At 40.3% G+C, this 144,179-nt stretch overlaps 8 protein-coding genes across 13 annotated transcripts; 5 read left to right on the top strand and 3 right to left on the bottom strand.

Moving 5' to 3' along the window:
* The first annotated feature begins 13,063 nt into the window (after positions 1–13,063).
* Positions 13,064–14,659, top strand: LOC128357866 (potassium voltage-gated channel subfamily A member 3). Its single transcript, XM_053318263.1, has one exon. It carries the CDS (start codon positions 13,064–13,066, stop codon positions 14,657–14,659), a length of 1,596 nt encoding a protein of 531 aa, XP_053174238.1.
* Positions 14,660–29,030: 14,371 nt separating this feature from the next.
* Positions 29,031–30,533, top strand: kcna2b (potassium voltage-gated channel, shaker-related subfamily, member 2b). The gene has a single exon (XM_053318268.1). It carries the CDS (start codon positions 29,031–29,033, stop codon positions 30,531–30,533), a length of 1,503 nt encoding a protein of 500 aa, XP_053174243.1.
* Positions 30,534–56,928: 26,395 nt separating this feature from the next.
* Positions 56,929–58,656, top strand: kcna10a (potassium voltage-gated channel, shaker-related subfamily, member 10a). Its single transcript, XM_053318262.1, has one exon. The coding sequence runs from the start codon at positions 56,929–56,931 to the stop codon at positions 58,654–58,656; it is 1,728 nt and encodes a 575-aa protein (XP_053174237.1).
* Positions 58,657–72,868: 14,212 nt separating this feature from the next.
* Positions 72,869–76,036, bottom strand: pnpla1 (patatin-like phospholipase domain containing 1). The gene is made up of 8 exons (XM_053317965.1): positions 75,629–76,036; positions 75,313–75,545; positions 75,151–75,216; positions 74,839–75,051; positions 74,409–74,469; positions 73,663–73,780; positions 73,221–73,325; positions 72,869–73,064 (listed from the first exon to the last, which is right to left on the bottom strand). Exons 1-8 carry the CDS (start codon positions 75,834–75,836, stop codon positions 72,869–72,871), a joined length of 1,200 nt encoding a protein of 399 aa, XP_053173940.1. The 5' UTR covers positions 75,837–76,036.
* Positions 76,037–76,911: 875 nt separating this feature from the next.
* Positions 76,912–81,309, bottom strand: etv7 (ETS variant transcription factor 7). 4 transcript variants are annotated; one of them, XM_053318270.1, is made up of 9 exons: positions 81,085–81,309; positions 80,735–80,876; positions 80,467–80,631; positions 80,205–80,381; positions 78,953–79,084; positions 78,696–78,833; positions 77,999–78,141; positions 77,787–77,887; positions 76,912–77,693 (listed from the first exon to the last, which is right to left on the bottom strand). In XM_053318270.1, the coding sequence occupies exons 1-9, from the start codon at positions 81,115–81,117 to the stop codon at positions 77,504–77,506; spliced, it is 1,221 nt and encodes a 406-aa protein (XP_053174245.1). In that variant the 5' UTR covers positions 81,118–81,309; the 3' UTR covers positions 76,912–77,503. The 4 variants fall into 4 exon arrangements, with proteins under 4 accessions (XP_053174245.1, XP_053174246.1, XP_053174247.1 ...); XM_053318271.1 differs by having other exon boundaries at positions 78,953–79,060; positions 81,085–81,308; XM_053318272.1 differs by lacking the exon at positions 78,953–79,084.
* A 75-nt stretch (positions 81,310–81,384) lies between these two features.
* zgc:194242 (uncharacterized protein LOC100005854 homolog) lies at positions 81,385–83,920 on the top strand. Of its 3 annotated transcripts, none has more exons than XM_053318284.1 (4): positions 81,385–81,444; positions 82,737–82,993; positions 83,229–83,409; positions 83,552–83,920. In XM_053318284.1, the coding sequence occupies exons 1-4, from the start codon at positions 81,441–81,443 to the stop codon at positions 83,752–83,754; spliced, it is 645 nt and encodes a 214-aa protein (XP_053174259.1). In that variant the 5' UTR covers positions 81,385–81,440; the 3' UTR covers positions 83,755–83,920. The 3 variants fall into 3 exon arrangements, with proteins under 3 accessions (XP_053174259.1, XP_053174260.1, XP_053174261.1); XM_053318285.1 differs by lacking the exon at positions 81,385–81,444 and adding an exon at positions 81,650–81,739; XM_053318286.1 differs by lacking the exon at positions 81,385–81,444 and adding an exon at positions 82,319–82,374.
* A 936-nt stretch (positions 83,921–84,856) lies between these two features.
* Positions 84,857–89,110, top strand: ube2t (ubiquitin-conjugating enzyme E2T (putative)). Its single transcript, XM_053318288.1, has 7 exons — positions 84,857–85,180; positions 85,483–85,592; positions 86,752–86,821; positions 86,927–87,032; positions 87,156–87,254; positions 87,641–87,724; positions 88,862–89,110. The coding sequence occupies exons 2-7, from the start codon at positions 85,484–85,486 to the stop codon at positions 88,976–88,978; spliced, it is 585 nt and encodes a 194-aa protein (XP_053174263.1). The 5' UTR covers positions 84,857–85,180; position 85,483; the 3' UTR covers positions 88,979–89,110.
* Positions 89,111–90,356: 1,246 nt separating this feature from the next.
* LOC128357600 (leucine-rich repeat-containing G-protein coupled receptor 6) lies at positions 90,357–129,371 on the bottom strand. Its single transcript, XM_053317963.1, has 18 exons — positions 129,127–129,371; positions 110,967–111,038; positions 104,902–104,973; positions 102,822–102,893; positions 99,483–99,698; positions 99,246–99,317; positions 96,899–96,967; positions 96,387–96,458; positions 96,164–96,235; positions 95,671–95,739; positions 95,162–95,233; positions 94,799–94,864; positions 94,605–94,676; positions 94,082–94,153; positions 93,437–93,562; positions 92,515–92,669; positions 91,757–91,837; positions 90,357–91,612 (listed from the first exon to the last, which is right to left on the bottom strand). Exons 1-18 carry the CDS (start codon positions 129,369–129,371, stop codon positions 90,357–90,359), a joined length of 2,931 nt encoding a protein of 976 aa, XP_053173938.1.
* Positions 129,372–144,179: the final 14,808 nt, after the last annotated feature.

Below are 144,179 nucleotides of genomic sequence, written 5' to 3'. Positions count from 1 at the left end.
ACATTCACATTGATTGTATTGAAAATAATCATGACACAGTATGTATGGGAATAAAGTTGTTGTAATCTAATAATAATATCTGAATGAGTAAAGATTAGAAAGGTTAAACATGATAACACACATCAGTGGTGAGTTTGCAGTCCAGGAGACTTTAGACAGCTGTTTTGTATTATTTTGAGAATACTATTGTTTGTACAATTATTGTGCAACACAGTGGCGCTTGTGGGGGCACAACTAGATCTTCCTGCAGGAAAGCAATAAGATTACACAGCTCTGATCTTCAGGGTTGATACTGTGTGAAACGGTGAGCTGGAAAAATCACCATCCTGAATCCTCTATTATAGTATAGTCTATCATACAAGATGGGAAAGCAGGCACCTGCTATCGAGAGGAAACCATGCTGCCTATAAAAGCAGTTCTCAAAATACAAAGAGTAGAGGATCAAAATTGAATCAAATGACAAATAAAATTATACCTCTGTAAGAAAATATGGTATTATGCTCAGCTAGCAGGCCTGTGTATAAGTGAAGGCTGAGCAGAGCAACCTGCTCATGACAAACTAGAAGATGTCATGTTAACTGCGTTACAGTATTGTAATCACATTTAGGTTGTAAATGTAATATGCATAACCAGATTAACAGACTGAGATTATGTGTACATCTTTTCAATTGCTTTGGCATATCCTCATCTCAGTTTCAATTCTGTGTGTGTACCAGAAAAGTGAAAGAGCAGATCAAAGTATGATTATAAAAGTATAAACAAATTACTTTAAAAAGAAAAGCATTTTCCATTTCTTCATATGCAGCTAAAAAGATCACAAATCCTTCTTGGTAACAATTTATCACAAATTCAGATTGCTGTGAATAAAGGGGACAGTTTAATGAATATAACCATAATCTGTTTTTTCATTGTATAAGCAAAAATGAAAATGTAATGATATGCCTTTTGTGTTTGTTAAAGTTTTCCCAAACCCTCATCATGCAAACTTAACCTTGACTGTAACACTTGTTAAAGGGAATGACTGTACAGTGAAGTCAAATGGCATGTACTCGGCCTAATTTTAGCCTCTTTAATCTCTTCTTGTGTGTTGTAATATGTTAATGAAAGTAAGTTGCTGAATCTGCAATGGCAGTAGTGTTGCCTGTGTGACCTTGTACTAAAGGGGATTAACAATTACTTGCATAGATTACTTAAATGTCAATATACTCAAATGCATGCAGATTTTTTTGAAATCACAAGATGTCCTGCTCTGATAATTTAGGATTTAAAGTTGATAGCAAAAATAGGTGACACAAAATGAATATGCACTGACATTAAGAAGTGAAGAGTGTGATTGGAGGTGAAAGAAGCAAAAGAAAATAAAGTGCATGTCCGTACTGTTGCTATTGGCAAAGGCAGATTGACCCACTTACTAAGGAAGTGTGGCCTGAGAGAGAGTGTGCATGGAGTCTAGAGAGCCCACCAAGGAGCACCAGCCACATAGTGTGTGTGTCAGCTTAGTTCTATTAATGACTTATTGCCTCTGCCTCTGTGGAGTCCAGCAAGCTTTGAAAAGGTACGGACCTCCCCTGATACCATCAGTCAAATACACACCACACACACATGCCTTCCTTTTCCCTTTTCATCTATCTGTAAAACACACAGCAGGGGGCAAGCCACAGCAGAGGAATATTGAAATTGTGCTGATAAGTGGCCTGCAGTGGAAGCCGTCCTTCTCTGAAGTCCCCCACGATGCATTTATACAACAGCTAGCCTCTGTTTATTCTCTACAGTATTGCGTGAAGTGACCATTTCACCTGCTGATCGACATGAGGGCACAATATAGGCTGGAACTTTAATTATTTAACAAGTGGGAAAGACAATATCAACAGGTTACACTTACACAGGTGTTTTACAGGTAATAAAATGTCAGGGTGTTTTTTTTTTCATTTACTCAACTGCTATTCTTGAGCATATCTACAGCCAAACTTTGTTACATCTGCATGTTTTGGACTTGCTGCCTTCTGCTGAAAGGATAACAAAGCTAGAGAGCATACATCAGTTTCACATATTTTAAAGAGAGGTAATTTTATATTGTTTTCAGAGTAAATTCTTCTGATACGTTGTTGTATACTCAGAATTCTTAAAACGAGCTGTATTTAAAGCTGCACTAAGTAGCTTCACAGATTGTTGGCTTCATGTTGCAGTGAAAGATGAGGATGTAACTATTCATTATTGTCAAATGTTATGTGACATACAGTGTGTAACTGTGGACTTTCTGTAAATCTTTTTAGTAGCTGTCCACAATAACAGATAATGTATCAGGTTCAACTGTTGTTGATAAATCTGATTTTCTTTCAGTGGAGCGCAGGCTCAGAGGTGCTTAGGAAATGGTTTTGTTTCAGTCTGTTTCAGCCCCACATATCATGGATTTGGAAAAAGTGAATTTAAACCATCTCCAACTTCTGTTTTGACCATAATCTGTTATTTGGACTGTTAACACAATGTTAAACAATTATTAAGTCAAATATTGCTGGTTTAACAAATAGATTAGCAGCCATACCAACATGTACCCTGTTTCTGCTGAATGACTGAAGCCATGCAGGTCCGGGCTTGGCTAGGACTTGGATGGGAGACCTCCTAGGAAAAACAAAGATGTTACTGGAAATTATGTTGATGGACCAGAAGTTGGCAGTCTTCCCTCTTGTCCTAATAAATCTCAGTGCCCCAGTGCAGTGACGAGGACACTGTGCCAGGAATTGCCGTACTTCGGATGAGATGTTAAACTGACGTCCTTACTCACTGTGGTCATTAAAGACCCCATGGTAATTCTCACAAGGAGTAGGGGTTTCCCTGGTGCCCTGGTAAAAAATCCCAGCCTGGCTCTCTTCATCTGGCCACCTAATCAATCATCCAGTGTAACTGGCCCAATAATGATTACCTCCCTCTCCACGTTAAGCTGCTGTGTGGTGAACGTTCTGGTCCGAAATGGTTGCTGTATATCAACCCAGGTTCGTGCTAATAAGCCACCAGAAAGAGCACCAGGCTCTGAAGCCAATTTGATATAGTGGCCAAACTGCGTAATTACAATGGAACATGACACTACTGGGCCCAAAGAGAAAGAGACATCTGTAAATCGGCAGATAATTCACAATCAGAATTTGTTCCATTTGGTCCAAACACATTTTGAAAATCTAGATGAGGTGCACAGTTGAATTGTTTTACCCCCATGCCTGTTAGCCAGAGGGCTGAACCAGAAGTAGCTGGCTCAGCAGACGGGAGTTGCTGATATGCTTGCTCTATGGGCCCCACAGATATGGAAGCTATATGCGTAAGAAGTCAGACTTTTTCTGGAATTTGCGTGGTCCCATCCTGGAGTTCTCTGTATACATCCATGGTTACTACACATTGGCTTTGCTTGAGATGAGTTTCCCCGCCTTCACTTCGAAGCACTTTGGGTATAAAGATAAAGTGCTATATAAATGTAATACATTACTACAATAAGATGTGGGAAAACTCTAAATGTATACATCCCTGACACTATAAATGTAACATATAGTCCTCGCTTTCCCGAGCAAAGCCAACAATTAACCAAAAAAGAATTGCACATTTTTTAGAATTGATTTGGGTCTGAAATTGAATCATGTGGTAGTTGAAAGAGGGATTCATTCTGCAGGACAATGGGCCTCTGAGGCTGCATGTTTCACCACTACATGTACCAGCAACCATTTGGACCAACTGGGGACAAGGGGGTTTTCCTCAGCAGAGGCTTGGTGGAAAAACAGACAGGAAGGCAGGGAGGAATGTGTCAAACATAGGTGAACTGTAAACACAGATGGGTACACATATGTTACATTTATTAATACACAAACAAGCACTCATTCAGTTAAAGAAAGTATATGCCTTTGTCAAAGTACATAATGAAATATTGCCCGTCTGTCCGTCCGTCCAACCGTCCATCTTCTTGCCACTTATCCGGGGTCGGGTCGCGGGGCAACAGCCTAAGCAGGGAAGCCAAGACTTCCCTCTCCACAGCCACTTCGTCCAGCTCTTCCCGTGGGATCCCGAGGCGTTCCCAGGCTAGCCGAGAGACATAGTCTCTACAGCGTGTCCTGGGTCTTCCCCAGGGTCTCCTACCGGCGGGACGTGCCCTGAACACCTCACCAGGGAGGCGTCCGGGAGGCATCCTGACTAGATGCCCGAGCCACCTCATCTGGCTCCACTCAACGCGGAGGAGCAGCGGGTCTACTCCAAGCTCCCTCCGGATGACTGAGCTTCTCACCCTATCTCTAAGGGAGAGCCCAGCCACCCTACGGAGGAAGCTCATTTCGTCCGCTTGTACCCGCGATCTTGTTCTTTCGGTCACTACCCAAAGCTCATGACCATAGGTGAGGGTAGGAACGAAAATCGACTGGTAAATCGAGAGCTTTGCCTTTCGGCTCAGCTCCCTCTTTACCACGACGGATCTGTGCAGAGCCCGCATTACTGCAGACGCCGCACCGATCCGCCTCTCGATCTCCCGCTCCATCCTTCCCTCACTCATCAAGCAAACCCTCACAATACGTTTGGGTCTGCCAGGTCTAACTGGAATCCTCCCCCACCATCGGAGCCAACTCACCACCAGGTGGTGATCAGTTGACAGCTTCGCCCAAGTGTCCAAGACATTCGGCCGCAAGTCCGACGAGTCAATCATCGAACTGCGGCCTAGGGTGTCCTGGTGCCAAGTGCACATATGGACACCCTTATGCTTGAACATGGTGTTCGTTATGCACAACCTGTGACGAGCACAGAAGTTCAATAACAGAACACCACTCGGGTTCAGATCGGGGGGGGGCCGTTCCTCTCAATCACACACTTCCAGGTCTCACTGTCACTGCCAATGTGAGCGTTGAAGTCCCCCAGCAGAACGAGGGAATCCTCAGAGGGAGTACTTTCCAGCACCCTCTACAAGGAGTCCAAGAAGGGTGGATACTCTGCCCTGCTGTTTGGGCCATAGGTACAAACAACAGTCAGGATCCGTCCCCCCACCCAAAGGTGGAGGGAGGCTACCCTCTCGTCCACCGTTTGGGTGAACTCCAACATACAAGCACCAAGCCGGGGGGCAATAAGTATTGCCACCCCTGCCCGGCGCCTCCAGAGTGGAAGAGAGTCCAACCCCTCTCGAGAAGACTGGTTCCACAGCCCTTATTATGCGTCGAGGTGAGGCCGACTATATCTAGCTGGAACTTCTCAACCTCGCGCACCAGCTCAGGCTCCTTCCCCACCAGAGAGATGGGTCATTGGGACACGCAAACCCCTCCACCATGATAAGGTAGTAGCTCAGGGAGGAGTGAAATATTGCATAGCATCAAATCGTAAAACTTGAAAGGATCACTTGAGCTCACTGGTATTCTTGCTTCTTCACTTTAGGTGGAAATGAAAAAAATAAAATATGTTTTAAACTAAAAAAGAAGTTTAAAAAGAACTATACACTTAATTACGCTGTACAAACTTGGATAGTAATTGATAACATAAAAGCATGAAATATGACCAGAGAACTGAACACTAACATCAGTCAGTAAATTCTTCTTTAAAAGAAGAAGGAAAGATTATAAAGTGTGGAAAGAGATGAGTGGAGGTGAGAGACATGGAGTGGGAGACGATGAGGTGAGAAATGAAGTGTGAGCCAGTCGACGTGGGAAAGAGCAGGGAGGTAGGCACGAGGAGGGGATGTTATCAGATGTGATGGGGATCTCACATTTCTGCTTTTTTAATCCTAAGACTGTAGGAGGACATGGCTTCCCTTGCTTGCACTAGATCTTCCATCATAGGAGACACATGAAGACTGACAGATGAAGTAAATAGTTGTGTAATGCAATTATTCAGCAGCTGTTATCATGGTTGTATCTCTAACTTATTCTGATTCTCTGGTCTGAGAAAGATTTGATTTCTAAGTAAGGTCTAACTAGGGCAGAACACAGAGACAAACACTCTAATTAATAGATAATTACAAGGCTTTATAATTCATCAAAGTCCTGCTTGGTCTCCAGAGCTTCCATACAGATAACACATTGGAGTCCTCAGTTAAATCAACCTCAGCTTTGCAGTTTTTTTCCCTCCACATTTGAAGGCTTTTTATGTTTCTGTCCTCATTCTGTGTATAAATGGAGGTGGTGGTGGTGGTTATGGGACAGGAAAGCCCCTCTCTCTCATTGCTGCAGCTGATATGCTCTGGTGGGACTGTATCTATTATGCATACATATTGCCTGCTGCTACATCTTCATATTTATGACACACCAGTCATCCTGGAAGTCTCCAGAAACCTTCACTGGATCCAAGTCAACCTTGATTCCTTTGAAGTGGCAAAGTTAGATTAAAGATGTTGGAAAAGTATGGCAAAAATGGGTCTTGTGTGTACTTTTGTGTGTTTTTCATGTGTTGGTCCACATGCATGCTTTGACTGCATGTCCACTGTTTGTTTATTTATTTGTCTCCACCCATCATCATCAGACTTAAACAATAACAGAGTGCCACAGCCAGACGATCTTCAGCCATGTTTCCCCCTCTTCCCTGGCTCTTTGTCTGTCTCCACCATCCCTCTCTCCGTTGCCACGGTTACAGTAGGACCTGATGCAGTCAGGCTTTGTTCTACAGATGGTCCTGTCTTTACTCTCTGTCTCTCCCTCTGTCATGTGCAGCTGCACACTTGCAGTGATATCTAATAGTTATGCTAATATGAGCAGTTGATTAATTAGTCTACACACTCAGGTGCTTTGTCCATATGGGCCTCCTCTTCATTTGTGAATTTTGGGATTATAGCACCCCTGTGAGCTTCCTCTGTGTATGTATGTGTGGATAGGAAGAGGATGTGGGTCAGTAGTTGAGAAACAGGAAAATAGTGCTTGCAAAAGTGGAGTGATTTGAATCTGGATCCAATTCATCATATAGAGATTACTAGTGGATTTAATTAGGTGTCTATGGAATAATAAAGTCATGACTATGGTTGCAATCGCATCTCAGAATATCATGCCAGAAGTAAAAATGCTGATTATAATGAAAAAGATCAATTCTAACAGGTTTCAAGTGTAGATATTACTATGCAAATCATCCATGACAAAGTCAACATATAAATTACATTCCTGCTGTTCCCTTGTTAATAAAAGATATATGTCTGAATGTCTCTTCTCATTCTCTGACATTAGTGCTGTTGTTCCCTAAGGCCTCTCCCAGGGAATATAACCAGAGACACACTTAAACTTTTCCACAGCTCAAGGGAGATGTGATCAAGCGACATTACTGTCCAGACAAGATGTCTCTTCACAATCCCATAACATCCCCCACAGAGTTTTCTCTTCATACACTGAAACCCGTCTTTGAGATGTTCACACATACTCAAATGTGTCATTAACATTTGATCCTTTTGCCTCCTTTGAGTGGCTTTATCTGTGAACCTATAAAGTAAAAACACAAAAAGCTATTATTTTAAAACGTATTTGCTATTACAGTCAGCTGTGTTGATCAAGTGACATCAATGTTAGACCCATTGTGAAAATAAGACAAACCTTCCAAGAACAACATATGAGGAAGTAAACACTTGCTGCATAGATGATCCTCCTCCAAGATGGCTGCATGTAAACAGATGCCAGAACAAAATAAACATGGGCTGTGGCATTTCTTAATTAGATGAAAGGAAAGCAAATGAAACAATCATCATGGAAAAATGAATGCTCCATTACAGCAGCAGTGGCAATAGGGTGGTGAGTGGTAAATGGTCAAATGTGAGTATTTCCTGGAGAGATCAAATACACATAAGCACACTAATGCACATTCGGTCTTCTTGTGAGATTAGAGCCATCACCCACACATAAATGCTGACCTGTAGATGCTAGGACAGGTTGCCAGAAATGTGATCCACATCCTTTAGTTTTCTCTTAACTTGGAGACTGCTTTGCATCCTTTGCAGAAGATCCAAACCAGCCTATTTTCTCAAGTGCAACCAGATGTCCATGACCTCAGCCAGCTGAGCTGTTCTTCCTACAAAAATGACCCATTTCCCCCTCACATGTTCTTTGGGCCTGTTTCAAAGCCTTTCAGTCAGCCACATTCCAGTTTGAGGCATTCAAGTGCAATGTGCAAGGTAGCCTAATTTCGTAGGTTAATAAGGGAGTTGGGGTGGTCCTATATTTAACATGGAGAGTGGAAACCATATTAAAAGGCCCTTTGGCTGTCCCTGAGCTCTTTCCCTGTGGACCAACTGGCCCTTTTAATACAAGACAGCTTCAATGTGGCCTCAATAGGAAAACAGGCTCTACACACAGAGAGTTGTCAAAAATGAAACCCTCAGACCCAGAACAAGACTCTCACTGTGGTTGCAGCTTTAAATTACAGTTTATTCTCTATGTATCTATTACATAGTTCATTTTATGTTTCTAACAACCGGGGAGTTGTACTTACAGTACTGGGTTGAACACATCACAGGTCCATTTCAATGCATTTTTAACCAATGTCACTGTAATTTTAGTACTCAAAATATTGTATATTATAATCATTAATTATAATTGTATAAGTATAATCAACAAAATGCACTAACAACATCAAAAGTATTTTCTTATGCACATTATATGATGATTTAATGCCTATACTATTTTGTATAATTTTAATTAATTTTCTTGAACTGAATCTTTTGTGTTGCTGATTGCATTTAAAGTAAAGTTATTTGTTTGCTGTGTAATATAAGAAGTTTTGGTCTTGTCTATCATGTGGGCTGGGCACTTGTATGTGGATGACACAATAAATAAATAAAAAATATATAAATGAACAGCTATTATGCAACAGTATGTCAGAGTTACATTATAATATAACAATAAAGGTTATTATTACTGAGTCATAATCATGTAAGCAGAATTTTAAATATTAGTTTGCATCAAGCTTAAGCTAATTTTAATATTTTTTTATATACTGTTTGGTAAGAATGCATCATATTTGATAAACTCAATAATTAATTAATAAATGAAATATAAACATATAAAAAGCAACTAATTAAAATAGCTAAAAATAAAATAAAATAAAATAATAGACTACAAAGTACAATATTTCCTCATGAAATATAGTCAGGTAAAAATCATCATCATCATCATCATCATCATCATCATCATCATCATTTCTTTATTCACACCTCAGTTAAAACCATGTACAACATACTCATTTTTGTAATTAGCTTTTGTGACAGAAAAATACATATACACACATACAAATACAAATAGCACACTCAACCATATACACACAAACAAGAGATCCCTAACCTAAGGCTAACCTAACCTAAGCCTTACTCCTAACAAGGTCCAAGTGGTCACATCACCGGCAGTCCAAGAAAAATTGAGCTACAATATAGGAAAAAGAGATTACCATATCAGAATCATGACTGAGAGTATTTCAACAACAGGTGCCTCCTTAGTCTACTTTTTAAAAACATTTGAGTTTCCGGCTTTCTCCCTTATTAAAATGCTTCTTCCTAGTCTGATATGAATGCGGAGGACAGGAAATTGGAATCAGGTCACACATTCTTTCATTGCACTTATTAACAACACAAAACATAGTACAAGCATTATGAAAAGTGTTAAGTTCAGTAATTGTCAGAAGGCCATAATGATGAAAGAATGGGTCAGAAGGAGCGTCAAAGTGTAAAGTAGTAGGAAATTATAGTCCTCAATTTAAGAAAATAAATTGGTACCAGAGTGAATGTAATTAAGTTAAAAAATGGTGGTTTACTATAATTTGACTTTTTAATGAGTAGGTCTAAATTAAAACGGGATGCATGGACACGTTAAATTGCCAAAATGATTTTGGGTTCAATTAGACCCTGTTGGAAGTATATTGAAGTTTTTGCGCTGCAATCTAAAAATGAAAATAATATCTATTTGTGTCTCTGGAAACTTGCTTCCAATTCATTTAAAAACAAATTGAAACCAGTGGTAGTTTCAAAAAGTAAGCTGCAGTAGTTGAATTGGGGTAAGGGTTAGTCATGTAGCAGTTAGGGTAAACTTGCACTATACTCACAAGTACAGTGCAGCAGGTATAATACAGGTTTTTTATGTGAGGGCGGGGCTCTGTTTGGTTGCGTGTTATCACACATCGCCCATGTTGACGGGGGACTTCTATGATTAGTCCAGTCATTCATTGCTTGTTTAATTTAATCTGGAGGAAGCAGATGTTCATGAGTGCCTAACACAGTCATCTCTCACAATTAGCCCGAGGTCCCTTTCCTCCCTTCCTCCATTTAGTGTTGTGTCCCTCCACTTGTTGATATGTAGTCTGAGTGTGTGTGTGTGTGAGTGTGTGTGTGTGCGCGCGCCTGACTATGATGTATCGAGTATGAAAGTAAAACACACTTTTTCAAGGTGGACTCCATCTGTGAAAGACATCAGAGGTGCAGACTAAAAGAGAGCTGCTGAAGGGTTTATAGCAGACTTGGTATTTTCTTTGTTGAGCAAGCTTCAGCCAACTTTCAGGCTTCTTCTTTCTCGTTTTATTCCCAGCTCACATACCCACCACCATCCACCCACTTACACCCACACACACACACACACACACACACACACACACACACACACACACACACACACACACACACACACACACACACACACACACACACACACACACACACACACACACACAGAGAGTATTTGGCATTAGCAATATTATATTTGTAGACTGACTACATTTGTCCTTAGACCCAGCAGCCCTTCATAGAAGTGAGGACCAGAAAAAATGTCCTCACCTTGAGGGATTGTCCTCATTTCCTCTAACCTTGTAAGGAAGTTTGAGACTATAGTGGGAGATCCCCTTCTTGCATTGCATCTTGTACAGATGCTGCTACACTGACCATACACATAATCAAATTCATATTTGGTAACAATTCTGAATAAAGAAGAAAGCTGCATGTGGATCAATGTTTCTTTATTGGTGAATTATCCGATTTAATTATCATTGTTGTCATTTTAAAATAATAAAGAAATCTGGCACATCTCAGACTATTGAAGGCCAGCAGCTGAGGCTCCTTTAGTTGTTTGAGGAAAAACATGGAAGTGTCTTCCAGACAGCAGCCAAGAGAAAACACTTTGGTTTAAGTAGATTGTGTAACCCAAATGTCCTGTAATTGAATGTCCAGATTAATAAATGACTAACATTTGTTATTTTAGTGTTTCTGTCAATTCACACTACTAAGTTCAGTCTTTAGGTTAAAATCTCATTATTGGCATCATTGTTGTTCTGTCTCTAACATTTCTTGGAGACAGAACAACGCTGGAGGCAAAATAATGATATTGTTGAGTTCAACCTTAATAAGTGGTGCCATTTTTTTTCCAGAGCACTAGCTGTTGTGACAAACTTGAGAACAGAAAAACAAATAGAAATCACAATGACTTTTTGACACCACTTTATAATATGGCACTCTCGGTTTGTAAATAATGGCTTTATTCATATTTGAATTGAGATTTACTGAAGCTTTATAGATCAGTTACAAGGCATGAATGAGAGCAATCTTTAAGTTTTCGGGCAGCAATTGTTGGGTTTATAAACCCTTTGTCAAAGTTGCCTTAAAGAAAGTGTCTTTCTTTTAGTTGAGACATGACCACAGATCAGGTCATCTAGCACCAGATCATTAATTACAGCTAATGGGCCAGACTTCATAATATCGGCTGCCACCTGTCTATCTTTTTAGCAAAGTTTTCTTGTAGTTACTGAAGTGTTTTGGATCCTCAAGTATGAACCAACCAAGGGGATTGTTTCAGAAAGCTCTTCCTTACAATTTTTTTTATGGAAGATTCATAGTTTGTGGTAATTTTCATTTTTCATTTCAGCACCTGGGACAGCAACCCCCTGGGGTTTAAAAAAATCCCGCAATTAATATGACTGGACAATGAATATTGAAAACAAACTAGTTTAGGATAATCTGAATAGACAAGTGGATTAGAAACTGGTGACTATAAGACAATGTATTCATCTGTTTGATACTTCAACAGTTTATCTGTTTGTGATGAATCATCATTACTAATTTTTTATTTTATTTTTTTCATTGTGTATTAATGATGACATTTTGGGTCACTTGTCAAATAGCTACAATGCCAGGTCATTATTGGCCATGAATATTATTAAATTCAACACAAAGGTTGTAAAGTAGACTAAACGTCACTAATAAGCACAGCAGAGCTGATAACATGTGAGAGCAAAGACGTTTCAGGTGAGAAAACGGGGAAAACTTTCTCTCTCTCTAAATTGGATCAAATCTGCCACAGGATCAATGCTGTTTCTATATTTGCCCTTTTGATATTCACCATACAAATCCTAAAATATTATACGGGGCGAGTGTCCATGAATGGCTACAATATCATGATCAATATTGTTTCTATATGATATATAGGACGTGCAAGAACATGCATTCTGTTTCATTTTGCTCTTGTTTGAGCAACAGGTTTTTCTCTCACATCGACCTGTTCGATCTTGGTCTTCTCTTCCCCTTTCCTCATCACGGCCCTCTTGTTGTTCCTCTTCACTTCAACACGTGTCATCGCCACTTTTTCCCTGGGAGGCAGAGATCAAATATTTCAGCTTTCAGATGGGATGGCAATCACTCAATCAAAAGGTGTTGGTGCGTCTGTGCCGGAAAAATTAGGCTCTGATATATTTATGAGTAGTCCATTTGTCCTATCTGTGGGCAATGACCTTGTTTAAAAATGAGACTAAAATGAGACCTATTAAGTGTGTGTGTGTGTGTGTGTGTGTGCATGAGCGCGTTTCTACAAGACAGAGAGAGGGGCAAAGGGAGGAGGACACGCCCAAACGATGGTGTTGAATGACGCCCGTCTGTTGCTTCTTGTGTATATCTGTGCGTCCTGCGATTGGAGGAGGACAAGGCAAGGTACCCAGCGCTGGCGCGCTGTGGGCGGGTGAAAAGCCTGTTTATAAACCCAGATCTTTCGCCGTGGGCGGGAACAGCAAGAGTGAAGTGCAGGAAGAGAGTGAGAGAGACAGTGGAGGAGACGAGGCTGTGGCGGCGGCTGTGGTTGACCGGGGTTCGCGGAGGGGGCGAGGCGGCCGCCCCTGTATGCGTCTTCAACCGCGCATGGACGACCACCTCAGCCTCCTGCAATCACCCCCGCCGAGCGCAACCAAAACCCGGGGCGACAATTTGGTGAACCACGGATACACCGAGACAGAGGCCGACGTGATGACGGTTGTGGCGTGTGACAACATGTTGGAAGAGTCGGCGGCTCTCCCGGGCCACCACTCTCTGGACCGTTATGAACCGGATCACGAATGCTGCGAGAGGGTGGTCATCAACATCTCAGGGTTACGCTTCGAGACACAACTCAAGACTCTCTCGCAGTTTCCAGAGACATTGCTGGGGGACCCCAAGAAAAGAATGAGGTACTTTGATCCTCTCAGGAACGAGTACTTTTTCGATCGGAACCGACCCAGTTTTGATGCCATTCTGTATTACTACCAGTCTGGCGGGCGCATCAGAAGACCCGTAAATGTGCCCATTGACATTTTTTCTGAAGAGATCCGCTTCTATGAGCTGGGTGAGGAGGCTATGGAGAAGTTCAGAGAGGATGAGGGCTTCATTAAGGAGGAGGAGCGGCCGTTGCCTGATAATGAATTTCAAAGACAGGTGTGGCTGCTTTTTGAATACCCAGAGAGCTCGGGTCCCGCCCGGGGCATAGCGATAGTGTCTGTCCTGGTCATTCTCATCTCCATTGTCATCTTCTGCTTAGAGACATTGCCGGAGTTCAGGGACGAGAATAGGGATCCTATCACTATTGCGCCTTTGATAAATGGCACACTCCCATATTTTATCAGCCCCTTCTCTGACCCGTTCTTTGTGGTGGAGACGTTGTGTATCATCTGGTTCTCCTTCGAGCTGCTGGTGCGCTTCTTTGCATGCCCGAGTAAAGCCACGTTCTCAAAAAACATTATGAACATTATTGACATTGTGGCCATTATCCCCTATTTCATCACCCTGGGCACAGAGCTGGCAGAGAGGCAAGGGAATGGACAGCAGGCCATGTCATTAGCCATTCTGCGCGTAATTAGGCTTGTTCGGGTGTTTCGCATCTTCAAACTCTCCCGTCATTCCAAGGGGCTTCAGATTTTAGGACAGACTCTAAAGGCCAGTATGCGTGAGCTGGGCCTGCTCATCTTCTTCCTATTCATCGGTGTCATCCTTTTCTCCAGTGCTGTCTATTTTGCTGAGGCAGACGACCCAGATTCGGGTTTCAACAGCATCCCGGACGCATTCTGGTGGGCTGTTGTCACCATGACCACCGTGGGATACGGGGACATGCATCCTGTGACAATCGGGGGGAAGATAGTAGGGTCTCTGTGCGCAATCGCCGGTGTGCTGACAATTGCCCTGCCTGTGCCCGTCATTGTCTCCAATTTCAACTACTTCTACCACAGAGAGACGGAGGGCGAGGAGCAGGCACAATATCTGCACGTGGGCAGCTGTCAGCCTCTGGCAGACACAGAGGAGCTGAGGAAGACCAGATCAACTTCCTCACTCAGCAAGAGCGAGTATATGGTGATAGAGGAACATGGGATAAACAGCGCGTTTAAACAGCAACCCAACTTCCCCACTACCACACAAAACAACTCGCAGAATTGTGTGAGCATAAACAAAAAGATTTTCACCGACGTGTAGCCAGTATTTGTGTCATTGCCCTGAACACAGGAAATGGGTTGATGTGTCAACACACAGCTGGTTCTGTCGTTACGCACCAGTGTGTGGAAGCAACGGTAGATCAGATAAATAACAAAAAGGAATAAAGAGAGATAGAAAGAAAGAGCAAACCCTGTCTGTTCAGAGATGCTGCTTTGTGCTCCATTCAGAGAATCAGGATTTTTCATTTCAGTGATCTGAATTCATAATTATCTTCCATTCGCGCCTGGAGAGCAAGAGCTCCTTAAAGTATTAGGCCTGCTATTCCTTTCTGAGTGGGGGAATTGACCTGTTGTGCATTGTGCAATAGCCAGTATATTATCACAACAGGTAGAAGTAGAAGCTTTATAACCGTGAAAGATGACTGCAAATGTATGCTATACTCGAAGGACACTCACATTGTATTAACATGCGTTATGAGTTGTGATTCGTCAGACATAGCCTGTTTATAATATTCAGAATCATTTAAATATGTGTGTGTGTTTAAACACATGTAATGTATGAAAAACACAGTTCAGCATATATTATCTCAATTAGACCGTTATGTGCTATGCCTTTATTGTGCGTTAAAGTCTAGTCTAAATGCTACTGTCTTTAAAATCAATCCCCTATAATTCCTTGATATTAACTGTACTGGTAGCTTTTTAATGCGTAAACGGCACCATGTAAACACAGGGGCCAGCCGTCTGTCAGTGTGTCATTATCGACCCCAGACACACGTGAGAGGGGAGAAGCACAGAGCTCTTTCACGCACACATACAACGATCAAAGATAGAGCGTGCTTCTTTGGATGCCTCAAATATAGCCCGCTGTGATGCAGTCTCCATGGCGACGGTCGTTTCCTCGGTAACCCCAGTCACCGTTGCCATGGGTCCTCTGTTTCCACAGTAACCTCCCAGATGGCTTGGAAGCTATATTGAAGATTATAATCTAAATAGCTTGTCTTCAGTCTGTAATAAGACTGTTTTGTCATCACGCTCTCTGTGCGCAAAATACAAGCCAAAGCGTGCCAGCTCCACTATGGCTAATCAACAAGCCCACTCAGTGACTTGCATTGACCCAAAGACAAATTGGAGTAAAGGAGGTCTGTTATTAAATTACCACCATGAACTGCCCCCACCAAAAACGAACCAGGCTCAACTCGGAAAGGTGCTAAACCCCGAGAAGCGAAAGGAGAGGCAGCGCACAAGGAATTATGAATGGACTGGGAGTACATTGTGTCTGGCTGTCCTGAGTGCGCTACTGCGGGCGCTCAGTAGAGGGTGCTGTTCTCCCACTGATAACATGGGTAAGTTTCGAGCACTGCCGTGCCCTTCTCCATGTGAATTACTCCTTTACCTCTAGTCCTGAAACCAGCCTTTGTACTGTTTGTAGATTTACACTGTTGTGTAAACCTGTCTATTCAGGCAGACCTGATATTGCTGACTAGATTCCCAGTCTAGAGAATGACTCCCAAGACAATACACCTTATTCAAATGACATGACCTCGACTCTCACATAATGTAAAGACATTATGAAAGTAAGAAGTCAGTGTTTTGTTTCTTTCTTTTAAGTTTTTCATGTAAATCCCTAACAATATAGTGATGTCTAACCAGCTGCTGGTGTTTAAATGTTCACCCCTCCATCATTCTGACTGTGTATAGAGGGCCATGTAGTGTGCCCAGGTTGTCTTTCACCTTCAGCTGACTTTGCCTATGAAATGAGGCATGAGATGGACACCTACAGCTTGCCCACCCTGTGTGTCGCAGGGATACCACCAGGTGGCCACTGTCTATTGCCCACTATACAGAACAGGTGGCTTTGTGACCTCTGTCTCCTTTTGCCATTGACAACACAGAGGTCAAACCCATTAAATATTCTGTTGATACTGTAATCACTATTGGATTCTCTACTGTTTCATACCCATAGTTTGTTAAATGAATGCATAGGAGAGGGGTTTCTTTTGCATAGGTTTTATTCAGTACAGCAACCTAAAATAAAAATATATTGTAATTCGTTTTTATTATTGTGTGAATTGGGTTGACAGTTCTCTTGACCACAGTGTTAGCCAATACCCTGCCTCTTTTCTTGCACCGCATTCTTTCTCTTCTCTTCTTCTCTGTTGCACTGCCATCCCTGCAGATTTACTGTATGGCTAAATTTATGTTCAGTGTCCTCCCTGACTGTGATTACTCTGTCTGAAACAGAGACTATGGTGTGAGGGATAGGGTTAGTAAGGAATAAGAAATATAAAAGGCAGGGTGGTGAATTTATCAAGCAACCATGTGTGTGCACTTGCATGTGTATGGTACTAGACTAATAATACTTATACCTCTCCAGTCATGGTTGAGTGAATAGGTCATTCTCATTAGCTAGCATGCCCTGAAGGCCAATTGGGAGGTCCCACACAATGACCCCTTCATTGATTATTCCTTTCCATATTGACCCTTGACCTTGACTTCATATTTTTTCAGGGGAAACCTCCACACTGGTCATCAGTTAAATGGATTGCTCATTTCTCAGGTCAAACAAAAAGCCCCAATGAAGAGAAACATTGGTCTATTGATCAGCAAGTAAGATATATTATGTAGGAGACAATGGCTACTTGTTTATCATCTAATACAATTGGACCAGTCTGGAAGCTGTTCTCATGGGAATTGGCAGGACGGATTGGCAAAAAATATGTTTCCATGCATGCTCATCATTTCAGTTCTTATTCTGCCCACCTCTCCTAATGTTCATCTCCACAGCTGAATTGAGTTTCACACTTGTTTCTACTTTTGCTCTTGCTTCTCTAAATTTACTTCAGTGTAGGCATCCAGCTTCTACAGAGTAATTTGCACTAAGTTAGCTCCTCTCCTCTCCTCTCCTCTCCTCTCGCTCCTCTCCTCTCCTCTCCTCTCCTCTCCTCTCCTCTCCTCTCCTCTCCTCTCCTCTCCTCTCCTCTCCTCTCCTCTCCTCTCCTCTCCTCTCCTCTCCTCTCCTCTCCTCTCCTCCTGAGCTGACAGTATTTATAGTTTGATTTTTGCATGAGTGGTAATGAGACAGCAGGGAGAAGCAGAGCAGCTTTGTGTTGTTAGAAAGACCACTGAGCTGTTAGATGGGTGTGGCCACACTGTACAACTCCAACAATTGTGCTTTTTCCTCCTCCCCTCTTCCTCTCTCAGGTGAAAGCTGTTCCATTTTTCTTCTCAGACCTCCTGGAACCCCCGATGACCCCAATTAGACTGCCTCCTATACAGGTAAATAGACTTTTGATAAGGAGAGTCAATATGACATGTTTGAACTTCAATTAACATTCACTGAAAATTAAAGGATATGAGCACAATATTTTAATGTCTCTCATAAAAAACCTATTAGAACACTGAAAGAGATTTTGCTCACTGTAGTGTTGTTCACTCTAACTGTTGAAACATCTTCATCCATCTCAGTTAAACAAATGAAGTGGATATCCAAAGTTAGATTCGTTTGTAGTATCAAATTTCATCTTTGTGTTTCCGTGGACAGTGTCTCCATGTTGGGCTGTGGTAGAAGTACAGTAACAAAAAGAGAGAATGTGGTACAAAAAAGACTAACATTAAAAGATATGTTTGATTTGACTAAGGGGGCTTGTGGATATTGTCCCCCATCAATAACATTGTAAGAGGAGTGATCATGGCAAGAAAAGACTATTTAAATGTTCATTTGGACACTTGAATATTGTTTAAGATAAAAACTGTGAACATATCCAATAAAAGTCAATAGATTTCACATTAACCTGCAGTGGCCCTTTTTTCTCTTTAGGGATGCGATAACTCTGATCTTCCAGTTGGGCCAGATGGGCCAAATTCCAAAATTGAAACAGAGCTCCCACTGGATCAATTTTTTCTTCCCCCTGCCCTATTCCTCCTGACTGGTGTCCTCAAACCTGGACTTCAAAAAGCTGTGCCTAGCAGTCCCCTCCACCTCCTACAGTGGATCACCACTCAATCCAAAATTCAGGAAATGCAAGAATTACAAAAAAATAGCAGATGTAAATTCTCCACTTACAGTTTTGTAGCTGCAGTTTTATGACTGCTTCTCTTCTGGAGTTAACACACTGTGAGTGAAACCATCACAGCATCAAATGTGATTCAGGACAGTGACAGAATTCAGCTGGAACTATGTTACGGACATTTCTCCATTCTGCTTTCTCTGTAAAATTCAAAAGGACAGATTCAGGAAACAGCCAGCAGTTTTGCAAAGCACATTTAATTCCTCAGATTTACAAGGATTTCTACATTCTGTACTCTATACTGTTTCTGGGAACTGAAATTCCATTACGGACAATAACTAACCAATAACTTTTGCTTCAAATCAAAAGTGGCCAAAACGGAGGCCAATTGCGATTTGCTGATATGAAACTGTGATACAAATCTAAGACTGTTAGCCATATGCCTTTGTTAGGTCTATGTGCTCTGTATTGCCAATATGTAAAACACACACATACAGTATGTACGTACATGTGCTGGTCGCTGCTATTCCCCTGACCTACACATGGAGAACAATTGAAGAATACAAAGGCATGCACACAAACACAGCCACACTCACACATGTATACACAAGCCCGTGGAATCTCTCTTTTTTCCCGATTTTTGGGGATGGGGCAGAATGTAGTCAGGGGAAGGTTGTGTATGTCAGTATTTGTTCAGTGTTATCCTGTGTTGTCTTAAACATGACCCATGTAAAGAGATTATGAGTTGCACTGTCTTTATTTGAGAGGGACTGCAGAGTGCTTTCACTCAATTACTGGGAAAATGTTACTCATTTATGTCTGGGAGAATGTCGAGGCCCAATTATAGACCTTATTATCCTGTGTACAGTCAATATGTTTCAATCATGTCAAATATGACTATGAAACAACATAACCCATGTGGTTGTTCATGTACAATTAATCCACTTCTCTAATTCACTCTGGTATGTTGTTATTCAGTAAAACCAACCTATTCCATTTTAACCATCAACAGGATAAATTTCAAATAAGTAAATAATAAGCAAAAATATAAAATTGTTTACAATAAGATAGATCTGGTGATTTCTACTGCACAACATATGATCTGTGGTTTTGCAAATTATTAAGAGAAATAACGATTTTTTTTCATGGTTAAATCATTCAATATTGCCCTGGGAACACTGGGAAATGTCATACAGTAAATGGCAGAGATTACTAAATGTTTCCCGTGCAAAGACTGACAATGAGTCTTTTAGTAGGGAAAAACACTGTCTGACTCGCAGCCCTTTAGATGACTGGTGACAGGAAAAAACACACACACTCATACAGAAGAAGTCTCCTCTGTAGTTCTGTAAAAGGATATCCAAGCCAGTGGAAAACTTCATCATCTCTCTGCCGGGGAGGTAAATATTAACATTCTAGCAGAGCTTTACAGCCATCGCAATGTCATGCTGTGTAAGATCGAGTGTGCTTTATTGCTCCAGTGAACCCACAAGCTTGCAAATAACTCTGCCATTTCCCTTGGCTATTGTGTGGCCATGAGTTTCAAACTGCCTTTCTGTGATACATATTGGAAATTCATGCTAAATACTCCCAACATTTTTCAGTACATCACAATTATGGACAAATCTACCCTACACTGTTTGTCTTTCTGGCTCTTTTCCTGATATTTTCTCTCTCTCTCTCTCTCTCTCTCTCTCTCTCTCTCTCTCTCTCTCTCTCTCTCTCTCTCTCTCTCTCTCTCTCTCTCTCTCTCTCTCTCTCTCTCTCTCTCTCTCTCTCTCTCTCTCTCTCTCTCTCTCTCTCTCTCTCTCCCTCTCTCTCTATTTGGTTTTAATGTTAAACATGTTACACTTATGCTTGAGGTCACACACACAAAAAAGAAAAAAAAACTATGTATGATAACATTAAAGCTCACCACCAGCCATGGCGCTACAATAGCAAATCTCCTTAGAGACCAGCTACAGCTCTCTGCAGGTGCTTTGGAGGGATCACCACTTAAACTGTTTATATCAGTGTCAATTTCTGCAGCATTTACACATTTACAGCTTCTGAGAGGGCAGGGGTTGGCTGTGTATCATTTTGTGTCAGTGTGTGTTTATGGATATTGTATGTGTGTGTCTCTGGCAGAGGAACAATGTATTGTCCCACAGGCAGACTGGGTTTCACCATGCAGGGACTCCATTTGACAGCAGGTCTAAGTGGTGTAAAGACAATGCCAACAGAGATATTGTGGGGCTAAATGCCAACAACAACTAATGAGGAATGAAAAAAGGGTGATGGAATGACTTTTAAGTGCCTAAAAATAAACACAAGGAGCATTATAAAAGACCTGCATTTAAACATTTTTTAAAAAATATTGTAAACATAGGCTTATTATATGAACATGTGATTTACCTTCTTTTCTTGGGACATTTCAATTGTGTGATATTTTCACTTTCACCAACAGAGCAACAGTATTGGCAATGCAGGCATAGATGTTGCTAAGGGTGATGACGCTGTTGCTAGTGCTGCCACGAAATGAGATTATTCCTGGATGCTGATTGGCTGATCAGTTCCAGGTTTCAGCCACAGGCATAGCAGACAAGGCGGGACTCCCCATCAAGACATATGCTCTATATGCAAAGACACATGCAGACAAACAATTTCAGATATACAACATATACACATACACTTTGCACACAAACAAACACATTGAAAATATTATATGCAGCATATTTCAGACCTTTCTAGCTGGTGGACAGGTCGATCTGCTGCCAGTCATCTCAGTTTTTTCTGTCAAAACAAACAGACAGATGGCAGTGAGGGTGATAGTGTAAAAGAGAGAGAGAGAGAGAGAGAGAGAGAGAGATGCTGCTGTGCTCCACTGGATGACTCATCACTCTGTCACTGTGACCTTTATCTGCTACCCTTTTCACCGGTTCCAGCCCTCCCCTTCATTTTCATTTTCTGCACACCTCTAACTACATTTCCTGCTGACTATTTCCTCAGTGTCACTGCACATTCAGTGGATGCGTAAAGCCAGGAGATCTTTGCACATATACATTCTGCCATTAATAGATACTCATGCAGTATAAATGTCATTAATATACTCACAAGTTTCCTCTTTTAGCCAAGTCACTCCTCCAGCATGATGAGGCTCTCATTGATTTTTCCTTGTTTTCTGAGGCAGGGAAAACAACAGAAAGTGAAACCACATCCAGAATCAATAGCCGAGTACTCTACTCCTGGTAAGGACATATCTCACCATGAAAGCAATGATCATCAATGACCTGGCTGTTCTAAACATACAGGCAGAGAACATCCAAGGGCAAACTTTTAAACTTCGAGGGACCCCAGAGGGCAACATGCTGAGAAAGAGAGAGGAGAGAGGGGAGAAAATATAGGTAAAAAAGGGGTGAGGGGTAAAAGTAAAAGCTACTTATTAAGTTGTTATTGAGTAGGAGGCTTCCTCCTTGAATCCAGTGCCTCTTGTAGGAGCACTATTTTAATACATGTCATAGAGAACAGAAGAAAAAGATTGCATTTGTTCATAATGAAATGAAAGGTTATGATGGCATTTGGAACTGTCATATAGGCAATTTAGCCATATGAGGTGTATAAGAGTGCATTTATATGTGTGTGTATATGAGTGGGCATATGGTGAAGTTTCCCTACTCTCCATTTAGGTTGTGTACAGTTTGATAACAGATAAAATAGGAAGCACCCGCAGCAAATGTGACAGTGTCCAAGCGTGTGTGTTTATGTAAGTGTGTGTGTTTGCAATTCTTTTTTTCCCCACGTTTCTACATTAACAGAAGCGTGTAGTTTTTGTTTTTTTGTCTTTGCAACTTTTTGCATGCACATGCTGCTATAAGTGTACTACATGTGTGTCATAGCTTGTAAGTGAATGATCACCTGCTGCAGCACCAGTAGAGGTCATCCAAGACAAAGCTCCTCCCCTGCAGTCTGCTGTCATAAGTTGGATCAACGCCCTCTTTTCTCTCTTTTTCACTTTCCTCTTCCCCCTCTCTCTCTTCCACAGGTATTGCTGCATAGGGTGGAGATTTTGGGTTGGTCTTCATTTGTATTTCAGTAAAATTCCTGAATGTAAATGATCAGAATTCTTTCACTGAGTAAATGTATTGAATAGGCCAACAACCTCAATACCTGTACTTTCCTGTCCTGATCATCATTATATGATCTGTAACAAATGTCTTGCTTTCTTGTCCACAGCTCAAACAAAACTCAGACCACAGACAATAATGCTCCCTCTCCCGCTTTCATTATAGGAACCGCTGGGTGATGATGAAGTTGCATGCTCATTGAGATGTGCCCCTGAGTCTTGGCCCCTGGGTTCCTAGATGCTCCAGCGATGTCACGACACCAATTGGTTCATCGTTCATCCCCATGTAATTGACCTCTTTCATCTCTCCTCTTGTCCCCCATCATTCCACCATATAAGAACTCGACCAACCTCCGGCTCCTGCTCATCCACCCGGGGATTGACCCTCCTTATCCCTCTCCTCTACCCCAGTCATCCCAGGACAATTGACCCTCCTCCAATTCTTCCCGAAGCTTCATGTCAAACCCAATAAATGATTATTTTAAATACCATACAAATGGCATGGTCTTTGTCTTTGTTAGTGAAAATATGTTTAATACAGTGAAAAACAAAAAACCTGCAACAGTAATGCTCACACAGGGTTACTGCAGCCATGTGGGGTCATTAGTTAGAAAACATTCTTAAGTTTCTCCATGAGGTTCCATCTGGTCTGCTTGGCTGAACATAAAACAAAATCAATGGTTTCATCCTGCTGAGACTTGGCACAACCTGAAGGTGAGAAGGAACTGGAGACAGAATTTAAGATCTGGTTGGAGGGTTAACGGCCCTCAAAATAACTGATCAACTGTGTTCCAGTGAAACTATTTCTACAAGACACAGTTTACTGGAAATGGCATAACTTAGAAAGATGATCTTAAAAACATCAATTGCATATCTCACAGATTATGTTCATATGCAGCTTTTTGTTAAATTATTTAAAGTCTCTGTCTTCTCAAAAATGTGTTTTTCCTCTTTCCTAATTTACCTGGATGTTGCTTCACTGTGCAGAATTTGACACTGGAAATCAGTTTATACATTAATTTGCTGTGCACACCTTAAGTCTGATTTATAGGTGTACACCTGAGTGCAATACATGTGACATCACAACCGATTTAAAGGCAGTGGGACAGTATGCAACTTATACAAATGTGATGTGGAAAACTGAGTTCTTCAGTGGTGCAGTTTAAATTTTTAAAATGAAAAGATATTTGCTAATTCATATATTCTGGATTTTTCAATGAGGGAGCAGAAACATATATAATTTTGAGAATTTTAAGAAGGTAACTGAACTTTTTTTGTGTGGAAAAGCCATTTCAAAAGTAAATTAGTATTCACTTCAGTCAAGCACTTTGGTCAAAATCTTTTTGTTTTTAAATGTGTTCTATAAATATGTTTTACTTTGACTTTTGACTTTCACCAAATCTCATATGTCTTAAAATATGTCTGAAAGGGTTCTTTAGTTTTTGGTAAAACTGAACATTTTCTTCAATGTATCAACCGAAATATTTTTATTGCATGTATCTGCCAAAAATCCCCTGTGGTGTGGCAACTAAAATGTGGTTCAGGTGTAATATGGTAAAGCATTTTTTCAGGAAATGTAATGTTGCAGAATGGTTCAGAGTAGGCAACTAAAACCAGCTAGTTGAGGTCAGGGAAAGAACACTTATGAACACTTGATGTTGATATGATGATGCGAACGTAATAACCACATTCAAAATGTTCAAACCCAAAAGCTGCAAGAATGAAATGAAACTAATTAAACTGAAATTACATTATCAATCAATCAATCAATCAATCAATCTTTATTTGTATAGCGCCAAATCACAACAAAGTTATCTCAAGGCACTTTACACATAGAGCAGCAGTTCTAAACCGAACTCTTCAGGTTTTAACTTTAAAGAGACCCAACATTCCCACATGAGCAACAGTGGCAAGAAAAAACTCCCTTTTAACAGGAAGAAACCTCAGGCAGAACCAGACTCAGAGTGGGCAGCCATCTGCCTCCACCAGTTGGGGTTGAGAGGAGAGAAAAGAAGGCTAGGAGAGAGAAGCACAATGAAAATCAACAATGAAGCTAGTAGGTCCGGGACTGGAATCTGTCATCCGGACGTCTACAGGCCTGGATTACCTGTGTGATGAGAAAGCACAGACAACTCCAGGGAAGAAGTTTAGGTTATTGAATGCAATTAATAGTACATGAATGTTAATGGATATAGATGGATGGATAGAGAGAGAGAGAGAGATTAAAGGGCATATGATCCACTCTCAATATCAGCAAACTCAATCCCATTTATCCCACTTCCTAAGTGCCTTTTTCGGACCTGCTACTAAAACTGTGTTATAGAAAACTGTTGGGAATGTGGTTGAGGATGATGAATGATTACACTACTGACACCCTGAATTGGATATTGGTGGCCGGGCTCTGAACTGCCCTCCATTTAATATTGGTCCTGCTTCATTTACATTCATGGACGATGAAGATTTAAGAGTTCTCGACCATCCATCAGCCTGCTTATGTAAAAGTGTCAATACCCCCTCAGTGAGACCTTCAGCCAAATTGGAAAACTGGTTACCAGCTCTGTGCAGAGTGAGACACTGCTACAGTCCCTGTGGTCCCATGTCATCATCTTAATCAGTAGTTTAACACTTTGATTGGAGTAAGATTGCATATCATGTTGAACCTGTCCTTGGGCAGTACAGAAAGGCAGAGTAAGGAGATCATATGGGGGGAGGGGGAAGGTGCAGTAATCCTCATGCATTCTCTGGAGAGTTGTGGAGTCTCTTTTTCCTTCATGTGCAAATACCCATTCACTGCCTGAAGACATATCTGGGTTTTCACCTGTCCCACTTTCAAGCAGTGGAGGAAAGAGGGACAGAGAACAATCATTGGACTCTCCAGTATGAATTCCATCATTTGTAGTTGAAGACTTCATTAAGAGCTGTTACATCATTCATCTGTCTGTGTGAGAGTGTGCCTGCATGTGCTTAATTGGCCTGGGCAGTAGTTAGTGGACTGTGATACAGTAAGCAGATCTGTAAATAACCAGAGCATTGTCAATGGCTCAACAAATTATATTGTGCAGAAGCCTGCAAATTTTCTTTCTGTTTTGGGGGAGATTTCCTAATCCAAATTGAGATTCTTGGGATACAGGGTGTACAGATTGTAAAGCCCTTTGAGTAAAATGTGTGATTTGTTATATTGTAACATCGTATCATAACCAGAACTCTCTTCATTGAACACATCACTCCTGCCCTGCAGCAACTTCACTGGCTCCCTATCAAATCCCGCATTGACTTTAAGATTCTACTCCTCACATTCAAGATCCTTCACAACCTGGCACCATCATATCTCTCTGAACTTATTCACATCTACACACCTTCTCGAACTCTCCGATCCTCCTCTGCCAACCAGCTCTTTGCTCCATCTGCCAACTTAACCACCATGGGGTCAAGAGCTTTCAGCCGATCAGCCCCCTGCCTATGGAACTCTCTCCCACCAGACATTCGCACTTCAGACTCTGTCTCCACCTTTAAATCCTGCCTGAAAACGCACCTATTCAGAGTGGCCTACTCTGTCTCCCATTAACTATGCAATCTTCATTCTTGTTTATTTATTATATTAATGCACTTTGTAGTCTCGTTCATATTTATTCTTCTTTATTCTTTATCTTTGCACTAAATGTCACCTGATTTGTATTGTTTGATGTACTGTTGTTGTGTTATATGTGCCTTGTAAGGTGACCTTGAGTGCTTTGAAAGGCGCCTTTAAATAAAATGCATTATTATTATTATTATTATTATATTGGACTTTATAACATATTTCAAAACTACTCATATATTTTAGCTGATATTCTCATATTTGTGCAAACACACACATAGACTATATTGGATAATGACGATTAAATTACTCCATTTATTGTTCTCTTTGCACATACAAGCTGACCTGTGACTTTGATGCTCTGCTCACAGGTGATTACAGGCTTTGTATTGTAGGCATGGTGCCAAGTAGATGCATCAGGGGCAAATGACAAACTGCAAACATAGTTTGACATTAGCAGACATTTGTTTTCAGTTTCTATCTCTTAATGTTTTGTTTGTAAGTGTTCTCACATTACATGAGTATGTTTGGCTAAAACCCATTTCCACTCTGTGGTGGGCGATACTTCCCCTTTAATGTGGAGCAGTGAGGACTGGAGTGTCGGGAAAGGGGGAGCGCAGAGGGATGGGGCGAGGCGCGCAAGAAGCTCTTAGTATGCGCTGCGATGCCCAACTGCAGCCCACGCAGCACAACTATGGTGAATTATGGTGAAATATGAGAGACATGGGAAGAGCCGGCAGCTCACACACAGTTGGTCGTGATGAGATGACACAGCCGCTGGACATATTAATCAAATAAGGGAAGAAGGACATAAATGAAGGAATGGACTCACGACCTCTAAGCACCTTTTAAGAGGAGACAAACTGGATAAAAATACATACGTCTGCGCAACAAGAGAATCAGGGTGAATTCCTGCATGCCATTATCTGAAATTATGCTGTAGTCAAACAGATAATGCTATGCTGCTTTGTTTAATGCATGGAATATATTGTGGCTGTCCATGATCCACACGGGAGAGGGCTGCAAATGGCTTGAGCATGTCTGGCAGCTGCCACTCCAAACTAACTCACTCGCGCTTGCCAATCAACTACAACACTTCCATTTAATGTTTAAATACGCCAGTGCATGAACTTGTCTGCTTTGGCACATTTTCTGAGAAAATGTTTTTCACCTTTTAAAAACGCCATCAGAGGACGCGTTATTCCATGGAATGGGTAGTGAACATAAGCCTCCATTTGTTACTAATATGCATTATTGGTGCATTCATATGGATATTCCCAATAAGAAAAAAATATGCTGGAACTTTCGTGGAGATGAAATATAAATTAACATTTTAATGAGCTAAAAAGCACAGATGAAAAAGCTAAGGGTGAAATACGGTCCTAGCTGTTTGGCATCAAACAGGTGATTTCGCCTTAGATGAAATCTGCCGAAGTATGGGCGCTTCCGACTAGAAATACTGACAGCAACGCCTAACTGCAACATCCCTTCTTTAAGTCTGCAGATATCAGGCTAGAGGATTACCTTTACTGTTATTGATAGTGGCGTCATATTGTTCTGAAGTGGGGGCGTCACATTTTGCTGATCAGTGTAAGAATTTTAAGAATTGCTTTCACGAAAATCACTTTGTTTCCACCACATCATCGCCACTCCAGCCGACTTCAACCTGTAGCCTTCTGTAGCTGCATCACAACATGTATCTGCTGGTCACTGAGGCGAGAGGGGTAACTCCTGCATCCTCATCCCTTGTCCCCTCTCCCACTCCCACTGCTGCGTTGCTGCAGAGCTTCGGGTGATATATGGCTGGCAGAAAGGAGCTGCTTTGACCGTGGGCGCTGACTTTGGGCCGGGCAACTTCTGCTGGGCCCCTTACTCATCACCATCACAATTAGAGGACGTACTGTAAACAAGTCGTATACGAGCCTGTGAAAATAGGTAAGACTTTTTAATTTGCATTCAGATATTGCAACTTTGGTTAAAGTAGCCTGAAATACACCTGCATTTTAAGACATGCATCTGTTGTGCTATAGCCTATTAAGTGCCAAGTAGCCTACATATCATTGGCCTGTATGTCGTCTACTGGCTGTCCCTAAATTGAACTATTAATGTTATCAATGATTTGCTAAAGTTCGGTTTTAGGAGAGATTATTGGTTGCATCACACATTTAGAGAGAGGAAATTCATCTCAGAGATTGTATGGAGCACTCAGCATATAATCAGATTTGTTGGTTGTAATTGCACCCTGTGAGAGCTGATGCAGTATTACTGGCGAACATATTGATCCTGCAGTGTGCTCATATGAGGGAGAACTCATAACCTAATACACATAGACACAATGGAGCCAATGTGCTCAAATGGTTGGCCCCCACTGATGGTTATTTTCAACTGGTCCTGTGGCTGACTGTTTGCAGTAAGATCTTGAAATAGTAATATCAGTAAATTATAAAAACTTGGTCAGGAAGATATACTAATGAATGTAATTTGTTTTATGAATTTGTTTGCTTAAAATGATTCATGCTCATCCAATGCAAAAGACAAAAACATGGCACACTTGGTAATCAAATTAAAACTGCAGCATTTCTCTGCCTTCTGTCCTGTTTTTTAGCTCCTCACAGGCAGATCTGCCTGTATCTGAACCCACAAGTGTGTGGCGCCTTAATCTCTTTGTGGCCTGACGTGGCCCCACCCTTTCTGAAAGCTGCAGGTCCCATCTCCCTCCAGCATGACGGTTGCGACCGGCGACCCTGTGGACGAAGCAGCAGCGCATCCGGGTCAGCCTCATGACCAATATGACCCGGAGCCGGATCATGAGTGCTGTGAGAGGGTGGTCATCAACATCTCGGGCTTACGCTTTGAAACGCAACTCAAAACATTGTCCCAGTTTCCAGAGACACTGCTGGGCGATCCCAAGAAACGGATGAGGTATTTTGATCCTCTTCGAAACGAGTACTTTTTTGACCGGAATAGACCAAGTTTTGATGCTATTCTATATTATTACCAATCAGGAGGGAGGCTGCGCCGGCCTGTTAATGTGACCCTGGATATTTTTTCTGAGGAGATCCGGTTTTATGAATTGGGTGAGGAGGCTATGGAAATTTTCAGAGAGGATGAAGGTTTCATAAAGGAAGAGGAGCGGCCTCTGCCAGACAATGAGTTTCAGAGACAAGTCTGGCTGCTGTTTGAGTACCCAGAGAGCTCAGGTCCTGCTCGTATCATTGCCATCATCTCTGTCATGGTAATTCTTATCTCTATTGTCAGCTTCTGTCTGGAGACACTGCCAGTTTTCCGAAATGACGATGAGGAGATGTACAGTTTTCCTCTCCAATCTATGTCCAATGCCACCTCAACCTTTGACAGCTCTACATATTTTACAGATCCTTTCTTCATTGTGGAGACCCTCTGCATCATCTGGTTCTCTTTTGAGTTCCTAGTCAGGTTCTTTGCCTGTCCAAGTAAAGCTGGATTTTTTGGCAACATTATGAACATAATTGATATTGTGGCAATCATTCCCTACTTCATCACCTTGGGCACAGAGCTAGCAGAGAGACCAGAGGACAGCCAAGCAGGCCAGCAGGCTATGTCTTTGGCCATTCTCCGTGTCATTCGTCTAGTCAGAGTGTTTCGTATCTTCAAACTATCACGTCATTCCAAGGGGCTCCAGATCTTGGGGCAGACTCTGAAAGCCAGTATGCGTGAGCTGGGCCTCCTCATCTTCTTCTTGTTCATCGGTGTGATCCTCTTCTCCAGTGCTGTCTACTTTGCCGAAGCAGACGAGCCACATTCCCAATTCAGCAGCATCCCTGAGGCCTTTTGGTGGGCAGTGGTTTCCATGACCACTGTGGGCTATGGAGATATGGTCCCAACTACCATTGGAGGCAAGATTGTGGGGTCTCTCTGCGCAATCGCTGGTGTCCTGACTATTGCCCTGCCTGTCCCTGTCATTGTGTCGAACTTCAACTACTTCTACCACAGAGAGACAGAGGGTGAGGAACAGGCACAGTATCTGAATATTCCAAGCGTGCCTAAAGTCAACTCAGCTGAGGATCTAAAGAAGAGTGGTCGGAGCGGCAGTGGATCCACTCTCAGTAAATCCGACTATGTGGAGATCCAGGAGGCCGTTAACCACAGCACTGAGGACTTCAGACCAGAGGCGATGAAAACAGGAAACTGCACCCTGGCCAACACTAACTATGTAAACATCACTAAGATGCGTACAGATGTATAATGTCAGCTGCTGTAGATGGTTAACTTAAGCTGGGGTCTGTAGGGACTGTAACAGGAGGATGAAAATGTGGCTCTTTGTACTGACCAATATATGGCACCCAGTATAGGTGTCCAGAGCAAATGAGTGAGATTAACTTGGAGAAAAGGTCAGCAGAGAGACCCTAGTGTTCTCCCACATCTGAGGGACCTATGAGAGCATATCATAGAACTGCCATCTGTCTTATTTGGGACATTGTCTGTGTCTGCATGGAGTTAGTCTTACCTATGTGACAGTAGTCGTCCTGCTCGCAAAAGTAGCCAAATAGTAGCCTAACCAGTAATAATCTATATTAACAACATAAAGGGACCAGCTGTTTCTACATTCCTTCTCAAACTGCCGGGGGGGTTGTGGGTGGGGGTGCACACCAACAAAGATTTAAATCAGTGCAACATTTATTTAACACATAATTAACTTAACAGGCTATACTATCAGCATTCATGAGCAATTTCTGCTGCTCTAACTGCCAAGGTCCTGACTCAGAGAAAAACAGAATCGCTGAGATCACAGCCATTGTAACATGGGAAAACTGAATTCAGTAAGAGGGAGAGAGAAAGAGACACAGTGATACTAATACACTTTTGGCCATATGGCCAAGTGTTGCTTCATGTGAAAAAAAGCTTAATTCAAAGGACCCTTAGTGCACTGGCATTCCTCCCTTGGCCCTCACTATATATTACCTAGTACACACCAGTAGCCTCTGAAGCGAACAACAGATAGATGACATTGCTGTGCTATACTTCTGGACCACAAGAGCTCAAGCTCAAGTGGATTTACTGCATGTACACATACCAAGACTTTGCCTTTTTTTGTTTTCAGCCAATGCAGGCCAGCAGGTGGATGGAAGAAATGTCTCTCTAAACGGAGTGACTGTCTTGTTTATTTATTGGTGTTTGTATATTTTACTTTTCTTTATCAATGTGTGTTTCTTTGGCAATAAGATGAATGCGTGCTTTTCAACTCTCATAGGATGAGCACCTACATTTTATATACTAGAAACACCCAACATGGAAGGAAAGGTAGTGAATATTATCTAAGTGTTCTGCGTGAGTGCCTATTTCTCCATCTTTTTAACTGTACCTTTAAGTGTCTCTTTAGCTGCCACCTGGATCCACTGTAACAGATGTACAGTAAGTACTGTTAAGTTTGACACCACTGCCCAGCATAAACTTTGCTGTTGTCAACTTCATAGCATTCCATGTTTGTAGACATAGCCTACACAAAATGAGATTAAGGACCCAACTCAAGTGAGATTTAGGTAGTTGTTTTTGTCAGAAGACAGTTTTCTAACAGTTTAAGGTTCATGGCAGCAAAGTTAACTGGTTTGATGTATAATTGATTAAGGCTTTAAATGCATTAACCTTAAAAGTTAACAATTATAAAGGCTCGACCACAGCATGAGGTCAACTAGGTCAACTGAAATTAATTTAGGAGACCTTTAAGGTCTAATACCAGCAATACCAGCTTCATATTATTCAGTCTTGCTGGTTAATTATTAAGAAGCAATGTACTGTAGGCTTGTTTATAATATCAGATGCTCATTAGCAATACTAACAAAATTGATTGCTCTTAGCTAATTTAAATCGATAAAGGGTTTAGCATCATCAATTTATCCTGGCATGCCCTCTCTCCCATACATTTCTCCCCTTAACCAATAGATCAAAATTAGTGAGTTTGTCTGCCTCTGGAACAAGTTCAACTCAAATATTTTGCAATTATTTCACTCTACAACAAGTGTCAATTATCAGGTCAAATTGCTGCTACCGGGCTTATCTTAGATTGTAAAAGCGATTTATTATTTTCTTGGTATTTATTCATTTAAGGTTTTATTTGTACCCATGCAGCTTAAACAGTCATTACATTGTGAATTTTGCCCATATTCTAATACAGGACCTAGGCTGTGTCCTTCAACTTTTTATCAAAAAGATGCTGTTCTGCTATTGTAGTGCTGCATGTCCTTAAAAGTATTCATTGTAGCATGGATTAGTATGAATAATACTTAAAAAGCAAATTGACTTAAATATATTCCAATATTGCTATAGGTACTGGCAGTATAGTTCAATATATGAAAGACAAGCGTCTTGCAGTAGATGTGTGATACATTGCATATGCACCCTCTTGCTGTCGCTATTTGAAATCCCTGTGAAGTATTTATCCAAAGGGGTTTGTGTGCCCAAGAGAGATTTGTTTGCCATTTGAAATGTAAGGAAGATTGAGAAAGTAACAGTGGGTTAAATGTGAGAGGAAATAAGAAGTTTGGTGAAATAGAGAGTCCAGAGCCACAGGGAGAGCTAAACATATTACCCACAGTTCAGAAATTTGCGTCTTGCTCCGTTTAGCTTGATTGTCTATATAATCAGTGTCAGGCACAACCCAGTAAATGTGTCTCATAGTGAAAGCACAACAACAGCTACCTACTATCTACTGCCGCCACAGTGAATGCACAGAGACTCAAACAGTTGGTCAGTCAGACTTTTTGCTCAGCCAAGTGTATCATAATGCTCCAAGGGACTGTCTGAGTGCCCCTATCTCTGATATAGGTCCATCACGCTCAGTGTGTAGTGTGTTGTCTGTGTGTGTGTGTGTGTGTGTGTGTGTGTGTGTGTATGTATACGTGTGTTGTAGAGACAGACACACAAAGAGATTATGAGAAAAACAGAGCTTTTAGATACAAGTTGAGCATGTAGCTCTCAAAGTCAACTTGCGGGCAGTTATCTGCTCTTTCTGACTCGTGGCCAGACTGATTATGGTGCTCTGTACATTCTTTTCCATTTCAGCACACTGGTTACAGCCTGTGTATATATATATTCAACAGATGCATATAGTATATACAACAAGTAAACAGAGGGGAATGTTTTAGCCACGCTCACTAGAGATGAGATCTACAAGCATGTGTTGACTTTTGAGATAAGCTACATTATCAGCTGAGGCCAGTTACAGGGAATTGTGGAGAGGAAAAAGAGGGAAGAAAAATATATTGAAAGTTATATAAACACTGCCAACACCCTCTTTTGCTTTTTACTCTGATGTATACTGTTATTTCTCCTAACAGCTTTTATGTGTGGGAACACCTATGTGACTTTATGTGACCTGAAGGCTTTGCTTGGACTGCTGTCTTTTCCACTCTTGTTACCAAGCACACTACTGAAGTGACACTCTCTGTCAAGACAAAAACATTCTCTTGGGAGAAACCAACATGACGGCACATCAGGATAATCTGAACACAACAAAAAACACATCTTTGCTGTACTTCACACAGACAAGAGGACACTTGATACACATCCACAGACTTTTAAACATACAGCCAGTTTACACACACTGCCTGTTAACATATACCTTCATGGTCACCTCTGTTATCAGGACAGACACCTGTGCTTCTATCAAACATCACGGCCACAAAGTGAATGGACTTCAAACTACTGCTGGTGATCAACACATGTAGCCATGTAAACAATGTATCTAAGAGCTGCTTTCAATGATGTCTTAAAATGCCTAAAGCTTCAGCTTTAAAATGAGCTTCTGCCATGTTCAGATTCCTGTGTAGCAGGGAATCAAAATGTATGCTTGCTGAAGTAGTCTAAGAAACTAAAGTTGTCCTGTAGGTGAATTATCTTTTAGGTTTGGTATGCTTCAGGGACATTGGATGGAAGTATATTAAAAAATCAAAAAGGAAATATAATTTCTATGAGATTCTTATTATCTTATTATCTTATTTGTGTCATCAGACACTGTATAGTTGATCGGGGTTTTTCACTATGTTTTTCTATGTGAATGTCATCATTAGGTCACCTTTGAGCCTCACACAGTGCAGGGGCTGAAGTCTGACTAAAATGCACATGCAAGCCTTGGACAAATAGATTCTGTCTTTATATTTGTACCCCTAGCCAACCACCTCAATTCACTTTCTACTTAGACCACTTCCTCTAGCCTTTCTCTAGCCTCCTCTATTTGCTTATCACAAATCTTCAGCTCCTTCACTGTATTGTGGCCTCTGTTAATAGTGGTCTATACTCTTATACTGTTTGTATAAGCCTGTGTTTTTTCTACCATTGTAAGACTATGACGCAAACTGTCCATTGTTACACACAAAGGAAATATAGATTTGACACTTGCGATGCCCTTCACAAGGACTTCCAATGGATATAAATCAATTGAATAGAAATTATCTATAGAGAGATTCTGTTATCATTCAAAATAATTGTAAATTATGAAACTATTATGAATAATAATGGTCTTGATGATGATATAACAATACCATCTTTATGATAACCTCAAGCTGCTGTTGTGTCTTTCTCATGTGATGCAGAATGTTTTACAATGGGCCTTGTGTTAAACAAAAAGACAGATATCTTTTTACAAAAACAAATGGATGTGTAGTTCAAATTGGGGATTTAGATCACTTTGTATCATAATGATGCCCATATTGTCATAAAAGCCCAAATCGATATTCCAGGTGGTTGGGCCAGTGATTTCTAACTTTATAATGTTTATCCAGAAAGTACAGAATTAATAAGAACATGCAAAGAGAATAACCCCATGGGTAATGAAAACTGAAATATATCTACAGCATACATTTATGAAAGCACCACTGACACTCCTATCCATTACAGGAGGTATATCAATTCAATTGGCCTTCACCTTCTCAATGGTATTGTGTCCTGCTTCCCATAAGTGGACCTTATACTCTCAGTGGTTTACTGAGAAAGCAAAGTGGTCTATTTATAAAAAGCAGGAAGGAGGAAAGTGAGGCAGAGAGATTTAGAAGGAGAGCAGAGAGTAAAATGCTCTTGACTCCTGGTTCAACGTGGAGTGGGACAAGTACAAATACTGTCTGTAGTATCCGTGTCATTCAGTAGTGTCTCATACTTCCTAGTGGCTGGAAATGTTTGTCTCTCCTCTTGTTGTAACTCCCTTGTGCTCTCATCACTGCTGCTTGAGTTTGTTCTGGCTTCACCTCTCTCTATTATTTGCCTCTCTCATATTTCATTTCCCACACATTTTCTCTCTCTGTTTTTCCATCACTGCTTCTCCAGTGCCTCTAAGCAACAAAGTAATGCACAGTGGGTGATCTGATTCTCCTCTCAGACATGTATTAGGAGGGGTAATGCTCCCTCTGGTCTTCTAGGTTGACTAGATTCCCATATGTCAGCTAAGGACAGTAGCTTGGCAACCTTCCAGATAACTGATAGATATTGATCCACTGATTGCTGTAAAAGGAGCTTTGCTCAAGTTCTCTTAAAGCCCGCCAGAAGGCCAATATGCCACCTATATCACAATCTGTGGTTTATCTTACAATGCAAGAGAGGATGTTCCCCGTTTTTGTCCAGACTCATTTTGTAGGCACAGTTCATTTAATGATTTAAAGCACCTACAAGAAAATAATAAAACTGATATATTAACAGTTAAGCCTATTTCGTCTTGAGGCCTGTCATTTTGATGGACACAAGTGCACTTGTATTTGTATGTTGTATGAGGCAATACCGAGTAGACCAAGTGATGCCTCACATGCTGTGAACATTTGCCCATTACAGTATGATCTGATTTATAACCTAATACAGAGCCCACTTAATGGCCTGTCAACCTGAACTTGCTTTATAGCCGACCAGGTTCCATAGAGGAAACCTCTGTGTGTACTGTGAAGATCTGTTCATTTACGTGTGTGCATATGGAGGAGGAGAAGCCCCTTTCTTTCATTATTCCTGTCCCAACAGTGGAAGCCCCCTGTCTTTACCTCTTCTATTGATAGTGCATATGGCAGATTTCCTCTCTGTTTATAGGAAATATCTCCTTCTTTCTTTAAATAGTTAAATAGAAGAATTGTGTATATTTGCAATGTGGAGGACCGAGACTTTTGTTGTTTTTTTTTTGCTGGATCTGTATTTTTTGTTGAACAAAAAGGAAGAAACTAAATAAATAGTTTTTAAATAACGTGAACTGGAATTTAAAAATTATTTTAAAAAAATTAAAAAATAAAAAAAGTCAAAAAGGTCTAAATAAAACACATTGCTTGCCAGACGGATGCATGTTTGAAAGAGGAAGAGAATAATAGAGGGGGTGGATTGAGGGCAGGGTTAGATTTTGAAGAGGAGGTGAACATATGAGAAAAGAAAAACACCACTAGGGACCTCCAGTCCATCGATGTGTTTAATGAGCAGAATTGATTTACGGGTTTGGCCTACATTCTTTAGACTGCTCTCCATCATATATGTTTAGTTACAGCTAACCATAGTGCTGTAAGGCTCTTCGATGTAGACTTTAAGATATCTGTGTCATATAAGTAAAAGCCTATACTGTGTAATGATTTAAAGAGCTCTGTTTTACAAGGCGAAATGTTACCAATTTCAGCTAAGAAACCCTTGCATTTCAAAAAACACAGTAAGGAATTTCAAAACTGTTTTTATAAATAATGTAAAATGCACAAACACCCTCAGTTAATTTGTCCAGTAGATAAGATTACCAACTGATGTTTTATTTCAATTGATGATCTTTTCTTCTTTATCGTATCATCTGTCTTTACTTCAGCCAATGACAAAATTTAACATGGAAGCAACACAAAGCACATGGCACAGAGTAATGTTTGAGAGGCATAACAAAACTAATGTATATACATGGCATTGCAAACACTGCCGTGATCTTCAGAGAGAAAACTGCCAAGAAAATATCTTATATCACGAATTGTTCTTTAAAAATAGTGTAACTTAATACATTACCACAAACAATACTATATCTTCCATATATAAAGCTTATCAGATATACAGTATCTGCTACACTTCAGACAAGCTCTCTGTGGGCTGCAAAAAAGACCCCATAATTATACGAGTGTGTATAAAAGTTTGAAGGAAAAAATGAAGACACCACATTCAACTAATGGGTACCAAATTAGAAAGTGGGCAAAGATATCTTTATTTAATAAAAATGTTTATTAGCCATGCTAACTGTGTGTGTCTTAAATAACAAACAGTTATGTCTGGGAAACCTGCTGCTTTTATCAATGACCTAAAGAAATGAAGCTGAGCCTTGCGGTAGTAGCAGTGAACTACTATCATAATGTCATACAAACCTTTTTCTCTCTAGATTTATTTCTTTTTAATGAACACTAGTTTTGAGACATTTCTGAGGTAAATCTGTAAATAGTTATTTCAGTTTGTCATGTAGATATCTACTGGTTAGGTGGAAAGATAAAGTGCTTCCTTCAATGGTTGCCTCCTCTGTTAAGTTCACAATTGACTTTTTGTGTTTATGGGCCATGCATTCAGCAAGTAACTCACAGAACTATCCATTCATTCAGTCCCTTACTGTTTTCCTATCTGCCCCCTAGTGTCCATGAAGAGGCATGGAAAGTGCATTGTTTTCTCAATTTTGACTAAGCTTTCATATTTTCATCTTTCTGCAATACTAGTAAACTAAAACTGTGTGGCATGCTTTGCAGCTTTGATACTATGTCTGCACGGCATTTGCTAAAAAGCTAAATCTGTGATCATTTTTATTTCCTCTTTATTCATAAAAGTGTTGAGTATACTGCCTACTAATTGTACCATTCATATTTAAATGTTTAGTTGTCAAACTGTGCTAAATAAGACTGTTTGAGGTATGCAACCCTAAACCTAGATGTGACATTACAGGACAGACAAATCAACCCTTTATCTTTGTGGGTTTAACATCTGCCATGATAATGCAATTCCACAAGGTTTTGTAGTTCAGTCAAAAAGGAAAAAAAAAAGAAAAAAATTGCAACTAAAACAGAGAAACACAGAGGAGTGACACATCTTTCTGCTCTTTACTTTCTTTCTTTTTATATATTTTTTAACACAGCCGTTCTGTGGTTCTGCTTTTTTTCCTTTATTACAGTAAAATGAGTCAGCCACTCTATGACTGAAAAACTGTCAAAAACTATTACCAGCATGGACACATCACAACCAAAAATCTCGATTCCCGTAAACCACAGTGAACCCATTCACAAGAGACCATTCTTGTCTACTGGTGTTACAATGTGCTGATAAACATGGAATATTTTATGGTTCTTTGTATGAGTCCATGTGGAGAAGTGTGTGTGTGTGCGTGTGTGTGTGTGTGTGTGTGTGTGTGTGTGTGTGTGTGTGTGTGCGTGTGTGGGCGCAGATGCTGATAACAGGCATAAACAGCCAGGCTCCTGTGGCTGTGTAGCCTGGAAAACTAGCATGAGACACATGCCGTGGGGAATGTCTGATACAGTAGGGTGACGATTTGATAAATAAAAATGTGTCAACAGTAGAGGATGAGGCTTAATAAATTGGAGGATATGGCCCATGTATGACTTTAGAAGTTGGGAGAACGGTCAAAAAATGTGTCAGTGATTGAAAAAAAGTCTGAAACCTGCCTTCATTTCAACTTGGGTGTGTCAAAGTGCACTTCCAGCATGAGCCTGCAGAGGGAAGCCTATCCATACTGTGTAGTCCTGCCCATGTGACTCTTTACATCCATACTCCGTCATGAGCCAGACAGTGGCATCTTCTCCAATGCCTGGGGCTGCATGCAGGACCAGAGGTTAACCAGTGGGAATGTCAGTGCCAGACACATCCATTTAAACAGTGATGATTACTTTCTTTCTTTTTATATATTTTTTAACACAGCCGTTCTGTGGTTCTGCTGTTTTTCCTTTATTACAGTAAAATGAGTCAACCACTCTATGACTGAAACACAGTGTGTGTGTGTGTGTGTGTGTGTGTGCCTGTGTCACCACAGTGAGGAAACAGGCAAATGATACCCACTTCCTCTCCCTGTCTCTGTACCTCCGCCACTCATTGCTCACAGACATGATATGGAGGGCTTAAAATATCCCACCCACATAAATAATTCAAAAACTCTATAACCATGTTCTAAAATCCCTCCTGGTCTCCATTCCTTTTTCCTGTTTCTCCATCATTGTGTGGATCCCATTTGATATGTGTCTTTCTGGAGGTGTGTTTTTACTCAAGTTTCAGGTTGAAGTTGAATCTGCCTTTCCTTAAAAGCACAATTTAAAACTACTGGACACACACACACACACACACACACACACACACACACACACACACACACACACACACACACACACACACACACACACACACAATAGTTTTCCAACAGTCAGAGAATAGACAGAAATCTGTGTTATGACTGGAGAGTGACCCACACTTTTAACCTTCTACCTGCTTCTTTGCTCATCACTAATCAGCATCAAGTAGGGAAGAGGGGGCTTGAAATCAAATTAAGGCAAAATACGATGAACAAGTAAATTTTTTTATTCTCCTGACAAAACTGAAAACCTAGTTTATCAGACTTGTACAAACTCTTCCCAGCATCCTTTCTCTTCCCCCTTGTCATCACTCCAGCTTTGTCTTTGAAGTTTCCTACCCCTACTCTCTTTGGCCTATTTTTGTAACTCCAGTGGGAAAGCAGAACTGATGCAGAATGTTGGCAGTAACAGCTTCGTAAGGAATAAAGAAAACAGAGAAGTGTCACTGATTGAGAGAAGAGCAGGAGATCAGGCCTGTTGAGACATGCAGTCTAGGCTTCCTGGAAGAAGGCAGGTGCAACTCATGAATATGGACACAGATGCGGAAAACAGGCATAAACAGCCAGACTCCTGTGGCTGTGTAGCCTGGAAAACTAGCATGAGACACATGCCGTGGGGAATGTCTGATCTATATATAGGGTGGTGATTTGATCAATAAAAATGTGTCAACAGTAGAGGATGAGGCTTAATAAATTGAAGGATATGGCCCATGTATGACTTTAGAAGTTGGGAGAACGGTCAAAAATTGTGTTAGTGATTGAAAAAAAGTCTGAAACATGCCTTCATTTCAACTTGGGTGTGTCAAAGTGCACTTCCAGCATGAGCCTGCAGAGGGAAGCCTATCCATACTGTGTAGTACTGCCCATGTGACTCTTTACATGAGCCAGACAGTGGCATCTTCTCCAATGCCTGAGGCTGCATGCAGGACCAGAGGTTAACCAGTGGGAACGTCAGTGCCAGACACATCCATTTAAACAGTGATGATGGGTAATTAATTTAATAGTAAGCAATGCAGTGAATCAATCATATTCAATCACAGCAAGTTTACCCTTTTGACCTGCAGAGCCTATTTAAAATGCAACATGCTGTAGGTACTCGGGCTACTTGTGAATATGCAGAGGAGAGCAGAGCATTAAAGGATACGATCACATTTTTTCAAGTCTGTTTTAAATCAACACCCATATATTCCCATACTGTACATTGAAATAGTTATTGGTAGGTGGAAACGATCTCTTCTTCAATAAACTCACTGTACATGATCTAGGAAAAAATCCACAATCCTCATCCTGTGCAAAAAATAATTCTTAAATTCATTTGAAGCTGAAATTAGTCTTCAGCAGTGTTCTAAAATCAAACGACTATCTTCCAAAGTTACAGACTATTCAGTACAAAAATCCAGCTTTGAGTTAAAATCCTTCCTGTGTCTGGCTCATGGAAGCACAGTTCATACTTAAAGGACTGATTTTGGAATATCCCCACTTAATGCTAACTCAGACCAATGAAGCCTCATACTATCTTGAGCTGAATTTAATGATAGGAGATGAGGACCAAAAGGAAAACGAGGGCATCTTGAAAACATGTGAACAATTTCTTTAAGAACATTTTGTTGTGATAAAAGCTGTTCCTTGCTCCATTCAGCATTGGGATTACACATGACAAAAAGTGATCATGATGGTGGTGCAGTCAAGAGAGCATAAAGCAGCTGGCCAGAGGTTAGGAAACAACCCTTTTTAATTCTCTCTCTCTCTCTCTCTCTCTCTCTCTCCCTCTCGCTCTCTCTCTCTCTCCCTCTCTCTCGCTCTCTTCGAGATAAAGCGGACGAAGAAAAACAGGGATTTTGCAAGCAGGGAATTGGCCAAATTAAACGTAATCATGCTGTTGTTATATCACTCCCACATCTGGCCCCCGGGTGACCTCCACCGTGCCTTCTGTCGGTGCGGTCGACTCCGGGGTGACGGGATGCACGCCTTGGTCAGTGGAGTCAGTGAGCACTAACCATGACTCCGGCGCGGCCCGGAGCGCCAAACTTTCATCAACAACGCCCGGAAGTTTGTTCGTGACGGAAATGAAGGTAAGCGACTTGCCTCTTCATAAACAGTCTGTTTCAACAAGTGCCTCAACAAGGTTTCTGTGAGATTGTTTATGATGCGGTTTTTTAATTCAACCAGCTGTTGCATAGTCGCGCAGGAGAAGCGGCGTTACTGTTTGTCGCTGGATCAACTGAGAAATCCCAGCTTTCCTCTAAATATTTCTGAATAAAAACTTTACACTGATGCAAACAGAAAAGGAAGAGCCTACTACTGAACACAATGTAATATCTCCATACTGTACTTTATGGTTTTAATTGAACGTATAAAAAGTTGTTACTGAAAATCATCGTGTCAGCATTTCTCCAAAATAATATTAGATTAGATTAGCCTACATTCCTTGAGCTTTAATTTCAGACTGTTCCATAATCTCACCCCACAGACAGAAATACAAAAACGTGTGTGTGTGTGTGTGTGTGTGTGTGAAAAATGAATTTGAATTTAAACAATCCCCTTAAATTATAGCAACCCTCTCTTTCAGTGAACAATCTTTGAATATTTCCTGGTAGTTGATTATTTTTTTTATTTTTTTTAGTTGATTAATTTGTGCAGTTTGTAATTCTACCTGGTATGCAACTATTATCAATTATAGTTATATATAAATATAGATATAAATATATTCAGGAAGTTTAATTGTAATATAGAGTATAAACAGCTATTATTGCTATAGTGTTTAATGACTTAATGTAAAATCTTAATCTGCAGAGAAAGCAGCAAAGAAAGGTATGAAAAGGTAATGAAGTAAAAAGAGGAGTGTCTACTATAACTTTGAAATGGAAAAAAAAAAGTTCCAGTTATCATTTCCAACATCTGACCAGAGGAGATAACATGCTTCTGCAGTACTGTATTGCTCAGTGTGTATTGAAAAGCTAATCACCTGAATAATGCCACCAACATTTTATGCACTGTTGCTGTTTGCATTGGTCTCTCCCTCATGGGTTACATGCAGCCACTGAAGTTCAAACCATATTTTATCTATGAGCAAACTTTCTTTCAAGTACTTGGTGACTGACAATGGTTTAGTCTACACTGTTCCTGCCACTGTTACAGGAGACAGAATGAGATTTAGGTCAATGTAAATATCTAATTTGAGATTCCTTGAGTATTTAAGTGTCTCATTAATTTCCCAGAGAACTCCTCAAATCTCCACCTCCATCCTCCATCCATCTGTTATAGCCTGCACACACACACACACTCTGTTTTTTAATCCCCCAACAAGTTTATAACACACAATTGAGCAAAGATTTGGTTTTAGGGATTAGACATGTTTTTGTCTTTTTTGCAGATGGGGAGATCATGTGGAAACTAACTTTAAATACAGTATGTGAAGTATGTGAGTACATTTACCATTTTTCTTATTGAGCATCAGCAGTTATATTTTTCACAAGCTGGTTAACAAAAAGTTGTAGACTTGTTGCAGTGAGTCCATGCTGTCCACGCTATTGCTGAGAGAGAGAAAGATCTTCAGGGATCAAAAGGGGTACACCTTGTGTCATATGGTTGTTTCAACAGCCGATGTGGACATTTACTACATTACATGGAGTATTTTGGTCTGTTTGTGTGTGCGTGCATGCAAGTATGTGTGTTTGTTTGTGCGGCACCTGAGATTAGTGATATGTAATAGAGAGTCAGACCAGATGGCCATATTTGGGCACAGAACTGGCACAAAAAAGGGTTTCTAAAAAATAACGTCATATTTCTGTATGAGACAGGCTTAATCCCCACTGTGTGAGTGGGACATGATGGGTGGGGTAAGAGGAAAGAGGCTGCACATGTGTTTAATTGCTCTTGAGGTAAAATAAAGGACAGTATTCAACATTTTGGCTCTGCTTTGTGTGGAAATAGCCTGTTACATCTTTATAATAGGCAGTGGTCTTTCAGATTTTATAAAATTTAGTCACATGAATGCTTGTAGGGGGAAGTAATGCATACATGACATGATATTGCTTGTGAAAAAAGAAAAATGGAAACAGGAAGAGATAATAATATTTGCTTTTATTTCAGTTTCTCTTGTTTCAGGAGATATGAGAAACTACGTATATAGTGGCAGAAAAATCACATGAATAATGGAGCAACTTTTATAGGCCATGTTTTTTTCTCAATCAGCTATAGGAGTAATAAATTCCTAAGGAAATATACTGTTTTGCAAAAGTCAGACCACTGCTGGTTATTTTAGATTTCTAGATTTCTGTATTTTGTTTTTTTCCTGTAATTCGATATACTTCAGTAAAGATTTAGCAACTTTTAAACAGAATCTAATGACAGTTGGTTGTTTGATTATTTACAGTCAAATCAATCTGATCAATCCATGAATGTGGGGGATGAATGAATACTGCATGAATATTTTATGTGATCAAAAAATATGTTTAAGTGTATGGCCTGCTGTTAATTTGAACCCTCTGTTATCATGAAGAGTAGAGTTGTATCATATACTTTTTATGTAGAACTGCTTTGACGATGATGAGTCTCTGTCTGGACATCTCTATACGTGTTAGTGAATGTGTAACAGTTTTATCCTGAGGACAGATGGACCCATGCTGGCACATCAGTCTTTATATCACCCTCTGTGCCAGCAAGTGATGATGTCCTTCTGTGTTGATTTGGCTTCTTTTAATTAATTAATAAAATTTTTCTGTATTCAATATTTCAAAAGCTACACTGACAAGAATCAGTGCAAATACAAGTGAGTGTTTAAATAAATAAATGGTAAATAGGCTCTTTGTTACAGAGATTATCTTTATTTTTCCTGAACCAGAACAGTACGTTAAAGGGTAGATACACACTTTCTATCTGTAGATGTTTCTTTGAACCACTGCATAGTTCTGATTGAGAGGTAGATTGAATCTGAAGAAAAGAAGGCTTAATGCAGTATTTTGGGGACAGCCTGAACCTCTGCTCCGATGGGTGGGGTTGAGATACTGACCACAATGATACAGCTGTAAATCTTCTAAATCTGGTGATTTATTTCTCTGATTGAATGAATAACAGAAAGTGGTACCTGTTGGTGAGTTTATAATTGGCACCAGTTTTGTCTACTGTATGTCTGAAGTAGGTCTACTGTATGTGCTGTTTTTAGATGCTACACAGGAAATTTCTAATTTATTAAGAAGTGATTTTGGCTGGGTTTTTCTTGCAGTGTTGTTGCTGTTGTATGTGTATATGTTGTCAAAAGGCCAAGGGAGGATTGCAGGATCCCAGCTGCTGTGCACAGGGACTTGGCCTGGAGCCTGCAGACACACCCATGTCACCATCAGCAGCTTACATCTTATGAATGCCTTGCAGAGCTTGCACATAGACCACAAATCTGCTTCAGACAGACACATGGAGTAAGGATGGGTATGTTCAAAAATAATATTTAGATGTTTTCTAGTATTGTAACAAGATAACTCATATCAGCTTTCTTTAATTCAGTGTGTCATCCAAAATGATCTACAGTTCTTGATATTGAAAACAACCAGTCACTTTGGTAATAATCAATCTACAGTTTTACTTAGAATAACATTTTTTTGTCAATGGAAAAACAGCAAGATGCACAACACAAAACACCCATGTCTCCTGGTGCTCACATCATAATCATTTTAACATTTACTGCCTTCCTCCATATGACAGCATGTGGAGCTAAAATAAATGAAGTGCAGGGGAAATAATGGTTCAGGTTACAGATCTACAACAATTTCAATAGCATTAGAAGTGAAAAAAAATACTCAAGTAATAATGATAATCATTTAATTCTGCAGCAGTAAAAATCCAAAATAAAAATTTGGATTTTTAACTATCTAATATACTACAGTAAATTCTATAGCATATCAACACAGATTAGGGCAATTAAACTGAATAACTGAGGTAAAAACAAGTTGTCATGTAAATAATGTTGCAAAAACAATAATACTTTCATTTTACAGCATCCACAAATAAAAATCATTGCATTCACACACACATACACACACACACACACACACACACACACACACACACACATATACATACATAGATCAGACCATGGTCACTTTTGTTGACATTACTCTGACTTACATTTATTTCCTGGAGACTTACTGAAATTGTAACCTTAACCATCACCACTACTGTCCTTAACCCTTAGATCAAAAATGACCCACATTCATTTCCTATGGGATTTCAACTGTCAACTTATCAACTGTGACTGTCAGGAATATATATTTTGTGGACCACACAGATTATATATACATGTTAAAAAAAGGGAAAAATAAAAATATTTCATGAACATGAAATCATTCTTGTGTGGACCAAAATATTCTTAACCAAAATGACAAAAGTGGCATAAAAACACATTGACTCTAACACGGGTCATTTTTGACCCACTTAGTGTAGAGTGCATCTAAGGGTTAACCTGACGTTAACCCAAAAAGGAGCCTTTTCCCAATTGGGGATTGTATCTGAAAGAGTTACCTATGACAGAGCAGAAACACACACACACACACACACACACACACACACACACACACACACACACTATGTATAAACATACAGAATAGTGTCACATCAAATAACTGCCACTGAAGATCATTATGGCTCCATTTTGCATCTACTTTTAGCTCAATTAATGAGAAGCATGTTGTTTGGCTATGGATCTGCATTGCCATATGGACATTTGTAATTTATATTTCATAAGTAATTTAAAAGCTCAGAAGGGAGTGATACAGTATGGATATATTATTTTAAAAAATCTGTTATTTGGATTACAGAAGCTTGATGAATTGCCATCTGTAATACTGTCTGAAATGGTTTGTATTGCTTAGACTTGCTGTAGACTTGTTTGTTGGTGTTTTTTTAGTGTATGCGCAGGCCATTTGTACATCCACACTGCAGTGTATTATTTTATGTGCTTGTAAATGTATTATTTTCTTCAAGAAAGGTTGAGATTCATGATGGTAATAGTCATGACAAGTATGAATTGTGCCCTAACTTCTACCAAGTAATTTTGCTTTCACTCACAGGCGCACCAATTGTGAGATATTTACATTTCATATGTTCAGTTTACACCTTCTGTCTAATACATTGAAGAAAAATGTGACGTGGGTAGCATTATGTTTCTCCCGTGTGTGTATATATGTGGGTGTTTGTGTTACTTTTTGTGTTTGTGTGCCTTTCTGTGATGGCTTGCAAGTATCTGTGTTGATCCGACGGAAGAGATCCCTCGGCTTATGGCACTGAGCTGCCCAGCCTGCATTAATCTGCTTAATAGGGTCAAAACTCTGGTCCAAAAATATCAGCATCACCAACCAATGCCCGACAAAGACCCCCCCATCACCAAATCACAGGAGCATAACAAAGGGTCCAACCTGCAAGGTCAACAATAATCTATGTACTGTATAGCATGAAGTAAGAATGCCTCCCAAGGTTCTCTGCACAGAGTGAAAGTTAACTGTAATGGCAGCACACTTGTGTAAGCGCACTTAGCAATTACACCAACTGTGCTCAGCTACAAACATCTGGCACGCTGCAGATTTATTCTTGTGATAATGAATATTATTCAGTAAAGTATGCTGAAATTTGGACTCTAGTTTGTGATTTATACAGAGACATTGTTTATTATGCAGGAGGCATGAACCACTGTAGCAGGGGTAGCTTTCAGCTAATGTACATACTAGTTGAACAACATAGTATATAGTTTATATAGTGTAAGTATAGTACAGTATCATATACTATACCTCAGTACAGTGCAGTGAAGAAAAAATGGTAGACATGATAAATGAAAGAGCTAAATGTCATGAAAATGTAAAAATATTAAATAATTAATGAACTAGAAGAATAAGAGGCAAACTTCTACCTGTATTTGCAAGTGACTGATTAGGATCAGCTGTGACAAAATCAGACCCGAGGTCCACTAATATTACAATTTGGAATATTCCCATGGATCAGCTGCAAGGAAACTTTAATGAAGCCTCAAGCCTGAGTAGATTTACTTAGGGCACACATACCACATGCTCAAAGACAAAAACCTGCTAGCTAATGTCAGCTTCAAAAACACAGTGGTAGATTTGGGAAATGCAATAGCTGTTATATAATAATAAGCTGTGTTTTTCTCAAGCTTTACCTCTCAGTCTTGAAAGGTCTGACGTCAGCAGTTGAGTTCCTCCTCAGTTAAAGAGCTTTAAAGTGAACAAACAAAATGGACATAATGTGTTGTTTCTTAGTGGGGAGGGGAAATACATGTGACACAATTCAACTAAGTGCATTTACACATTAGTATAAAAATACATCAGTCTTAACACTATGCTTCCATACTGGCTGTTAATGTAAGCTTTTAGTGAATGCTTGTCATTTGCCGAACTTTGTCTGAATGTGGAAAAACTGTAAATCCTCTGTTGTATTAATCAAACCGGAAAGGCTTAATGGTTACTAAATGTTATGAGGACTTATGCAATACATTATTGTGAAGTCTAGGTTAAATATTGGGCACATACGTGCATTTCTTGCCAACCAGATAGAAAAGGATTGGCTTGTAGTTAAGCTAAATCTGACCGAACATCTGTTCATGTTTACACACACGTGGTGAAGTCACAGGGGTTAGCTTACTAAAATGTACAGCATGCAATAGCATATTTTTAATTCAGATTCTACTATTGTACCCACTGTGTTTGTGTACATTAAAGCATCACATGTGGCAAGAGCTGTTGTCTCGTTGGCTTCTCCCACCATGACTCTCTGTCTATTAATAGAATGGCAAGAATAGACGGAGCAACATGGGTTAGCCCAGGCCCCACATGACAACTCTGTTTTACGCTATCTAACCACGAGTCAAGGTCAAACTGCCAAGTATTTTGTTCTCACTGCCACAGAGCACAGCTGCTGTTGTCTGGAAAACTCTTTATCTTAAATATGTAGTGATCAGTCATTCATTATTGATTATTGATACTTTAACACATGACCGACAGTCTTTTGATTATTAGAAAGGAAATAAGTCAATGTCAAGAGCCATATTAATTCCAGTATGTAAATAGTACTGTTGATTTAATTGATATAATACATTTCAAGCTCATGTTTAGGGGGGGGGGGCAACTGTGTAGGGGTTAAGCATGTCTTCATATGCAATCCAGACTGGTTTATCTTTTAATTCATGAGAATAAAAGCTTATCCTGTGTTTTATATCAATGTACAACATCTGTCAGTGTATGCTGTTTTTGGTTGTTTTTGCTTTTGTTCATTTGGTTGGATAGTTTTTGTTTAGAATTTTTGCTATATATTTGGCATGGGGGTGTTTAAGCATTTGTAAGTATGGGCAAGCTTTGTTTTTGTTTTATTAGTTGATTGGTTGATGTATACATTTTTGAGCATTTACTGCAGATATACAGTAGATTGAGTACATATACACGATTAAAGTCACAATATAATAGAATGATTTTAAAGACGGTACTTTACGAAAAACTGAAAATCAAGAAATTCTTACAGAGAGAAATAAAAATCACCTTCAGTCACTCACTGTATTATTCACTGAGTGGTGTGTGATTCAGTTTCCAGAAAGCAATTAATCGTATTAACATGGTCTAAAGAGTGTTCATGATGACACTACTTAAGCTGAAGTGCACAGAAACGAACATGAGGGAAAGAACATGATTTAATGTCATCTCACAATGATACAAATATGAATGGAAATAGAAGAAGACGTGATGTCGTGTAATGTGTAATCATCTTTGACGAGACTCTTTCCAGGAGTTGTTCATCCGTGCTCTTTAAATTCTATGAGTAGAGTGACAGCTTCCTTACATGCCTGTGTGTACAAATATGTTTTACAGTGTGAGAAGGTATGGCCAAGTTAGGGTGGTCTCTGAGTGTCGCTCTGTGGAATGTGACCATTTGTAACCTCTGTGGGGGGGGGGGATACCTATCCCTAACCCTTTAAGAGTTTTAATTTCTTTTTGTTTCCTGCTCTCTAATGATGAAAGATATTTGACTGTGGCAGGTGACTGATGGAGTTTTAATAATTTAGACTATATATCATTAATAATGCTTACTTCCAAGCTGCACAGCTTAAAGCTTGCAGTTGAAGAAAGTGAAGTATGGAGTTCAGATAGGTGATAATATCAGATTTTGCTGAGTTGGAATTAAAGTGGAAATCTATGTGAAGATAGGAAGGGAGCTTACTCTCATTCAACATGTTAGTGGATTTGTTAAACATCTATTATTGTGATACTGTAACTAAGTAGATGGCCTACAGTATCTGTGTTTGTGTGTGTGTGTGTGTGTGTGTGTGTGTGTGTGTGTGTGTCAAGCATGGGGAGATCTGAGGATCTAATCACACCATTCCAGTTTAGGAGGCCTTGGGCACATCACCCGAGAGCTTATTGCACTCATGTTTAGACACACACACATATAAACAGACTTGTTCACTTACATAAAGACAGACAGACAGACACACGCACATACCCACCCATACACACATATTTGCTTGGATATTGGCAACAACAACATAAAATGACATGAAAAATAATAATACTAATAAACCTAAATGATGTAATCTTGAATGTCTTGTTTATGTCTCTGTATGCTTGTTTGCATGCGTTTGTGTGTGTTCGTGTGTGCACATGTGGCCTTTGCCACAGCTCTGGTTTCTACTCCAGCATAAGGTTACCTAGTGTAGTCTGTGATAGATTAGTCATTCTGATCCCAATTGAGAAGGTAGAAGAAAGATACAGCAGTGACAGAACCTGTGGAGGAACCTTTTTGCCATCTCCTGCTTTTGCCATTTTACTTACACATTAGTTTACACACATGGTCTGTAGAGCTTTTGCTAAGGAAGGTAAGCTGCGTTTGTTTTATTGTTTGGTGTTTGGTTTGTGAACCTGTCTGGATAGTTTATAGTTCCCATTTCCCATTTTCTTCTACTGAGAGTGCAAAGAGCAGCTTTTGCATTGTAGCTTATGAAATTAAATAATTAAGACAGAGGCCATATTTGATATGTCCCAAGTCATATGTAGTCACTCTATTTTTTAAGAGGACATATCACTGTCTTTCTTTGGTCCTTCTGTAATGAATGGTAAATAGCTGAATCAGTGTGACCAACTCAATCAGTTTTGGAAACCATTTGATTTCTTGGACAATAAAAGCAGTCACTTTCCATTACTGTAGGAGACAGGCGTTTAGGAGTTGGCAAGTAAAATTAAATATTGATGCTATATTGAATTATTGAAATAAACATTAGGAACTCACTCGTCAAGCAGGTATTGATCCATTGTTGCAGCGGAACTGTTGTCAGTGTGCACTGGTTTGCAACTTCTATTTAAGGATCATGAAAAAGTTCTGGTTGCTCAAAAAGTCAAATGACAAGCAGGGGAGAGAAAAAGAGAGGAGAGGATAGAAGGACGAGACGAGTTCTTGAGGGTTTGATTAGGTCTTTATCATATAATTTATTATGTCATTTTATCTTATTTTTGTCATCCTACTCTAAGTCTTACTCCTTTCTCTGACTTGTTAGACATCTTTACCAGTTTCAAATTAACCCTCTTCCTGTATGCATAGTTTGTCATAGTTTTTGCTTCTTTAACCCGCTCATTGTCATCTGTTTCTTCTGCTCTTGATTAGCTTCCCCTCTCCTCTTGTCAGGGCCACTCTCTTATCATCCTGTCTATCCATCCACCCACCTATTAACTCCCATTCTATCTCATTGTCACTTTCCTTCTTTTGCATTCTGTCCTCATCCCACCCAGTCCTTCCTCCCACATCCGTCTTACTAACAATTTTCACGTCATTCTCCTTTTTCACTCAGCTGGCCCATCTCCTTCTTTCTCATTCTGTCTTTCTCTCTCTCTCTTTCTCCCAGCAGGATTGGTATCACTGGCATTAGTTTTAGGAGGTGACTCATCTCTGGAGTCTTTAATTAAACATCTGCAGACATCAGCACTTGGTCACACACACACACGCACGCACGCACACACAGCATTCAGACAAAATCACGCACACCTCACAGTTCAATTAATATTTGTTTTGATGTTTATGCTGATGAAAAGTAACATCTAAATTTAAATGCTGACACAAACAGAAACACAGGAACGAAGTGGACTTATATGGCACAGTGTTGTTAAAATGAGAGCCCTGGTGTCTGGAGGAAGCGAGGCCCGTGCTATCACTGCACAGCCAATTAATTATGCACTAATGTATGCACAGTCCCAGTTACCTCTCCTCCTACAACCTGGATTGGGGTCATACAATGATATACAGGGTGTGTACCTCGACTGCCTCTCCGATGAGAAGGTGTTACTTTTGTGAGTATATGTATACTGTAAATTCACGTGATAAAGAGAAATTATGACAAATAATGTGTGTTTAATAATAAGAGAGTTTTATAATGGGCAGAAATTCTAGAAAGACTGCTGTAATTAGTTGTAGCCAAAGAGTGTATAAAAATAATGGACATCGCGTTTCAACGCTTCGAGTTTGGCATTTTGACTGTCACCATCTTGGAGACAGAAGTGATGAAAAGTGCTGAAGAGCTGAACCTAATACTAGCTGTTAGCTTGGTTAACACGGTGTCTATGGTTGTGTGTGCTAATAGTTGTGTGTACTGAATAACTTCAGACCCATTGGCCTCACATCAGTGGTGATTAAGTGTTTTGAGAGGCCTACAGGGCAAACCGCTCCACTGAGGACGCTATCTCCATCACTCTCCACACCACGCTGAGCCACCTAGAACACCCAGGGAACTATGTCAGATCGCTATTAATTGATTTCAGCTAAGCTTTTAACACAATTATCCCTGACATCTTGATTAATAAACTGCTTGACTTACATCTACCCCCCTCCATCTGCACATGGATTAAGAACTTCCTCAGCAACAGACCACAATCAGTGAAGCTTGGTTTTCATTTCTCCTCCTCCCTCACACTCAACACTGGCTCACTTCAAGGCTGTGTGCTGAGTCCACTCCTGTATGCATTGTATATCTATGACTGTACCCCATCCCATCCCTCCAACACCTTGGCAAGTTTGCAGGTGACACCACTGTGGTCGAGCTAATCGTGAAAGGAGAGGAGACTGGCTACAGAGAAGAGGTCCAGCAACTGGCAGAGTGGTGCTCGGCCAATATCCTGCTGCTCAACACCACTAAAAACCAAAGAGGTCATCATAGACATTCGAAGGATCAGACTGGTATACCCCCCCTCCACATCATGAGGACCAGGTGGAGAGGGTGTCATCCTTCAAATTCTTGGAAGTCCTGAGAAGCTGCTGGTGACCTTCTATCGCTCCTTGATTTGAGAGCGTACTTCGTACTAGGGGTGGAACGGTTCATTTAAAAAAGTAAGAGCACCGGCAGCTACTGACCTGAGAAAGCACTCACCATCTCTAGATGCAGGTTGATTATAGCAAAGCAGCCAAACTACACAAAAACACAAATGGTAATGTAGGATACACAAAAGTGTGGACCCAAAATATCTCTACAAAGTAAATATCGATAGCCTTTTATTATAAGCACAATGGTTAATCAGTTACGAATAAATGATCCCATTTTATGTTGACATGTGACCTTGATCGCCTAAGGACATTATTATTATTATTATTATTATTAGCAGCATCAATGAAACAGTTTCCTTCTGTGTTTTTCTCTTTTATCCTGCAATATGCTAATTGAAATCGGCTATATAATGTAGCCTTAGGGTTGGCTTGTTGTATTTTAGCATTATGAGGCAAATTGGGTTGTTTGAACAGGAGACATGCAGCAACTGTAAAAAAAAATCAATGTGCATATAAATAATAAATAAAATAACTGACGAAGAAAAACAGAGTAGCACGGGACACAGGACATTTTTAGTAACTTCATCAAACTAATGAATGTATTATGGAGCATGCATGCACGATGATCTTCATGTGACAGCTCTTTATATTGTTATGATCTTTTCCTCCTTCAGTTAGGGCCAGTCAGGTGGGAATCCCTCCTGATGTGTTTCTCTGGCGGAATCCCAGACCCCAGCCTGTGTTCACACTGTCAGTGTGTGTAAAATAATGTTAATTTGTCTGAGGCACTAATTTAAAAGTTTCCTTGATACATGACTGTTGGTTACTGTTAAACCATTAAGGATTTTTTTAATGAATCTAAAAATATGAGAAATAAAGTGTAAAACCCCCCCAGAAAAGAAACACCATAAACCGAACCAAACCAAAAACCGTGACCCCAAAACCATGATATGAACCAAACCGTGGATTTTGTCAACTGTTCCACCCCTATCACATACTGTATTACAGTGTGGTATGCTGGGAGCTCAGCTGCAGACAGGAAGGTTCTACAGAGGGTCATAAAGACAGCCCAGAGGATTATTGGCTGACCTCTGCCCTCCCTGAAAGAGATGTCCAGCTCCCGCTGCCTCAGGAGGTCCAGATCGATTCTCAAAGACACCTCCCATCCAGCACATCATCTGTTCCAACTGTTGCCCTCTGGCAGGCACTACAGGTCAATGAAAGCCCGCACCTCCAGACTCAAAAACAGTTTCTTTCCCTGGGCCATAAGACCTATAAATAAAGAATGATCTCATGCAATACTCTTGACCGCTACTTGTTTCTATTTATTCTTTTATTGATCCTATTTAATTCTATTGATCTTTTTAAGTGAAATACCTTCCTATTATGTCATCAGTCTAAGGGACTCCCACATTGGTCTCACTTTCCAGAAGCAGGGGCGGACTGCACATCGGGAGCACCGGGACAATTCCCGGTGGCCTGATAGTCGTTCTGGCCTGACTTGAACAGTCAACTTCACTAGCAATAATATAGTGAATCAGTTGCAGAATGCCCGGACCAATCAAATCCACATAGCCCCTAAGACAGAGGGGAGGAGCAGCTAACTCTGCTGTAGTTTACAGTCACTTCTCGCCGCGTTGCTCTCCTCTGGTCGAGCTAGACAGTGAATGAAGTAAGAGAGCTGCGCTGACAGTAAGAAAGTCGGTGAATCCGACCAATAAAACTTTATTTTCTGATTGTTTCACAGCGATTACGTTCAACAGTAGAAATAAACTTCTCCACACCCAGCAGCTCAGCCTCAAACCTCTGAATGTGAAACACCAGCTTTATGCTGCTTAGTTGGTTCAGTTTTAAAAAGTCTTAATGAGAGATTTTCTGTATTTCCATCTTTACAATAAATCAACTCTGATCCACTTCTAAGACATCTGGAAGTCTTTTATTGATAAGACAGTTAGTTTAGTTATTTAAAGAAACAAAATGTAGAAAAAGATATTTACTGAAAAATTTCAAAATCTAACAGTGTTTCATATGTTCCTGTGTCATCATCATTCATATCTATACAACCAGCAGTTAAATTACTAAAGCACAAATATTTTTTTCTAGATATAACCTCTTACTGACTCAGGTCAGATAGTTGAGCCCAGAGTTCAAACTAAACATGGTGAAGCAGCTTTTAGCTGTTATGCTGCACACAACTGGAACAAACTACCAGCAGAACTGAAATCAGCCCCAACAGTGAACACTTTTAAATCCAGGTTAAAAACATTTCTCTTCTCCTGTGCTTACGATTGAGCTCTTTTAAAGTACTTTACATTTTAATCTTTCATTTGCACTCTTTGTCCTTTTAATGATTTTAAAGCTAATTTATTATTTTATGCTGCAATCATTTTATTTATGTCTTTCTATTTTTCTGTACTTTGTTTTTATTATGGGGGGGTGGGGTGGGGGGGTTAATTGTATGTTTTAAGTTTCTCAAATTACATGTTTTTCTGTTTTATGTAAAGCACATTGAGTTGCCATTGTGTATGAAATGCGCTATATAAATAAAACGGCCTTGCCTTGCCTTGCCTTGCCTTAATGTTGCTCTCAGAGTGCAACAAAATGATGCATTTGACTTAAAAATTTATAAAATGTTCTTACCCCCTACAGGGTCGGACTGAGGTCCAATTACCATAGTCTCTCAAAATTCTCTGGGAAACACTGGGCCACTTGATTTGTAATATCAGATTAGACATGTGTTGTTCTATTTGTTAGATATAGAATTCTTGCAATTCACTTTTATTTTATTGGCAATGTGTTATAAAAAATAATCATTAAAATAATTTGTATCATAATATATCTGATATCTACATGAAAAGAGTGGCCTGGAATGGAATCAAACTTCCGTTGTCCCTGTCCAGAAGTACCTGCTCAGTTGTAGCCGAATGGAAAGATTAGCCACAGCATGAAAACCACCCGCCTAATATTGTGTAGGTCTCCTTTGTGCCACCAAACTGCTCTGACCCATTAGGGCATGGACTCCACAAACCTCTGAAGTGTCCTCTGTTATCTGGCACCAAGATGTTAGCAGCAGATCCTTTAAGTCCTGTACGTTTCAAGGTGGGGCCTCCATGGACTCGTTTTTCCAACACATCCCACAGTGGCTCAATCAGTTTGACATCTGGGGAATTTGGGGACAAAAGCAACACCTTTAACTCATGTTCCTTTAAGTCATGTTCCTCAAACCACTACTGAGTGTTTTTTGCAGTGTAGCAGGAAGAGGGTATACTGTTGCCATGAAGGGAAGTACTTGTTCTGTAACAATGTTTAGGGACATGCTACATGTCTAAGTAACATCCATCTATCCAACAACATCTTTGCAATCTTCCCATAGTGCATCCTGATGCCATCTCAAGTAAATGACGCACACAATTTTGGTAGGTACCGCAAGATCTGCTGTTTTGGAGATACTTTGACCCAGTCATCTTACCATCAGATCCTTATGCTTGCCCATTTTTCCTATGTCCAACATATCACAGGCTGCTTAATATGTCACAACCATTGACAGGTGATTCCTCTCTATAATTACAGACTGTCAAAAGAAGTAGCAAGGAGATCTTTTGGTCAAAAAGTAGTGAAATCTTTTCCTATTGTTGACATCACTTTTGTTTGTTCTTTCATTTTCCTGCCTTCTCCACTTTCTCCTCCTATTTCTTTCTCTTTCTCTCTCTCGCTTTCTCTTGCTATTGGTTTCCAAAGAGATGGGTGTCTAAGAAACAAGGAGTAATGATTGAATGTTTGCTTCCAGACGTCATATTCTTGTCACCTGATAATTAACACAAAACAAACCCCTCATGCATACACTGTCAAAAACACACTGACTCTATCTCTTTCTATTTCTCATTCCACAGGTGTTGGAGGGGAAAAAATAGTTCTTGTTACTTTAAGTCCTACTGAAGATCCTGACCAGTGAACCTCCCATCCGTCTGTCTATGTGTGTGTGTGATTGTTATATCCTGGGGTCCCACGGCTTTGCATTGGCTGAACTGCAGCCATGGAGGTGGCTCTGGTAGACCTTGAGAGCCTGGGTGAACTTGATGGCAGCCTTGAGGATGAGATGGACACCGATGCAGATGAGACCACAGCCCTCACTGTGGACATTCCCCCAGAGAACAACAGCCCAGTCAGCAACTACCATCTGCGAGTCCCTCAACTTTATTCTACGCCTTCCCACCACAGTCTCTCACTGACATCCAGCATTTGGGATTCCACCTTATCTTTGCCCATAACACAGACACAGACATTGGAAATACCACAGTCTCCACCGATGCCAACTCCAAGCAGACATGGGCGCACTAGCTGTGCCAGTATGATCTCCAACTGGAAATTACTGCTAAGAAGTGAAGGCACCAAGGAGAGTGAGACGATCTTCAGCCGACTTGCTAAGGAGTGCTGCGAGGATCTGTTTGTAGATAAACGAGGGCTGGATGATGGAGACCAGAAAGTCATTATTAACATTGCAGGTCTCCGTTTTGAGACACAGCTCAAAACATTGGACCAATTTCCTGACACATTGCTAGGAAATCCTTTCAAGAGGATGAACTATTTTGATCCCATGAGGAATGAGTACTTCTTTGATCGGAACCGACCCAGTTTTGATGGGATTTTGTATTACTACCAGTCAGGGGGTAAGATCAGACGTCCAGCTAATGTTCCCCTAGATGTGTTTGCAGATGAAATTGTGTTCTACGAGCTTGGAAACGAGGCCATGGAGCAATTCAGAGAGGACGAGGGATTCATAAAGGATGTCGAGATCCCTCTACCTGATAATGACATATATAAGCAATTCTGGTTGCTGTTTGAGTACCCAGAAAGCTCCAATGCAGCCCGGGGTGTAGCATTGGTGTCTGTTTTTGTTATTGTCATATCCATTATTATTTTCTGCATGGAAACACTGCCAGAATTCAGAGATGACACTGACACAATTGTGCCCACAGCAGCACTGCCTTTCAACCAAACCAGTGGCTACACTTCTGTGGCCCCACCAAGTGGAAAGCCCACAACTTTCTCTGATCCCTTCTTCATTATTGAGACGGCCTGCATTGCTTGGTTCTTCTTTGAGCTCTGTGTGCGATTTGTAGTCTGTCCAAGCAAAAAGGAATTTTTCAACAACCTCATGAACATCATTGACATAATATCCATTATCCCCTATTTTGTTACTCTGGTAACAGAATTGGTCACAACACCTCAAGAGAGTTCAGGGCAGAACATGTCTTTGGCCATTCTACGTATCATCCGTTTGGTCCGGGTCTTTCGTATATTCAAACTCTCACGTCATTCCAAGGGACTACAGATCCTAGGACAGACTCTGAAAGCTAGCATGCGTGAGCTTGGCTTGCTCATCTTCTTCCTCTTCATCGGTGTCATCCTTTTCTCCAGTGCTATCTACTTTGCTGAAGTAGATGAGCCTAACACACAATTTGTCAGCATACCTGATGGCTTCTGGTGGGCTGTGGTCACCATGACCACTGTAGGCTACGGAGACATGTGTCCTATTACCATGGGGGGTAAAATGGTGGGCACCTTGTGTGCCATTGCTGGTGTGCTGACCATTGCTTTGCCTGTTCCCGTCATTGTCTCAAATTTCAACTACTTTTACCACAGAGAGACGGAAGCAGAGGACAAGTTGCCTCTGGCAGATGCTCTTGAGCAAGCCATGAAGACTGACTCAGACACCAAAGAAAGTAGCACCACCTCGCTCAGTAAAGCCAATGGCATCTAGCAGACTGAAAAAGTGTAATAACTGTAGAAGAACAGTATTTAGGGACTATTTTACAGAGACTTTACCACTAAGCAGGTAAGGAATATAAAATAATAGAATACTGAGGAAACTGTTTTGATTTCCTCGCAAGTAATGGTCTGATGGAATCAATGAGATTTCCCACCTGTGAGTGTGTTTTATAATCATATACAAGGTGTACCGTACTTACCTCTTTTGTTTCTAATGTAAAAATTACTCCAACAGTATTGGACAGAATTCACTACATTCATGTTCAGGATGTGTATGTCAGTACATTTTAAGTTTACTTTAGTTAAAAAAATTTAGTTGCATAGAAAAAAAAATCCTTTATTGTCACAGCAGTATGTAAAAAATCATCTTAATAATGTTGGTTTTATTGTTCGGCCATTAATCCTATTGCTTGTGATGTTTTACTCATCAGCTTCACTTTGGAGACCCTGTGTAATAGAATTTTATGTTTATACACCACTGAATTGTTTTCCCAATCCCATTGTGCTGGCAAACACAGATGGTAGGCATTCAAAATGTAGGACGCTGACACCAGATATTTTGTTTATGTCCAGAATCCTGTGTGTGGTGTGCAGATGAAAATTGGCTATAAGTCACTCTGGCACAGTACATCAACTGGTATACAACAAAGCATACAACAAATATCTTTGTGCTACTTTATTTGAATGAGCCTCCAAACTGTGTGTGCCTGTCCTTCCATCTGTGCACCATGTGCACTATGATGGTCACTAAAATACCACACAGATGTGCAAAGTGAAGAAAATGCAAAACTGTTGAAGCACTACAGTACTTGCGCTAGTCATTGCACCTCCACAAAAACATGGCCCAAGGACTCTTAAAACAACTTCTGGTCTCAGAAAGGTTTAAATAAAACAAGTTTAAACCTGCAGTTCAGAACTTTTACATATAAATGAACGTCCTTTTTATTACAGCCTTCGTAAAACTGTTTCACACATTGCTGATTAAGCCTATCACTGCCAGATAGGTTTTTGTCTGTGTATTTGACAGTATACAGAGTTAAGTCTGGTGTCAGTGACAACATGCCAATGCTGGATGAATGAATGTATCCTACACATGTGCACCGGAGACCAGTCCTCTACTAACTTGAATGGGGATAAAATAATTTAATCGTGCAGCTCATCTAAACTTTACACGTTATCAGACCAAATGGTTCAAATTCTGACAGTGAACTTAGTCATTTTGCAGGGGTTGTGTGATGCTCAAAAAATTAGTGTAACATTTTATAGCTGCAACAGTATGGACTGAGAGTTTATGACAAACCCTGTGATATAAACATGTGTCAGCAGTGTTTTGTATTAACTCTCACTGCCAGAAAGGGTAGACAAAAGTCCTGCACTCTAGCTTGAATGAATACTAAAGTCAAAAGTTAAATTTCACAACCCAAAATGTTCACATAATTATAACCGTCCACAACATTGCAGAGCCACTTCCCAATTCAGCTTAAAGGAATTACCTTTCTGCTGCTGGAATAGTTGATAAATCATTGGATTTGTACAATGGTTTATAGGTTACATAAAGATGAGTGACATCATTTAAGTCTGTCTGTGCAGCACGAAATTCCTAGTTTAACAAGATAAGGCTGGAGGTGACATTCATATTGGACATTGTCGGTTGTACCTTTCATTTTCCGTCTTTAAAAACATTGTCAAAGACAATAGTGGCTCCAGTAGTTGCTGCCACTGCCACTGCCACAATCTACAGGTAACTGCAAGATCATAACTGATAAGAATGATCACAGACAAGACCATGGTTGTAAAAAAGATCATAAACACAAACTAACAATACATAAAAACAAAATGTTCCCTTTTGTGTCTTGAATGAGTAACTTGTGTTTAGTTTCTAGATTATTGCCCTGTTATATATATTTATTTAAAAATGTGTCACATTTTTATTGTATGTATTCATTGTTTGACAAGTAGCATGGGTAAGAATCCTCCATTATTGATCGCAATGTGACTCCACAGTATGTATTATAATGGAGTGCCTTAAATCATGTAATGCTTAGATATTTTTTTAATTTGCCATACATATCTTAATATCTGTATGTTTATCATGCATATGTGCTCAGTATTTTTGATTTCAGCTTGGTTAAAAATGTAGAAGTTGTAACTTTTCTCAATTCTAGCATATTTTTTTTCTTGTGAGCAGATAACTAAAACTTATTTTAACAACATAATTGAAGGGTTTTTTGTTTTTTTTAAAATGAAAATAAAAATAAATCCCACAAAGAAATGCTTCTGACATGAAATACAAATGACCATGTCCAAAGTATAAGGAATCATATCTCTTTATAAGAAAGATGCTGTCCTTGAAAATGTACATCTCATGTTATAAACATAATTATTTTTGTAAATTTGTGGATATCACATTGAGAAAGTAAACCTGTTACACCATGATCAGAAAATTATGTAAAAACTTTGAGAAAGTGAGACAAAGAAGGAAGAAGCCAAAGACAATTGCTGAAAAAAGGGAATAAAGGGAGCTGTTCCAGGTTCACGTGACAGTGGGTCAAAATGTTCCATGACCAGTCTTATTTTGCAGGAGTAAATGTAAATTATGCTGTATCAGTGTAATGTATTAGTATTTCTTTTATAACATGTTTAAAAGAAATTTTTGAAAGTGACATGTGAGTCCAAATCCAGGAATACGATATATCATTATCTCAAACTAGCTTTAGACTCATGTAATGTTTGTCTGAACTTCTGGTGAAGCATAATGATTAAACCAGGATTTCATGTATGTGTTTTCTGTATGTTTGATAATCAGTTTTGTGGTGATCATGATTATGGTACTCAGTTTTTATGATATAGTCAGGCCTTCGTCTATGAAGCCATGGTTGTACAAGTTCATAGGTAGACTGGCCTGAAGTGATTACCTGCATCATCATGGCCACAGCAGGCCAGGTTTTATTACACCGGTAAGACCAGTGCACTGTATTTGTATTTTTATGTATGATAACATTTCAGTATATGATTTACTGTAATGTAGATGCAATATATTCTGGGATTTTACATCATGTCGCCTCATGTTTTTTGTGCTTGGATGTGTTTATATAATTTTGTGTGTGTAAGAGAGAGAGAGACAGAGAGTTAACATTCTTGTGTTCTCTCCTTGTCTTCATTAGTGTTTCCCTTCAGGGGAGAAAATCCCTCATGTTATATAAGATTTAGTCATTAGTTTCAGTAACCTGTCTCTGCTTTCACTGTAATGTTAGTGCTACCCACCCCGTCCTCCACACACACACACACACCAAGAAAGGATCACATCAACAAGGCATGTAGGGCAGTGTAGCAACCGTATCACTGGAAGTCATCCAGACAACAACAGGATGCCGGCCTCTGGTTGACATAGATGCTAGTTAGCTTTCACCTGATACCTTTCTTACCGGACTCACCTCAACACCTTATCTCAGACTGGGGTCAATCCCTAACCCTAACATACTAGGCAGTCATGGTGAGTTGTTAAAATAATTAAAATAATAACAATAATGTAAGATAAGCCTATTGTTCAACTTTCAGAGCTGAATTTCTTTCTGTCACATCACAACTGTTGTGTTTTTATGCTGGGTCGGGTACAATAACGGCCCAGATTGTTGTGCAGTTGAAAGTAACCCGAGACTATGAATGGATGTATGACAGAGATTATTACAGGACCATTAAAAAAGAGGGACATCTAAGGATAAAGGGTGAAAACAGAGCTGCCAATAAAAAGAGAGGAAGGGGCGATTAACGTCACTTGGGAAGAGACAGAAAACGAAAGTTCACACGCTACCTGGTCTGTGGTAATGGACTGTGAAGCACATAGATAGGTTACAAGCAGGTGGTGAGAATAGGCTGCAAGCCAAATAGATTTTTGACACGCACATAAATCAGTGTCACACAAACACATGACGAACGGAAAGCAAACTGATTTGACATGTGGTAGTACAATAATTGTCCTTTATTTAATCTGAAGTACAAAATGATATAGACTTTTTTATGTTTCAACTGCTTCTTAGTAGCATTGGTGAGTGATCAATTTTCAAAAACTTTATCCCTAAAGGCACTTATTTAATATTTGAATCTATAAAAGTCTCAGCTGATACACCATTCACTCAACATAATATTTTAACGGTCTCCTTGTCAGTGATAGTAGCAGATAGTTTCTGCAAGGATGTCACAACACTCTCCAGAGACATACAGAAGCAAAATGTATTCATTAAAATATTATAAACCTTTTTTTCATATGCCAAAGGCAGGATAAGGAGCGACTGGTCTAACCGAAAATTAACATGTATTATATCCAGCAGCCTGCTTAGCTGTGTGCTTTGCTGTTTGCTTTACAGCTCATGTCTCCCATGACTTTTATTCAAAGGGCTAATGTGAGCCTGAAACCTGACTAAAACAGTCTTTTCCTCTGCCTGCTGCTCCTAAGCCCTACTTCCTTCAAAATGCACATCTCCATTTACACATGTAGTCTCTTTCTGTCATTCAAATGTTTTTATACCTCTCATTTAAACTGATGCATCATTACTCTGTGCTGGACAGTGTTTAAACAGTACAGGATTGTTGAAAAACGTACTGTTACTATTAAGCTAATTTACTTGCAGAATTACACAGATTATTGGAGCATCTTCTCTAAAATAGAATATTTGTCAGATGATGATCCATGTTTTTAATCTTGCAATAACAGCTGAATTTCAAACAAAAACATCGTTGAGCCATGGATTCAGACTCATATTTGAAAATGATATACCCATCCAAATGCTAAATCCAAATATCAGCCATCAAATCAGCCAGGATTAAAACCGCTTTGAATATTAATCCTAGTGTCTCTTTCTGGTGATTTATCAAGAATGTGCGTGTGTGCATGTGTTGTGCTCCATATTCTCATGGCACTGTGAGGTTTAAGCCACAGTCAGTCAATACGACTGAATCCATGTCAAGATCAGGTAGGTCACTAACATTGTAATCCATCACAGTCACTAGATACCTCATGAAAATTGTAATGTAAATGAGTAATGTAATCCAAGGGATTATCCAAATTGACTAATATTACCAGGTCACTTTACATATTTGTTGTGTAAGTAAATCAAGTATTATATATAGATTTATATATCATAAATTACAAATTCATAGAACATCTTATTTGTAAAACCAAAACTTGTATCTGTTACATTTAGGAGGCATACAAGTATATTTTAATGAATTTTAGTAGTAGTTACCCAAAAATCTTCTTTTTCAAAAAGAATACCTACATATAATCTACAATGTTCTTAAATGCATAATGTAATCAATCTTGTTTTAATTGTTTGTTTCTGAGGTGTGTGAGGTAGAAAACCTAAGGACTCTTAAGGTTTTGGAATGAGGATTTTTCTGTCACTTAACTATAAGAGGCCTATACACTAATACACATACTCTGAAGGGAGCTTTTAGGAGAATTTGGAAAGTAGCACTCTACTTGTTTGATAAACACCAAAGCTGAATGAGAGACTACAGAAGTTTGTGGCTCAAAGGCAAGCCTTGACGTGACATCCTAGCTTTGGGTCTTTGTATACACCAATGTGCTATATGTACACTCACAAATCTCCCACACACATACTGTAAGAAAAAAAAATCTGAATTGAATCTGAATTTAAACATATAAGATTGAGTGCTATCCATAAGAGTGTGGGTCACATTCATGCAGGTGCAAAAATCACCCATAATCATGCATATGTAGATGCCAACTGGAGTGTTATTTTTTGCATGCAGTATTTGAAGTTAATCTGCTGGGGTGACATTAGATTTTTTCGGGCTTCCAAAGGCCCACACACACATAAACCAACATGCACAACTACGAGATATATGCTTTCACATATTTGCACATAACATAAATACAAATGTGGGCCAAATCAGGATTCTTCTGCTCTTCTTTTCAGTGCCTAACTTCCCAGTTAAACTGAAGTATGTGTTCCTTTATTTCCACCCTTTTGTTATTCAAGTGCAAATTAACTTAAACTATACTGTTGACTTTGTGAGTTTGTGTGATCAAAGAGCTGGAACATCACAGTGGAATATCCCTGTCGAGTGCTTAAAGATGCATGAGTGTTCTCCATCATTAACGAGATGCTTTGATGGAAAGTTCCACGACGGAGTGAGAGATATGAGAGGCAAGTGAAAAGATAGACAGAGGGGGGCACAATAGGCGTAGGATGGAGAGAGAGTTTGTGTGACACACAGGAAAGAATTAGCACAGTGTTTATTTCTGTTCAAGCTGTGTTTGTGTGTGTGTGTGTGTGTGTGTGTGTGTGTGTGTGTGTGTGTGTGTGTGTGTGTGTGTGTGTTATTCACTTTTGTACATCTTCATCTATAATTAACTGTCTGGTGATAATAGCTCACTGCTATACACACAGCACAGGTAAGATGCACTTTTTTTGATTTAGACAAAATTGTAATTTTGTCAGTGTTGTCATGACAGTAGGTGTATCTTATCTTAAGAGTCAACAAATTTACTGAACTCATCTCTAGTCTATTTTATCTGTCTTGAGGTCTCACATGCAGGACTGATGGCCAGTTTTTAAATAGATGTACTTACTTACTTATTTTTTTTATATTTCGACATACAGATGTGTCTGATATAAAGTTTTCCTCTTCTTATGACTGAAAGGTGGAGCAACACTCCCCTATCTCTCATGCCCTAAATTTAAGTCAAGTCAAATCAATTTTATTTATAACACCCATCTCACAAATTACAAATTTGCCTAAGGAGGCTTTACAATCATCAGGGAAAGAATCCCTTTAAAAAAAATTATATAAAAAATAGAAAAAAACCTCAGGAAGCACAACAGAGGAGCAAGTATTCTCCCAGGACAGACAGGCATGCAAAAGATGTTGCTCGTACAAAATAGACCATGGCAAAATACAGCAAGAAACTCAACCCTGAAGTGCTCCACTGGAACATCTGACAAATCAGGCTATGGTTGTACAGCACATAGTATGAATGAGTATAACTGTATGCAAAGCAGGTCATTCTGTAAATAGAGAACACTCTCAAAGCAGTGCCGATACAACCATGTCAACTGTGCATTGAGAAAGTTTTCCACTGTATGTTATGCACTTATCTGCCAGTCGGCATTGGTGGTTAATCCATCTTCTTATGAGATCAATTCAGAACAAAACTGTGTTTCATTGCAGACAGTCATGGGATACATTCAAGTAGTAACCTCTTCATTAACATTGACTTTAACACACAAGTTTGAAACTTTAAATCTCAAGAGTCCTGTGTAGCACCTGGGAGGGTTAACAGCTCAATAGGACCAGAGCTTAGGTTTGGAGGAGCAGTGGATGAATCAAAGCATAGGCAATAATAGACCTTGGACTAGAAAGAAAGTTCAAAGGCCAGCTTGTTTATCTAGAAAAGTTAGTATTAATATGCAAAAACTCATTCAATTTCATTCAAAAGATGGTTTTTTGACTATGGGACCTTTAAGTTCCTATTTTAGGGTTTTGCTTCCATTTCTCCTTTTTGAGTTAACTCAACTATTTTCTCAATCTAGTTTAATTTAAACCCTTCCAGGTTATTTTAACATCTTACTCTTATTTATTTTAGGTTCAAACCTTTGGCCTTAACCAGAAAACATAAATATTTCACAATAACTCACCCATCTGCATTACCAATGTCACAGAAGCAAAATAAAATGGCACTTAAAGGTTCTGTATGTAGAAATCAGTAACTCCTTCTCAATAGCAATAGACACAGTGTTGTTCAATAGCAACACTGTGGCTGGTAAGCAACAGGATGTGTCCCAAGGCCTGTACTACAAATGAAAGAAAGGATTTAGCATGTCGTTCACAATGTCTGGAAAGTCTCGCACTATGATGTCTTTATTCCGGGTGGAAAGTTCATTTGAGGTGTAAAACCTTAGAATTTACACCTTTTCATTGTGAATAACATGTTAATATAATTGATTATTGTCATGATGTTTAACCACTTAACGCACGCTGTTCCGTCTACGGAACGGGACGGATGTTAGGAGGTAGCCACAAGTTCTTCTGGATGTTTTAAACACCAACCCTTAAACATATATATTCATGCCGTACATTGTTAGAGAGGTTAGATTGTCCTGATTCATTCAAGACCACTCACGACTTATATGGTTGCTCACAGCCGTAATAGTATTAGCGATTAGCTCGGCTAGCCCCTGAGCTAAGTAAGACAAGCTATAATGCCTACATACCTTCAAAGTCTTCCCTTTATCCACAACGATCATCTTATGACTCAGGACTTTCTGTACAGCTCGCCAAGTATCCATTCTTGTGAAATATGAAATCCGTTTCCATAAAACCGGAATACTTTCCTCAATATGTCCATGTATTTAGTCCAACACGTAACGTAATAACACAAATAACAAACCATATACGGTCCGTTTACGTCATTTCCTGACCTGCACGTCCATCTCAGAGTACACGTGACTAGATGTTTACGACCGTGAGCCTCTCCTGCTTCTGAAGACACCACATACAAGCCACAAGCCTTCGAAGGATGCAGCCTTCTGAGGAACCTCCGAAGGCTGCATCAACCGTTGTTAAATGAGACGGTCTAGCCTTCGAGGCATTTCCTGGTTGCGTCACCAGCTGTTCCCGCCCATAAGACGAGAAAGACCGAAAAGACGGTGAAAAAGCTGACAAAATTATAAGAGAGAAGAAAGGAGAAGAATAAAGGAAAGGAGAAGAAAGAAGGAAAACACACAAGAAAGAAAGAAAGAAAGAAAGAAAGGAGAAGAAAGAAGGAAAACACACAAGAGAAAGAATAATAAAATAATAATAATCTGTAAATAGTTATTCCTGATGTATTTTTTGTAAATAGTTAAATGTTTCATCACTTGATAATAAAAGAAAATATTTAATCCCTTGTTCTTCCTGAACAGTAGCACTTTATGCCGTTTGTTAGCCCTGTTATAAATTGTACTTAAGTTGTAAATACTAAATGGAATAGACAACGTGTAACAATTGACAATATTTTTTATTTTAAACATTAACATAAAATCACCACTTCTTTTTCGCCTGGTGGGGCTGGACCTTCCCCTCCATGCCCATCTTTTCCAGTATTGTTCTAAACACAGAGGGAAGCAAGAGAAAAGGTAAACACAGGGATGCTATGTTAACAGACAAAAGGGTTCTAATATAGCAAAAAATTATCATAATAATGAAGTATAACATATACTAGTGACAATCCCAAACGTAGCTCTTTATTAAAATCTAAATTTGTTCATCTTAGTCTATATATAAAAAACAGGGGCGTGTGTTAAGTGGTTAATATGCACACAAATAGAATCTAATAAAACATTATTTTCATTATTAAAGGCTACAGTGCATTTCATTTCCCACCAGGGTATACTTAAAGGGATGATTGATAAAGTGAGGAGATGTCAAAAGAGGAGAGAGGTGAAGATGTGATGAATGAAACAGATTTGAGCCTCCTGTTGTCCTCGAGTCAAAGGAAGGAAGGGAGGAAAGAAGGAAAGGAATGGAAAGAAGCAAGGGAGGAAAGAGGAAGGAAAAAGGAAGGTCAAAATAGACGGGGTCAATTTGACCCGGGAGGACGAAACAAAGGTTAAGACAATTGGAGAGCTGCCAGTCTGTTTAACAAGGAAGAGACATTCCTTAGTACAGGTAATCATCACCTTAACACAGCATTTCTTCATGTCATCAACCAGGCTCTAAATTTAAGAGAAGCAGGGGGAGGGGGTGAGGAGGAGGAGGAGGAGGAGGAGGAAATGATTAAAAACAGAAAATTGTCAATCTGTTGCTGTTTATTACTCACAGGATCCTGCTGATGGTCTGAGAGATCCACTGAGGACACACACGCAAAGACACAAATAAAAACACACTCATCTATTAAAACATGTAAATTGTGCTCCCCAGTGAAACCTGACATCTGTTTAGCTCTGTTGATTGAGTGGACAGAATTAATCTGAATTATCCCCTCAAGATCCCACAGATTACCTATCTTCAAGACAGACAAACAAAGATAGTTTGTCTGATAGTTAGTCATGTTTGTTCTGGGCATCTTAAAATGAAGAATTTTATATAACTTAGCACATCTTTTCATGATTCAGTCATACAGCAGTGTCTCTGTTGTTCTCATGTGTAATTTCTTGTAAATTCCTGTCTGGCAGATTAATAACATCTGCATTTAAAGCAACACAATTGCTCACAGGCAGGCGCCATTAGAAGTACTCATCAAACTTACATTACATTCACTCAAACAGGGGAGATCATTGTGATACCAATTTACAATGGCAATACTAAAAAAAAAAACAGGGGAATCTTGCAGACATAAGGTGATTGCAGCAATACAATAATATGTGTGTATATGTAAGTGTGCGTGTGATAAAAGACAAAAATCTATGAGTGAGTCCTATTCATTGGTGTTTATGTTTTAGTTGGGAATATGGGATTCACAGAGTTTAAAGGCTTTTCTTCAGCAGTCATATGATGGAGAATAAACACTAGACTAACATCTGACTGGCTGACCACACACATGCACTCTCTCACACTTACACATAAAGTAATGCACACACACACAAATATATGCACAGGCTGAGTTAATACCATAAGTGAGTGTTTATACAGTATGAGGCACAGAACATATCTCTAGTGCCTTAAACCCTCTTTCAAGGGCAAATCAGTGGACAAATACACACAAACACAAGCTTTCATGCACTAACACCAAGTGACAAATTACAGAAATGGATGACTAATTAAACACCATTCATCTGATGATAAAGATGGACACAACTCTCTCACAGGCCCACACAAAATATCCCATAAGTGTTTAGTTGGGTTGACATATAATGATGACTGCAAAGGAGATACAGTACGTACAGTACCTAACATCATTTTCAGACATAAAAAATCACCCAGTAGAATGACATGCAACAAAGTCTCTGCGCATGTGTAAACCAAGGATGGTGCGGTTTATGGTCTCCCTTTCTTTTTTATGTCTTTCATTTTGAACTACTCCCAAATCAGACATAAACAATCCCCTTGCTTCACCTCCTGTCCTGTGTCTCCTAAACATCTCAAAGCATTTATCATTTGACAGCACAGAAGGAGCACTTTCTGATTTCTTTTTTCTTCTTAACTTCACATATTGATTAATGTGTGAGCCTATTTAAAAAAAAAAAAAAAAAAAAAAAAAGTTAGATGGAGACTCCAGGCCGTAAAGGTCACAACCTCTCTTCATCAGCTCAAAGTTCATCCCCTCTCTGTGAACCAAACCTCCTTTTTTGGAATCAGAAATTATGGTGAACACCCACAAACAAATGCCATCACAGCCTAAATACACACTAAATACATGCTTTTCACCCAGTCACCAAGCGGATTAGTGAAAAAGTAGTGTACTTTTAGAGGTATCATCATCAAACAGACTGGTAGCAGTCAGTGCTCTAATTTTAGCCATGTCAGTCATTTCCTCAAATCAAATTTTTATGGCCTGTGATTCTCCAGCAGGAGAGGAGAGGAGAGGAGAGGAGAGGAGAGGAGAGGAGAGGAGAGAAGAGAAGAGAAGAGAAGAGAAGAGAAGAGAAGAGAAGAGAAGAGAAGAGAAGAGAAGAGAAGAGAAGAGAAGAGAAAATAAAAGAAAATAGCATGCTTTTGATTTACAGTTTACAGAATCTGTTCTTTTCCTGCATATCCTGAATGTATGAGTCTCTGCATGTTTCCATTGCACAGACACCACACTCCGCCTCCTCTCTGTCTTTACAAGGCCATCTGGTTGCCAACTGACTGGCTGGATCAGTGGCTGGTGTAGGACAGCAGCAGATGTGTGTGTTATCCGTATGATCCATCCACACTCATTATATAAGAGGATCTCTCCACAGGTGATAGGCCATCTGTATGAAAAGAACATGGAGCACAGATATCAAATAGTCGGATCCAGCTCAGTGCCAACACATGTTACTGTTAGGCCAGGAGTGTGAAAGGTGGATTAGCTGATCAAGTATTTCTGTGGTGGGGAGGCCCTGTAGTTTCTGGATTAACGCACCAATCGTGAACTGCAATATCCAATGTTTAGTCCTGTTTAGGGACATTTGACCTTGCATTAATATCTCATCATAATTTCACAATAGGACATATTTTTACTTTTCCATCACCATATTTCACATATTTTTCGTAAATCAATGTAATGAGTATTCTCAAGTAGGTGGAGACAGCGGTTACAGTTTACAGATGCCCAATCCAAATCCCTGGATTAGAGTGATTTAAAAAAAAAAAGATTTATTGTTTGATGTGTGCTCTGGTAGACCTTTTGATGTCATGTCACGTGATATCAAAAATTGTGCTCCATCTTGTGGCCATTTTATGAAACAGCATTTAAATTGTCCAAAGACTTACTGTATTGTCACTGTGACCAATAAATTATGTAGTGTTTTCATTCTAAAGTCAGTTCATCCTGGGAAATTAAAAGAAGAGAAACCCCCTTTAAGTAAGGACTGTATAAAAAGTATTGTATTGAGAAGGGCTGAATCCTATACATTATTTCATAAATTAAAGTGTTTCTAATATTTTCTTTTGATCCTCTGCTTGACTTGGTCAAAAAAACAAAAACATACTGCAACACCTCCCCCAAGACCTCAAAATGGCAAACATAACAAAATGAGGGAAATAAACCCAGCAACTCCCTTTTTTTAATAAGTGGGCATGCAGGTGGTTGAGTGGTTAGTGCACATGCCACATACACAACTGACCCCGGTTTGAATCCCAGCTGGAGGTCCTTTGCTGCATATCACACCCCCCTCTATTTCCCATGTCAATGCCAGGCAAAATCTTTAAAAAAATAAACGATATCTAGATAAAAGCTTTTCTAAAGCCACATAATAAGTAAGGCAGACACAGGTCACAGCAGTTTGTCTTCTGATTGACTGCAATACTTTTGTCCCACCCCAGATTAAAAATAATAAAGGTGTGTTCATCTGTATCATTATTTTAACTAGTAGCTAGAGGTTTCTCAAACAGTGGCAGCAAGCAAAGGCAGGTAATTAAGAGCTAGCCACAGCAACACATACCTTAAAAAAGAAGAAGAAAGAAAATCATTGAACAAAACAAACAAAATGAACACTGTTTATTCAATAGCATTCAAAAACTAGATTCGAAAAGCATTTTATCATGGTTGTGATATTTTACAATGGAGTGATGGAGGGAGTCAATGGTTTCTGCTCCTACAACATCAAAGTGTAATTTCTCTGAATTCCTGGATTTTATTTCAGCGAATTATAAACCGGAGATGAGAAAATGCTAGAGGCCACTTTTTGTCAATGTTAAATTGATGTACAGTGATGTGGTATAGCAAATGGTTAGACTTGAGGGGACGAGGAGTGAAAGAGTACAATGTTCACATGGCACATCACAGGACTAGGTGTTACCTCTCGTGGGAAGATGAAATTAGGAACACTCTGGATAAGCACCCTGAGGCTAAACTCCCAACTGGATTCAAACCACAAGTATATTTGTGTTGAATATTGCCCTAAAACATTACTTAACTTATTAGTGTTTAAAAACAAAAATAAAAAATATAAGCAGGATGTATGACTTCACACAAGTCAGCTGATGAATCACTGACATTCACACTAGCCGCAATCAGTTTTTATGATTTGACAGCAGAAATCACTGTTGGCAATTAAAGTTTTTAGAGCGAGATATATTGATTTCCAAGACTCCACTCCCTAATTATTAGAACCACACAACATTTTCACATTCATGCTCTCAGGCGGAGAAAATTGATTTTTTCAGCCTCAAAATTTTCAGACAAAACACAGGCTCTCCTTGAAAAACCTTTCCATGATGTAAGTTTGGTGTTGCTTGTGTATTTGGCGCCTTTTTATTTAGTTTTACATGCTGAAAATATTCTACTAATGTGGACTATAATAGAACCAATTACTACTAAACCTAAGGTGTAGTGGAGGTTTGCACTATTGACACACTGATACACTTTGAACAGTATAATAAAATAAAAACATTTTAACCATCTTTGCTTAAATGAATCCGACTTTAAATAGAACCAAGCTCAACCAAACTCAAATATCTTAGGTGCCCCAGTCAATGGCAATATGGACTCAGGAAAAGCCTAACTTTACAAAATACATGCAACCAGCTGAATACACAGAATACACTTATTTACATGTCTGTTTGGTAAGCTATATTTAAGTCAGAGGCTCTCTGTAATTCTTGTTGCTTGATGGGGTGACAAACCGTCTGTGCAGACTACCGTGCCAGGCATCTTCTGAGTGGGCAGAAGAGGAAAGCTTATGGTGAGGTGTTGAGTGCCTCTGTCTTTGGGGAACCTCATATTCTTGCTGAAGTTTCAGCCATTGCAACAGCAAGGTGATGGGCATTACTCTAAAATACAGAAATGAGTACAGTCTGGTCAAGTTGAGTCCGATCAAGTCATGTTGAGATGAGACATGAAAAATATTAAATGTAACAACATTTCTGAAAGCTTTGAATACAATTTACAATTATTGTGTAATTATTCCATTAAGGGTGTTATCTTACCTGTCCTTTATGTTCTTCTTGAGGCTACAGACAATAATGTTGAAAAGAAAGAAGTTATAATGTCTGAAGACACGCCAAATCCAGTAAACCAAGTCTGGAGCCTGCCTGAATATCAGTGGAAGACAGAGAAGACACAGTCAGCTGATGAATCACCAAGTCAAATAACAATGCATTTGTAATTGCTAAAATTATGCCAGTGTAAGGACATTACCATGACCTGAACAATAACAAAGCCAAGAGACTCGGCAGGATAAAATGTGGGTTGAACTGGTCTGGATTGGTTAGTGTGAATGTTGGATGGTTGCTGCTAGATCTGCCTCAAACCTGAAAACTTTACCTATACCAGAGGTATACATGAAAGTTTCCAAGCTACCAGACCTCAATATCCTGAGGTGTTATCGCAGTCATGTCTCTGTTATGTACTGTATGTTCAGTTGATTACCTGTGGCTACTCTTGAGCACTGCAAAGAATGCCAGCATGAGAGGCAGGAGCAAATTGGATAAGATTCTTGCAGGAAGTCCAAACATGCTGAGATACATCATCTGGTTGCCCAGCAATACTTCAACACAAGAACAAGACTTTGTGTATAACAATTGGAATATTTTTCTTCACAGGATATACAACTTACAAATTCAAGTGACAGTGACAGCTGTTTACTAAATTTGTACATAACTGAACTATTAGCGGATTGAAAATCAATATGTACATATACAGTGCATATCAATATGACAAACTACAGACAGATCCTTTTTCGCCATTTTTCTGTACATTTTAAAATGAACAAAAATCAGTGTGTAGTGTGTGTGTGTCATCCATACCATTCTTTGCTGTGTCACAATTGGGAGGAGGTTCTTTAGTCATAATTTTTCCCATCAATTGGTATTCAGTAGAAGTGCCTGTCTGCATGCGTCTGTTGTCTGTAAAAGATGTCAAAATAGTGGCCTTGTTTTTCACCTTCATCTCCTCCCCTTCCTCCATAGTGGTCTCCTGGTGTTTCAACATTCTAGTTTGGTTAAAGTTATGTGGCACTTGGGATACTTTGTGTATCGTCAAATATGGGGCAAGATCTGTATGCGAGGGAAAGATGAGACAAACAAATAAAGAAAGTAGGTCAGGTCAAATCCATACATAACAGAAATTAAAGCATCTCATTATGCCCCACCTAACAGTGAATATAATTAACCCACCATTGCTCAGAAGAAAATTAATGGCATCTTTGTAGCCACTATGGTATGCTTGTTCCAGGGTCTGAAGAAGATTTTACAAAAACAGAAAAATACATGTAAATGTATGGCTTACATTTTGATACAATACAAAATACAATAAGAAATACTTTATCTACCCCATGGGAGAAACTGAGTGCATACCATACAATAAGACACTAATAGAGTAAACAACAGGTAATAATAAACAATAGGTAAATTATAGTTATAGTATAGTTATAGTTGGACAAGATGCCATTATTTGACATTGAATCATCAACAGGTGTGGGTTTTTGGCAGAAGTCAAACAAAGAAGAAGTTAAACATATAGATTGACAGATATGTTTATGCTACAGTTTTTCCTCTGAGTATAAACATCTGCACATGGGCTGTTTGGCATACAACAGGGACTGACCTCTAAAGCCAAGGGGTACAGGGCATTGATGACCCTTTTACTGTTAGCCATGTTGCCTTTGAAGGTGGTTCCACTCACTACCACGTCCCACATGCACGGTGTGTCTGGGGGACAGATGTCTGTCTCTCCAGAAAATGGAGACACTGTTAAGGTGTGACTGCAGAGTGGAGGTAGTACAGGTTGCATGCTGCTGAAACCTCCATCCATATAATGCTGGGAGATAAGATCAAATATGTATATGATGCAGACTAAACAATGTGCTCCAAGTGAGTTAGTGAGAATATCATAAAATATACCACAAATAATACTTACTTCTCCTTTGAAGGATGGAGGCAGCATACCGCAGTACCCAGGCACAAAGCAGCTACATAGCAGAGCCTAAGGACAGTATAAGGAATAAAAGTGGTTAATGGTTGTTTTGTTCTAACTGCTTCTTACAAATCAATATAATGTGAAGCTGTAGTGAAAACTCACTTGTACCACATCCTCTTTGGAGTGGAATTCAGATATGACAGAGGTCTTGCCATCAGACAGGCGGGTTACAGCCACAGCGAGACGTCGACTGGCCATTTGGTGTGCCTCAGAAGGAAGATGTTTATGTAAAACATTCTTTAACCAGTGGAAAACATTGATTGAGGGGTTAAATGGTCCAAGTGGAAAAGACTTCATCTGTTTCGCAAAATTCAGCATTTCATCTCGAATGTTAACTGTGAAAGAGACAATTTCTAAGTCAAAAACAGTATTAACATGCTACAGAAGTAGATTCATGACAAAATATAAAGTCACTTACTCAGGCTCATTTCACAGACCACAGCAGCTGCTACCAGAGATCCAGCAGATGCACCAACAACAAAAGGTGCTGTATGCAAAATCCTGGGTGCATAATTTAGTAAGCACTGGGCAACCCCTAACTGGTAGGTGGCAAGGAATCCGGATCCAGAGAAGGAGATGGACAGAGGAACTTCTCTATACTGACAACTGGATACACCTGGAGCCATTTCTAAATGCTGTCAATTATCAGTTGAAATGTTTTCAATCATAGATGGTGACAAGCACTAGTGCTCTCCAAAAATGTAACTGTCTTTTAGAAACAGAGTTAAAGCAAGCTGAGATGAGTTATTCAATGAAGAGTGGCTCTCACAGTTCACAATCACTGCTTTAAAAAAAAATCTCAATTAGACATACCATGTTGGTCATGCCCACATGATATAGCATACAACACTGTCAGTGTTGTTTAATCTTTTTCTGGTCCTACTGTAAAAAGCGAACATATTTTGGTTTGCTTATCTCTGACTTGCTTCCACATGATACTGAAAAGCTCCATATTTTGGCAATACTGAACTAATGGATGAGGAATACAATTCCATAAAAGTCCAAATCAACAATTACGGACTCGCATTTTTAATGCTCTATTCTAGTATTTTATTTCTCTCTTTCTATTTTTTTTTATTATTATTAGTGTAGGGTGTGGGGGGTTAATTGTATGTTTTAATGTTTCTCAAAGTACATGTTTCTGTTGTATGTAAAGCACTTTGAGTTGCCATTGTGTATGAAATGCGCTATATAAATTAAACTGCCTTGCCTTGCCTTTATTTAAGTAAATGATGACTCAAAAAAAGAAAAAAACATAGGATTGGACTGCAACAGTACTTTCAGTACAACAGCTACATATTCTTCACGTTGCCTATATCTTGTGAGCTTGCTAATGCTCTAAATGAAGTGCCATTTTACTTTCATCTCTGTCCCTTAAAAGTTTCTGTAAATTAAACATTTGTTGTCAGTAGTTTGTGTATTCCATGTATTTAGAAGCCATGACAGATCAATTGTAATAACTAGAGGTCAATCTCATCACTGACTATGACTATCAATGATAATGATGATAATGATGATAATAATAATAATAATAATAATAATAATAATAATAATAATATACTAATACTTGTTCTACGACATTATTCAAATCATTTAAGTATTCAAATAAACTTAATACCTGAATGTATTCATCATTTGGGTAGTGAGAGAGATACCAAAATGATTACAAAAACACTATACGATCGTCACACACACTTTCCATACCATACAAAATATTTATTTTACAAAACATGAAAAACACTTATAATTAGCCTCCAGACTATTTAAGATTAGTCAACAGACATGGCAGGATAAAGTGTGATTACAACTAGCCTATAGACAATGTCCAACTGGTTAATTTGCACTTTGCAACAAATAGTTCGTCTTGGAGCTAATATAGGAAAGTATTTGTGAAATAACTGTCTATACAAACTGGGATTCAACCTTCCACAAAAATGTGTCCTTACTTTTTTTTGTGAAGACTAACAATCACAAGCCTGGCTAACACCAGACTGCGTCTCAGCGAAGTAGAATCTTGCTCGAATGAGAGCATGGGTATACCCAGGCTAAACAATCACTCCATTCTGCTGCATCTCATTTAATATTAGTGTTCATTCTGATCACAGCAATACATACATTGATTTACAGCAAAATAAAAAGCTATTTCACAGTGCAAAAAGCCAAAGACATTACACCTAGCTGTGCATTTTGTACATTTTCTGAAGCTGAAACCACATGACAGATATACAGGATCTCCTTTTTTATCCTGTAATAATTGTTTTTGTACCATATTTGGACATCTAATCCTGCTGTTCTATCTGACTGGAGTACCAGTTGGAGGAGGCTGTGGAGAAACACGATCAGGGGAAACCTCAAAATGGTCATCGATGAACTCATGTGCAGGACTGCTGTCTGTAAAGTCCCTGTCCTGAGGAGGAGTGTGTTCTGGGGACTCTGGAGGGTCAGCCTGCTGTTTCTTGATGTCCTGTGGGGTTTTAAGGAACCTGAGCCAGAAGGGAGATGCATTAACAATAAATGTGTTATATGCTGTGGGGAGAAGTCAAAAAAGATAATGTCAAAGAAAAAGGGGCAGAGACCTGAAGAGAAGTTTCTGTCCTCGCTCCTTTTTGATGATGTTGAGCTTGTAGTAGTGCCGCAAAGCACGGGACATTTTCTCATATGTCATATTGTCACGGTTCTGTAAAAATAGATCACATATCACCAAAGGCTAAAGGGCTTCATCTTTTTGTCTCTCCACCTGTGTCTCTATTAGCCTTATAAGATGAACCACAGAAACCTGGCTGCTCACCTTGTGGTTTCCCCAGAGACGTGCCAGCCCGTTGGGATCAACCACCCTGAACACCAGACTGTCCTGGTCCTCCCATCGGATGTATTCTTGGTAACGGTCATCACACAACAGCTGATACACGTAGTCCCATAGCAGTCGGCACTCTGGCAATGATTTAAATAGAAATAAGAATCATATTACAAAAACTTGTAGTACTATCATTGATGTGGGGTATTTAAAGCTCTATTAAGTAAATACCCATAATGAAAGAGATCAGGTCAAATACAACATTTTCAAATTCTACTCAATCTCATGACTGTAGGCTTGCCCATGTTTCTATGCCACTTTTATTGCTCAATTAACCACGATTTTTGCTATTACTGTACAAGTGAAGAAAATTACTTATTTGAAACAACCCCAATATTCAGCTTTTTGCAGTGTAGTCAATTTCAGTTCATAGTTTCAGGTCAGGGCTACATAGTGAGTATGATATTTGAATATTGGACTTAAAATGTGTTAGTTGCTAGGAAGAGGACTCATTGTATTGTTAAAGGCTTGTTTGTTATAGAGCTTTGCTACCCCCTACTGGTCAAAGTTAACTTGATGCAGCTTTGAAATGTATTTAATGTTTACTGCAGTATATCTGTGAACTATCTTCAGGATCACATGTATGTTTGTTTTATATATTTTCAGAGTGAATAGAAAAACAAAATAATACCTGGGATGCGGCCATTAGCTTTGTGCATTGGGCTCCTAGGCTTCTCCCGGCTAGACAGGTTGAGAGGCTCCTGAATGATGACCCCTGTTTGGGGAGGACACAGGACTTTTTTCGGGGGAGATGTAGAGACAGCTACAGCTATCAATTTAAGAAAGAGAGAGATACAGAGGCAGAGAGATAGAGGGACAGATAATCACACATCACAGTTAATAATGAAACCTGCTGCCAAATGTGGTATAGTAGTTTGTTATACCCACTACTATGTGTGAGAGGAGCAGGATAAGTGTATATGATCAAAGGGCGATCTCTGAGTAGTGACATGGGCTCTGTCTGGCTGCTCGCAGTCGTTACAACAGCTGCCGACACTGCAGTGGTGAAAGCAAGGGAAACTGTGAGAAAGAAATATAAGGAACTGTGACAAAAAGCTAAACTGAAAGCAAAAGTGAATTTACAGTCGCTCGAAGAGTTTATTTACAATAATGTGTGTATAAAAGACTAATGCAACATTCAGGAGGCCATTTCACTATTTGCGTACAGTGAGTAAAATAAAGTCTTTATTGTGGACTCTGGAGTTATAAGATCATTGGTTTCCAGGTAACTGTAACACGCCCACTGGCATGCATCCTACTTCCTAGAGTGGAAAGCCCCTTTTTTATGGTGGGGACAAAAGAGGAATGCACGTGTTTGTATTGCTCGATTTAAGGGTAAAATGTCATCAAGCAACAAAATACCTTTACTGTACTTATGCACAGTTTTGAGATGTTGGTACTTTATTGCAATGTGACAAGGAAATACTGTGATTTTTGCTTCTCTGTGTTTATCTAATGGGTATGTTTACAAATACATTTTTTACAAGAAAAACACAGTACATTAAATATGATGCATTGCAAACGATGAAACTTCTCAACATCTGGACCAGGTACTACATGGCAATTTTTTATTGTCTACTTATTTTGCTACCATTACTTTTGCTTGACTTTATAATGCAGGTCTTTTTCATGCCATTTGACATTGTGGTTACTTCCTCATACACGTCCCCACATGTATTGAGAAAGCGTAGCGAAGGTTTAAATTGTAGCTTAATTCAGGATTTAGAGTTTGGGCATAAGACTGAAAAAAACATCAATGGTTGTCGTAACACTCAAAGTAAAACAAACACACTGTATGAGATAGTACAAATTACCGTATGACGTGTTTGCACATGTGGCTAATCAGAAGGTATTCAGACAAACAGTCTAATAAGGATAAGCAATATTGATTTAATACACAACAAACTCAATCAATCAACTGTGTGTATGTGTGTGTGTGTGTGTATGCTTTGCACTCTATGCAGCTTTGCACTACGTGTAGCACAACCTTGTGGATATAATGCCTAACAATGTCACCTGCATGTGTTTCACTTGATATCTTTGTTTAGCTGTATGTCTGTCAAATTACCTGAATCTGACAACATACTAGTGAAATAAAGTAGAGTGACTGATCCTGAATATGTTACATCATGTTACTGACCTGAAGTGTCCTGGACTGTGGGAGATTGTGGCTCTTGGATATTATGGGCAGGGACCTGGTGGCCGACTGTGGTCTGGATGTGTCTGGTTGCCAAGGAGGGAGACGAATTTGGGGGGTTGCAGACCACACTCCTCCTCTGCTGTTTTACACACTGTAGGATCTCATACAGGACATCACCTGCAGGAAACAGCAGAAAGGAGTGCATATGAAAAAACAGGCATGAAAGCAGTCAGCACACCCTCTTTCTGTAAACACACTCTACCTGAGCTGGGGCAGCGGTGTCTGAAATCTTCCTTTGTGAGCAGGCACAGGGCTCGGCCATTCATCTCAAAGCACCCCTTCTCAGGCCGGCGCAGTGAGTACTCCTTCTGAGCCCAGTGGAGCCAGTGGGCAACATCATCCTTATCCCACAGTGATGGGTTTATTCCTAGAAAATAGATTCAAAAACACACTCATAAACTGTGCAAGTGGAAGGTGCTCATCTACTTTGTTGTAAGTAGGTAACTTTCAGGACTTTGGCTTTGACTCACGCAGCCGTCCAGGTAGATGCCACAGATCTTCCTGAGTGGGAGGACTGGCCAGAGGAAGCTGGTTAGGGGCTGAGGGATGCCCACTAGGGGGAACGTTGACTTGCCTTGTAAGCATTGAAGGACTGTTTGCTCCGTTTTCTTGCTACAGAATATTCACGTTTATACACACAAGTACACCCACACAAATAAACAAACACACACAGGCACGTTTGTTACAGTCTAGAAACAGAGTTGGTTACAAAAAGTTTTCAATAAACAATAGTTACTAATACTCAGAGATACAATCGTAATCTCCTCTGTGTGCTTTTTAAGGCAACACATTAAACAGTTCGTAAATGAGAACAATTTACCTTGACCAAAGGTGACAGGGAAATGTTCTCCATGGAAAAGTCCTTTTTTCGATTGTACCATAAAATGAAGTTAATTTCCTTTTACTCGGATTTACAACTCGTCCAATGACTGAAATAATCTTCAGGTTAAACCTCCCTGAACTCCATTTTAAGTAAAGACTTCATATTACTTTCAAAGAAATAAAAAGTCTATTTTCACATTAGAGCCTTCCGGGAAATGAAAACGAAAGAGACAAAATCCTGACGGGGGGTGTGTACAAAACAGGCTGATTGGAGGAAGCTGCTGCAGAAGACATTTCCACAAACATTTGACGGCGATCCAACTGCGTCAACTGTAGGAGTGTTACATCAACACTATGGGTAACACATTATTTGTTTAGGTGTTTTTCATACTTCCATTGTCTTGAACGCGAAAATAATGATAGCTAAAAAAATAATGAGAACCATTTGTTAGAAATAAAAGATGCAGACAAAGGGTTATTTAAACACAGATAGAGGGAGTGTGGATTGTGTGCAAGAGCAGCGCCTGCGCTCATGACACGCAGTCTAGAGCTCCTCCTCCTTACTTACAAACAGGAAGATAAAGTTTATCATCAGCTGCAGCTTCAGTGTCACCAGTGCCGTACTGAGCCACAAACGAGCTGTGTCAATCCAGGCAAGTGCCGTTTATGAGACCTATTCTCAATAATGCAGCCACTATGTTAAAGACATTCAGTTTACTTTATGCCAATGCGACTCCTGCAACCGCAGGGCTCATAGCCTACCTGTAGGAAAAATAAACATTCAATACAGTCATCGATCACTTGGGAATAAAAGAGGGGAAAAAAAGATAATCAAAGGAAAATCCTATTCATATATGTATGTAGGCGTCCTGGCAATACAGGTGTTACTTTTAAAATGCTTTGTAAGTGTCTATCCACTAGAAATTTGCTGCCATGTGCGTTAAGACCTGACCATACATTTTGAAATACATGCAGGAACCGACGGTCCTATAAAATGAATATTAAAGCATAAAATATCCCTGACTGGAGAGAAAGCTTAGGTCTACTACTGGTTGTGCGCAGATTGATTTGTATAACTGTATGTGTACATTGAAGTGCATGTTAAAGTGTTGAAATCTAGTCTATTTTTTTTATTAAACTAGTCTGTTTTGTTCAGTCACTCAGCAGATTAAACATTAACTTTGTGCAAGAAGTTAAGGTGAGCAGAGTCCAACTCAGAAAACACAGAAACCACTATGAAAGTTTTCAACAGATAACGTTTTTTTCACCTGATCCCTTGATCTTATATGTGAGTCATGACTGTCATTGCTGCTGATTACTTAAAGTTCTGACTGAAAATCCAAAACATTTGTTTTAATTTGAAAAAAACTGAAAAAGTAGAATTAAAAAAGCTCAGTTATGTTTGTTTGTTTTGTATGGTTTTGAGAAAAGAGTCTATCACATAAAATTAATGGTATCCAAATTATGAAAGTTTTTTATATCAAGATAATGATATTGCCACAGGACAAGTGCTTAACATTTGTAAAATATGGAGTCACTGGTAATGCTGAATGTTAAAATGATTTGTATTGAATTTCGTGGTTGTAAATATCTGAAATAGTACTATAGCCACCTAAAAATGCCCACATCTTTTTTGTCATATTTCTCCAGTGATGTGGGCTGAAAAAGTTGGGAAACAGTTGGGCCACCCAACACGATCAGTGGCAGGGTGGCTGGTCAGTAAATTCCTCAAGATGCGGAACCAGGTCCTTGAGGAGAATGCCGTGCAGCTTTGTGGGATTCAGCCTGGAGACACAGTGCTGGAACTGGGTCATGGCCCAGGTCTGGGTCTGCAATCAGCAGCCAAACTGCTCACAGAGCCCGCAGGCCGCCTTATAGGAGTGGATTACTCAGAGTTCATGCACCAGGTGAGGTATGAATACTGGTAGAGTGGAATAAAGTTTTGAAGTTCAAGTTGTTTATCACATACATGTATTGAAGTTTGTTTAGAAAAATCTGCCCAGCAAACCGTAAGCCTTTCTATGTGCAATGAACAGCTCCCTAGAAACAATAATTAACTATAGTGAGGCAATATTGTATTTGAAAGGGGAACATTTCTCAATTTTAGAATAGTAGCCTATTTCTCAATTTCCCCCTTTACAGATGGCTAGTGAGCATTTGAAGGAACTTGTGGCCAGTGGTAAAGTGACCCTACACCACTGTGATGTTGCAGCAATGCCTCTGGCAGACAGTACTGTAGATAAAGTCTTTCATTGTAACTGCTACTACTTCTGGCCTGACCTCAGGAAGGGAGCCACAGAGATACACCGGGTAATGAAACCAGGTAGGTGATGACACTGTAATACAGACTGTCCTGTAAGGGACATCGGTCATGCAAATTAAAATCTCTCAGATGCTCTGGTGATTTAATACTTTAGTCCAAGTTTTGACTATGTCTTTTTTTTCTCGCCCTTGATTCCACCCAGGAGGCCTGATGGTGACAACACTGAGGCTGTCCCACATTGCTACTATGGCAGCAAAGCAAGTGATGCCAGGGGAGAACTGGCGCCCGGAAGCCTACATGGCGGCTTTAAGAGACTCGGGTTTCAATGATGTCAGAATGGAAGACACAATGGAACAACACAAACGCATTACTTTTCAGGCTATCTATGCCACTGCCTTAAAATGAGAGTGTAATCAAACTACAAGTGAAAGATTGTGTGTTTATTCGACCTAATTTCTGTGATTATGAGGTATTGTATGATCACTTTGGTTTTCACATTGTACCTTTTGAAGATGGAAATGTATTTTATAATAATGATAACATGATCAGAAATGGCTCTCTTTTGGCTGTAGGTTGTTTCCTTTGTTTGATTCTCTTCTCAGCTGGACCTCCCTGTATCATGGTACTTTGTTGAAATTTTTCTGGATATGGGGAGAACTTGAAGTAGACCTGAGCATCAGACATACATTATAATTTATTCTGAGAGCTATTTGACATGCTTGAAATATCGCCATATTAACAAGGGAATTTTCTGATATCAGTATATATATCACAATATAATAAATACATGCAAAGTCAGTAATCAAACTATTTTTCAAAGAAATTAATAATATTCCAGTCTTACATGTTCAATTTATGAGATTAAACTCTTTATATGTGTAAAACAAACACTTCAGTCTTTAGTTTTGTTACTGAAAGCTAGGAAGTGCTGTTCTGATGGCTCACTTCAATATCATCCTCCACTAGACTGACCTCTTTCATCAAATTACTGTTACTAAAATAAGGTTGATTCTTAAGACTTTTGTACTTGATAACAGCACATAACTTGATGCTTGATATACAGTACATATCAAATTAAATACTAGTAAACTACTCTCTCTCTCTCTCTCTCTCTCTCTCTATATATATATATATATATATATATATATATATATATATATATATATATATATATACATTGATAATTAGATAAAATATAGAAATATAGCTACACAAACAAGGTACAAGGCATTAATGAAAGTGCAGTAATCATTTCTTAGTGTCAGTATTAAGCCCTGATCTATTTATCTAAATTGATATAAATAATCTAAATATAGACCTAGACAAATTGGTGAAATATGTAATAGTCTTTAGTTGATGCCATAGACATATGGACTGAACTAGTCCCTATATCTCATTGGAAGCGTAAAGACAGTGATGAACGCCACCAAATGACATTTTATTTCATCCAAAATAGCCAGTCTTCAAGGAGGGAGCTCCAATTCAAAGCATTTGTATATATAAACTGAAAATGTATAAGCTTCATAAATGTATAATTTTTAGAAGAGCTGGTATATCTGATTGCATTAGATTGCGCAGGTGGACCTAATAAAGAGGCCAGTGATGGTGTATTTTCAGTAATGCTATCAGTTGCTAACAGTTGGTGGCGATCATGCTCAGGGTGAGTGCAACTCACCATTAAAACTGAGGAAGAAGAAGAAGAAGCGCGCGGGGAGTGCAGATGACGTAGGGACCGGGAAATCCGAAACAAACACCACGTCGTCTCTCCTCTGTCTTTGCTGTAAAGACAAGCGGCGGTCGAGAAGTGGACAACTGCAAAAGAGGAAGCAAAGTAAGCGAATGTAATTTAATATCGCGTGAACAACATCTTACTTTAACTCCAGTGTTGTTACTGGCCTGAGAATGACATGCTAATGTTTCCATAGCCATAGCGACACCATTTAGCAGGATAAAACCTATGGATAAAACATGAATTAGCTAGTATAAGCAGTGGTAAGTTTGTGACAGTGTAATTTGACATATGTAATACGTACGCCATCTTATTAAACTTATAACCATACAACAAATGATTTTTTCCTGTACCAACTTAATCAATTGATATAACTTAGCTACACTCCACTCATCGTTTAACAGGATGCAGAGAGCATCCCGTTTGAAGCGTGAACTTCAGATGCTGAGCACCGAGCCACCTCCCGGGATAACATGCTGGCAGACCGAGGAACGGATAGACGACCTTCGGGCACGTAAGTACTCTCATCAGGGTCCAGGAACTGGATCTAAAACTGGACTAATGCCAAAGATTAATTTGTAATTTAATAACAGTAACAATTTAGTTGTCATTAACATTGTATATTTGATCAAAATCATTTCAAATAATTAAGTTATTGTCTTAAATTCTCCTTTTTAATTTTCCTTACATATCTCCTTTGCAGAAAAAATAATGCCTGTATTTTCTGAAAAGGAAGAATAAGGTCTTTGGGGAATTGTTTTTAAATGTCTGTGGTCTGTGTTTGATTGACAGCAGCTGGCCGGCACCAGAGTTCTCTAATTTACACTGCAGCTTCAAAGCCTTGTTTTGTTTGCATTCATATTGACGTGCAAGAACCACATCTGCACCTACAGTGCTGTGCAAAAGTTTTTGCACTTTAGATGTTTACATTCATATCCTTTATGCAGTACTATCAGGGCGGTGTCTGATTGGTCCCAAATATAGTCTGCAGCATGACAATGACCACAAACATACAGCCAGAGTCATAAATAACTATCTTCATTGACAAGAAGAAAAGGGAGTTCTGCAACAGGTGGTATGGCTCCTGTAGTGTCCTAATATCAAAGTTATGGAGCCAGATTAAGATTAAATTAAGAAACAGGAGCAATTGAGATAAACACAGAAAGTTCTACAAGATATTTGGAGCAAGCTTTTATTGAATTGAATGTTTTTTTCCCGTTTACAGCACTTTCTATTAAGTTAATCCACTGATGGTAAATATTTTTGAAAACATCTTCACTTAACTTTTAGACCTTAAAACCTTAGCACAGTACTGTAAATGGACCAACATGATATTTGCAGGTACATGCTGTTGAATGTGCAGCAGCTGACCAGCTAATTAAAACTGATGTTAGCAGACCTCCCATGGGGAGGTAGCAGCGACCCAGTTTTATTCTGGCAACAGGTCAACATAAGGTCTATTCACTAGCTGTTCTGAAACTTTTAATGATCTCACACAATCTTCCTGAACCAATAGACATGTTATAATCACAGTATTCTGTTGCCTTTATTTTATTGTACTGATACACATTTGCACCAATTCATTATATACTTTTTCATAGTGAATATAGCCTCGGAGTAGTAATGTTTCTGATTCATAGGAAGGTTTTTATTTTCTTTCCCTTCATTTACAGAGATAGTTGGAGGGACAGGAACTCCATATGAAGGTGGACTCTTTTCCCTGGAGATTAAGGTCCCTGAGAGGTAAATTTCTTTGAGATTTAACATTTTTAAGGGAGTTTGCGCTCCTTTTTCTTTGCTGCAAACCATTACTACTCTGTAGTAGGACTGACCTGCTATTATCTCTAGGTACCCATTTGAGCCTCCCAAAATCCGATTCTTGACACCCATCTATCACCCAAACATTGACAATTCAGGACGTATCTGCCATGATGCTCTCAAACTCCCACCAAAGGTTGTAACAGATTAAAAGTACAATTCAAATAATCTGAAGAGTTTGGATCAAGAAATTAGAAATAAATAAGATGTACCATCTTACATGTGTTGTTATTTTTCCTGCTTTTTATTTTTTATTCAGGGTGCCTGGAAGCCATCCCTAAATATCTCCACAGTCCTCACCTCCATCCAGCTGCTCATGGCTGAGCCCAATCCAGATGACCCACTCATGGCTGATACAGTGAGTTGCACTTCATCTCATAATCACACATATAATACAGTACACAGCATGCAATAGCCTAGCATTGATACTGAACACAATCACATTGCAGTGGTTTAATTAGTCTTTTTGGATTTCCTAACAAATATTGGTATGTGAAGCTTTTGCGACATTACTTTTTTACTAAGTCATACTATGCTTCAAAAATGATCTCAATTATGCTGTTTATTTACAAGCCAGGTGTTTTGTTGAAAGTCAGGGTAGAAATTCTGACCTCTTGTCACAAAAATACAGCCTCTTACAGTCTTAAAATCACAGTAGAAAAGCATTGTGAGACTGATCGATTTTGAAACACCACTGTATACATCTGAAGGACACTGTAAAACACTTGAATTTTTTGAATGCAGTCATCAGAGTTCAAATACAACAAACAACTGTTCATGCAGACGGCCAAGAAGTGGACAGAGGAACATGCTGTTCAGAAGAACACGGTAAGTCACTCCGGCCTATAGTTGAAACTGTTAACTGTTGTTCATAAATGAAACAGTTTAATTTCTTGAATCTTTTTAAAACTCTATTATATGCTGACTGTCTCTGGTGAGATGTATTGTTGACTCTCAATCTGATGTACTAAAGGTTTGCGTGTGTACTAAAAATGTGTAATGTGTAAACTTTACATCACCCACAAAAAAAGTTTTCTACTAACGAGGCACACTGAGGCTTGTGTCTTTTAAGTGTGCAAGATAATGCGCACTATCCATTCACGTTTGCCATAATGAATGTAATATAGGGCGTTTTTACACCAGTGTGCAAAATACAGGGAGGGGAAAATGCAAATATGTTAATTTAGTACACACATTGTGATTTACCAAACCTGGAGGTAATTTTGCTGACAGTAACTGCATCTATAAATACGTTTGACGGGCAGGTATTAACCAGCTGTGCGGCGCACACAGATGACTGCTGTTATTGTGGTGAGGAGGAGACGGAGTCACAATGACAGAATACTCAAAGAATGGACCTGTGTTAATATTTTTGGAGTGGAATATTTTTGGTTTTACTAACAGCATTGACTTTATCACAAATACTCCCCCACATAGCGTTCTTTTCTGGTGATATGTTTTTTGCTGTAACTCAATATGCTTGTTAACCTCTACCACTAGAACCTCTAATTCCATGGGATTAGATTTCATTTTGCGTTTGTGGGCTTTCTGCAGGTCCAAACTGTCCTTTAAGACATGCATAACACTCATTGAAATACTGCTGTCTCCATCTGTTGTCATTTGTGCAGCTATTCTTAGTAGATTACCAGAAAAACGCACACTAATCAAACATGCAATCTGTTGCATTGTACACACAATTTAGAACCCTTTATTTGGGATCTTAGTAAATCAGGCCCTTAGTGTACCTTGTCATTACATTGGCTGTTTGCAGTGGTATCTTCTGTCCACAAGGTGGTGCTGTACTCATTTTATAGAGTTGAACTTCAGCGCTTCAAAGTGATGCAGGCTGTACAATTTGTGTTTAAATGTGCCCTTAATATTTTTAACTTTTTAGTTTGAAATGTCGAATAATGGCACATGGGCAATGCTGTCATTGTATGAAAGTTTGTATCTGTCTGTGTTCAGGGAGTCACAGAGAGCAACAAAGAAAATACCCTAGATCAGAAAGCATCATCACGCAAAAGAGAGGCCCTCCACACACAGCAGGAGGAAGAGGAGCCAACAAAGAAAAACTGTGTGTAGTTTGCACCACACTTGTTAGATCCACAGGTCTCTTCTCCAGAACCACCTGCCAGTATGTAAAGAGTGTATTTTATTTTTCAATTTAGTGGTAATACCTTCTTTAATTTACTATGTGTGCATTTGTCTTGTTAACCCTGAATATTGTCATATTTATATGTGTAATGTCCTTTTTTGTCTTATAATAATAAAATTTTGTTTAACATGAATTAATTGTTGAACGTAATATAACACGTACAATGCCTTTACTTCTTGGGCGGTGTGAAGATGTGTTTCAGAAAAGTAGCATAAACAAAGTGGTTGATGTATACAGTATAAAGATAATTTTATTCAAACATATGCTTACCAGTTGTATACAAAGTATGTACATCCTAAATAACAACACAAGTTTTTTTTTTTACAAACTAAGGATTTATTTCTTAACATATAAAATTATATATTTGGTGTTTATCATATAAAAAGGCAGACAAACATCATAAGGCTGTAGTGAGTCAATACCATGCTAGTTCAGAGGTAGTTACATTGTATGTACATATTGCTAGCCTACTCTAAAGTCTGTAGAAAGATAGTTACATCCCATTCAGTCTGTTTGCTTGCCTCATGTTTGACAGTTGCATATTTGAGACAAAACCATGTAAACCATATGAAATTGTATGTGCGATATATTTCCTGTTGCATTTTGCCACCACATGAGTAACTTTTATAACAGCGATTACATAGGTGCAGAGAAATATATCTGACAATAGCATTTCTATGAATGAAAAATGTTAGCTTACTCTGGTAAAAATGACTTGGCGTGTCTGATGATGAATCCCTTTATTTAAAACAGATCTTAGCAATAGGTTAGAGTTCATAATAAAATAAAATAAAAAAAACAAACATAGTAGATAACTCCACTTAAAATATAACCGAACAATCTGTAACCTCTAAGCTGCATGTCTTATTGTCACATTTCAGTATAAACATTTACACTTAGAATTCTACTTGCTCTACCTAAAGTCCCCACAGCTAAACCACTGCTTATATTTTCCATATAGTTACCGGCTTTGAGTTCAGCTCTCTTTTTGTCATGTGAGTCCATGACTGTTACAGTCCACTGTATAGTGTCTGAAATTGTCCTTAATTAGAACAGTAATGCCGTATTGTGATGTTTCCTTTTAATAGTCTTTCTTGTGAAGGGAACTTTTAGTTGCACTCTTCATTTTCAGAGGCACTTTGTTTTGCTCTCATAGACTTCTCTAGAGTACTCTACAGTCTCTGTGTGGACTCATTCTGAGGTGCATGTAGACTGATAACTCAGAACTAGTCTTGCTGCTTCTGTAAGATAATGGCCCTTGAGTGTCCGTAGTGTCCCAACTATTCAGACAGCTAACTTGGAGGCTCATGGATGAGAGGTGAGAGAGGGAGTCATGGCAGAGTGATACAGGGGCCAAGTGTTACGAATCACATCTTGATCTAAACTCTTCAGACGTTCAGTGTTGTCCAGGCTCCCTCGTTCTGTCACTCTTTCTCTGTCTCTGGCAGTGGGAGTGGGTATCTGGCAAGGGATGAGAGGAACAGAGGATGTAGACGAGCAGTGGGAAAATCTGATGGGATCCAGTCGTGGTTGGGGAGAAGACCCCCCACTGTATAGGGTATCAGCATCAGCTAGTGACACCTGTGTCAATGAATCGGAGCAGGAGCTCTTCTCTGTCTCCACAGACACCAGTGAGTCCAGGGTGCGGTCCCGATGTAGCTGTGGACGTGCTTTGGGGCGAGGCCAGAAGAAAAACTGGGAGTGGTCTCGTGTAAAAAGCAGGAAGAGGAGGGGGTTTAGGCAGGCAGGCAGGGGCTGCAGAAGCAGGAGGACTGATTTTAGCACCTCCTCCCCCAGAGAGAGGAGACCCAGGAGGGAGCAAAGGGAAAGGAAAGCTACTGGCACATAGAGGAGGCCATTTGTGAATATTAGCCAGGCAACATGTTTGATCATGGCACAGTCCCACAGGCCCTCACATTCTCCCCTAAGTAATTCCCAGTAAAGGCGGATGTATGAACCTGTGACTATGAGCAAGCACAGGGTGTTCATCATAATGAGCGCCAAGGGAAAGACCAAGGAGGATGACAGCCGAGAGGTTGGAGGTGGCAGGGGTGAGGGAAGGCAGAAAGGTGAGGACCCGTACTCCCCAACTCCTACCAGTGGGAGACAAGCCAAAGTGAGGGAAAGAGTGAGGCAGAAAAGTGCGCATGTACGTACACTCCCAAGGGATGGGGACTTCCCATAGGCACGGGCACATGTCACACTCACACCACATTGCACAGCTGCCAGAGTCAGCAGCAACACACTTGCCTCAGATGCAAACACCCAGACCCATCCTGTCGCCTGACAACCAGGACCCCCTTCCCAGCGGGCACCATGGTGACCAAACTCTCCCAGGGTTAGAGCATCCACAAGGGCCAGAGTGCATGTACACACACCCGTTAGCAGATTTGAAGCGCCCATGCAGGCCACAGTGAAGCGGAGTGGTGACAGGTAGCCGGGTGAGCTGAAGAGGGACAGGAGCAGGAAGGAGTTCCCCAGGAGAGCCACCAGGGAGATGGACCACAAACCCACACGAACCAGCCAGCTGCCCAACAGAGAGTCACAAGGACGGAAAGGACCTGCAGTAGCACAAACAATACAAACATCAGCTTTAGATAAACAAACTGTAAATTTCCCTATTCTGTATTTTGGAGAAAACAGTATGCAAGCCAATTTATAACTTAGCAACTTGATCGTATCACTGAAGGTGTATCTTCACATACCTGGTGTAGGTGTGCATTGGACACTGGTCTGTAGTTTTGATTCCTCTATTTCTAGCTGGAACTCCTCCAGGTCAGGATCATCTGGAATAACATGCATTATTAGGGTTAAAGAAATCAGAGGTCCAATACATTTTGGCCAATCTGTTGTACAAGGTCTGTTAGTCTGTTGGAGGCTCTATATCTATTCTGCATGACTATACAGAGTATGCATGTTGTGTGGCACTGGCTGTAGGGGATTGGAGTCATGAGGGAGGTGATCTAACATTCTTTCACACTGAAACACATTTTTCTATAAGATAATAGTAACTTTGGGAAATTTGATCATCGTGACTGGTTTTATAACAATTAAAGCTAAATATATTTGAATCAGTTGTATGTAATTGTTTAATCATCTTTTATTATTTCTGCCTTTGGGTACACCCAGCTCATTTTTATTTTCAGCTTTAATGGTGTAGGTTTAATGGTTCTAATTTCATCTTACTTTTGGTTTATTGGTGTTTATATTTTATGCCTGCCACAGGAATGCATGGAAGGGTCAACACTCGACTGTAAATGTGGGTCAGTTGCTAGGTAGCTGTGGTCTCAGTGAGGCTCTGACATGTTTCAAGCAGGCTTATGTCAATAATTAGGCACTGAGTACAGACATATGGGACTCAGATTTCCATGTATTATTTTACCCCTCTACATCGGGCTTGCACCATGTGTGTTAAATACAGTATGTAAGCTCACACAGATATTGTAAGTGTGTGCTTTCTTACAGTGTGTGTCAGCATGGGTAGGGTACATGGCTACAGTCCTCTTGTGCAGGTCCTCATCAGTGTTACTCTGATCAGTGTCCCACTGGCTGGCTGGCTTGTAGCTATCACAGGAACCATACACACAGCACTGGTAGGCATAAGGCATCTCGATCACCCTGTAACAGACAGATGGCCTCAGTAAAGTAAACCAGGAAGAATAATGCCACAACAAATAGTAAAAAAATGTGTATAAAGAAACTGCTATAAAACCTTAACTCTTGACTTGATATTATTATTTTTTTTTTAGCATTGCTACTGTGGTGTGTTTCATTATTTTTAGAGTATTTACATGAATGTTTCAAAGCAACAAATGAAAAATCAAGCAAGATTCCATATCATCGTTTCTAAAGTCTGTGTTGAAGATGGTTGTATACAAGCTTTTACTGTATATATACAGTGTTTTTGAAATGTATTTCTGCCAGGCCTTCTGGTTTGGGCGATGTTCGACAGTCATGCTAACATTGCCACTTGATCACCTGCCATCTCCTATTAATTTGAAACTCACTCTCCATTTTCATTTTACTACACCTTTCCAGGCCTTGAGGGATGCTAATCTTTGAAACAAGAATTAACTTGCTGCTGATAAATGCTTTCTCATTGTCAAAGTTCAGTTCAAGAGTAGCTTGCAGGTATACACTGTAATTAGTCCATTGTCAAACTTGGCTGCCTTTGGTACATTTAAGATATTAATAGAAAGTTGTGAGAGGAAGGATAATTGAGGGGATGGGAAGGGATGCATTGTTCGTTACAGCCACAGGTTACACACCTGGAGCAGTAAAAATGTACTGTGTGTTATCATCTTAAATCAGTTTTTGTCAATAAACCAAAATAGAAAAGTTAATATTAGACAGAAGAGAATGATGTTGGACGGGTGCTGTGTTACCTCATACGGGGGAAGTGATCAGGACTGTAGGCCTCATATAATTCCATATTGCCCCTCAGCTTGAGATGGGTGAGACCCCCCAAACCTGCAACTGGCACTGAGTTAAGTCTGTTCTCAGTCAGGTCCCTGAGACAAAAAGAGAAGGAAATGTTAAAAAAACAGAAGGGAGTGGGTGTCAGATGAGAGCAAGCCAGTGTGTTTTTATTTCAGGCATTGCCGAGGGTCATCCTCAGTAACAAAAAGGCCTTGTCTTTTAGATTTTTGAACTGTTCAGACAAGGCTCTCTATCAGATTCCCTCCTGATAACTCTTCCTGTCAGATGTAGTGGGTTTGCTTGTTTAGCTAGGCATACTTCAACTAGTCTTCACACAATGAATCAGTTTATATTGGCATGACCTGAGATGAGTCTTCTGGCCACACAGAGGGGTTTTGCAAACAATAAATGCATATCAGTGATCTCTGTAGACTGCCAAAGACAACTGGTTTTCTGTGGCACCCACAGTCAAGTGCTGAGTGTTTGTGTAAGGCTACAGCTCTGACATACAGCTTAACTTGGATTAAAGATAAACAAATTCAGCATGTTTTCTAAGGGAGAAGAGTGACACTGTTGAAGGACTAGATGACAAGAGTAGCATATTTACTCACAATTTGATCAAAGAGTGAAGAGAGGCAAAGGCATCTGTGTGGATCCAATTGATCATATTCCAGCTCAGATCACTGACAAAAAAAGACAGAAAACTGAAATGCACTCAACGAAATTGGAATGACACATTGAATGTTGTATGTCTATCACCACTAGATGTCAGTAATGGGTCAGAAGTGTACATAGTTTGATCTTGACTATATAGCCTCACAACCCCTTTGACTTGAAAATTAATCAATCTGTTCATTCTGAGTTATGAGCAGTTTAACCAGGAGTGATTCTCCCTCCACAAATGTTTCATTTGAATTTTCCTTGGAGTTAGGTGAGGTGTACAACTATGTTGTGCTTTACTAAGAAAAAAAGCAGAGGAAAAACATTTTTGTTGTAACAGATTTATATTTTGTTTTTCTTCTCTTCTATTCCATTCATCATCTGGTGACACCTTGGAGGTCCTGAACCCAATGTTGGGAACCACTGATCTAGATAGTACATTTCCATGGAAGAAATGGACGAAAATGCACTTACAGTGCTCGTAGAGAGGTGAGCTGCTGGAAAGTGCTTGACTCTATCTTCCTGATTTGGTTATGCTGTAGCCCTCTGTTGAGAAAAATACAATACAGGCATTCACACCCACAATTCAAAATGTGCAGGTAAACAAAAAAAAAGACAGCTGATTGTCATGCATATGTGCGTTTGATTGTGTTGGGGCTACTACTCACATCTCTTGCAGTGCAGAGCAGTGGTAAAAGCTGGGCAGATCCTCTATCTGATTGTAAGACAGCTCCCTACAACAATACACAATGCACACACACAAAACACACATAAACACAGTGACCAGCTGTGGATTTATGGCGTGGGAAATCATGGGGGTGACAGGATTATTTGAGTCTTCGGGTGAACAGTCAGCTCTGTGAGCAAGGCGATATAGCAGGACAATAATTTTGGGGAGCTATTGGATTTCATAGCATTGTGATTGTGCAAATGATTGCTTGGGGGCACAACCCTCCACAATTGGGTTTTGTGTATCAGTTTTTGTACCTCTCACTCTATTCCCTTACGCATGTTTGTGTGTCTATACTCACAGCACTCTGAGGCGAGGCAGCTGCTCACATAGATCCAGAGGGAGAGCTGAGAGACCGGCCCGGGTCAGCGTCCTATAGAGAGAGAGAGAGAGACAATCTTCTGATCATTGTTGAAGTGTAAGCAAGCGAAAGGATCCCCCAGTCCTGTGAGTCTAACTCGGTCAGACAGGGAACTGTGTAGGTTCGCCAAACCTGTCATTGGCTGGCATAACTAGCTTACCCCTCCCTATTCCATTTCTGAGTCTCCTGTTCTTTCCCCCTCTCTCCTACAATCCTAAAACATACATATTCTCTCTTTTTTACTCCCGGCTTTCTTTGTGTGACTCTCTCTTTCTTCTCCGTATTTCTCTCCACTCTTTCTCTCTAATGTACTCAGACTCCAGGGATTGTATTTTTACCCTCAACCTCAGTGTCAACTCTTTTCACATTCTTTGTTGCTGTATGTGGTGAAGACTTACTTGATTAAATAATAATATGTGTGTGTGGTGGTGGGTGGGGGAAACACTTACAAAATTTCCAGGCTGGTGGTTCCTTTCAGATCGGGAAACTCACAAATTTGGGTTGCTCCATTAAGGGAACTGCAGTAGAACAGGGAGTAAAGTGTCAGAAAACTCCCTTTCTCTCTCTCTCTCTCTCTCTCACACACACACACACACACACACACACACACACACACACACACACACACACACACACACACACACACACAAACTCATGCATGTGCACACAGACTTTGTCTAACAGCTCATTTCAGCCATCACACTTTTCCTCCAACATCAACACGGGCTGTTTTGGCTCACTAGACATCATAAGTCACACCATTCAACATGTTCTTACAACGCACTCTCCCTTACCACAACAGCACACTGCACAGCAATACACTAACACAACATCATTCAGTAGGCCATTACACATGTCCACTCTCACTGCTAGGGACAGAAAATGATTTAAACAGTGTTTGAGCTAACTTAGTGGAACGGTTTCTACTGACCACATACTTACAGTGTGTGCAGCTTAGGTAAGAATTGGAAAGCAGATTTTCCCACAAACTGGATAGGGTTCTCATAGAAATGACTGCAAAAAAGCAAGAGAAAATTATTTTGGACATATTCTGATGAATTTGCTTTTGCTCATGAGTTGTGTTATAAATGTTGACATGAATTAGCGATTATGTGTTTATCAAATATGTGCACATTGTAAAATCAAGGATAAGCATTAAGCTCACATGGTTTGGAGCAGAGGGTTTCCCACGAAGGCCCTCTCTGGGATGGCTTTGATATTGTTGTTATGGAAGCCCCTGCAAATATAAAACATACGGTCTATCAATATTTTTCAGATTTTGTGTGTGTGTGGATGCATGTGTGTGTGTTTGGAGGGGCGACAGAGTGTGTTTGTGAGCGAGAGGCAAGTCATATGTCCTCATGTTGCACCTGCCGTTGCACAGCTGAAAAACATTTTTGGACACATGAGATGTAAACACGCACACATACGCTGTATCTGTGACACATATGCACACTGTGGAACATCTGCTGAAGCTGAGGGAAAACATAGTTTGTGTGTACGTGCAGGCAAGCGGGTGTGTGGGTGTGTAGCCAGCACCTGCTTAGGGCGAGAGAGATTGTATCCGAGTGCCACATTAAAATCACTTAACGGGATTACTTGGGATAACGCAACCATGATAGTCATGTTGGGCAGGTGTGTTTTTGTGTGTGCGCTCGTGCGTGTGTGTGCACTCACAGTTCCTGAAGCTTACTCAGTGTCCTGATGGCCACAGGGAACTCCTGGAGATCATTGTAGTTCAAATCCCTGAGAGAGAGAGAGGCCGCAAGATAAACAGTCACGATTACATAAGATATTGAAATGTAGACTCCATGACATGATGGAGGTTTTATTTTCCTGTAAGAGAAATCATAATTCACCCATATGTAATATTCTGTGTGAAAGAAACTGTGTCTAATCGCAAACGTGTGCATAATCATTTACTCTCCACTCTCAGGGACGGCTCGAGTGTGAATTTTGGATTTGACCCTTCATCTTTGCTGCTCCGACCTGATTATTTAGGTCTGTCTCTGATTAGCTTCCCAGGGAACACAGTATCGTAACAACCGTTGCTGTAATTGACACAGCTCATATGAAGGTGGCAGGGAAAGTAAAAAAAAAAAAAAAAAAAAAAGTTTTACTGTATGTCTTGTCTGTATATGAGCAGCCTTCTTTAATCTAAGAATTTTTTTTTCTCGAAATATTACCCCCCCCCCCCGAGGTCATTTTTTTCCTTTTTTTACCTAGATGGCCCTAATACGTCATTGCACAAAAATGCCTTTGATTAAGCGCATCTTTCAAGATATCTAGAGTATTTGTGTTTCCCCCAAGTTTTCAGTGGATTTTGTGAAATGTCTGTCTGTGTCTGCTCTGTTTTGTTTGCAAAATGCTGTGGCATTTTCCAGAAGTTCTCTGGACAGCTCCTTGTCATAATGATTTTATAATACACACTGGGGGTTGGAGAGGGTGTTGGTGATGCAGATGGTTTTTTGTATTGTAGGGTTTTCCTCAATTATGATGATCATAAAGACAAATAATTCATCACGGCCGGAAAGCAGAACTGTATGTTGAATACAGTCTCTTTGAATATTCTACACAGCTCATTTTATAGGATTCTTAAACTCCTCCCTACATCCCTATATGGACATGTTTCACTATTCCAAATTTACCCCTTCCTTATGTTTCTAATGTTCATGATAAGAGGCACATATTCTGAGAGGGTCATATGGCGGTGAGGCTATGGAAAGAATCCTTTACATGTTCAGCACATTCATACTGTATAGAATTCCCTTACATGGTCAATACAGTACATGCATACAGTATATCCATCAGTATTTCTCATAAGCAAAGCTGCTGTGAGAGATTAACACCTCATACCAGCACAATCCCCACGTCAGTGACACCTGTCATCTTATCCTGCTGAATCATACGTCTCTCCCCACCGCTGACGGCCACGGCACTTTAACACACACTATTCTGGTCCAGAGTGCTCCATCCCTCTTTTTTTCATTCTCTCATTTCCCTTCATCCCATCAACCATGGCTCCCACACTTACACCGTATTCCCTCACACATCCCAGCAAGGGTGATAGCTTTTAAGTTAAGTGATAATCTGGCTATACACTGCTAGTGCACACGCAGAAGTACTTGCTGATATGCACACTCATGCATGTGCCCACACACATGCTCATAAAAAGTAACACATAATTTTTAACACTTCAACAGGTTGTTAAGCAGCATACCAGAAACAGTGTTTTCATCAGACCACCATGAATTTTGCAGGAGACATGGTTGTGCTCTCTCAATTTCTCTGGCTTTCTCTTTCCACCTCTTTCATAAGACTGTCAGTTTTCTGTGGTTTCCATAATGGTGTGCGGTAAGGATCTAGTTATTGAAATTACGGCACGTACACTCCTGTAGCCCCGCTGAGCTATATTTGACCTCGGTGCTGCTAAGCAATTACTTTTACAAAACACAGAGGAATCTGTTGATGTCACTTCAAGGTAATCAAAGAGCAGCTTTTCATCTTCACATTCCTGTCGTTCATTTGTTGGTTGTGGTTTTGAGAAACCTTCAAGCACCTGCTGAAATTACCAGGACATTAATCATTATGACTTTACGATTTAGCGCTACGCTTTATTATTCTTTGGCAAAGACTTGGTACCTGAGATTTATAGAAACACATTAATTTCAAGTGTTCCAAGTATCACCACATTGACACACACAAAAAGAAATGAGGCATACACACAATGTGAGTAAATTGATGGCTCTTGGTTATATTACCTTTCTGAGGTTATATCTCTGGGAGTTCCTCATATATCTTAGGGTTATTCTAAGGGAATATGATTGTTGTAAACATGACCATACAGATTGGATGTTGATACTTGCTGATACTTTGTCATCACAAAGCCTGTGTCTGTGTTTAGGGAAACAGCAGGGGTAGTCATTTGGGCCTATTAAATGAAATCAGTGTTGGGGAGTGTGTGTGTGTGTGTGTGTGTGTGTGTGTGTGTGTGTGTGTGTGAGTTTGCATGTGCGATACTCACAGTGTCTCCAGACTCTGTAAACCTTCAAAACATCTTGCGCCCATGCTCTTGATTTGGTTGTTATGGAGATGCCTGGGAAAAATGCCACAAATATTTTTCAACAAATCAGAAATTACGCTCTCGAAAAAAGATTTCCACGCCGTAGTTCTAAATCAACAGAACAAATCACTTTCACTGGTAAGCTGAGAAACTCAAAGTCAGGAGAGCTTTTAGTAAACAAATCAAGATGTCACTTACAGTACGACAAGAGCGGAGAGGTTGGTGAATGCATAATCTGGGATGTGTGTGATCTGGTTGAGGGCCAGCGTCATAGCCTGAAGGGAGGGCAAAGAGTCCAGTGCCATCACTGGGATCTCTGTTAGGGAGTTATCGTCCAACCACAGGTGTCTTAGAGAGTGAACCCTTCTAAAGGCCCCAGCCGGAACCTCAGACAACAGGTTAGCATCTAGACGCCTGCAGGGTGAGAGGAATTAAGTTTAGCAAGATAATCGCCAAGTCTAAGTACAGTATGTTTGCTTATGTGCATGTGTATCCTTGCTTGTGTGTGCATTAGTGGTTGTGTGTCGTGGCATTGAAACACTTTGGCTTACAGGAAGGTTATTATGAGAATTACACATCCTTTATTCTCCCCCTGTCATCTTTGCTACAGCTTTTTAGAAGCTCCTCATTATGATTTATTCCCATGCTAAATAAGCCATGTCTAGGTTCACCAGCACAGACATGTATGAAATGTAAGATGAGAAAAACACAGACTCAAACATGTAGGAACGGTTTTGCCAAGCCTGTTTCATTCTACCTCACTTTATTTATGTTGTGTAAAGTGTTCCTCCCTCGGTGTCTGGAAAAAGGGAAAGGCAGACGGAGGAACAGTTAAAGATGCATCCTCAGCTGTTCCTCCTTCACTCTTTCCATTGGAGTCTTGCTGTTGCCATTAGTTCCTGATGTATCCACCACTCAGACACAAACACAAACCATTTCAACAGGACACACACATACACACACACACACATACATACACACACACACACACATATTTCCTCTCATGCGTGTACTTTCATCTCTTCAACCATACAAAACATAACAAACCTTTGTCCCCCTCGTGGTGTCTTCAACCCACAGGCAAGAGTGTGACACACACACCATGTAAATGCACACATGCATACACACTGTCCATAGTGATGAATGATCCCCTAAGGACAGAGTTGACAAGCTGAGACCACTTCCTCCTGCTATTCTTCTTTCTTTGACCCTTCACACTCATTCATTAATCTCTTTTTCTCTCTCTCCAGCCCCTCTCACAATCACATCTTGTTTCTTACATCTTCATTGATGCACTCCCAGCCGCTGCAAACCCCTTTGCATCTCACTCCTTAACTCTTTTTCATCTTTCAAACATCCCCCCTTATCAATCTTCCACTGTGGTACTTTGATTCTTGCACTGCAGCTTCTCCTCAGCCTCCTCACCCCTCAAAGGCTTCACCAAACAAACAGCATCATCAAAGTGAAATCTGAACTTGAACTTTGAACTCTGGGCTTTTCTCCCCAGGGAAATTTTCCATCAGGAGAGGCAACTGTATACACTGGCAGATGCTCACACACAAGCACAAAGAGAAACACCCTTGAGCATACATGTAAATACACATGGATGTGTGTGTGTGCACACACAAACAGCTTCAAGAAATTTTCATCTTTTCTACTTCCTGAGCACATTTTTTCGTCACTAAACATCGTCCTTCCATCCTGTGTGCTCTAACTGTGGACATTGTTTGTCCCTGACCCAAATCACAGGATGAAAGCTACGGAAGACCGTTCAACTTTCTGGTCTGTTCTCCAGGGCAAAATAATAATTGCTCCTCTAGGTGGACCTGCCAGGCCTCCCGAAGGTCCAGACAGAACCAGGAATGTTCCACAGAAGCCAATAAAGCAGCAACTATTTCCTGTCTGTCACATCAAAGTCTGAGGTATGATTATGGGAGAGAGAAATACAGACAGAAAGAGAAAGTACTCTTAAATGGAGATCCAGGAGATCTGTGGACCTGCCTCCACTGGTTCAATTCTCCAGATGGCCAAACTTTTATACAACAGAGAAGTTGGAGAAACACATTTCACTGCCATTGAGTCAAATCTATAAAAACAGATTTAGTGTTGCTTGTGGAACTCATCAGTGGTGATTAAGCTGCTTAACCTGCGGGCCGGGACCCAAAACACGTCTGCCTAATGATCGCATCCAAGTAAACAACAGCACTGACAGCTCTGTGTGTTGTAATTAGCCTGTTCCAAATGGTGAGACAAATTTCTTGACTCTGTTTCAGTTCTGTGCTGACAAAAGGATTCTTGTCTGAGATTAAGTGATGATTTATTTTGGATGAAAGCCTCCTTTATACATTTATACCAATTTAAAACCTGTGTGCTGACTCAGAAGCTGTCTCTCCTTTTTTCTTTTTACCTGATGTGTTTTATGTCAGCGAGAGGCGCCGACAAGCTTCACTCTCCAAAGCCTTTCAAGTAATCTCACTCTGCTGGGCTTATCATTACTGTAATGACAAGGTACGTCTCTACACACTGTCTCTGTGTGTGTATGTGTATGTGTGTTTTTTGTTTTTTTTTTTCATTTCTTGAGACCATCTCTATGAGAAGCAATTGAGGGAAGACCACACACACATATACACTGACTAAAGGCAAAGACATCAGAATCATCATGACAGTAAATCGTGAAGTCATGCACATACTCACACAAGGACAGACTGAGCCAGTGACTGCCTGTACAGTGTGTACACGTGTGAGTGCGTGTGCAAGCTTGGTGATTGTATTGAGGGAGAGCATGCCTGCTTTATACCAGACGAGGAAACATTGTAGGTGGTAGAGAAGTAACATGTGTAACCTCCTACATTACATCTCCAGCCATTTGTGTCTGTGTGATGAAGGAAATGGCTTTATGGATATTTACAAATAATTATTAATTTGGAAAGAGGGGATGTGGAGTACATGTGTGGTATGAAGTTGGGAGAGACAGGTCGGGGTGAGGAATTACAGATGAGGTGGTCCACATGCACCCGCTCAAACATGCACGCTGACACACACACACATACACATGCACACGACCCCACAGATGAGACAATTAAGCCACCAAACACTCTCATTAGCCAGGGGGATAGCGGTGTGGGTGGTGGGAGAAGAACGAAGGAGAGGAGCGGAGGAGGAAGAGGGGGAATTGATGGAAAATGGGGTTGTTTCACAGCTCATTGGAGATGCTCTCCCTGGCCTGCAGTGTCTGCTGTTTCCCTCATGGCTTCCAGATGCTACCATGAACTGCACTGACACAATCAGGCTGTGACTCCTACCGTCAGGCAGTACTAAATGCACAACTATTTTAGCCGCCATTGGGGCATGGTCTGTAATATGTCAGTGGTACTCTATACCTGCATTGCGGTTAGATCTGAGATTTGTGGGTGGGTGGCCATGGGATGTTTCAATCGTGGCTGGATGAGGTAGACCAGCATGATTAGGTTGGGTGTGTGTATGTATATGTGTGTGTGTGTGTGTGTGTGTGTGTGTGTATGGAAGAGAGTGACTCACAGTGACAGCAGGTTGGGTAGGTCCCATGGTGCATCATCAGGAAGTCTCTCCAATTGGTTATTTTGTAGCATTCTGAAAGGCACATTCAAATATTAGGAATATTAGTACAGTTAAATACAGATTTGTAGACAATGAAGTGTATGTGGTGTGCGTGAGGGCACATCAAGCAGAACAAACAATTCCATAGTGAGGGAAATCTGACACAAGAAGGAAAGGGCCAGTGAAAGCTTGAAGAGAAGCAGAGAATGAAGGGTAGAGGAAAAGAGAAAGAGAAGCTCCTTGGGTGGCCTGCTGATGTCATTCTCAGAAGAATGGAGCAAAAAGTGAGGAGGAAGTGGGGAGCAAACAATAGCCCTCTCTCTTTCCTCTCCCTCCCTTGCTTTCTCTGTCTTTAAAGTTTTTATCGTGACCAGTCGTTTGACATTAGTGCACACGGTTTATAGTCTCCAGTGTGTCGTGTGAGCAGTACTGTTGTGCCTTTATCATGGCATCATGGTGCCACAACAGTCAGAACAGTCTTTGTGAGCGTGAGGCCTTGTGTCACAACAGTTAATCTGAGTTTACAGTAAAGTTATTATAATAGATGCATTCTGTATCTTTATTCTTTGTGAGCATGAAACAACTTTGATGCCTCTGTTGTATGTTTGAGATCATGTGCAAAAGATTGTATTGTATTTTAGCATTGTATTTCTTTGTTTATCCTCTCATTTATATAGCTATATATTACATTCTTAGTGTCTTAAGAAGTAAAAAGCATATTTTCTAGATTTATTTACATGTCAGATGTTTTTTTAGGCTAGTGTATTTCATAATAATCCCCTATGTAAGATTCAATGATTGCTTCAGTGCATAAAAAGTGCTGCTCAGGTTTTGAAAGGATCAGTGAAATGTTTCCACAGGGATGATGATGCCATGATAAATACATTGAATTGAGTCTTTTCCTGTTTTTAAAAAAAATCCCTACGGGAATCTTCACTGTACTTCACTCTGGGTTCATAACCTTCTGTGTGTGTATGTGTGTGTATGAGAGTCAGCAGGGACTTTGCGGTTACCCTACACAAGGTCAGCGGTCCATTTATGTTTGACACGGCCTGACTTTAACTAATACATTGAGGAAGGAAGCCGACAGCTCATCTGCTCTGAGGTCAAACAGACCGTCCAAAGTTTGCTCGGATATTATAGTGCTTGCAGACGTGCATGAATTCGGAATATGTGTGTCCTTCCGCAGCAATGACATAATAGCCCAGGATTCATGGCTAGTTCACTCATTCTGTCCTGGTGAGTTTCACACCACAAGGTGAAAGAGAATCAACTGTGCCTGGTAATTCCCTAGATTCCCTCAAATTACAAACCACAATTCTCTAGCTAAGTTTATATTCTGTGGCAGGGCTTCTCAAACGTTCTCAGCCAGGGTCCAAAAGGAATTGAGTTGGTTGCCAAGGCTCATGAAAACCTCCTTAATACCCTTGTCTTGCACTCACTAGAAATAAGGCCACAACTCATTAGATGCCGCACTCACAAGTCAGAAGGTACTATGGTTTTTATGGTTGCTTTGCACTTTTTATGACTTAATACTTAGCAGCAGCATGAACAGTTGGTGGCCATGCATCATAAGGCAATGAACACACTGTGAGAAATGGGGTGTTAAGAGAACAGCTTCAAATGGCGTTTTAAGTGATTTCTTTGTCACTTGCTGTAATCTAGGTGGGTGGTGAGACTGGGAGGTCCCTGTATTACACCTGTGTGTGTGTGTGTGTGTGTGTGTGTGTGTGTGTGTGTGTGTGTGTGTGTGTGTGTGTGTGTGTGTGTGTGTGTGTGTGTGTGTGTGTGTGTGTGTGTGAGAGAGAGAGAGAGAATGCAACTGAAACAGGGCTTGTTCAGAAATGAAGGAACTGCAAGCAAGGCAGGTCTCCCCCAGCCCATAAACTTTAACTGCAGTTAATGATGCGTGGCCTGTGTGTTTTATTCAAGGCGGGAGCACAACTCCTTTCCCCCAAAAGGCTAGATTGGAACAACCCACCTGTGATGAGGACTGAGTAGGATAGGGAGAGCGAAAGGGAGGGATCAAGAGGTTACTTACAGAACTTTGAGGTTGTGGAGGCCCTGGAGAGCATGGCCTGAGATATACCTCAGCTGATTCCCTGAGATACGCCTAGGAGAGAAACATAGATCAAAAAGGAGAGAACAAAATGTAAAAATGAAAAATGAAATATAAGCACATACACACAAAAAAATTTACAAATCTCGTAAGAGTTTTGCCTTTTGCTTTATTCTATGTTTTTGGATTGAGCTTCGATATGACCTCATCCTTGAGTTCTTGCTTCGGGGTTACTGTTGGGGCAGTATGCAAATAACAATGTTCTATTCCCTTCAGTGTGGTTGCTATTGGCCCAAAGCACACCCTGAAACCTTAACCAATCCTCGGAGCTCTGATGAGTGAGTAAAGACTGAATTGAATGAGACTGAGATTGGGTCAACAAGTGCAGCATGAAAGTGTATTTGCTTGTGTGCATGTGAATGTGTTTATGTAGTAAGGTGTATACTACATGTATATGCACATGTGTGAATGTGTGTGCTATTTTCCGTGTCCTTGGGGTAAATTATGCCTGTTCTGAGGGGCCTTGAGGACAGCGAGGGAGAGAAACCACACACATTCTCACAAGCAATCCAATCAGTTTGTTTATTAAACACAGCACCTAATGGTCATTTGTAAGTGTGTATAAGATGTCCAAATAAATAACTTTGAGTCCAACAAAGTAACTCTCAAGGTCACAAGCTGGAAGCACATTTTAAACACAGATTTGGTCTTCACAGCTCGAGACCACCCACTTTTATTAAACACAAGCACACGTTAAAAGTTAGTCATTGGCATCCTCCTCCTCACCGTTGCTCTACAGGTGACATTTTCCTGACATTTCAGCCTCATGCTAAACAGCTTGAATCTGAGTTGTACGATGACTGCCAGAATATTGAAATAGTGATAATGAGCGCTGCCTGCCTTTCTAAACCAGTATCATTCAGACGGGAATTGACGAGTGCTCCCAGCAAACTCACTCTGAAAACTGTTACTCATGTCAACATGTCTAAGTCTTAATACTATGCATTGGCAAACCACACAACTCCACTCAGGCCTGCCAAATCTCACACTCAGTCCAGTCTAGAGCTCATATTTATTAATGCAAACAAAACAACACACCCCCACACATTCATATCGATCGGCATAATAAAATACAAAAAAGCTTTTGTGGTGCTATTTAGTCATTCCTTTCAAACCACACTCAAATTGATTATTATTTTGAGATGAAAGAGTTCAATTTGCTGTTTGATTTAGTAATCTGATAAACATAAACGAGCTGAACTACTTTAAAGACACGTCTGATTTTCATTCATACAGAGGCCTGTGTGCTGCCCATTCATTGTCCCTTGGAGGACGATAGGTCTGGTACTTTAATCCCATTTCAGTTTCCGCTATTGCACAGGCTTGTCACCGGGGACCATTTCAATAGCTACTTTTCCAGAGGTAACTGTTTCAATAGGCCTTGCTGAGGTCCTGACACCAGTAAAATAGATCTAAGCCTCTTTCTGCAAAGACCCTTAAGTGCCCTCTTTTGGTTCCTGTTCAAATGCAGTGATTAGTTACAGACGCATTGGAAGGGAAAAAAGATATACTGTACGTAGGTAGCACCAAAAGAAAAATAAATGTCTCCTCGATGGGGGGATGAGGAGCGCCAGCAATTTAGAGTTTTAGAAAACAAACATTGTAGTTAAGGCCATGATATGATGTGCATGTCCTACTGCCAACCAGCCTTTCTCTATTAACTGCACCATTGGAGCCAAAACAACATTAGAGTGGAATTGTGCTTTTTTTTGCCGACTTCATTTGTCAAATGGATAATTATGTCGAAAGTGAAGATGGATATTGAAAAAGGAAAGAAGTGTTCAGATGTTCTTGATAGACATCAACAGAACACCATGCAGTTGCCACTGACCAACTGTTTCCATGATATCAGTGTGTATTTATGTGTGTACGTGTGTGTAAATGATCGTACATATGAGTGAATGTTCCGCACTTAGCCTCCTAGTCGTTCCACATCAGTCTCATTCTAATGAAAGGCGCCTTGCTCTTGTCAAACCGTGGCTCCAACTGTTTTTTCTTTTAATTTGATTTGGGGATGGTTAGAATTTTTCTTGGCCCTTGGACGGAGTAGATAAAAATTCCACCTCAACATAATTCAGCTCTATTGAAGTGATTCATAGATAAAATAACAGAGGCCAGTGTAGTATGAGAGAATGTACGTATGGCAAAACACTGGAAGGGGGGCTGCTGGTAATAAAGGTGAGACCACCCTGCTATCATAGCTGATCAGTGAGGGTTTTACTGAAGCATACCAACTGCTGATTATCCAAAGTATCACCATGTCTTATTGCCCCAAAATAATAAACAAAAAGACAGAATAAATGCCTAGGCTGCATGACAACATCATATTTTGAAGTACTATCTAGGGTAGTGATTGAACGTCATAGTGGCAGCAGGGCCAGGATGGTTGATATGAGTCCATGATGAAAGAAGAAGGAGAGGATAAACAGGCATTATCAGAGGGAGCGGTTTGTGAGTGTGTGGGTGTGTGTCTGTAAGGACAAGTACATATGCATGTATGACCTTTTCCACCCTTAGTCCATCAATAGAAATGCTATCCCTCCTTCAGTTCGGAGGTCCAGCCTGAGGGTCAACCACTTAACCTGGTGTTAACCTTGGAAATTACTAGAGTAAAATATAGACATGTGGAAAACTCTGTGTGTGTGTGTGTGTGTGTGTGTGTGTGTGTGTGTGTGTGTGCGCGTGTTCATGTTTGCTAGAGAGAAAGAGACAAGCAAACAAAAACCTATGTTGGCAAGACAAAAAGGAAAGAAGTTTTAATTGACCTAGATTGTCCCAGCTGTGTGGTGCACCTGGAGTATCAAGACAGCCAACATTGTAACCCCTTAACTCTCACCTACGTCATACTCCTGACCTATCAGCAGACAATCTTATCACTGAGAGGAAGACAAGCAGGGTAGCGCTGGCCTCCACTCACTACCGCTGACATTTGGATTTTATTTGTACAATAGTCAGAGCACCTGAGAGCACTCTCGAGGGGCTGGAGAAACCCAGGCTGAATGGATATTCCAGATTTGGAGGCTACAGCCAAGGATGAGATCAAATTTATCAGATTTTCAGACTTGAGCTGATAAGATGCATTTCCACACACATTCACTTAAGTTAGTAATATTGTGCGTCACAGGAGACACAGCAAACACTAAGAGGGAATCTGAAAAAATCCAGCAAGATAGTTTTACCTGTCAGGTCACTTTTAATGGACTGATTTCAGCTCTGTATTTAGGATGTGAGTAATTACTATTGATAATGATAAGATGAAAATGAGAGACTCATCCCAAAGGGTTGATTATGAGCAGAGTTAAAGAAAAAAGGCAGAGTGAAATGTGATCTCCGGAGGTACGAACAGCATGAACTTTGATACAGATGATGGGGCGGAAGATGCTTTAGCCTTCTGAAGTGTTTTTCAGGAAGGGCTTTCAGGGGGACAGTATAACCTGAAACCACCTCTACTTGTTCCAAGTTGCAATTAAATCAATAATTGACAGCACTACTTTGATATTAGAGTGGAACATTTAAAGAGAGAGGGGATGTCTTTGATATTTCAGGTAGATGAGTAACCAGTCTCAGAGGCTGTACCTGAGTGTGGGCAATGCTGCCCTCTCATTAATCCATAGACACGCAGTCTGCTTCTCAGTCACCTCTCTTCATGCGCCGTCTGACAGACAGTTGCGTGCAGGTTTGTGTGTTTGAATTAAGAGGCTATTCAATGATCAAAGTACTAAATGAAGGCTTAATAAGAGGGAGCTGAGAGCAATAGAAGATTTGGAAATAAGGAGTTGGATGTAGTGAAAGGGCTGGAGGGAGGGGCAATAAACACGTAACATCTTATTATCAATATTAATGCCGCAAAAAATCAAAGGGAGGTTTAGCCTGGCGAGATTTGCTGCTTGCTTTATGAATTAATTTAATCAAATTTTATGAGGTTCAAAGGGATTAATTGTTGAGTTGTAGAGGTGAAAACTTAAGGAACAGATAAGAAGCAACATGATATAGTTTATGTTTATGAGCAGTTGTGTGTCTCATAAGATTTTGTTCCCATTCTTTGCTTCAGTGTAAAACAGGATGAAAGCTTGACATCTTGCCACAAGCAGATTTGTATTGGTTTGTGAATGTGGAGAAAGCCATAAATGGAAAAAAACCTAGAAATATTATCAAAGGCAGCGACTACAACTTGCAGTAAAATGGAGATGGGGGGGCTGTAGAAGTGAATTGGAAAGGAGGGAGATAGAGTGAGGGAGGGCAGGCAGGGAGGTAGAGCCCAACATCAAACAATGTATCACTCTACCAGTCACAACATGCCTGCCCTTTGCCTCTCCCTGTGCTACCAACAAATGCTGTAGACCCACATCAAACGCTCTCTCTCTCAAACCGACTGTGTTTGTGTTTAGGGCCTCGGTTTGTTTTTCTATGTGCTATAAGTTGTTGTAATTGCAATGTGTTTACCTTAACCTGCCATGCTTCATCTCTCTAAAACTTCTAGACAGGAATGAATGTCAGAAATGCGTTTCTCCCTTGGAATTGTCTCATCGTCTCTCCAGAAATGGCCAGCAAGCTATAAAAAATGGCTTTAGGGCAGGAACATCCTCCTTGGAAGAATTACAAAGCAACAGAACCACTCCATAAAGTGTCAGAACATGAGAGCGATACAGAGGAAGCAAGATCAACTGGGCTATAAAACACTGGGAGGATCGTCTCTGGACAAACATTGCAGGTGGAGCTACGTCCAAGACCCCCGCCCCCTGTTCCCCAATGCAGGCAAATGTCAGCATCAGTGTTCAGCATCACTCTGCAGTATGTGGTTCTGATTATTATGCCATCAACAATATCTGACCTTTACCATTTTTACAACGGCAAAAGTTCAACTCAGCTATCCAATAAATGACAATAAACCAAATTCTTAAATTCAGTTCTCAAACTTCAAGTTGTCACCTAACTCCGTTCTACTCATCAGATCCAGTTTGACTGTGACTCAAAGTCTACTGAAGAGTTATCCAGCAAACCTTTTACTTTCATGATAATTAGTGCATGCCTCACAGGCTGCAGCTGCAAGCATTAGCAAAGAAAACTGTGGACTGTTCAAACACCCAATGCAGACACACACGTACCGCAGGCTTCAGAAGTAAAAGAATCAGGTGAAGGCTGACGTACACACATAATCCCCCACAAATCATGACACACTATACAACCGCATACGCATACACACGCACACTCACACCCTTGGGGCACATCTGCGGTGAGCCTTTGTCAATCCGAGACTTAGCCGAATACTGCTGAGTGGTCAGATCAGATATCGGCCAGGTCGACTGAAAACATGCTCAAAAAGTTTAGGATTTTGCTGCGGCATCTGTGCCCTATGAGAATAAAACCAATACTTTCTACTTTGTGAAGTACCAAATTGTGTCTGCAGTACATCATCAATCAGGGAATTTGGCACAGAATGCTGAGTCAGGTTCTTAGTTTTGTTTGCTTATTTTATTATCAGGTATCTATCACAAAATCTTTATTTTGTTAAATGAAACGTTTTTATTCATTTAATGTGTGACACCTATCACAAACCCAGCTGTACTTAATGTTAATAACAAGAAAAACATAAATCTTTGCTCTTTTAATTTTCTCCCATTTTCCTGTCCTGAAGTTCTTCTGTAGTGTGTGTTTGTCTTGGCAGACACTCGTGTCTACGTGTGTACTGCTCCTGCTGAGCTGTCCAGCTGAAACAAAGTCAAGGAGGGCAAGAAAGCAGCGGCTTGGATGCTGAGCACAGAACCTGCTCTCTAAACACTTTAAGGACCATATATTCACTCTCTGAGTGAATATCAGGTTCCCTTCACATCCCTCTTTTCTGCAGCCATCCCAGGATCTACTAGTGTATTGCTTCAGGCAGTTTCTTGGTAGGAGAGATCAGAGGCAGGCCAGTGTCATCAATCCCCATCACTGAGATCAGCAGCAATAGAAATTTATTAATTGAATGTGAATGATTTTATACTCACAGTTCTGATAGCAGGTGCAGTCGATGAAAGGCTCTGGGCTGGATCTCGCTGATGTTATTCATACTCAGATCCCTAAAGAGAGGAAAGAGGGGAACATCAGAATCAAAGTATCAGTCAATGTATACCTTATTAATGCTCTTTGAAGATACTCAGAACATGTAAATTACAAATGTTTAAAATACATTTTTTAATGTGGCAATCAATCATCTAGGGTAGGGAGTAGGACACAGAGAGAGGTTAGAGGGTTAGGTAGAGAGGTTGGAGGAGAGGGAGATGTAGAAGAGAATTTTCCCCAATGAATCATTGTTGGGCAGCTGTAATTTCCAATGACTCTTTCTCTTTTCCAGATGTCTCACTCTACCTTCCTCAGATCTGACCCCTCAATCTCCTTCCATATCTATCTCTTTCCCTCTCCGTCTTTCTCGTTCTTTTTTCCCTCCGCCAGGTTTCTCAGGAGACCACCTCCTTCCTCCTTTTGTTCATTGCTGTATCATAGACACACTCCATTTCTCTCCACTTCTCTCACACACTTTCTGACGTGAGAGGGTGTGTTGGGGGGTGAGTGTTGACGCAGCTGCATTGCGGTCAAAGAGGGAGAGGTGCAGGATGCTCGGATACATGCATACACACACACACACACACACACACACACATGCAGACATACAGACACACCTACGAAACCTACTTTTTTTAACACTTGGACAATATGAGGACAAGTTATGTGTCAGCCTCTGGTAGAAAACATATATAACCTTGTGGCCCTAGTCATGTAAGGTCATCTCTTCGATAAACAATGAAAGCAAGGAGGAGTTACGTCACCCCTTCTTTGCTTTCACAGCCCTTGGGGTCTTGCATGAGTTTTGAAGAGTGAGGCGCATACATATGTGTGTGTGTCTGTGTGTGTATGACACTAACCATTGCTCATAAAGCCAGACCACCGGGCTAGCAAGTGTAAACTGTGCTCTCAGAAGCCCTTCGCAGTTGGGAGTTTTGACACACTGGCTGTTTGTTTGTCAAGTCAGCCAAGCTGACGGGGAGCTGGATGGATCTATCCGCAGGCATGATCTATATTCAGCTTCAGGAGAGACGTGGAAAATACACTGCACGGCAACACTCTGGTCCTCAGATTTGGGCATTTGAGTAGCCATATTTAGCAGTTTGGTACTCTGTCAAGGATAACATTTAATAGGAGAGTCTAGGTTTCTTCACTCTCACTGTCACTGGGTGTGAGGAGGAATGTTTTCATCATGTGATGAGCTTGCAACGTTTACCAAGTCGTTTTACTATAAGATTTTACAGGTGAGATAATTATGAAGCCTTTTTACAACTTCTGCTGACATTGAGTCTTTTCTCTATAAAATACATGTTAGTTTGCCTGCATGGGAATTTCTTGTTATGGACGCCCCCCTCCTGGGAGGTCTGAGTGCTGAACAGTGCCATCCCAGCTAAGAAAGGTTAAAGGTGTTACTCAAGGACACATAATGATGGTGGGTGCTTTTGATCAGTGGCAAAGGAGAACCAATTTCAGGAATCACATCACCATTACTGATCTTGTTCTATTCCTATTATTTAATGAGCAAGTCGCTGTATTGTTTGTATCTCATGTTCAGCCAGTGAGGCTGCCATGCATGGTGTCAACTTGCTCATTAGGAAATCTAATCTAATCTATCTACCTCTTTTCTTCTACCTATATATAGATATATATGTATGTATGTATGTATGTATGTCTATGTATTTTCTTCATCTTATTTAGCTTTCAGTGTACAGTAAAATATTGATGCATAATGCATGGATGAACTAACAAAATAGTAAATGTGATAAATCCTAAAATTGAAACATTCTTTTTAAGTGCACCTCAGCAGCTCCTTCAATGGATTTCAAATGTAAAACACTTGAACTTTTTTATTAAGTAAAATGATTCAGTAAATTTAAGCATATGATCTAATGCTTTTTGTGATGACTCCAAACACTGTTATTGGGGGGTACCTCAGGTCTCCATCTCAACAAAAGCACTTTATTGATGTCATGTAAATTATATGCTTTGTGTTTGTCCTATTTTTGGCACAGTCTACGCAGCTTCAGGCAGTAATGTGGCAATGCATGAATACAACAAGTCTAAAGTACTACTGCTTGATTAAAGTCAGAGAGAAATGTAAGTGATAACAGAGTTGCCATGGAGATGACATGGCTAGTAGTAACAGCAGACCAGTTGAAATAATCAATACCAGGTGACATCACTTATGACAAAGAGAGAACAAATCACCCCCTGAGTCCTCATGAACAATACACAAACACACCTTAATCCTAGTCATTGTCTGTGTACTAATATACTACAGAGAAAAATATTTATTGGAACCTTCAGGAGGGATCATTAAAGCATAGCAACACATACACACACATGCAGGCACACACATCACACAGCTTCTGGGGATGCGCCCATGGATGGAGACAACTCTCCATTATCTGGTCCTGATTAAAGAAGCCATAAACAAACGTTGTGTGAAGTCCGTAACAGCGGCCTCACTCAGACAGAATAAACACGCAGCAATGGAGAGAGAAAATGTTTAAAAATAAAGACACACAGTGGTGAGTCATGGGGAAAGGTTGAATGCAGCTCAGCTCGGCTGTGCTCTCCAACAAGCTCATTGGGAAGTCAGAGAGAGAGAGACATTTCTGCTCTGCAGGCCAAGGCCTCCGCTGACAACTTGACGTATCGTTGGAAGGCGTTGCGCTATGGCTTGTTTTTAAAATCAAATAACAGCTGTGGCTTTTTTAAACCATGATAATTATGATTGATGACTACCACATGTGCATTGTGTCGGCTGGCGCTGTGACGTGCAGATATTTTCAGCGCAAATAAACGGCCGCAAAAGAAATGAGAAAGAGAGCGCTTAAAGATTTTGCAGCCTCTGCAGTATATGGGAGTTTCACAATTAGAATTGGGGTTTCTGCGTCCCCATTTTATGGGCATCTCATATGTGTGTGTGTGTTGTGTGAAAAAGAGGGGGACTTAGTGCAAGTATGTGTGTCAGTATCTGTGTCTGTGTGTGCAGTACAATATTTTTTCCATTTATAGGTGGCTGCGGTGTGTGTGGTAAGATGTCTGTCGCTCATTTTCACACCCCTATTGTTTTCCAGTGAGCCTGCAGATGTGGTGGGTACAGTCCCTGGTTGCGCCTTCACCACATCATACATGGACACTGTTGGGGCATGGAAACGGATTGCTGTGTGTGTGTGTGTGTGTGTGTGTGTGTGTGTGTGTGTGTGTGTGTGTGTGTGTGTGTGTGTGTGCATGAGGGAGAGACAGAACGAAAGAGACATAATAGAAGCTTATGTGGTTTCTTTTCTTTATTTTTCATGTGAGTATTCAGTAGGGACCCATCCTGCCCTATCTTGGCCATCACGGCGTCAAGAAAACAGCATGATATTGCTCGCAGGACAACACATCTCTCAACCGGCAGAGGCACATGGGTCATCTCCTCCCCTGAGATCTCTGCGTGCTGCTGAATGATGAACTAAAGACTCTTCAGCAATATAGAGCACACAGACAAGGAGACCCATGCTCATCCCTCAACAAACACACATGTGTATATCACAAATGTGCCTCTTAACTGACTTTTTATCCCTGTCCGCTCTGAATCTGCAGAATGACTGACAAAGCCCCCAGTGATCTTTTCTGTTTCCCTGGAGAGGAATTAGACTTTCATGTGCATGCATGTTATTTTGTGTTTAAGCACAGTAGTGCGCGCAAAATTGAAGTCAATATTGCAGCAATTGGAGGGAGAAAAAAAAAACAAATTTTTCCATTCCTATTCCCTTCATCGTTCCATGATTTGAAGATACACAATGTGCTCTGATAGATCGTTTAGTCTTTCCTTTCCAAAGTGTGTGAGAGTGTGTATGCATGTGTGCATGTGAATGTAAGAGAGGAAGGCTTGGCATGGGAAGAAAGGTAAAGCGCTGGATATTTGACTGTTTTATGCTGTGATTGATAGAGTAACTATGGCAAGGAGCTTGTCTTAAGGGGGGAACAGAAGCATGAAGAAGCAGAGGTACATTTCCATTCATCAGCCTTGGCCCTTTCTCTCCCTCTCTTATGCCACTCTATCGCTCATACTAACTGTCTCTCCCTCCATCTCTGTTTCAAATTTCAACTGGAGCATGGGGTTACATAGTCCGGTAGTTACAATAATGTGATTTATCATATTTCCCCTTTGCCGTCAACAGAACTACTGAAGTATGTTATCAGCTCTGTGATCAAAGGTACTGTGTGTGTGGGTGTGAATGTGCCCCTAGCTCCGTTGTAGCCAATTTAAAACTTGAAGCCTTTCTGACAAGGGCTGGTGATTTAGCGCAGCAAAACAACTGGCCACATCATATGAAAACACTCCTGTTTATGTACAGAGACATACACACACACACACACACACACGCTAGATCCACCAGCACACCACTGCACTCAAGGCTGTGGGGTGGATGATGGACCACCCTGGTGAGAGAATCTACCCACAGACCGGGACAGATGCGATCAGCAGTCAGGTGTTTGTTTCTAGCATCAATAGTTAAACGTGTCAGTTAGACAAAGCTGGGTAGGAGCAGGCTAAGGGGAGGTAACTTGATACATTTCTCTTTGGAGGATATACATTGTCTAAAAGTAAATCTTTTTTTATGAAAGAAATACAAAGACAATGCTTGTATGGAATCTTTTTTATGGAAAAGTTTCTGGCATGTTGCTCTAGCATAAAATTGCATGCGTCACATGCACTAGCTTACATTGTTGCCCTTGAGAAGGATGTTTTTCATGACTCTCTTACGAAAACACACACACACACACACACACACAGACACAAGAGCCATACCCTGAGGCCTTCCCTCTCACTTCCTCCTCTGCGCTCACTCTCTTTCTTCTCACCTCCCTGCCAATCCCTTTCTCCTTCACTCAGGTGGAGAATTTTACCAAACAAACAGCCAATAATAATGGTAAGCTCTGTGCCTTTGAAGGTGGCTTATCTTTGAGGAACATTGGAGTAATAGATCTTTAGTGGAAAGCAACAACCAGAGCCTTGCCCAGAGGGCAGGAGTTTTGCATTAGCAGTGCTTGAGCCACACCTTGGCTGTCTTTTACAGTAACTATGACAGTAATGTCTTCAGTCGGATTCAGCCAGTCTGATCCTCTCCGCTTAGTTCTTTGAAACAGTTAAGGCCACGATGAAAGACGATCTTTTATTCCACACAATGCAACTGGTAGTCAATGCTTGGGCGCCGCCTTAAAGAGGGCCTAAATGGTTGGTGTGTGTGTGTGTGTGTGTGTGTGTGTGTGTGTGTGTGTGTGTGTGTGAGTGTGTGTGAGAGAGAGATAGAGAGAGAGACCAGAATGTGTGTGTACAATGTGTGAGGGTGAGGTCTAAGTGTGTTTGCTTTTTTCTATCTGAATAGACTGACTGCTTTGGCATTCAGTTTCTCTCGCGGTCACACATGAGCTTGCACACACACACACACACACACACACACACACACACACACACACACAAAGGGTCAGGAAGGAGGGTACAATGCTGTCCTCCCCTCCTCCTTCTTCTAAAGATGTGTGTTTTTTTCTCTCTCTCTCTCCCAGACTTCCTGGGAGGGGTACACTGCCCTTTGTGTCCAAAGGCACTCTCTCTTTATCTTTCCCTCTCTTATTCTTTCTTTCTCTCATTCACTGGGCACAAAGAGTGAGGGAGAGGGCGAGTAGAAGTCTTTCACCTGGACAAGGAGGGCCACAGGGAGGACTCGGTTACAAAAGAGAAGAGAAACAGAGAGGGAGTAAGGAAGAGAAAAGACGAGATAACAAGACAGAAAAGGAAGATGCGTCTGAGTTTTTGTGTTCCCATATTTTCTGCTCTTTTCCGCTCACTGTGGTTTAGGGGAGGATGACAGGCGGATGTTTGGGTGGAGAGAACGGCTGTTTAGTCTGAGGCCATGTCATGGGAAACATATTCATGCCCTCTGGGACTTATTCATACCCTGGTATACCGCACAACACACATACACACGTGCACATACACACTTTATGTCCGCTCCTAGTCCTCCCACACACACCCTGTCATGAGACAGAGGGGAGGGGGGTGAAAGGTCAAGCACTTCAGTAATGGAACAGGAAGTGTTGGAACAGTCGGAGCTACACAACATACAACTGCCTCCAACATGTGGACAGGACTGACAGGCAGCTGTTGTGGGTAGGACATAGCTTCGGAAAAGCATTCATGGCCCTGCCCATAGTCCACTAATCTGTTGTTTTGGCATGTATATTTTGTCTGGCTTTCATATATGTTCTTCACATGACATGTGCCACAGAGCATTTTTTGTTTCTATGTAAATTGACACTAACAATTCATGGCACATAAAGGAAATGTTTCATGAGCACAGGACAAACACATGCCACTGAAACGTATTGAAATAATCGCAAAAATGTGTGGTAAATGGGTTACAAATTTCACTACTTTTCCACACATCCTGAAAAGGTATCTCTTACAGAGATTTCTTTTCCTGCACACTTATTTGAGGCAGATTCTCAGCAGTGGACACAAGAGTAAATGAAACCCGATGAGTATTAGTGTCAGGCTCTATTATGACTTCATTTGGTTGAATGGCAGAAACAGGAGGACACTGGATCCAGTTAGAAGACTGCTCAAATCCATTCCTGGCTCACTCCTCCTTTACTGCTGCACTCACAGATCTATGATCAGCTCATCTGCTCCATATATTTAACAGTACCCATGGATAACATCTAGAACTGAACTTAGATCAGCACTTGATGAAATCTTACCCCATACCAATGAGGACATGTGGCTGCTGTTGGTTTAAAGAGATTTAGTTTGGCCTCTTGCCATGCATGTAAAAAGTCCAGATTTCCTCTTTTGCTCCCTTTCAGACATGTAATAGAGATGTGAGTAAGTCTGGCTGCAGTTGCATAGACTCTGCAGTGGCAGAATTCCCTGCTGCCTCTCTTTAGAGCAGATGGAAAATACACCTGTGAAGTCCACTTTTAGCAAGAAGTAATACTTAAGCCATCATCGTGACCTGACTGCTGTTTCTGCATTCAGAACAGTTAATTTAAACCTCTGAAATTAAGAGTCCTGGAACAGATTTTGTCATTCACCCCCCCTTCTTCATTCATCTCTCCACCTTCTGTTTTCTACATCCCATTCTCCACTTTCTGGTCATTTTCATACTTGTCGTGTGCCCTGAGGTGTGTGCACGTGTGTGACATTTAAGTGTGTCTGTGATTGCTTCTTTGTTCCCTTTAGCTAACTCCCATCCCAGTGGTCCATTCTGCCGACCTAATCCCTGCTAGCATTGCTGTATCAGCACTGCTCTGTGGGATGCTTTGATGCTGCGCAGGGGGATTGGATAGGGCATTAACCGTCATTAATTCAGTCTGTGCATGTGAGTGAGTGAGTGTGTATGTGTGTGTGTGTGTGTGTGTGTGTAAGTGTGTGTGCAGGCAAGCATAATTGAATATATCGGTCTATGCATGTGCAACGTGTTTCCTTGTGTATATTGTGCACATGGGGGTACTGTTGGTATGTGCACGCACATATGCGTGTGTGTGTGTGTACGTTGTTGGAAAGGGCATTAAGTATCATTAGCTCTTACTAGTCATCACCTGCACATTGCCAGCTCCACATGAGCCATTTTAGTCGGCAGGCCTGGCCCACGATCACACAGATAGGCAGACAGAGACAGACAGACCCATGTTGAGGTACAAAGCAGACTTAAAGGGATATGTCCTACAAACACTGCTATGAACACACATGTGAACATTGTCCTTTTCTGTATGTCTAGGGTTCATTATTTTTTGTTTTGATTAAAAACTAATTTTGGAATTTATTGCGTTATTTGGAATATTAACGATGGCTAAAAGACATATTTTAAAAAGTCAATGCTAAACCCTGAGAGACAGTGTCTTCTTGCAGTAGGAAACCAAACAAGTTTTGGATTTGTGGGTGCATAAAACTGTTAAAAATTAGTTTAATCCAGTCTGCCAACTAGTCTCATAAATTATAGTTTACACAGGTCATAGGTATACATGTGTACACGTACACGCACAAGGACAGTTAGGGACATTTGTCGTGGCCTGGCCCAGGATAGGACAATGCCCTCTCTGTAGTGGAAAAGAGAGGGCTAGTGCACTTGCACAGATTCATGCACACGCTCACACATGCAAATATTCCCATGGATTCTCAGGGTTGGAAAGGGGCTGAACAAGAATCTGGGCCGTGCAGGCATTCTGAATTCTCTCAGTCAAAAGCAGCCCTTCACCCCTCATCCACACGTCATGGGGAGCACATTCCAAGCCCCCATGTCATACTTGCGTCATGCTGGTATCACACGAAACATACAGATCCACATATTCAGTCAGTGGGCACAGGTCTGACCCCAGCAAATTCCAACCACTGTTGTGTTTCGTCCACATGGGCTCATGACATCCAGGCTCCTGTGCATATATACTCCACTTCCCTTATCTCCACCTCCTCCATCCGAGTTCCCTTCAAGATCTTGTGTCGGTATTTCTTTATGCTTTTTTCTAAAGGACAGGAAATGGAGCGGTTGAGTGCACTATGGCCTCTGTGTCTTCTCTACCTGCCACTCCAGAGGGACTTGTCATTGTTTCCATTGTTGTCCTGTACCTGCCTACCTGCTGTCTGTCCCTGAGCGACATTTAAATGCCTCCCAGGTTGCTCTCAGGAAACCACAAACCGCTGCACTATCCAACACTAACTGCCTATCCCTTCTCTCCAACACCCTTCTGGCATAAATATCACTTTTGTAGCAGGCGGAAGTGGCTTTTTCTGCTGGTGTTCACTGCAGGGCCTCCAGGGAATCTAGGAGAGAGCTAAAGAATTGACACTTGGAGACAAACAGTACAGGTTTGCAGGAAGGAAGGACGGAACAAAGGAGGGAAGGATGGGTGGACAGAATCAAGGAAAAAAGTTTGAGCTGTAAACGTTAAAAGTTATGAAGATTAACTATGAGGTTATATGTCACTTGTTGCTTCCGGTATATAATCAGAGGTGCGCTACTCTTCCTCAACTCTGATCACAGCTGACAGTTAGTTGGCTTTTAGCCAAAGCACCTCCCCCAACCACTGTATGCACACATACACACCTTGAAAACATTTACACCATTTGGCTTGGCAGTGTTTCCCCTAGGTTGACTGCTTTGGGGTGGTGGGGAAGGAGGAGGTGTGCTGAGCAAAAGTCGGAAGCAGCCAGACATTTCTCCATTATCTGTTTAAGAGCAGCTGAGACACTAAAATGAGAATAGCTGTTCTACCTTAAAGTTCAGTCCACCTTAAATTAGCTTGGTCATGTAAGGCTAACTCGTTGTGGCTAACTTCTGGGATAATCCCTAACTTTTCCAGCAGTTGGAGATGAGACTTTTCTTGGTCTGAAGGGCTGCAGCATTTATTAACTGACACACTGTAGCCTTCATTGTACATTTACTGCCATAATGTAATTTACTGCTCACCTGCTAAAGTTTTAGCAGCAGAGCTCATAATCTTGCAATGCTGGTGATCTGCTGCAGAATGAATATAGGGGGAAAATTGCTTTGGTATGCAGCCTTCACTTTTCACACTCTGCTGCCCCAAGCTATATGCATTCATTTTGATTTTTCGAACAGGCACAATGTACATTTACACTTAGTGCTGTATGACCAGCTTCAACAACTGCTCCAAAGACACACAAACAAACACACTCAAGCACTTAATGTATGGATTCTTGTTCTAACTGAAGAAGGCCAGAGGAAACAGGTGAAGAAAGGAGAATAGGTGGGGGAGGAAGGATTGACAGAGAGCAAGCGAGGGAGGGAGAGGAGTGTAGATGGGGCAGGGGGCTACCATAGACGTCTGGAGCCAGGACACTGATGCTGGAGCTGATAGCCGCTATATAGACCCTCCGCTGACAGTATGTGTGTGTGTGTGTGTGTGTGTGTGTGTGTGTGTGTGTGTGTGTGTGTGTGTGTGTGTGTGTGTGTGTGTGTATACCCTGCTATTCTTTTATTTTTGTTCATTTTTGCCCCTCCAATCCTCTTCCTCCTCCATCCCTTACATATCTCTCTCTCTCTGTCTGTCTGTCTCTCTCTCTCTCTCCTCTGTCTCAGACATGTTTACAGTGTGACCCCGGCCGCTCATGATAGGAATCATTCCATCAACATAATGGCTAAATGACACGCACACAACTGTTACAGCCACCACACAGAGGCAGGATGTTGTCTTCTGCATATGTACATGAAGTATGTGTGCGTGTATGAGTTTGCCTGACTCTTCATTGCTTCATATATATTATTTCTCTGTCACCAATTCCTAATTCTCACCTTTCTCCTTGTCAGTTTTCACCGTTTCAGTTCATCTTCCATCCCTCAATGTTTCTTGCGCTCTTGCTTCACCTCCATTGGCTAGAAAAAAATAATTCCCTCAGCAGTCTGGGTGGTCTTCACACACACATACACACACAGACATGCGCACGCTCACACACTCCTTGGTTTTCTTCTGTCTGGTAATGCACTAGCTGTGGTTTCCTGGCTTTGGCCAAAACACCGTTAGAAGTTCACCGCACTCACCGCTACCACAAAGCATCACCTAATCGCTGCTCAACTGCAGTCACAAACCAGCCCCAGACTCAAATACAAATGTTCTCACACACTTTTCCTCTGAAGACTGCTGAAGGAAGTGTGAGATGTGTAAACACGAGCACCTAACAAGAAACTGACAGTCTATGGACATAATCACACCTGCAAACATTCCAGCTAGATCATGAACATTAATTATGTTCAAAAGTTAATATTTGCTTTGGATAGACAATAGCCCATCAAGTGGACAGTTGACTAATTCATTTGCTCCCAGCAAACATTTGTGACAGATTAGCTACTTAGTGTGTCACTGTGAAGCCATCAGTTATGACAAGTTACATTGCTGGCAGCTACATATAAAACAGCACAGATCCCCAATGTATGTACTGTACACAGTGTTCTCAAACTCAACACATATTAACACAGATGCACACACGCCCACGCAGACACACACCCCTGGGCAGTGTCTTTCCTCTAATCTAATATCAAAGAGAAGGTCCTTCAAAGCCTCTCACATGACAGCTCATTTCATGCATTGCCCACGGAAACGATTATTGTCATAAATCTCTACCCACTCTGCTCTGATTTGCTCCGAGCACCTTTACCTCTGAATAGTTAAATTCTTTTGCAGAGTCAACCTGCATTCATATCCTTGTTAGGATACAATCATTTTTGCTGATTACCATTGTGTATGTACCTGTATGCAGTTGGGTCACCCAAGTGTGCAAATAAACACTAGAAATTAGAGTGAGTCATGCATAACCTGGATTGCCCTCTTGGCCACTATAGCATGTACAGTTGTGCTCACTTTGAAGAGCTCTCCAATGACATGGGTGAATGATGTCATATAGTTTCACAACGTTGTGGTTTGTAATGTGGACTGTTCCCAAGCAAATCTCTGTGACCTCCGAGCCTACAGTATGTGCTGGGAGGCTAATCCGGCCTCCATAGCACAGCGGGGCGTGCTTGACAGTTCTACAGATCTTGGTGGGGATTGGACCAGCTCTCCGCTGTTGTAACCTTTTATACTCCAGGACGAAATAAGAAACTGAAGCCTGCTGTGGTCTGGCTTAATGAGCCACATCTACGATGTGTGTGTGTGTGTTTGCTTGTAAGGGAGGGGAAGAGGGTTTGTTATTGTTGTTTGTGTTTGATGATTTTTGAGTGAGGCAAAAGAGAAATCTGTGATTCTTGTGAACAGTGTCTTAATTTGCTCTCTTGTGCTGTCCTACATTCTCTTCTTCTGCTCGCGTTCCCTCAGTAAGTATGTGTGTTTCTGTGACTGTGTGTGGGCGTGTGCGGTTGGTCGCTGAGTTTATTTATCTTATTCTAAATCAGCCCTTAAACTCACTAATTGGTCCAGTTCCACCGTTAGGTAACGAGGGGAAATGAACAATTACTCTTGTGTTTGGTTTGTAGTGAATGATGTGTGTTTGTGTGCATATCTGTGTGTGTTGTGCGTGCGTGCATGTGTGTACCAGGTATTCTTCATGTTGTGGGGACATAAATCTGTTTACACAGTGATGTTGTGGGGATTATTCATTTCAGGCTAAAGACTTGGTTTAAAACTAAGTTAAGTTTAGGGTTATGTTAAGGTTAGGGTTAGGGTTAGGCAAGTAGTACTAAAGTGATGGAAAGATGTGTGCGTGCGTGCGTGTGTGTGTGTGTGTGTAGCTGTAGAAGAGCAGTTAAAAGCAGCGGTAGATTTCCACAGAGGGAGTCTCACTGTCATCACTGTTTTTATTTTAAAGGAGGGGATGAGAGGCTCAATACTCCTTCTCACATTCATCTCAGATTAATCACTGTTTGTGCGTGTGTGTGTGTGTGTGTGTGTGTGTGTGTGTGTGTGTGTGTGTGTGTGTGTGTGTCTGTGTCTGTGTGTGTGTGCTGTGCTCCATTATTGGGCCAACTGGCTGATGTTCTCATAGGTAGAGTGATTCTTGGATGGAGACTGTATTTCATCGCCATAAACTCTACAGGCTGCTAACTAGCCTGCTAACTGCGTGCTAACATCTGAGCTGCACCTGTGGCCGTGTGAAGCTTGCAGGGTGCTAACATCTTAGAAGCACCTGTGGTTGTGTGAAGCCTGTAGGGAGTTAACATTTGAGCAGCTCCTGGTGCTGTGTGAAGTCTGCAGATGACCTTCATCTGTGCAGCACTATGCCTCCTAAGAAAGGACAGTTACCAAATCTTCTAGAACAGCAGGACTTCTACAAGAAGATAGTCTTGTAACCACAAGTAAATTCTCAAATCTACTAGAACAGCAGGACTTCTACAAGGAGCTTCTACTCCAAGATAAGATAACTTCATTCAGTCATTCATCCAACTAATCATTGATGGGACCGACAAAAGACTTGATGGAGTAATAAAAGATATCCAGGGGGTGAAAACAAGCCTGCAATTCATGCAGAGCTTTGTTGATCAAAAAACAAGTAGAAAAGGACACTGAAAAGAATCTACAGGCTATGGAAGCTGAGATCTAGTGACTTGTAGAGGAACTCAATGGGATTATGTCTAAACTTGACTACATGGAAAATCAATTGAGAAGAAACAACTTACTTGTGGACAGCATTGCTGATGAGCTGGGAGACAGCTGGGAAAATTCTGAAAAGAAGATCAAAACCATGCTGGAAAAAAAACCTAGGCCTGAGAAGTGAGTGCATGGAGACTGAGCACGCACACAGAGTTGGCCAATGCCAGGAACATGGCAGACCCAGAGCAATTGTAGTTAGATTCCTTCTTCTCATTTTAAAGACAGCAAATCCATCCTCTCCATAGTGAGAAGGCTAAAGGGAATTGATATCTTTATCAATGAAGACTTTTCTAACATAGTGAAAAAGGAGGAGAGACCTACTTCCTCACCTCTGAGAAGCCAGAGAAGAAAAGACAAAGCCAGCCTGAGGTATGACAAACTGGTTATTCAGCCCAGGGTTTAGACCCAGGCTGACTGAACAGACCTTTGCTTTTAATTCAGATGGACAGTGTTTTTAATATGACTGTATGAATAATATATCTGGGTTTACCTCAGAAAGGCCTAAGTATTGCACACCTTAACGTCTGTAGTCTGAAGCATCAAGTTCAAGATCTCTCTATACAACAATGATAATGTAATATTTCAGAAACACATTTAGATATCTTGGTTAATGACCCTGAAGTACCTATAACTGGTTATACTGCAGTATTTTTCAGACATGATAGAAAAAGCATTGGGGAGGTCTTGACATAAATTCATGCAAAACTACATCCCAGTGAAGTTCTGAAATGATTATGGTGACAATTTTAGACCTCCTAGCTCTAATGTATGATATATAGAAAACTACAGATGCAGACAGAGAGATATACTTTCAGGAAGATCTAATCACTGACTGGCTTTTTCCATTGTGTGCTCTGAAAGAGAGATTATTAGTTGTAATGAACATATGTTATTTTACTCAGATGATGTACACGCCTATCAGGGTGAGCTCTAACATAAATTGAGTCATATCTGCCATGTGTATTGACCACATTTACACTGCTCTAAGGCCATATCCATCCCTCTTGGTTTTAGTCATCACAATACAGTGGCTATAGCAAGAAAAACTAAGTACCAAAAGGTACTAAAGTACCAAAGGCTTAGCCAAGGATTGTACTGCAAAGATCTTATAAATTATTTTGCAAAGAAAAACGTTTTTAATGATATAAAACAATATACGATGAACTGTGCACAGTGAAAGACACAGATATTACACTATGTATTTTTTTGGAAATATTACAGGCTGTTGCTGTCAAACATGTACCGACAAAAAAAATTCACTGTGAGAAGTACTTAAGCCTCATCTAGCCCGTGGCTCGGTGAGGAATTGAAAACATGCCTGGCTCACCGGGATGAAATGAAACATGCTGGAATAAAATTGGGAGACTCTATTCGATGGAAGAAGTACCATAAACTCAGAAACAAGACCACAAAAATGAACATACATTATCAAAACAAGATTCATGAACTAAAGCATGATGGGAAAATGTGAGCTACCCGTATAATAAATTGTTTCTCATGAAAAACAACGATTGCAGGTTTAATCTAAAACCAGTATACAAGTAAAGGAGGGAAAAAATGATCTCAGTAAAGAATTAACAGTCTGGACTGGATCACCTCAATGGTAAAAGATTTATAGCTGATTACATTGCTGAACCTATATGTCACAATTTAAACCTTAACCTGAAGGAAAATGTTTTCCCTCGTTCCTGGAAACTTGCCAAATTAATTCCTGTATCAGAGAACAGCAAGATTGCCTTCAGTGTGGTGAGCAGCACACCTATAAGAACGCTTCCTGCTCTTAGTAAACTTGTGGAAACACTAGACTTATCTCAAATTGTAAATTATTTCTTAATCATTGAATTTAATTCTGAGTGTCAGCATGCCTATAAAGATGGCCACTCAGCCCGTGCTGCTTGAACACATATGACTGACTTATGATGACTGGCTGAGTCAAATAGACAGTAAGAACATTGTTGGTGCTGTCACTTCAGTGCTGCTTTTGATATAATTGACCATGACCAACATTGAAAAAAAACCATCAGCATATTGTTTCAGTGCAAATGGTCAGCTGAATGAAATGTTTCTTTACTAGCAGAATGCAGTGTGAGTACGTCAGTCAGAGTTTTTGAGCTACAAGAAAGCTTGAGTGAGAGGTTCCCCAAGGTAGCTACCTTGGTCCTCTCCTCTTCTCAATTTTTAGCAAGTGATCTATCACAATGTACACAGCTGATCCGCTAGCTTTACATTGTATAAGTCCACCAACAGTCGAAATGAACTTGAATTGGGTAGAAAATATCTAGCTTGTGCTAAGTGTATCTATAACAAAGTGTATTATTTTTGCTTTGACTCATGCATCAAGGAGTGAGTTGCTCCTCTCTCTCAATGAAGGGTATAACTTTGGATCAGTTCCATGAAGGGAAGCTTTTAGGTGTCTCCCTGAATGAGCAGCTTACCTGGTCTTGTCAATTTGATAGGATTGTAGCCAAAAGGGGTACAGCAGTGTCTGTCATCAGGAGGTGTGCCTATTTCCTGACTGATCACTCAGACAGACAGATTATACAATCGCTGGTTTTGTCTAATCTTGACTACTGTTCAGTAGTTTGGTCAAGTGCGACTAAAACAATTTGCACACGCTTCAACTTGTGTAGAACAAAGCTATAGTCTAGCTCTTCACTGTTCATCTGGGGCGAGAGTAGAGGGCATATACAAAGCTCTCTCCTGGGTAAAAGTGGAGGACAGATTTTCTTTTGTTACATTTGTAATATTGCCAAGCATAAAAGCTTACACTCAAAGATCATATATCAGTGACAAACACAGTCAGAGAACAGTTTTGCACAGACCTACTACGCAATGCTGCCATGATCCCTAACAATAATCAACTAGCAGAGCACGTTTAAAAAACAACTAAAGAAACGGATGATTTGTAGATAAGTGAAGAAATATTTTTCATTGTTTATCATATAGTTTAGTTTATAGTTTATCATTTTCTTTTGAATATGACTGGGCAATATCCTTGCATTAAATCAATTTTGTGATAAGAAACTAGATATTGTCTTAGATCTTGGATTTCGTAATACCATGATTTGGCATGAATGCTCTCTTTTCCTGGTTTTGAAGGCTGCGTTACAGTGGACTAGTGTAATGTTCTGAAGTTGTCAGACTGCCCTAGCTGTTCTATTATTTGCCTTCTATTATCATTATTTGTATTATTTGCCTTACCTATCTGGTCATTGCATCCACATTACTGATGATTGTTTATCTAAAATCTCATTGCATAAGTATTTTGTGAAAGCACCTACTGTCATCCCTACAATATTGACAAAATATCAATATTATGGTATTTGGTCTAACATTGTAATATTTTGACCAATATTGTGATATTTTGATTCTGTCCATATCGCCCAGCACTACCCTTTAAACTGAGAGGGCTCTGTTTGGTAAGGGGTGATTTGGGGGTCTGAGGGAATCTTCGTTTGAGTGTATTCTGTATGTTGATGCTGTATTTTTATGTGTGGATCCATCCCAGAAAGAATAGTTGCTACCATGGCAGCAACTAATGGGGATACAATTAAACAAAAAAAAAGTTTTAACTTTCAAATGAATACAGTGTAATCTGGCTGACAGCTGAAACGTCAGGCATTACTCAAATAGTTTTCTTTTATGTCTCTCTTTTAGAGTCATTTGCTACATAAACTGTTGATCTTGCTTCACTCCCACTAAATTCTGTCCTTCCCCTGTTGTAATACTTGTAGATCCTCTGGTGAGCAACTGCTCTATCACACCCTGTTTCCTGGATTTGACTTCTATCACTTCAATATCAGTTATCACAAAGTGTCTCTAATCTGTCCTCAGAGGCTTACGCAGCAAAGCAATTTGAAATATCTGACTCTAAGCATAGATTAGAGTCTATGGCTGTAAGCCACAGTAGGGTGGTGTAAGAAAGCACTTAGATCTCCTGTCTTTTATGCAATAGATGTCTAAAGCTACTCTCTTTCCCAGTGGTAAGAAATGTTTAATGAATATTGTTAATAATCATGGTATTTACATTTTGTGCCATGAGCTTTAGCCAACCTTTCAAACATATGTTCACAAATCATATTATAAGATTGTGTTCACTTTTCTTCAACCTTTGCAAAATTAAGTAATTCAAAGAAGTCGGTTTGTCATGTTTTCAAACAAATTAAAATTGAGAGTGGTAGAGAATTTTTGTAGGTTATGCTAACTATGATTTATATCTGTTTAACCACTGAGTTGAGAGAACAGTTTATGCAGATTGGTGGCATAAAACTGATCATTAAACCTCAAACACATCACTTCCTCATTCACACAAATAAATGCTTGTGTCATATGCTTCCAGCTTTCACACACACACACACACACACACACACACACACACACACACACACACACATACACACATACACACACACACACACACACACACACACACATATACTGTATATATACACACACACACACACACAAATACACTTGCATACATATACACAAAACACACACGTGCACACACACACATACTCTCACGCTGGATCTCCAGTTGGCGCTTGGAAACCTGACACTGAAAGAAGTGGTCCAGTAATTTTGCCTTAGTGGTCAACATGTGCACATACACACGCACACTCTCTCTCACTCTCGCATACACACACACACACATGTTTCCACTTGGCCCTGTCCGTTTTTATCTACATGTGGGTTATACTGCTGTTTCCTGGTCACACATCCAACCGACTGTTGAACTACTCACTAGGATGAAATCCTACCTTCAATTTGGCAGCATGAATTAACAGTTAGGACTTACAAACAAAATGGCACTGAGCCATGATGAAGGAGAAGTTTGAGGATCAAGAAGGGTTTAGAATGAGATTCCCAGTGGAAACATCGGTAAAGGATGAGTGAGGTTAAGGAAGCAGTAAGAGGCCTGGAGGTGGAGAGGTTAAAGTGAAAGACAGAATGGGAGAAGATAACACATCCAAGAATTTTCTAGCTGTTGCAACTGTAACACTTTTTACTCACAGGTAAGTGGTGAGAGGGTTGAGGTTGGGTGGCACAGACGATAGTCCCAACTCCGAGCAGTCCACCATGACAAAGATCCCATCTTCCTCACACTGGCACTGAGATGGGCACTGCAGTGCCGCCGGTCCCTGCCTGTCCTGGATCCGTCCATACCCCCACATGCCGGGGGTGGACCCCCAAACTCCTCCAGCCACACAGAGAAGCAGAAGCACAGGCAGCATGTCTGACTGTCCACCTGTCTGCATCTACACCTGGATTTTTGTCTTGTCACACTCTCTTCAGTCCTTCCTGATGTTTGAAGTGTGAGCTGTGACAAAGTTAGGACGTCCCAGAGTTTCTTCTCTTTTATAAATACTCCTCTGACACTGTTCAAAAGCCCTCTAACTACCTTTTACTTCAATGCAGGTTATCCACACTTGTCACAAGATGTTCATCTCTCTTTATCTGCTTTTAACTGTCTGTCTGTTCCCTCTCTCTGTCTCATTCACTACTTCATTTCCAGAGGTTAACTTTGTTATAACTTCTTTCCCCTCTTTCTTGTCTTCCCTCTCACTCTGCCCTTTCCTTTCTCATCGTCTTCCCCCCCCAAGCACAGTCACTCTTTCTTCCTCCCTCTCTCTCTCTCTCTCTCTCTCTCTCTCTCTCTCTCTCTCTCTCTCTCTCTCTTCTTGTATATATCTCTTGCTCTCTCTCTGTCTCTCTCTCCTTACCTATTGTAGAAGGAGCGCATGAGTTGTGAATGAGCTATCCTCATTGGCCCACAATTTAGGGATGGGCTGGAGCATCTCCGGAAAGTGGGAGGGGCCCGCGATTCTCAAACTCTTTCCTCTCTTTCTCCCTCTCTTCCTTCCCCCTGTTTTACTTTGCTGATAAGTTCAATGTGAAGAGAAAGAGTGAGTGTTTAGCTTGAGAAAGGGAACAGGAGGGCAATACAGTACTGTGGTGTGAGTCAAGATTTCTCCTTGTGGGATGTTATGAATGGAACTGAGAGAAAATGAGAGACAGTGTTTACAGCTTAAAGACAAAGGATAAAAAAAGGTCTGGAGGGTAAGAATGAAGGCAGTAGAATGTGTTTGGCTGTGTGAGAAAAATGCTGAGGGTCAGAGTGTGTGACTGGGAGTGACTGTTTGGAGGAAATTGGAATTCTGACACTTCAGCACCCCTTAGTCCCCAGAAAGAGCAGAATCCAGTGTCTCGTAAGTCACACCTTCTCAGGTTTCTGCCGCTGGAATGTCGCGATCATACACCCGCAGAAAGCACCTCAAGCATGCATGCACACACGCACTTGGACACCTATAGAAAATAACAGATTATGGGTGACCAGTGCAAAGGAGCTTGCGTATCCATTTCACATACACACACTCCAGTCCATGGAGAGAAGAGTGGATTTGTGAAGTGTCAATTGCCTTGGGCAAAAGCCTATCTGTGCTCCCTCGTAGTTTTTCCACAGTCTTGAACATGACCTCATCCATATCCCCTTTCTTTTATTAGAATACATCATTCTAGTTTTTGTATGTAGACTTAATATTAAAAAAAAACTGTGCTTTTCCTGATATCCTGGGGGGAAAATGAGCGGCATATACAGCAGCTGCTAGATTCCAACAGGATACAAACAACTTTGCTTCAGTTTGTTACACGATTGATCTTAACATACTCTACACCTTCACAGGATGTTGCACAACCACCTAATGATGCATTCTATAATTATGACAAATCAAAGAAAGAAAAACTGGCATGCAATCTAAAGGCAATGGCATCTCTAGTCTATCCTTTTGTTAAATTTCAGGCGTATCTCCCAACCACAAGAATTAACCAGTTATATGCTGCAGTAGGGAGGAGAGATAATGAGAAAAACACTGTACCAATTGATGATTGATGACAATACATTTGAGGAGTTTGCAGAAATCCTAGACAGGGTTTACCATTAAATCACAACTCATAACTTTATTTTGTTTAAGACTCTAGTTTTGATGATTTTCATGTTTTACTAGAGGGATTACATGGTCCACCATAAATTGATACAATATGCCAACCATTTGTGCTCATAAAAATTTTCAAACCACTAGATTAATTCAAAAATGCATGGAAGTCAATGTGGAAACAACACTATGTTCTCAATTCCTGGAAAGCTGATGCTTGAGGAACTGAGGCTTTCATTCAGTGGCGAAAACATGTTACATGCACACACATGCACAGCCAAGTAAAATATTATTCATGTGCAGGCATTACATAAAAACTGAACCTAGAATGAGAGCACAACATGCAATTTGAAAGATAGAGCTACATAGTGAAATGTCCTTGCACCCATTTTGAGTTTGTCTACTCCTCTGACCCGTCTCTCTGTCTCTCTCCTTTTCTGTCTTTCTTTCTCCACCATTCTCTGTAGGCTGAATAGTTTCTCATTAATTAATTAACATTCCTATGCCACTGTGTTTTCTGAGGGGCCTTTGTTATGGCCCCACAAAAACTCTTTCAGAGCTGTTCTTCACATAGTCTCTCTTTCTCTCATGCTCTCTCTCTCTCTCTCTCTGTTCTCTCTTTTCGTCCTCTTTGTAGTGGAATGTCTGTTGATGCTCCCTTTGTCTATTGACAGTTTAAAAATGCTGCGTGAAGAGTTATCAAGTGATGTTTTATGGTATTTTTTTTCAGGACGGGCAATTACCTTGATGCACATACTGTAGGCAGATTTACAGACAATTTACAAGAGTGCTTTGCGTGATCTTACAGTTCACCCACTAACAACACGCACAGTCTTTCCCATGGGCACACACGCACGTACACAAAAACATGCATATGCTCTTCATACACCTGCAAACTCTTCCACTCCCCGGGCTCTTCACCTCACCCCATCTTGTGCGCGGAGCTCTGTCATCTTTTTAAATGCTCTTTAATTGTCTGGCCTCGGGGGAGCCCTAAAACACACATACTGTAAAAACATGCATGTCTGGTCTGCTGCCCGTCTCTCTGTCTGTCTCTCTCTCTCTCTCTCTCTCTCTTTTTGGTCCATTTCTCTTTTCTTCAATCACAACTTCGACTACACACAACCGCGTGTGGAGCTCTTTACCGTTAGAAAAGTAAGCTGCACATTTGTTCACATTGCACCTGTTTTGACGCAGTTGATAGGTATGTGAAAGGTTAAATGTGGGGCAGTGTGATTCAGTCTTCTGCTATGAAGGTGTACGCAATCCTCTTATCTGGTTAACTCAAACAGAGTGGGAAGATTCTCGTATAGACCCCTCCACTCAAAAATGTGTTTTAGTTTATTATTACTTAAACTTGGACCTCCACTGTGATATATGTGAAGATAAATCATTCAGTATGCAGCATGATAACATGTTCTATAGCTTTATCTTTGACTAGACAGATCATGTGTGAAGTAATTTAGTCGTCAATGGAGACTGGCAGCTTAGAGTAACTTATTTTTCAGTTTTTCAAAAGCCTATGCCAGTAGTGTTAATTATGTACGAAATAGACATTTTTTTGATACAGGTTCAGCTCAGGGCCGTATAACACAATTCTGAATTGAATTCATGCCTCAAACAAACGCACAGTTGTTAGCATGTATGCTGAAAATTGTAGATGCCACTGAAAAGGTATGCGTGCACTCTTATTCCCTTTCTTTCTCTCTTTGACTCGCTCTCACACACACGCTATCAAACAGTCTACATCAGATCAAAGCTAGCGCTCACTCCCTTCTCCTCCCCCATCCTCCCTCTCTCCGCCATGCTCTCTGGGCTGTAAACACTATCCAAGCAACGGCAGCCTTGAAGACACAAAGACAAGTAGCTACCTGACACCTGACACTAACTTGAGAGCATTCACTGTGGTCTACCTGGGAATAAAATACATGCATGCACGCACCTATGCACACACACACACACACACACACGCATGCATGCACACAAAGCTACCTGAGCCTGCAGCAAGAAGAGTCCATTCAGAGAGAACAGAGAAAGTAGCCGTGCAATCAGCCCTCACCCCCCAACACACACACACTCCATCCCACCTCACCTCCTATCTCCTGCACATCCAAACTAAATTTCAGGCCAAAAGTCAACGGGACTGTGTGTATGTCTGTGTGTGTGAGAGTGTGTGTGTGCTGGGTGCACCTGTATGCACATGTCTATAGATGCATTTGCTTGCAAATGTGCCTGTGTCTGTATTTGTGCATGCCTGGGCTGTTCAGAGGCAATTGAAGGCTAACCCAGGTATACTTAGCGGAAGCAAGTGAGACACAGTGGGTCGCCAGTGGCGGCAACTTAGGTGTGTTCACTGGCTTTTCATGTGAAACCACCTGAAAGCCAACAAAAGGTCTTCCCCCCCCCACCCCCCAAACCTCCCCCTTACCCCGTCCCTCTCTTCCTCTTTGCATCTCACAGTACAAAGGAAAGGAATGAATGAAAGAAAGAGGATGGAGGAAGGGGGATGAGGTAAGGGGATGGGGATGCAAGGGTGGGGCGGCGGTGGGGGTGGTGGGGTGGTTGCTGGCGACCAGGCAAAACACTGGGGGGTGGAAGTATTTTCCTGTTTGTATGGGCCAATAGTAGGCCTCTAGGGATGTGGTTAGTCATAGAGTTCAGCAGAGCACTCCATCACAGGTTTGGGTGTTGAGCTCTTCACTCAGTTGTACTACTGCTGGTTTGTGTCATTTCTGTTATGTAAAACTGAAGGACTTGTATTGATGAAGCTTTTTTTAATGCCTTATTTCAACTTCGTTGAAAAAGTCAGATGTAAAAACTTAGTCATTTAGTTATAAGCCCTAAGTTCAGCAGCTTTATGTCTTTTATAATCATCCAGATAAACTACTTTACTGTTCACAGTTATATTAATGTATTTGTTAATTTATGTATTTCCTTCATTAGTACGGGAACTTGTAAAATATTAAATTAAAATATTACCATTGTTTCATCTGCAGCCAACAGCACTAAACAAACTGGACTTATTATAAAAATGATACACAGCAATACACCATACAAAACCATGCTGGCAATCAATGCACATTAGATAAATTAAAATGAAATGATATTTGTACACAAAGCAAAAACAGTGACAACAGCAGAGTTTTCAATTAGGCTTAAAAGCTACTAACAGAACTGTGAGTCTTGCGGTTGCCTGGTTGGGCGTTTCACTGAGTTGTGGCTTTCACAGAGAATGCTGACTGCCCAAATGCTTTGTGACGACAGTGCAATGTGTTATGAAAGATATTCTTAATATCAGGTGGAGGGGCCAAGTCGTTTAAAATTTCAGACACACCTTCAGATATAATCTAACATTCTCAAAGCTTTAGTCAGGCATAGTTTGATATCTTTATTTGTATAAAATGGAAATACATTTACATAAGATAAGATTTATTAATCCTCAGAGGGAAATTTTTCATGTTACAGCAGTGCAAGAAACAAGGAAACAGATAAGAACTAGAAGTAATAAACACAGCAAAATAAAAAGTGAAGTAAATGGAATGCAATCTCTGTATGTTATTTGCATTTCAATCAGGAGAGACCAGAGAATGAAGTAAAATAATGTTTATTATGCAGATGATATTAATGATTAAATATTGTCAAAGTCTGTGGCGCTTGGACTCTGCAGGGAGAATTTTTTAATCGAAGGACGTAAGTCCTGAGCATCAGCATGATAGATCCCCCCATGGAGTCCAGACACTGGTGGTGGTGGCTGATGACTTCGATCAATCAATCTTGGGCCAAATCACAACAAAGCTTGCAATCAAAGCACAATCTTGAAGCTGAAACTGGTCGAGCTGATGAAGTTGAAGTGATGCATTGAGGAATCTGAAAACTGGGTGGCAATGGGGACGTGGTGGGTCACGCAAAACAGCATCAAGAAAGCACCTGAGCAGAGAGGGAGAACATTTAAAAAGACAGCTGCAATATGATAGGCTGACAATGAAGGTGTGTCACCATGCTATTGGATAGACTTGACCAGGTGATGTGAACAGCTGATGTGTCAATTGATGCTCCAGAAATAACAACAAGGAAAATATGAGCTTTGACAGAGATCAGAATGAGCTGTGAGAAGGATCAGGATGACTAAAGAATGAGAAATAAAATTAGGACGTGAGCATACGAAAAGGTGGTCTTCCTGTCTGAACTTTTGCTAAGCAATACTTAGGCTATACATGTGACCTAACCTCGGTTGTAAAAAATTAAGAAGCAAAATATGTGCAGACCTAATGGTTCTGGTAGATGTCGCTATAGTTATGTTACATAGGTAAAGTAATGAATACAAAATAAATTAAACATGCATGCAGTAGTGTTACCTACATGTATACTGTATATACAGTTCCCGTCAGTCTGGATACATCCCCCTTCTTTCTTGAATGAGAATGTGTGTCCAAACCTTCTGCATTATACTGTACATAAGTACATACACATTTGCAGACATATAGATGGGATGAAGAGTTGTTGTTGTACAGTCTGATTGAAGTGAGCACAAATGAGAGCTTGAAGTGCTCTGTCTTCCTATTTGATGAAAAGTCTATGACTGACACCATAGAGTGGGTAAGAGGGGCTGCCAAGGATAGCATGAAGGCTGCAACTATTTCTTATTAATGCAAACTTACCAATAAATAACCATGAATTAAATGGTTCAAATCAAAATGAAATCAGTGACATATTTTAATGTGAAATCTAGGAATGAAGGGACCATTAAAACTTTAACATTTATCCAATGTTACTATTCATTATACAAGTTAAGATTTATGCATTGTAAGCTTAATTAGGAAAGGTGTTCTTCACCATATTCTGCCATTAATTGCTGTTTGAATTGAAATTGAAATTGTTGATGATGATTTACTTCAACTTGTAAATGCGTTGGAAAGTGTTGTTGCCATACTAGCCATTAGCATCTGCTCTATGGAGTTCTTGTTGAGTTCTTGTCTGAAACACAAGATATACGGACAGAAGGCACTCCCAGACACTGACTACCAACCAACAATCAGACAAACTCACTCTAATAGTCCAAATACAAATACAACTGTCTCGTCATTTTTAGGTCAGACAGCCCCAGGATGTTTTCATTTGAGGTGCTTGTGTATAGCAGTTGTGTCGCTGTGGTGGGCCATTTCATATTTTTATTTCATTAGGTCTCTGTTTCAATCATTCCCACACTTTTGACAATCAGGTTCGGCCTTTTTTGGATAACGCCGCATTTTTAGCATGCCCAGGAGTGGGAGACACCATACTTGGGAATTATAGTTAACATTGTGACACAAATCAATGTAGTTGATTACAATGGAACATAGTTTCAGTCCTAGATGGCACTGACCTTGTGCCTCGTCCTCCTTTCTGCCACTACCTCCAGACACTCCAGTTCCAGCCCAAACATTTGGACTTCGGGCTAACTTATTAAGTTTGCTGGCATTATCCGCCTTAATGCCTCCTCCCCAGTACACGGCTGCAAAGAACAGTGCAACAGACCAACCCTGCCTCCTCTGAAACATCCTAAGTAGCTTGTTGCACACATTAAAGGTCCTTTCTTACATCTCTTTTTGTTTTTGTACATGGTCCCTGACAAATAAATATAATGAACTAAACTAAAAAATAGTAGCTGCACTACTAGCATAACTTAATTATGAAAGAATACTGACTTGCTATAATATTTTTACTCTCATTATTGTAATAACTAACAACAAACATAAGAGGGAGCCCCTTCTACACTGCCATCTTTAAACTGTAGACAGGAGCAGGTGAAGAAAGCAAAGTCTTATCAGCGCTGACAGAACAAGAGACAAACAAGCATATGTCTCCTGTCAGTGAGGATTTTGTGTATGGAGATACTCCTGTTTTGAAAAAGTAGCTGATGAAAAGCTATTGTTAGAAAAGTGGAAGCAAAAAGCAGCAACAATACAGAGTGAAAACATCTCTGTAACCACACATTGCACAGTCAAGTTTTTCTTAAGTGTGTTTTAATTTTGTTGAAGGATTTTCTTCTTATTTCAGTAATTATTAAGATAATGTGCATCAAGATACTTCCAGCTAAGACATTTTTATTGACACATTAAACAGCATATCTGTAAATTATAGATTACATACACAGTGCACAAAGTTTTTTTTAACATGTATCATGTTGGCTAAATAACATGTTGAAAAAATACTCATGATCTCAGCAGGACAGATAACTTTAAATGCACTACATCCAAGCATTTTCCTTTATGGTAAGATGACCCCGTTGTACCCAGACAAAGCTTTCTCGTGTGTGAGCTCTGTTCTACTTGTTTTCTCTGCAGTGACAGTGTGATATACGAGGGTTAATATGGTGAAATAGGCTGACTAAAGTAGACAGGTCTACACCTGTACACAGCTGAAGAGAGACACTCCACTCTGTTTGATGCTATTCTGGGCGATGCCACTGGCGCTGCAATCAGAGGGTGTGTGTTTTCGAGTGAGTTTGCATGTGTGTGAGTGTGTGTTTGAGTGAGTGAGTGAGTGCGTGAGTGAGTGAGTGAGTGTTTGTAAATATGATCTATAAAAAGTTGATTGACCTAGAAATAGAAATGCGGTGATTAATGTGGCAAAGACAGCCTAATCATGCCTCTGTATGCAAGTTTGTGTATGCAGAAGTGTGTCTACTTGTGCATGCATGTGTGTGAGAGTGATAAATGTTTGTGCCGTCTCTGTGGTTCTACCCACTTCAGTATGATCGTATCAGCCTTGTCAGCGTGGAGGGAGACTGATGTGGAATGTTAACAGTGACTGAAAGTGTTGGACTGTCTCCATACAGTCGCATCCATGCAGAACCTAGATAGGACTGGCAGGAGACGCAACACAATATAGTGAGAGAGGAAGAAAGGAGCCTTATTGTAGGTTTCACAAGCCTCAGAGAATTCCTGTCATCTGACAAGTACTGAGCAGCAGTTGAAAGATTACACCCATTAAAAAAACTATAAAGCATCTGGGAAGTATGAAACTTACCAGCACTGAAAGCCTGATTACAGTAATCTTATTAAATCATACCATTATTTTCTGTGAACTGCTCTTTATGGGAGCCAGACTTGAATTACAGATTATCTGATGAAATGGCGCCATCTTCAGGCAAAAATCAAAACAGCATCACTGCAGCAGGGCAGGATGGCAACCAGCTGATGGCGACAGTCCTCCTGTGCCACTATCAAATTGTTAAAGCTACCAGCCCAAAAGATTTTAAATTGCTGTTTTTTTTTATAAATGTTCCTAATGAAATATGTTTAAAAATCAAGTTTTCACATTGGACACTAATACTGTAGATATAGCAAGTCCTTGATTTCCCATAAGATTAACCTATCAAGTTTTATAAAGCGTCTGTGACCTCAAATGTTGCATTTTTTAAACACTTTTGTTAAGAACATTACCTTTATAGTTATTTATAACATTTGTAATATGAGACACTTATCCCAGGTGACTTAAAGTGCTGTTCACTTTTAATTATTTAAAGACTGCACACTCACACAGGTGTTTTCAGTTATTGTGATTGGACCTCTGCTCAGACTGAGGGTGTAAAGTTCATGTTCATTTAATTTGAATGATGAAAGTGTAATTTGTCTCACCCAACAAAGCTAACCGGAAAGTCAGGGAGATGTCAATCGAGCACATTGTGTACATGCGATTAGGTCGAATCAACCAGAATAATTATCATCACCAGTGTGGTTATAGTATGGGTGCACAGTGCCTTTAGACATCACCATCAAATCCACTGATTAACATTTGGTAGCAATCCAATTGGCCTTTTTTCATAATAGGAAAAATTCTGGTGTCAATAATAAAGTTAATAATGGATTGAAATACAACTGAATTTCTATTATGTAAAGTCCAAATGTCTGCTGTAGAGAATGCCCATTATCATCTGTTTATTTATTTATTTTATTTGTTTAATCTTTATTTAACCAGGAAAAGCCTCATTGAGATTAAAAATCTCTTTTACAAGAGTGTCCATGACGAGACAGACAGCCGCACAACAACTGAAAATGAAAATAAACTATATAATCATAAAATATTCATCAGTAATTTTTGTATGTTATTGACATCAGGAATCAAAAAGGGACAATATGAATCAGTCGAAACATCAACAGTCTGCCTCCAAGCTATACAGAATTACTTGTAATGCCTCCAGTAGGACCAGCTCCTGAATATTCAAGTCATTTTGCACCTGATTACAAGCAGAGGGAGGAGCACACTTCAGCATCCCTTTTCCCTGTTCACTATGGGTTTTAAGTAGAGATGGTGGGAATAAGTCCTTGGAGCAAAGGCAATAACTTCCCATACTTCTCTGAAGGATGTAGATCTGTAGACAAGATGGAAGTAGACCAAGAATGGCCTTATACATAAGTCAGTGATTATGTCCACGGGTGGACAAGGCAGGCCGTCCAACCTGAGTATACAAAAAGTAACGGTGAGTAAGGGCTTCAAGATTTGTAATAAACCTCAGTGCTCCATGGTAGACAGTATCCAGCATGTGTGGGCACTGCAGAGATGCATGCATGTATAACATCACTATAGTCCAGCAACTAGTGTCTCCTTTTGACTTCAAAGGAAAAGCAAGACTTACTTCTCAAATAAAAACCCAATTTCAACTTCATCATCTATTCACGATTCCTAAATATGTGTATTGAAAAGGCAGAGGTGGAGAAACAAGCTTCAACTGATATTAGTACATGCCTGGATTTAAACCACTTAATACACGCCCCTGTTTTTTATGCTGTTAGCCTAAACGACATGCCCAAGTTGTGAGCAGCACAGATCCCACATAGTTTGAGACTCAGAGATGTGTCTGGTATCATTGAAAAGGAAACACTCTCAGGATTCTTGTAAAAGTGTCTGTGTGATTATGTGACTTACTGACAAAGAGTGGCAGAGGTTACAATGATGGGGTTGTTTACTCGCCCATAGGTTTGCCTTTACAATGACATGTGTACAGACATTCAGGGACCTCTCAGCAGGATATAGACATAATGAGGCCACAGCCACATGTCTTGGCTTCATGCAGTCAAAAGACCAAAAAATGAATTTTTCAGAATTATTTTTCAACAGGTATGTCCATGCGTTTTCCTCAGGTCCTTTTTGGAGACTCCAAATGGACACTTGGTTACCAAAGCTGTATAACCACAATCAAACACCTATAACTTCACACCCCCTTTGCCTACAATCAAAATCTTGGTCTCTAATGAAAGCTGACGCCATATTATTATTATTATTAATATTATTATTATTATTATTATTATTACATATAACCATATTTTTTTGTTTGGCCATATCTATCTATCTATCTATCTGTTTATGTTGTTATAAGTCATATGTTAAGTCGAAGAAGAACCAACCGTGTACCAAAATGCCGTGTGCCTAATGATATATGGTTCAACTCTTTTACGCACCGGGCGCACGCCGGTTACGCTTGGAGTTTGTTTATGGACAGCCAAACTCGATAGCTTAGTGTCATACACCGTTGGAAACCTCTGACTATTGGCTAAAAGGTTATCAACGTCATTTCACCGAATATTTCCATAGGCTAGAACAGCAGTCAATCAAAGCCATGTCGTCATTGTTGTCGGTCACATGTCCTCATTGGCTTTGGAGACATGTACTGCCTAATTCTAAACACCGATTGGCTTGTGTGTGGTGTCGTCAGAAGCAGAAGAGGCTCACGGTCGTAAACATCTAGTCACGTGTACTCTGAGATGGACGTGCAGGTCAGGAAATGACGTAAACGGACCGTATATGGTTTGTTATTTGTGTTATTACTTACGTGTTGGACTAAATACATGGACATATTGAGGAAAGTATTTCGGTTTTATGGAAACGGATTTCATATTTCAGCGGAATGGATACTTGGCGAGCTGTACAGAAAGTGCTGAGTCATAAGATGATCGTTGTGGATAAAGGGAAGACTTTGAAGGTATGTAGGCATTATAGCTTTTCTTACTTAGCTCAGGGGCTAGCCGAGCTAATCGCTAATACTATTACGGCTGTGAGCAACCATATAAGTCGTGAGTGGTCTTGAATGAATCAGGATAATCTAAGCTTTCCAACGACGTACGGCATGAATATATATGTTTAAGGGTTGGTGTTTAAAACATTCAGAAGAACTTGTGGCTACCTCCTAACATCCGTCCTGTCCCGTAGACGGAACAGCGTGCGTTAAGTGGTTAATAGTGTGCAAGTAATTCAAGTGCCCTATTAACTGTGAACGCTAAATAATGAACTACAAACAATTTCAAAAGTTTTGCAGATATGGGCAGACATACTGTATAAGTACTGACATGCCAAATACATGTATGTTTGTTTTTAAAACATTATTGCTCTCAGAGTTTGTTCACTAGAAAGCAAGTTTATTAGTTTGAGTTAGTCTCTGTTAAGTGTCTGTTTTAGTAAATATCTTGGTCACAATTACAAAAGAAATGTAAGGGATCCTCATCAAAAATGTTTATTTATTTTATGTATTTCCATAAAAAAAGGAAATTGGCATTGTCAGATTTTAAATATTGGTATCTGCATCAAAATTCTAATATCTAAGTGTTATTCTATACTACAGCAGACAATAGAATACCTGCTGATGCTTACCATTATGATAGCTGGACAGTAGAGGAGTAGAGACTGAAGACATCAGTATGCTCCAATTAAAATGCTTGTCAGATGGTTGAACAGTGTCTGACATCGCTCCCCCTTCATGTTTTCGATGTCAGACTTTGGAGGCAGCGACAATTTCCAAATCGACAATCCAATATTCACAGTGATTTTATACAGCAGCACAGTGATGGTGAGAAAGTAAGCAGGTTTAAACATCGCTCTCAACCTCTCTTTTTTTAATTTGTTCAGTATTTCCGTTACTTTTTCTGTCTGCAATTCAAGTGCAATACTGTGAATGCTGTTAAAGAGTCTGTCTGTAAGCCAATATTGTGTTTTGTCCATCTTGCACTAACCCCCACCTTTGAGAGCAGCCATGTGGAACAGTTAAGTACATTTACCTTTCTGACCAAGTAGTTTGTTTCAAGCATAAGTCTTATTGTGAGGAGGCTTTTTAATGTGCCGTGTGATCTGGGTCTTTTCTTTGGAAAACCGTGTTCATTAACATCATAGACAGAAGTTGATGTAGTCTATTGTGCAACTGGAGATCCCCTCTCAAGTTCCAGTCTCAGATCAGATTGCAGCATGCATTGTAAAAACTTGATCTCTGACATACTTCGCAAGTAAAAGTGCTGGTAAATAATTAATTATTTTAGCTAGTGAAATTATTCAGCATTAAGAAATCTTTAACCCTAAATCAATCAATATAGATTACATCCACTCTGATTATGTTTTTTTAAACAATAAAACATGAAATGGGGGGGTTAATACTTTTTTATAAGCACTGTTTAAGCTGAATTACTCCTTTTGCCTTGGCATAATGCGCCTTGTGTTGCTGCGTTTTCAGCTAAAATTATGGGAAGCCACAGTCCCACGGACTTCAGGACACAAAAAAAGCCCTGTCATTTATTCTACTGACCGCACTATGGCCTCTGAAGATCTCAGCAAAGGAGAAGTGATAAATATCCAATAGTCACTCACTCAGACAATGACACGGTCTTCTGTGGAAAGAGGAAGCCTTTACCCTGCCAAAATATTGCGGGCTGTTTGTGGAGCAGTCAGAGTAACCATAAAGTGCAGTACAAACATGCTGACACAGTTATCCTGACTCCACTGGACACTCCTTAAGGTAGAGAAATCACAGCAGAGAAATCCCCAACTGGATGTAGTTCCCATGGATTCAGTGTGAACTACAATAATGAAATAATGTCCCATTTAGAATGTCTCCTTCCCTCTCTGTTGACTGTTTTCTAAGATACTACTTGTATTATATGTGAGTTTCATCATACCACACAGCATAGATGTGGAATTTAAAATGAATTACTTTTTAAAAGGAATTACTTTAAATGTATGTTGGAGTTGTTTTAAATGTCTTCTATTTGTTGAAAGAGAAGGACAAGTATTGTAAGTTGACAGTTTGAATTGATGACCTTTGCATAAAAACATTTTTTTTCCAAATGTTTGCGCTACTTCAGTTTTCTGGCTAAAATATTATTTGTAAGCAAACCCGCTAAAGACCTTTTTTATGACAGACATTTTGACTCATGAAAGCAGGAAAGGCAAGGGTGTAACAGATAACATTAATGTAATTTATTGCATCTGCTCTGTCTCTTTTACAAGTCAACATGTCCGCCAGGGGAAGAGTCTATTGTATTATGTGAAGAAGCACATCTGCTATGTGTTTGTTTCCTGTGTTTCTATTGAAGTATGAACAAAGTTTAACTCTTACTCAAGAGCTACCATCACATAAACGTTTAAAGTTGCATGCATTACAATAGAAAAAAATACAAAATGTACAACTACTATATACAGTATAGCATTGATTCCACTTCAGAGACTAAAGTCATTTACTTGTAACCGAAAACAATGACTTGATCCCACTTCACTAGTTGTGTGAATGTTGGTTTCTCCCTGAAGAGCAGTTTGGCACCATGTGTGGCAGCTCCTGCCATCAATGTATGAATGTGTGAGTGAATGGGTGAATGTGACATGTAGTGTGAAAGCGTTTTAAGTGGCTACAACTTTTTCAGGTCACAGTATCTCATTCAGCACAGGCAGGGGCAGAAGATAGCAAAACATTTTCCCTGAAATATTAACACTGTACGAAAACCATCACCTTCTGAAAGATTCATAATCCGTCCAAAGGAGGAAAACAGACAGATGTTACGTGACAGTTTGTTGCTAATAATGTGGGAGGTTAAGATAAAAGACTGCTATTGTTTTCGTCTACCCTACCCTACCTCATGACAACAGCTGTGGAGTGGAGGTGTGGATCTCCAGCAGGAGCTGGATATGATATGGTCAAGCTGTGCTTACAGACAAATATGCTTGGCTGTGCTGAGTGTGGTGTGTGTGGGCTTTCCTCTGCGCAACAGGGACTGGTTTCAAAATAGCTCATCAACAACCCTCAGGTCCTTTTATTGTGTTCTTTGGATACTGGATGGAAAATCTCATGGAGATGTTTGATTTTATCCTCTGAGCATTTTGGCTCTCTTTGTCTGATCT

This window comes from Scomber japonicus, chromosome 4 (genome assembly GCF_027409825.1).
Source record: "Scomber japonicus isolate fScoJap1 chromosome 4, fScoJap1.pri, whole genome shotgun sequence".
In the NCBI taxonomy this organism is placed as follows: Eukaryota; Metazoa; Chordata; class Actinopteri; order Scombriformes; family Scombridae; genus Scomber; species Scomber japonicus.
The sequence above is the reverse complement of the archived record's forward strand: the minus strand, read 5'-3'. Positions and strand labels throughout refer to the sequence as shown.

Excerpts from the sequence above, each read along its gene's own strand:
- zgc:194242 (XM_053318284.1), top strand. Across the intron at positions 82,994-83,228 it reads ACTCAGAGTTCATGCACCAG|ATGGCTAGTGAGCATTTGAA; the intron begins GTGAGGTATGAA and ends CCCCCTTTACAG. Across the intron at positions 83,410-83,551 it reads ACACCGGGTAATGAAACCAG|GAGGCCTGATGGTGACAACA; the intron begins GTAGGTGATGAC and ends GATTCCACCCAG.
- etv7 (XM_053318270.1), bottom strand. The coding sequence starts at position 81,117 with ATGGAGAACATTTCCCTGTCACCTTTGGTCAAG. Across the intron at positions 80,382-80,466 it reads ACACCGCTGCCCCAGCTCAG|GTGATGTCCTGTATGAGATC; the intron begins GTAGAGTGTGTT and ends TGTTTCCTGCAG. Across the intron at positions 78,834-78,952 it reads TGCTCCTCTCACACATAGTA|CTGTAGCTGTCTCTACATCT; the intron begins GTGGGTATAACA and ends TTAAATTGATAG.
- ube2t (XM_053318288.1), top strand. The coding sequence starts at position 85,484 with ATGCAGAGAGCATCCCGTTTGAAGCGTGAACTTCAGATGCTGAGCACC. Across the intron at positions 85,593-86,751 it reads GATAGACGACCTTCGGGCAC|AGATAGTTGGAGGGACAGGA; the intron begins GTAAGTACTCTC and ends CTTCATTTACAG. Across the intron at positions 87,255-87,640 it reads ACCCACTCATGGCTGATACA|TCATCAGAGTTCAAATACAA; the intron begins GTGAGTTGCACT and ends TTTTGAATGCAG.
- kcna10a (XM_053318262.1), top strand. The coding sequence starts at position 56,929 with ATGGAGGTGGCTCTGGTAGACCTTGAGAGCCTGGGTGAACTTGATGGC.
- LOC128357600 (XM_053317963.1), bottom strand. The coding sequence starts at position 129,371 with ATGCAGACAGGTGGACAGTCAGACATGCTGCCTGTGCTTCTGCTTCTC. Across the intron at positions 104,974-110,966 it reads CTGCACCTGCTATCAGAACT|GCGTATCTCAGGGAATCAGC; the intron begins GTGAGTATAAAA and ends TTTCTCTCCTAG. Across the intron at positions 92,670-93,436 it reads GATCACTTCCCCCGTATGAG|GGTGATCGAGATGCCTTATG; the intron begins GTAACACAGCAC and ends TGTCTGTTACAG.
- pnpla1 (XM_053317965.1), bottom strand. The coding sequence starts at position 75,836 with ATGGCTCCAGGTGTATCCAGTTGTCAGTATAGAGAAGTTCCTCTGTCC. Across the intron at positions 75,217-75,312 it reads CCAAAGAGGATGTGGTACAA|GCTCTGCTATGTAGCTGCTT; the intron begins GTGAGTTTTCAC and ends TACTGTCCTTAG. Across the intron at positions 73,326-73,662 it reads GTGCTCAAGAGTAGCCACAG|GCAGGCTCCAGACTTGGTTT; the intron begins GTAATCAACTGA and ends ACTGATATTCAG.
- kcna2b (XM_053318268.1), top strand. The coding sequence starts at position 29,031 with ATGACGGTTGCGACCGGCGACCCTGTGGACGAAGCAGCAGCGCATCCG.
- LOC128357866 (XM_053318263.1), top strand. The coding sequence starts at position 13,064 with ATGCGTCTTCAACCGCGCATGGACGACCACCTCAGCCTCCTGCAATCA.